This window comes from Nyctibius grandis, chromosome 2, assembly GCF_013368605.1.
Source record: "Nyctibius grandis isolate bNycGra1 chromosome 2, bNycGra1.pri, whole genome shotgun sequence".
NCBI lineage: Eukaryota > Metazoa > Chordata > Aves > Nyctibiiformes > Nyctibiidae > Nyctibius > Nyctibius grandis.
The window spans coordinates 99,199,400-99,317,096 of NC_090659.1; the positions used below are offsets into that span (position 1 = coordinate 99,199,400).

A 117,697-nucleotide genomic window follows, 5' to 3' on the forward strand; every position below is an offset into this window, starting at 1 on the left:
CATAAGTATAAAATGGGAGAGGAGTGGCTGGAGAGCAGCCCTGCAGAGAGGGGTCTGGGGGTGCTGGTCAACAGCAGGCTGAACATGAGTCAGCAGTGTGCCCTGGTGGACAGGAGGGCAAACTGCATCCTGTGGTGCATCAAACACAGTATGACCAGCTGGTCAAAAGGGGTGATTATCCCAATGTATTCAGCGTTGGTGCGGCCTCACGTTGAGTACTGTGTGCAGTTTTGGGCCCCACAATTTAAGAAGGATGTGAAGGTTCTTGAATGCATCCAGAGGAAGGCAACAAAGTTTGTGGAAGGGCTGGAAGGCATGTCCTGTGAAGAGTGGCTAAGGACTTTGGGCTTGTCTAGTTTGGAGAAAAGCAGGCTGAGGGGTGACCTGATTGCTCTCTACAGCTTCCTGAGGAGGGGAAGTGGAGAGTGAGGTGCTGAGCTCTTCTCCCTGGTATTCAGTGATAGGACACATGGGAACGGCTCAAAGATGTGCCAGGGGAGGTTCAGACTTGAAATTAGGAAGCATTTCTTTACTGAGAGTGTGGTCGAACACTGGAACAGGCTTCCTAGAGAGGTGGTCAACGCCCCAAGCCTGTCAGTGTTTAAGAGGCATTTGGGCGATGCCCTTAATAATATGCTTTAACATTTGGTCAGCCCTGAGGCTGTCAGGCAGTTGGACTAGATGATGGTTTTAGGTCCCTTCCAACTGAAATATTCTATTCATGTCTATTCAATATCAACTGATCTCTCAGTGACTCTGTAGACCAGCAAAGTTAAGGCACACCAGTTCTTTATACCCAGCTCTACACATGCAAAAGCAAAGCAGCCAGCATCACATGTACTCACTTCCAGTCAAAATGACTAAGCATTAATGCCCAGCTTAACTGTGGTAAGATATGCATAAAGCACAGTATGTGTGATGAGTAAAATTCAAATTCGATTCCTCTGACATGCAACAAGACACCCTTATCATTCTTCGGATGTTGTGTGCATAAATAGGGCTAAATTCACAAATCAGCCCCAAGTGCTTTCTGCTACTCCACCGAAGTAAAGAGACCACAGAATCACAGAATCATCTTGGTTGAAAAGGACCTTTAAGATCATCGAGTCCAACCTAACACTACCTAGTCAACCACTAAACTATATCCCTAAACAATATCCCTAAGCACCACATCTACTCGTCAATTAAATATCTCCAGGGATGGTGACTCCACCACTTCCTTGAGCAGCCTGTTCCGCTGCTTGATAACCCTTTCCGTGAAGAAGTTTTTCCTAATATCCAATCTAAATATCCTCTGGCAAAACTTGAGGCCATTTCTTCTCATCCTATCACTTGTTACCTGGGAGAAGAGACTAGCACCCTCCTTTCTACAACCATTTCCTTTGAGAGATGGCAATGAAGAAGAGAAGGTACAGAGATATTGCCATCATGTTCCAGCATAAACCCTTTCCCTTGCAAACTATCCACGAGGCAGAGGAGATAAGGTGTTAAACGAGCTCCAGCTGACAATTTACTATTCTAAAAAGGTGACTATCCTCTGTGAAAGTTATTGTAAAATAGCATCACATGGTTCATGCTTATTGGGCCAAGCACATTGACTGTGTACTGAATGTATGTAAATATTTTTTCCCTATCACAAATGCAAACAAACAACTGTGCAACTGTTAGCCAGGCTGCATTAATTCAAGTTCATGCAGCATAGCTAGAAATTATGAGGGTAGAAGGAACTTAAGAATCCTGTGGCTAGTTCATGAGCTTCTGCAGGCTTCAGTTTTCCCTCCAAGAGAGATCAGGCCTTTAGTGCTAGAAGGAGTCAAATCTAAGGAAAATGTGTCCTCAGAGGAAGCTGATATGATGCAGACCAACGCTCTTCTTTTCATGTACCAGCAATGGACTATATACCTATACCCTCAGGGCAGAGTCATTTGACATCATGTCAAGTCATTCTACTTGACTATCTGGGCAGATTATGTTAAGAACATTCTTTCTACAAACAGGTTTGGAAGAGTAAAATAGGATTTGTATTTATTTCGCATTACATAATCATGAACAACATTGTAAGAATGTAAAGACAGCTCATGAGTTACCATAAATAAAAGTTAAGTAGCATAAAGAACTACTGCATTTGCATGTTGGGTCTACAGTGGACTTCCAAATTTCTCTGTTTATTCTTGCTTAGAAGTGAAGGAAGGAAAAAAAGTGATCACTCTTTCACTGATTGAACATGGTGTAATACGACTTCTTTTGGCATAAACTGTGACATCTGTCCTGGTTTATATTTATTTTCCTATGTGATTATTACAGTACAAGCTGAGCTACTTGCATTTGGACAGAAAGGGGAGCATAAGACTATGTACTGTTGTGTATTTTTCTCATCAGTTCTCCAGGAGCAGAAAAGAGCATAGAGCCAGAAACAGGACAACTTTGTCCTGCTGCAATTCAGCTTTTATTTGGTTTGATGTTTGAGTTTTCTGAGGAGGTTATTTATTTTCACATTGTATTAGGTTATGCTTTAAAATACATAGTGATATGTATTTATCTTAGAAAAAGACAGTTTGAAAGAACAAAATATGCTAAGATTTGTAATGATCCTTGGATCCCAAATGACTTCTTTCTAAATCCTCAGACTTTGCCAGGAAAATTTCATGAGTATTGCATTGGGCAGGGAAGAAAATCATCAACCTAGAGATTTAGGACAGCTTTTAGATATCCCTGGCCTGCGTCACTGAGTATTTTCTCTTTAAACTGATGAAAAGCACCATAGGAAGCCAGAGTTTGCCTGAAGAACAAGTTTGATGTTGGCACCTGTATATCTGAGAAGACATGCACTAGTAAATGGTATTATTTCAAACAACCTAAGAGCTAAAAGACTCATGCCCAGCTAAGTTACATTACTGTAGTGAATACAAAATATAATGAAGGCATGATTAACTGCCTTAACATTCAACTACCTTAACATTATTATACTATTTAAAAATGCAGAGAGATTTTTTCCCTGGCACAACTTTCCAGCTGCTGAGTGTCAATGGTTTAGGGTCTTCTTGAACCAAAAGTCACATCTCGATTATGAAGTTTACTTATCATCTGTGGATTTATCCTCCCCAAAGTAGTTAAACTATTTTTGACTACTTCTGACTTTGGCTTCTGCTGCCACAAAAGTTTCATGATTTAGCTGTTTATTATGTAAAAGATACTTCATTCTCCTTTCTTATCTTCAGTTTATCAATAACTATCTCTTAAAAAAAACCCAACTCATCAATTAAATTAGTTGTGAGAAGTTGTTAATAATCATTCTGTATTCTCCTTCTCTTTAACAGTCAGTCTACAGATTGCTATCAAATTCCCCTCGTTATATCTTTTTCAGCCTTAAGAGTTCTAGTCTTCTATCTTTGCATGGATTCATTTTCATTCATCTTCATTCTTCTCTGTACTTTCACTTGTTATAGTTGATAGGATGGCCTACCTTAACAGGACAGAAGAAACCATGGCTATTTCTAAAGTACAGACTAAATTGACCAACTGAGGCTATATATCTTCAGACATAACAACAGTCACTCTGATTCTTTCAGTGGTCTTGGCTTTCCATTCATCCCTGGTTAGTTTTTCCTCAGCTTCAACCTGCTGACTGCACCAACAGGTTCTGCAGCCTCTTCCCTCCTGCAGATTTGGCTGTTGGTGCTCAAGACCACCTCTGGCATGGTATGGCTGTAACCTTGGGTGTAGATGCTGGGAAAGAGCTGTGTGTAAAAGAGTTGGGAGAAGCCTCACTGGGGACTCTTCCTGGCTCAGGAGCTGCTTTTGGGCTCAATCCTGGCCCATGGTCCTTATCCGAACCACACTGTAGGGACGCCTGTGCCCAGCCTTGTGCAATGCTCACCTGCTGACTTGCCTCCCCAGCTTGGCTTCAGACCAAGTCCGTCACCACAGACTTGTCTGGCAATCAGGGCCATTGGCTGCCCTGGTTAAGCCCCAGACCTGCTCTCCTCCTCTTGTTTGTGTACCATGGGATGGAGCTCTTGTCCAAGGGTCTCTGCTCTTCACTCCATGCTCACCTTCCCTGGCACAACAGCCTCATAACCACTGCTCCCTGACAGGCATGAAAATGTTGAAAGGGAAAAGATAACTGTTTCATGGGGACACCACAAGTGCAAGATCAAATGTTGGAGCTGCAGGCCTCTTTCGCTACTCAGAAGATACAACCCTCAAGGAATTATTTAAGTACACTACCCTTGATATTACTTCTTCTTCAGGTAAGATACCTCATTGTCAGTACTGTTGAAAGCTTCTAAGAGACCTGAAAGATTAGCATGGACATCCGTCCATTGCTCACTGTTTGGAAAATTTATCCTAATTTTAATGTCAAAAAGATGGAATCAATTCCATGAGCCAAACTGATGATGGGGTAAAATATAAGCAAACGTTACATGGACATGCAAATAGCATTTAGCCAGCTACTCTATAAATCTACTGAAGAACAAAGGATGTTATAAGGGTTGTCAGATGGCTAGAACTTGTACTTGAATTGAGATAGGTTTCCATAGCATTTTTTAGACAATTCCCAGTCTTGTCACTTTTTAATCTTTCGGCAGGGGAATCTTACTAATGGAAGAGCTTTTGAAGAAGTTTGTATACAAAGTTAAAGAAAAACCTCTTGTCAGAGCAGATAAATCATCATAAATTCAAGACCCTTCCTCCTGATAAGGAACCTTATCTAAGTGAATAGTTCCACAATAGCATAAAAATCCAGTGTAAGGCCAGGAGAACTGTCTTTCCTTTCTCGTAACCCATCTATAATCCAGGTGGAATATAGCAGATGCAGAACAAGACCTAAATATTCTAAGCCCCTCAAGAATCGGTCTGAATATATACAGTTTATCACATATTCTAAACAGGGAAGAAAGGACTACTTTCAAATTGAAATACATCACCTCAGTGCCCAAAGCTCCATACTCAACAGTACATCATGAAAAGGTAAGGAGGGGGAGTGGGTCTGTCTTTTTTGACAGCAAGTTTCCATTAATATTCTTAGCAGCACAGAAGCAGAAAAAGAGCATTGTTGTGAGGAAAAAAAAACCTAGAGGGAAAAATCACATGAAAATATTCCCATTCAGATTAGCTTGGATGTCTAGACAGAAAATGTGGTAAGTTATCAGCAGCATATTAACTTAACACATAGCCTTTAAAGATTCATATGCAAGCAATGAACTTGTTTTATATTTGTCCCTGGCAGCACTTGCTATCATTCTAAGCCAATAGCTGTAGATAGACATCAGGTTTGCAAATACCTTTAGCATTTTTATTTTACTTTTATTGGTTGTCTGCTTTTTACCCTGCTTCTCCCTTTAGGAATTCTTTATGCTTGTGGAAATTGAGAACTTTCTCCATGAATTCTTGCCTTAATTCTGAACCATATATAATTTAAGAAGCTACAGACTATACTTTTCAGGTTATACTTAGTGGAGAATGTACAGCTCCTGGATATCTGAAATAACAGGAAGCTTGCCTAAATTTGGTTTTGGAGATTTTCTGTTGGAAAACTGTCCATTGACAGAATTTATGCACTGTAACTTCCCTGGCTCCAGAAGAGATAAACTAGGAAAAAATTACCCAGAAGGAATGTTATATGTAAATGAGATATGCTGATCTGGAAATAGCTGTCATAGTGATACGGGATGAATTCGGCAATACAGGTTCTTTCCATCACATGAACACACACAATGTATATGGCTATGTGAAAAAATAAGGAAGTAGGTCCTTTATAATAAAGCTAAAACTTTACATAGAAGTACACAGACTATAGTAGGGATAAAGGAGACAAATTTCTGTGCCTGAAGTGTGGGACAGGACATTAAAGCTTCTGCTTCTGACTTTCTTTGACCTCAAGACAAGATACTTAAATCCATACACAGGGACTTATGCACATGCCTTCATTTTCAAGTAAGCTGAAAAGTGGCTATTCCTTTAAAGATTTACTTACTCAGATTTCAGCACCCAAACGGGTTCTTTGTTTCCCCTTATTTCATTTACTCACACAGTAAAATGTTAAAAACATACTTACAAGAGTTAGTAAAAAATCAAAGTTTTATTTTAAGTGAAGAGTATGAAGTTTTACTATTACAGATTCTCTCTGTATATTTTCTAAGGTTTTATATTGGACTATCTTAATGGTGTTTTAAACATCTTAAGCAAAGTTGTAGTCCAGATGTCTTAGTAAAAGGTTAACTGCTTTTGGATTCACTGCTATTGTCTGGCTAGGCCCCGAAGTAGTTTATGTAATACCAAAGGAGACCGGCAATAACTTCATAATTAGGAATTAAACTTCTTACTCAGAGCTTCATGTTTTACTGGAAAATGTGGTTTTCAGTTCACAAGAACTGCAATCTGGATTGATTCTGACATCTAACTAACAATGACCAATTGTCATGTAAGTAGTTTACTCCCACCTTCCTTCCCTACCACACTGCCTTCTCTATTGCCTGAATTAGTCATGCAGTCAGACTGATGTCTTACTACAACAAGTAAGCAAAGTTTTTTAGCTGTAAAAAAGAACAATTGAACTGATAGGGGCTGATTATGTTTCCTTTTTTTTTTCCTTACACTTTACCTAGGCAGATAAATATTTTAAGAATGCAGACATATGCTGGGATTATTTTCAAGGTAATAGAACACAAAAGAAACCACACAAGAAAATAAATACATAATAAGGATGACTCACATGAATTTGGAAAGGTCTAGAAAGTAATCAAACCTCACTATTCCCCACTGACAAATATTTTGTGGTCTATTTCACACTTGCTTGTCAATAGTAAAGTCAAAATATATATCTATGAGCCACAATCATTTCTTAGTTACAATTTATTTAACCTGGAATTACTCAGAATTTGAGAACAATTACTTGCTGTAAATGTCCCTTAAATTTATAGGAAACTAATATTTTCTTCTCTGTTGAGACAATAAACATAAATCCTTCGACAGAAGCACGTACTGGTAGACTGTCAGAAAAAGCATATCACAGCATATATACAGCCTTTGCTCACACAATGAAAGCAAACTGGAAAAAGAAGTGCATAAATTAAAGCTTCTGTTCATATTGATGCCTATGCCTGGTATATAGGTCCCACTGCACGATACACTTATATGCAGCTGTATTATCTTACTCTTAACACCACTTTTCCTACAAAAGTAGGTTAGCACTTCCCAATGGGTCTTCTGGGTATGACCAAAACAGGGTGACATTGGCTACAATGTCTATGGGGAGAGAATCTCAACCAACGAGTTTTCTCACTTTTACCCTTCTGATTCTCTCCCCCATCTCACTGAAGGGGACTAAGTGAGCAGCTGTGTGGGGCTGAGCTGCCGACCAGTGTAAACCATAATATACAGTAACTACACTCTTCAGCTCAATGTTATATTGCCTTTTCTCAGAAAACTGTACAAAAAAAACCAGACAAACTCAACAAGAGCAGTAGGAGAAAACCTGATGGAGTAAAGAAAGCCCTGTGTCTCAGGAAGGAATATCACTGTGGTTACAACAGTTTAAAAGAATTTTTTTCTAAATGTTGAAAACATTCTAATATTTTTTTTTTAACAAGGTGAAGTGCAAAGTCCTACACCTGGGGAGGAACAACCCCAGGCACCAGTATATGCTGGGGGTCACCCAGCTGAAAAGCAGCTTGGCAGAAAATTACCTGTGTGTCCTGGTGTGCACCAAGTTGAACATGAACCAGCAATGTGCCCTTGCTGCAAAGAAGGTCAATGTTATTCTGGGCTGCATTAGGCAAAGTATTGCCAGCAAGTCAAGGGAGGTGATCCTTCCCCTCTATTTGACACTGGTGAGGCCAGTCCTGGAGTGCTGTGTCCACTTCTGGGCTCCTCACTACAAGAGAGATATGGACATACTGGAGGGAGTCCAACAAAGGGCCAAGATGATGAAGGGACAGGAGCATCTCTCCTATGAAGAGAGGCTGAGAGAGCTGGGACTGTTCAGGTTTCAGAAAAGAAGGTTCAAGGGGATCTTATTCATGTGTGTAAACACTTGAAGGAAGGATTTAAAGAGGACAAAGCCAGGCTCTTTTCATTGGTGCCCAGTGACAGGACATGAGACAATGGGCAAAAACTGAAACACAGAAGGTGTCATCTGAAGATGAGGGAACACTTTTTTTACAGTGAGGGTGACCAAGCACTGGCACAGGTGCCCAGGGAGGTTGTGAAGCCCCCATCCTCAGGGATATTCAAAACCCAACTGAACACAATCCTGAGCAACTGGCTCTAGATGGCCCTGCTTGAGCAGGGGGGTTGGACCAGATGACCTCCAGAGGTCCCTTCCAACCTCAACCGTTCTGTGCTTCTGTGAAAATAAGCAATTATATCAACATTTACAAGTGCATGCTCATCTGTAACTTATTTCATATTTTATAAAGTAGTAGCAAAGAACGAAATGTAGAAGAGACTTATCACACCAGACTATCACACAGCCTGTCACATAGATACTTGAAAACTTTCATTTTTGTTGACCGTCAGTCTTTAGTGCACTAAGACCAGGATTCATCTTACTTAACTCTATTTCCCTAGGTAACTAAATAAACTACTTATCCGGGCTCCTGATACAGACAGTTCAGTTCATTCCACTCATTGTCAACTGGTTAAATGGGCACTTATATGCAACAGAAACCTGTACTGCCACCAAAAGGGATGATTCCGCATCTCCCATGCTCCTGCGTCCCTCCATGGAGACAAGTAATATGCTGGACCCTGACCCTGCTCATTCCAGCAGCTACTAAAAGAGACATACAAGGAGCAATGGGATGAATGGGGCATGAGGGGACACCTCCCTCAGCAGCAGCCCAGGGGCATGTTAGTTCAAAGTGTGCCTCTGACCGTGACCTCAGTCTACTTCTCTCCACTGGTTGTAGAGAAAGTTTAAAAATATAGCTCAGACAAGCCTGTCTGTTAGATAGAAATTAATCTCTTCTGCTGTAAAGAAATGCATTTCATATTAAATCTGATGAACTCAGCTGTGCCCCAGCCAGTGGCAAAACCTTACAATATTCAGTGGTTCAAAATCAAGCCTTGTGTATCTGCACACAGTTCCCAGTAATGGAAATATATGCACAAAAAATGTAGAATTTTATTTTTCTTACTTTGATCAGACACCTTTAGGTCAATTGTTGGTATTTTAAGTTTACTGAGAGTATGAATCAAAACTCCTGTTACTGGGATCTGCCTAGTATTATACCCAAATAAAAGTGAATGTGAATGACAAAATCTTCAGAAAGTACCTGCCTAAAAGTTCCACTTATGCACAGAGAAATACATTCATGCATAGCATGATAATAACAAAGAATGTGCTAATTATCAGGAATTATACTAAACAGAAACACGCTGTCGTTGTGCTAATAATGTGATTCACAAAAACTCTCCCAGAAGGAATGAGATCAGATTCCAGTCATTTTTCATATGGTCATTTTTAATCTGTTCATTAATCTAATTGCCTCATCATTTACAATTATATTTACATTAAAGATTTGCATATTTAGCTTATTGGACATCTGTCTGTTGTTTTCAGTCTAGCTTGTCTGACACAATCATACTAATGTTCCCATGTGTCAATGACTTCATTCTAGTAAACACAGAAAAGGGATGAGGGTGCCAATGAATATCGCTAAGCTTCTTCCATAACTGAATCATCGTGGCACAAAAAATCAAATACTATAAAAGAATTACAAGGAATCAGTCATGAGAAACAGCTGCATAGTTCCCCAGACCAGATTAAAGCGATGTCGCTAATGTTGGAACCTCTGGGGCTATGACTCAAAGGGGAAACAGATTGTTTGTGAATATTCAGGCTGCTTCTCAGTCTTTGCTTTCAGTGTTACACAGCAAGACCCTGCCATTCTACTGCTCCAAGCAATGACCTACTGACTGCTCTATGTCCAGAAATCCTACAAAAGTGCCAGCTGCACATGTGCAAATCTATTACACGTACACAGTCAGTCTAATGCAGGGGACATAGGAAACTATTAAGCATCTCTAGGTTTCTAAAACTTTCTATCCAAAGTTTATCCCTGTTCAAAGAGCAGGCAAAAAGTGAGCTTAAAAAAATCCTGCCAGAATTGTTAACACTTATCTGCCAGAAATATAAACATCCGCAGTCACGTAAGTGAAGCAAGTTGCATAAGCTATGCAATACCTTTTTGAATACTAAAACCACTGATTCATTACAATATTTGGCCATGTTCTCAACCTCTGTAAGCTGCTATGGACTTTGGTGTCACCAGCTTACTCTAGCTTTCCTTATTGAATATTGATTTTGTAGCAAATATGACCATCAGAAACAGAGGCTAGACATGGGATCCATCTCACCTAACTTTAGACCTCTATACAGAAACATTATCATTATGGTTAAAAAATAGATACTTTTATGGCATGGTTTATCTGCTCTATCTTTGATGAACACTCCAAGATGAGATGAATCACTTGAACCCTTCTAGGACTGATTGTTTCATAACATTGAGCAGAGATTTATCTCATTGTCTTTCAGCTACTCAAAAATTTACAAATCTGAACTGAACAGTAAGGACCCCTTGACAGTCACTGGGGAAAGACAGGAATCTCCAGAGGGTGATCCCATCCTGATATGGACATCTAAGTTAGGAACAATGACAGGCCATGGAAGAAAGTCACATCGTTTCTTAGCTTCATCATTCCTCCTGAGAGAATAGCAGCCTAGCGTAGGAACATCTTTCCATAATTATAGATGAAGTCAGATCAAAATGCAAATTATACCACTACAAAATCACAGAATCACAGAATGGTTGGGGTTGGAAGGGACCTCTGGAGATCATCTAGTCCAACACCCTGCCAAAGCAGGTTCACCTACAGCATGTTACACAGGGTCATGTCCAGGTGGATTTTGAATATCTCCAGAGAAGGAGACTCCACGACCTCCCTGGGCAGCCTATTCCAGTGCTCTGTCACCCTCAAAGTAAAGTTTTTCCTCATATTGAGATGGAACTTCCCATGTTTCAGTTTGTGCCTGTTGCCCCTTGTCTGGTCACTGGGCACCACTGAGAAGAGTCTGGCCCCATCCTCTTGACACCCACCCCTAAGGTGTTTGTAAGCATTGATAAGATCCCCCCTCAGTCTTCTCTTCTCCAGGCTAAACAGACTCAGCTCCCTCAGCCTCTCCTCATAAGGGAGATGCTCCAGTCCTCTGATCATCTTTGTAGCCCTCCGCTGGACTCTCTCCAGTAGTTCCTTGTCTTTCTTGAACTGGGAGACCCAGAACTGCACACAGTACTCCAGGTGTGGCCTCACTAGGGCAGTGTAGAGGGGAAGGATAACTTCCCTTGACCTGCTGGCCACACTTTTCCTAATGCACCCACTACTTATATCAAAGGTGAGCAGGTCTGTCTCTTAAGGGTTTTCCTCTAAACGTAAAGAGGAGATAAATATGAATACCCAATTAATTTATATAAGCTATGAAAGAAAGGAAGAACCAAATTTTACTAGGTTGAGAAGAGTGGTTTCTTCTTTAAGGCTTTGGTTTTTTACTATATTGGACTGTAATCCATACACAACACAGTTGAGCAATCCACAGTAATAATGTTCAGAAAACATTAACTCCACTGTCCTTCATATCAGTCCTACAGGTGCTATCAGATTCGTCCTCTAAAACCTCTCAGTCCCAGAAATACTGAGCAGAAGTGCCAACCCACCACAGTTTCCACAGGCAGGCCTGGGAGGCTCAGTGCTTGTTCTTCCCTTTACACAAGAATCTGAGGATGATCAGAGAGACTGTGAGATGTCAAAGGGTCAAAAAATGGAAATAATATTCAAATGTATGTCACTTGCTTAACTGATAGAAGTTCTTCCATTATCTGTGTGTCTCCGTTCCTGGAGAAAATAACAAAGGGATGGAAACAAGTTGCCTTGAATATAAGCTCGGAAAAAGATGTCTGACGGTGATACATAAAAATAATTACTTCCAGTACCTTGTGGCCACACCAGTCTCAACCTCAGTCATGAACAGTAATTTCCTATAAGCAAGGCAGCAGAAAACCCAGGATTCATATAGATTCTTCACTACTACTCAATCTATAGAGCAACAAGGAATGGCTTTTGCTTCTGTGGTTCATCAAAGGACTTCAGTTACGTACAAGAAATCTGTGACACAGTCACTCATTCTTCAACCTCTGCCTTTATGTTATGCTGCTTTGAGTCACTGAACCTACAGTCATGTGTGGCTACTGTGTGAACAGCCCATTCAAGCTGCTAGAGTCAGCTTAATTAGTGACAAAACGAAGCACTGATACACCACCTCCATGCAGACAACTTCCCTACCTTCCTGTTTGTTTCTGCCTCAAAGACAAAGGAGTAACATTAATTTAAGGCCCTTATTGTGCTAGGACCTGAGAGACTCAGACAGTTTAGGAGCTACCTAGATAATCTCCAGAAACACTGCAAACAGAAACATGCCTTCAGGTAGACTGCAGGACAGAGGATTCTCAGTAATAGGCTACCACATATTAAGACAAGCCCAAATTTTCAATGCTAAGAATACAAAGCCTTTTCATTTGCTAAAACTTTCCCCAGAATGAAAAAAAAGAAGAGTAGAAGAAGTCAGGTACTGAAATGGAAAGCCTGGAAGTGAAAGGAAGAGGGAACAGTGCGTTGCTCTGTAAGTCTATAACATTTCCCTCGCAACAAGAGACCAAGCACACTTCCACCAATAGAAAAGTAAGCCCCAGTTTTAAACTTATTTAATCTTTATTAATTATTAGCCTTTGTACTATTATTCTAGTAGTGCAAGTGTATGCTGTCATCCACATGAACATAAAAATATCTGTCCTTATAAGCTTATATGGACTGATTTAATTTCTCCATTTAATTTAGCTGAGTTACGCCAGCAGGCCATTTTAGATGTGCAACGGTGAAGAAGGTGGAAGCAGAGGAAAACCACGAAAAGAAACATTTTTTTCTGAGTACAATCCATATTTACTATATAAAGTTCTTTATCTCAACACCTAGTTCATCATCCAGGTTTTTAGTTGCCAGATTTGTTGTAGGTAGTCTTGGACATATGAGGGTTGGAGTGTTACAAGTACAGACCTAACAGCTCAATCCATCCCCTGTAAATTAGTGTGGCCAGCATGCGAATCTCCTCCGTCCAAATGACGACCTGCAGATTGACTTCTGTGGCCACTTTCTTCCAGCTCCTACAACAACATGTGCCTTGTCAATGGCAAGAAGATTAGTTTACGGTTTTACTTTTATTTTTAAATGAATAGTTTGTTTCATTCAAAAAAAGACTTTCTTGTGATCATCTCATGGCTGGTTTTGCCAGTTTTTCACATCATGTTCCTTCATCATACGTCATACATAGAAATACAGAAAAGTATGGCCTGCAGCCAAAATAATTTCCCACTCAAGCATGAAAAGACTAAAACATGAAAAGTCAGTGAGAAAGCCATACAGTGACTCAGCAGGATACATGTAAGGCACAGATGAATGTGAGTCAGAGACACAGAGGGTTTATTGACAGTATTGACTGCTATGCATCTCTCCAGGAGAGATATGTCGAAGGGTGGGCTCTGAAACATCCTACTCTCAATCTAAATCTAAATCTAAAATGAAGAATGATGTTTCATTCGTAAGGCAATCTGCATGGATTTGAAAGAAAAGTGTAATGTTAGTTAAAGCAGGTGTTAACACATAAAATACTCTAAAAGTGAGGACAGTGTGGGAACTTAAGAACTGCCCTTCCAGCTACAAAAACAGGTTTATTTGATGCCAGCAGTGGCCACTAGCACACAATTTAAGGAAAAGAGCAGGGAAATGTAAATATAGAGGGATATTCTTTTAATAATGTTTGGTTTGTTCCCCACAATCATCAGTTCAGGGATAAGCTGAGCCAGAGTTTGGTTCTAGACAACCATTTCTAACAGTTATGCAGACCATCTTTTATCCATTTGACTAATCAGAAATGCCTATTTTTGCTCTTTTTGTATGATGAGAAATTGTGCAAAGTGATTCTCTTACTCAACCTCCCTACCAAAAGGAAAATTAATGACTGGAAATATCGTTTACTCTTTTCACCCCTGAAAACAAATGATTTAGTAAAGTTCAGAAGTTTCCCCCAAATACAGACATATTTCCTCGTTCTTCCTTTTCTTTTCTTCCATTATAATTTTCCTAATGAAGTGGTTCTAAAACTTACAGAGGACTAGAAGGGGAAAAAAAATTAAAAACAAAAAAAAAAAAAACCCAAAAACCCAAAGAAAATGGCATAAAACTTAAATGCTATTCTATTTCATTCTCACACAAAGAAAGAAACAAAGGAAAAAGTATTGGTGAAAAAAGAACCCTAAACCATTTGGTCCACCTCTTGCTGGGTTTGCAAGATAATTCCAGTTGGAAATTCTAGCTAGACTATATTCCAAGCTATATGGTTTTATCATTTATCTGTTCAAAGTGTATCTACCATATCTGCTACGCAAGTCACATGCTATTTGCACTGTGCTGTTTTGGGGCGGGGCAGGAAAGGAAATCTATCAGCAGCAAATCAGACATATAACGAGGGAGTGACATAATCTGTTTTTTATTGAAACTTCTCCCATTCTTTCATGCAATTTTGAGCTTTCCATTTAAGTGCTTGGCTAACTTTCTCCACATTTACAGAGGTTGTTCTTTTTCTTAAAGGGGGACTGATTGTAAAGAGTGGGGATTTTTTCTAAAATAACAACTGGAGATATGAAACAATTATTTCTTACTGGGTACATTTTAAACTGCTTTTTCTTTTGATAATTAGAACAACTCTGAAGCAACAAAATTAAGAGGCAAAACTTACTGGTCAATTCAATTTAGTTATGTATTTTATGTGCCATCAATCACTCATTGTAAGTCTCTGAAATCCAGCAAGGCAACCCTAGTACCTGGATAAACTCCAACTGAGGCATTTTTATTTGTTCCTTATGCTGCATTCTCACTCATTTATTGTCATGAAATGTTATATACTTTGTCATATATTATATAGTAAATGGTGCGTTTGAAAGAAGTAGCTGTCTGAAATGATATAAAATTTGTAGAAGTCATTAGTTACAGACAGAAATAGCAAAAGGCAATGCCAGAGACTTCTCCAGCTTACAGCTGGGACAACTTCAAAAACTGATTTTTTGTCTAGCAATTCAGAATATTCTTTGCTGAGGAGAAGAGTGAGGTTTTATAATTAAGCCTGTTCATACCATCTGCAGAACTGGACAGTTGCCATCTACATCAGAATAAAGCTGGAGTTGCTTAAAAGACGAGGTTACGGAGCCAAGAGAAAGGACATCCAGTATTCATAACCCACATCATTAGATAAATTGCATTGGTGGTAAAACCCTTATTTAAAGCAAATAACAGTGACACTGATGACACTGATAACACTAATTCAGAAGGACCTCAAAATTGCAATTGAGAATCACTTCACAAATAACTGAAATACAACACAGAGTTATACTTGAAAAATTATATTATTCATAAGGCATTTTCTAAAGGAGAACATATAGTTATACAATCTCGGATTCAAATTTCTAACTAAAAACTTTATCAGTATGTTTAAGTGTCTGAGTAGTATCATTAACTTAAAACAGGATCATTTGTATGACGTAAGTTAAAGTCTAAAAAGTCCATGTAGGACCAGTGCCCAACTCTTTGGGCATGACACAAAAATCTGAGGTAGATCGACAGAGATAGCGGGACAATGAAGGACAAAGGCTGGAATCAGTTTCAGATTTTGAAGACTACATTTTGATGTTCCCTTACTAGGTCTAGGGTGGAATTCAGTGGCCTAGAGAGAGATTTCCAGACAAGTTCCAAAACATCTACCCTGAGCTAGCAGCTATGTCACAGGACTTGCAAGAAAAATGTGGAGCAGCAGCTGAAGTCTGTGAATGAACCCCTACCGCCAGAAAGGACACTAAACTTGTATGCTTAGGCAACTAAATCTTCCTCCAGCCCATATAATCAATTGAGTTTAAAGAGTGATCCTGCTCATCTTAAAAGAGACACCTACAGATGATTAGCTGAATAATTTTCTAAGATGCTTGCACTGGATTCAGGCAGCTGAATCTCACCCTATTCCCTATATTGATTTCTCATTACTGTATTAGCATCTGAGAAACCTCACATGTATGTGGAAACTTCCAGTGAGACACACAAGCTTGAGTATCTATAGCCTGGACGTGACCCCCATCTTGGGTTCTTGAAGATATAAATACTTGAATGATACATGAAAATATGTATAAGATTTTAAAATAGAAATAACATATCCTGTCTGGACCTCCACAGAGATTACAAACGTACAGAAACATAGAAATGGATAGGATGTCCTCAGGTATCAAGTCCACATTCCCACAGCTGTAGAACTCCTAAGCAAGAAATGTCCATTCTGAGCCCGTTCACACACCAGAAGCCATGACACACTTCCTATTTTCCATACCAAATGTGATACTACTAATACAAAAAAAAACAGAAGCATCAAAATTAGAATGTGCTTCATGACATATCAAGGGCTTAGACAATAATTAAAAGTACCATCGAGTCAAAAATATACAAACGTGTATTATCTACAAAGTCAAATAGTATGTTATTCCTCAGGCAGCAGTTTGCCCTAGACATAGTAATTAACATGAAAATAAAAAGCCAAAATTAAAAGAAGCAAATTCCCATAGGAAAGCTTTCTGGATTCTCTACACAAAAAGAAGATGCAGTGACTATTCTATCTGGAGAGGAACAAAAAGAAAATGGCTTTGAGTCAATATTCTTCTTAACAGACAAACTTGAGGCTTATAAAGCTGAAAAGCAGAGGCTGCCAATAGCTGGAAAGAAACATATATTCTCAAATAAAATTATGACCTGATATATAAGCAAAAGTTACTTCATAAGGATACTTGGCCTTCTCACCAGGTGATTTTTTCCATGCTATGTCAGTTTGTTTGATTTATTTAATCTGACTTCTTTTCAGAGCTACTTCTTCATAAAAATAATATTATTTATACTGAATAGCATGTTAAATTGACTTAAACCAGAGGCATATTGAAACTTTTAAAATTTTGAGGCATGCAAAGAGAAGTATAATGTAATGGCATTCTTTCTGGGCTTGAGAAAAAAAAAAACGAAGGGCTTTGCTTTCATCTATTTCATTGATCAGTTATTAATTTTACTACAGTTAAAATCAGTTTTAAATAACTTCATCCAGATTTCCCTTAAGTGCACCAGTCTCATTGTAGATGAGTCCCAACTGCCATGTTAGGTGTGTTAATTGAAAGTGTAGCCCAGTAAAATCACCGTGTGGTATCTGTTCAATCTGGACAGACAGAAACTGCACAGCTGGACAAGTTTCTGGTACCAGAGTTCACTTGATGCCTAGAATGCTGCACCGGGGAATTCTCAGAGGTGTAGTCCTGACAGTTCTGAGAGGCTCAGCACCTATTTCATGCATGAACCAGATTAGATGTTCCTCTAATCCCAATCCTGTTTCCTTAAGAGTTCAATTCATGAGGCACATTCAGAGCATACACAGTGGATCCATCTCTCCATAGAGGAGAATGAAGAGCCCCTTTTTCTGTCATTAGTGGTTGCACAATTGTTAGTGTGATTACCAAAGAAGAGGATGGTGGGCATTTAAGTCCACCCCTTGCTTGGGTGATTAAAGAAACTGTTCCTGCTTTCCCAGGGAGTCCCCTCCCCACAGCTTTAGGATGTTCAGAAAAATGTGTGTTTGTAGCATAAGACCGTGTGAGGGAAGAGTGGAGAAAATTTGAGCTATTTTTGATATCTCCATTCAAACTGGGCAATTTTTCATGGATAAGAAAATGTTCTTCAAACCAGACAGGAGAAAAGAACATGGAAGAAAGTGAGGAAAATCTCCAGAGAAAGGACTAATAAAATGTGGATCTAATCTCTGATTGCCTTTTGAGAGAAAGGACTGATTGCTCTTCAGTTTTGTTACAAGGGCTCTACCTTCAAAGGAATTTCTGGCCAGCGATTCTGCTGCAGAGAAAGGTGGGAAAAGTTACGATTAACAACGTTGCTGTTTTCAACAGTTTCAACAATGTAGCATATATGATTTCCTGATCAGCATGTTGGCATTCATGAAACATCCACAGGTACTTAGCTCTGCCTAATTTGGCCATCACAGTATGTTTCCACTAGTAAAATGAACATGCCAAAGCTCTTGCTCTGGCCCTCCAGCAAGTTGGCATAGCATGGTGTGCATTCAGGCTAGTAAACTCACCACCTTCCAAAACAGAGTGACCTTGTGCCGGGTGTCAGTTAGGTGACAGACACCCAGGCACAGAATGTACCCCTCAGAGCTTTGAAGTTACCCACACACCTCTCTAACATGTCATATAGGCCACACACATACTCATCTGCCCCACACAGTGGATAACTTCAGGCTCAGAGAAGCTCTCACATGGGCAGTTATTGAGCACACTGTGTCTTAACTTGCTGCCTCTGGATGCTCATATTCACAAAGCTTTGAGGTTTTTGTTACTAATATCTATATTCCCAAACTGCTTTGACTTTTTGTTACTTATGTTCATATCAGACAGCCTTCCATGCTTTCTCAGGCTTGTCTTCTTGGTTGGTGCCAACAAAACTGTTACTCAGCAGAGGCTCCACAACACATGCATCCCATTTCTGGTTCTGGGACTCAGCAATGCACAAAAGAAAACTGCTATTGAGGCCCAGACCTCCCTGCCAAGGCCAATAGCAACAAGGAGGGTCCAAGTCTGCTGCACATTACCTCTTAAGGGAAGAGAGGTCTAAGACCTGAAAGACTAACAGCCATTGACAAGACTACATTGTGCTACGAGTGGGATGAAAAGCAATGGATGAAGAACTTCCCCATACAGAGGGCCACCTTTGAAACTCTCCATGGAGAACTGGCCCTGGATATCCAGCCTGAGACCATCACAATCCATCAGTCTGTCCCAATGGAGAAAAAGATTGTCATTCTTCCCTCTTTAGAGCTTCACTACCCCAACTCTTGCCAAATACTGGGTAATCAAATTAGTTTCAGAAAGCTTCTGACATGCAGGAAGGTGTATGAGATTGCTAAGGCTATCAGCTGCATCGTCTACACATGACTATATAGCAGCAATGCTTGATATTTACTTTGGCATTTATTTTGGCATAAGTAGTAGAACAAAGATGCACTGAACAAGTAACTCTTCTCAAATTGGTTGTCCTGAAAGACAGTATCACGGGAAAAGTAAAATGTGAGAGTCAAAAGGCTTAAAGCAACTGAGGTTTCAGAATGGCAATTTGGTCATACTGAGACACTGAGCAGGCCAGCGAGACCTGGCAAAAAAACAAGAGATGATCCTGGACTGTCTATGTGCTATAGCAAAAGTTGAATGAAGTCTATGATATCATATAATGAATTGGTCAGTGACTCTCTTACGAATCACCCCACTGATTTATTCATCTTCCTTGTCTACTGGAACTGCAAACTGTCTTCCAGAGACAATTCTGTCTCATGCAGCTGTTTCTCCTTTGTGAGAACTTGTAGTGAACAAGCTCCACATAGAGTATATTAAACTATATAATTAATCTGGTAGAATTCAAGCTATGACAAATTTACAGGTCATTTTTACAGTGTTCCTCTCAAACACATTACAGAAAAGGGTCTCTGCCTTTTCTTGTCACTATATATATTACCTTTCATGCTGACAGAGATAAATAAGTTTGTTCTGCACCATCTTATAGTTCTGTGAAGAATTTAGAAGTGTCCACCTTGCATTTCTCAACTTCAGTTCACTAAGACAAGGTGAAAATGGAAGGGTAACAAACAGAAGGCTGTTCTGGATTAATACACAACTACATATGTGAAATTTTAAATTATTGACTTTTTAAAAAACTTAAGGAAGGAGGGAGGTTTCACCCTATGAAAAATATTAAAAACAAATACGAGCAGACCTGTCAAACCTCTCACACTCAGTCTCTGGCTCTGCCATGGTCCCTTCAGTTTGTGTTTTTGCAGCTTCACTACTCCAGAGCCCCACATGTCACCCTGATCTGGGATTTGTTGTCTACTGGTTGGGCAAAATGGTTACTGGGCTGGTAGAACGGCAGCAAAGCCGGAAGCACGATCCCACTGCACGGCGCAGCAAAGCCAAAAGCATGATCCCGCTACATGGCTCTCTAGAGCAGCCACTCTGGACTATCAGCCTTTCCCTGCAGCACCCCCAGCACACGCAGCTACTCCAAATGCAGGTGTGCATCCCTCCTGTGATGCTACATGCATAGCAAGGAGCTGGTGCTGCTGTCGCTCCTCCCCACTTGCAGGCACACATCCATCATACAAGCAGACATCAATCTGACAAATGAATCCTGTGTGTCTGAAGTCTTGGCACTTTAGAGAGATGTTTTAGATATTTTAAATGCTGATCTCATAGCAAACGATGTCAAAGAAATGAGCGTCACTACTAGTCTCAGGATGAATACCAATTTCCCATCTGTTCAGGTTTCCTTTTCTTGTCACAAGGTGGAGCTAGCTATCTTAGGCTTACAGTCAATATAGCAGGAAAAAGAATGACTGCTTTCTTACAACAAAAGCAGTACCAAGCTCCCCTGCCTGCCTTCCCTTGGCTTTGATATATACTGATGCTCCCTTCACATTTATGTGGTCAGAGTAATTAACCATTTGTATAGATTTGCCATGAGCCTTATGGCTCCCTTTTACTTTCGCATGTATGAATTTTACCAAAAGGACAATATTGAAGAGCAGAATAAAATAATGTTAACAAAGTACTGATCACGTGCTATGTATTATTCATTCATAACAAGGTGAAATAAGTTCTTATAACCAGCAAGTAAAGAGCAAAAGTCCCTGGACTGAGTGTCAAGCTTTGAAATATTATGTCAAATACCTTGCCTATCTATTCTTTGGATTACAAACCATTACTGTTGTAACCCATTCCTTCAAAACGCAGCTGAGAAAGTTACATGACTGGAATTAACCCTTGTTCTACAGAACTAAGAAATGTCTCTTATACCTGTCTCTGATCTTCTTTAAGTAGACACTTAAATAACCAGTGTATAAAATGCAATCACAGAGCTGGAAATAAAGCTTCAACAACAATTAAATACAATTTTAGAGATATGGATTAAAAACATTAGTTATTTTTTTGTCACTGCTAAATCAGGCTATATACTTTTATAATAACCATGGATCTGAAAAATGGGCCTACTTCACCAGTATTAAATACAATGGATTATTTAATATTAACTGAATAATATCTATAACGTCTTTTAAATCTCTAAAATTTAGAAGCCTCTAACAAAATTTTCATTTCTGGCAACATCTTAAGAGATTTCTTCCCAGCTGATTTTTAACCACCTACCTTAGCAGTACAGCTCTGACCTCTAGTGGGTTGAGTGAAACAGTCATCGCAGGCAGGATAAGATGCTAATTTGGTTTCATACATAATTTCACTTAAAGCTGGAAAATGCAGAAGTTCCAGCAAAGCCATACAATCAGCCAAGGACTAGCTATTTTATTAGACAAATGAAAATTAATTACAGGCCCACAGCAGACCTGTGTTCCTCTTATGCCAACAGCTATCTGATTGATGAAGTGTTTATGACACTTAGCAGATGAATGCTCATTCCTGTTGGGAGCTCTGTATTAAGTAAATCCCATTATTAAACTCTTAGCTATCTGCATAGTTTGCTTGGCTTATCTTTTTTTTGGTTAACTTATCTTTTGCCCAAGAGATATCTATCATCAGGATTCATAAAAACAAGTAAGTCAGGTTAGTGATAAATACATTGCAATTTTTTTATAATCTAAGAATACCTGATTGCTGTGAAGACTTATGAACCCCTGTTACATTCAGTGAAAAATTAACACTTCTGTGATACACTCCAGACTTCAAGGATTAAGGATTTTAGGATTCTTGTTGGGTTTGTCCCACAGTGAAAATTAAACTCAGAGCTCTGAAAAGATTGCTGCAATGATTTTTCAATGAAATATGGGAGGCTTCCATATGAAGACTGCAGAAAATATGCAAGACACAACATTAAATTTAGCTATATTCATCCAGAAAGCCAAAGAAAGACACAAAGTGATGGGATTGAGGGCTGCCTCTTTCAAATTCCTGACACAGAGTAAATGACATATGGACGGTCTTAACAGCATAGCCATAGTTACTCTGCTGTGCTCCTCCTTGCATATCTTACAGTCTCCAGCACAGAAGTGCTAATGAAAGCAATCATACAGTTGATTCTCTTAGTCCCATTATGTACCTACATTAATGTAAATGTTGTTCTGACTTAACGTGAACTAAGCAAAAGGGAATAAGGCCAAACTAGACAGACAGAATATCATAAGGGTATCATTATTGCAATAAAAAATAAAAAATAAAGAATAGAATGAAGATACCTCTTTCAAAGACTCACAAATGTGCTGCACTTTCACATCATCTGTGTATGTTCAAAATGCAAATATGCAGCTATGTTTTCCAGACTCTGAGTACTGCAAGAGAAGACAAACAAACCTGTTGCTTATGAAGTCTGGAAAACTCAGGTAAAGCAGTTAATCCAAAAATTAATTATGTAGAAATGGTACATTTCTTTGCTTATTTATTACAGAAGCAGCTCAACAGTAGATGCATTTTTTAATTTTTGAAGAAGAAAACATCCTTTTTCTATCATTATAGATCAACTAACTCAATATCCACATTAGCTTTGTTCATAATAGAAGTACGCATATGCATTTTGCCAAATGAAGAATAATTTGACAAAAATTTCTAAGGATTCCTGAGGCTGTCCTAAATTTCGTTATGTCGAGATTCTTGCATTCAGACATCATTGCCGTAATTAGAGGCCCCTATTTTATTGTTCCAGTATGGTTTGCTATGGCAACCTCACTGTTTAGTAAAGCCAAGCTGACTGCTATGATCTGTCATGTTGTAACAACTGGTACTGAACAAATTCTCTCCATTGAAATACTCAAAATGTAAGAGATGGTTTAAAGGTAATCCTCCCTTTATATGCTAGCATGCTACAGTCAGTTACATAAGCTTGGCATCACAGACTCATACTTAAATTTTTGGCTGTATCTGTATTGCCCTATGTTCTCCTCGAAGTGCCCTCAGTGCCAAACTCCTCCAACCACAGGTTCCCTGGCTTTTGGAAAGAGAATGACAGCTATCCCGACTTCAAATGCAAGCAAGGGATTGACCTAGCATCATGCCAGAATCCTGCAACAAGATCAATAATTATTAAAAGCATGCTTTAGCATTCTCATAATGGTTTCTATGTAAGTACAAGGCAGGAAAAAGATCAGTCTGTGTGGCCTTTCTACATAAAGTATAACCTGGACTGCGTAGTCTCCTCTGGCCCTAGTAAACCTGACTGCCTGCCTCCAGATCATCAGGGAGCAGATCTACTCTGACCATTCTCCATCTCTCCAGTTCTCACTTCCTTCTCCCTCCATTTCTCAAAGAAACAGAAAAATTGTATCCAGAAATCTCTCCTACTAAGCTCAGCCTCTGGCTTACTCTCTGTGGTCCATGACATTTCATATTTACCATCAGTCTGCTATTAAATCTTCTTGCTTTGTTTGCTAACCTGAGGAGGATGTTAGCTCCTAAATTCAGTCTCCAATCTCCACATTTCTGTGTACAGAAATTCCAGCAAGTCTTTACCCACTTCATCTCCTATTGACCAGTTTGTGCTGTGCCCAGTAGTAGCTGTCAAGTTCAAGTAAGGGGGAAGCAACGAAGAAGGGATGGTAATTAGACATTCTGAGACAGGTTCCCCTTCCTACTCCTCCTTTGTGTCAGTGAGACTCTGGTAGGAGTGAGACAGTCTTTTATGTAGGACTGGGAAGTAAAGTGTTAGAGGTGCAAATAAGTCCAGGGGAGAGCAAGATGGAGATGTTGAAGGGGTTGAAATGGTCTGTGGAATAGAGGTTGTCTCCAGCTGTCCCATATACATGCAGTGTGAATGCCTTATTCACCCTCCTAAGGCTCCATAATGTCCTGCACCACAGACAAGGTAGTCCAGCTTTAGGAAGCCTCACTGCAACTGCCATCAGAAGAGAAAATTCAAAACAACATATGTGGTTGGAACTGAGTAGCTTATATTTTTCTGAGAGAAATCATAAATAATTTGCAATCATAAATCAGTTTCTTTAGCTGTCAAACTGGAAACCCAACAAAGATGCCTAAATCACTGAGTGAAGTCAGAACATTCCAAAAAGCAAGGCTGTTTTTAACGTGTCTCTGGCTGAGCATCCTCAAACTGAGGCATGAGAGCTCTTGCAGAAAGACTCTGAGATGGAGACACCTAATTTTAGGTGTCTACATGTGCTAATGCTCCCGTAGTCAGAGGAGCTCATCAGCGCAGCCAAGAAGTTCAAAATGGGGGTGTAGCACCACTTTAGATTCTGCTAGGTAACCTCTGCAGCTGAAGAATACAGATCTCATTGAAGTTCTGTGTCATATTTGCCAGTCCTGAAAAGGTGTCTAAGATACTCCAGGGGCATCACAAGAAGAACTAGATACTTATCTTCAAGCAACTGAAGCTTACCCAAGATACTACTTTAGAGTGAGCCAAATTGATTTCTAGGCTTTACTGAGTATAACAAATGCCTATGCTCCCAGATCACTGTCTTCGTTCCATTGGGATTTGGTTTCAGTTTGTGGCCAGCCACGGTGATCAGGGCCATTAGCAGCTAAATCCAGAGCAGCTGACCCAGGCTGGTCCACAGGTGTATTCCATATCATTAACAATCAAGTTCACTATAAAAGGGAGAGCTTGGTGGGGAGAGGTAGGGCTGGTTTTGGTCTTTTTGGCTTCTCTGTTTTTTTTTTTTTTTTTTTTTTTTTTTTTTTTGTTTGTTTCTTGTTTGTTTTTTTTTTTTTCCTCCTTTCTTCCCCCTCATTGCTGATGATTGCTATTCCTGGACAACCTGCTGCAACCTGTAGCTAAGTATACTTTTGTGTGTTTTGTGTTAGCATTTATATTGGTTTCTTTATTTTAATTTTAACTTCCAAGTCTCACTCTTTTTCCCAATTTCCTTCCTTGGTTGGGGGAGGGACACTGGGTGAGAGAAAAACGGCTATTGTTTAGCCCCAGGTGTGGGCTAAACAAAGACAATCATTTGTAGTTACTTTATGTGTCTTAATTATGCACTGAATCCTACTCCAAGTCACTTCAAAACATTTACTCCACAGTATTTCATGTTTTCTTGACCTCTACTGCCTGAAAATAAATAAAGGGTTTTCTCTGTAATTTTCTGTATGTGCTTTCATGAAGGAAAAACAAATGTTTGGACAACAAATTGAACATAAATTGAATAAGAATGTTGTTTATCTCTATTTGCCAACTGTAAAATTCTATTTAAACAGTCAAATTAGAAATATCTACCTACAAAAGGATGGATGGTTGTATTTGACAAGGTGTATTTGACAAGGTGTATCTGACCTTAAAAATAAATAGAAGCTGTGGGTCTTCAGCATGTCTGCAAAGTCCTAAATACGGATGTACATACCCAGGGTAGGAAATGTTAGCCACAGGGATTTATAACTGCCTGCATTGAAAGTCAATGACATAACTGAGTGAGAATTCAGGAGTTCATGGCTCTTTGCCCTCAGTTTCACACACATGCCCACAGTCTGACTTGAACAGACCTTCCTCCTCATAGTATGCTGTCATTTCTTTTTTCATCTGTATTCAAATGAGAGGGACCATATCTGAATCAGTGCATCAGCCTGAGCATATAAATCTGATTCAGACTCATATGCCTGCATGCCATTTAATTTTGAAACAGCACAGGAAAATGAAACACAGCTTTGCAATTTTGTATTGGGACAAGTGTATTACTATGGCTACAGAACTCTGGTACTCTGTTCCCACAAACTTATCAAACATTAATCATACAAATCTGTTCATAGACAGATAGATATGATGAATTAAGGTTTGTTATTGTTAAAGAACAATCCAATTTAGATAGATTAACAATGAGACTGACTTCGCACCTACACAGAAATATCTAAAGCTCAAAAAAAAAAAACACAGTCCTATCACATCACTTCGATCTGCCGTTTCTGGTTTGTACTTTTATTGTTCTACACAGTCAGCAAAGTGAAACATATATATTAAAATCTGGTTTCTGTCTAAGAAATTTTGAAAAATAATTTTTTTAATATAATAATAGGTATCACAGATTCAGAGTTAGACTTTGATCTTATTATAGACAACTGAGCTCACTGTTCCTTGTAACCTATGCAGTTTATAAGCCAGAAAATCAAGAGGCATAGAAGGTTTCACAGCAGCTGCTGTTAGTCCTTTACGCAAAAGCCATTGGCTCATTGAATACTTCAGGACCTGAAGCGTCCAACCTCCTGTTCAAAGCAAGATCAGCTATGGGGCAGACCAGGCTGCTCAGAGTTTTGTCCAGCCAGGACAACAGGGAGGTAAGAAAGGAAACTGAGAGAGCTTTGGCTCTTATCCCAAGAAGGTACCTGAGGCTGCGTGTGCAGGAAAGTATCTTTCCAAGTGAATGGATTAATTTTCCATCATCCTCAGAAGGGAACAAAAGAGGCATTGCAAATATTTCTATCATAGTTCATCTTCCAGTACAGCCTTTCAGCAGCATGGCTATTCCCTGTTCCTTTTGTGGGGCTATGAGTATAGGATCAGCTGATTTCAAAGCTTAATTCAGTGAAGAAACAATGCTGAGAGAATTAAGAAGTATTGTCAAGTATTGTTCTTTCAGTATTACAGAACAAAACCAATTTTGCAGACCCAAGGCAGAAAAGCCACAGCACACTACAACTGAAAGGAATGAGGAAGGGATGGACCTTAAGGGGAAGTCAGTTTAAATGTGAGACCTCAAATGCAGTGATCAACAAACCTGGATTATCATTCTAGATTCAGCTGAAGTTGATATCAAGGTGATGGATCTCCACTGCAGAGACCTTTATGTAATAAAACAAATTGGTCTGTAGAAGCATGGGGTATACAGCACCTAATCTGTTCACCTCATCTGTTACACCAGACAAGGTTCTTGACTCGAGCAGAAGAAAATAATGTTTCTTACTGAGGTCTAAAGTGGGGATGCTGCTATCAGGAAAAGGAGCTTGGGAAACTAAGTTATGGATGGACAACTCTGAAGCTGGGTGATAGAGTTCAGGTTGCTGTGATGACTAAAGCCTAAGAGCAACTGACAAAATTGTAGAAGTGGCATCTGCTAGGGCCCATCTACAGAGGACCTCAGAGGACTCAAAGCTGGATTTAGAGACTGCCTTAACATGGACTTTAAAGAGTAAATAAGAATCAAAAGAGGGGAGTAAATAGCCTGTTTCCTCAGTGAACTAGTAATGCTCCACAGGAATCTCTGACAGACCTGTGCTGTTCTACACATTCGGAAACCATCTGGGTAAGTGGGTGAGCAACAAGGTGGCAAAATTCTGTAATACCAAATTGTTCAGAGTAGTAAAGATCATCTCACATCTGAAAGTGACTGAGCAATAAAACGGCAGTCTGAATGGAGAATTCTGCCCTGGCTTTTCTGAAGTTGAAGGTGCCAAACATGAAAAGTCTAGAAAGCCTGATCTTTAAATTTTTCCATTGCCCTGCGTTTATCTCACTAATTTGAACTTACGTTTGCTAGTACTAAGAGGCCAGTACTATAGAAAATGTTGGGATGTTGCAGATGTGATAGTACAGAAAATTCAACAGTATAAGGGCTTGCAGAAAAGGAAATGTAGAATGTCTGTTTCTTCCAAGGGATCGTGATCATCTCTTCTCTGGTATTCAGGAACAACGTGGATTCCTGACAAATTATTAAAGTAGCTCTTCACATGCTGAAATTAGGTGCCCATCTTGTTTATCCCCACATGTAAAGAACACTGATCCCATCAGAGGTTTTTATTCTACATACTGAGAAGCTCTGAGAGACTCCAGGTATCACCAGCAATTGTGACTTTCAAAATTTTGGCTATGCTCTGAGTGTGAGATGCAGAGGGCATTGAAGGCTAGTGTTAGGTGTGGTCTTTCATATAGGACTATCTGCTGAATCAGCGGGTAGCACATTTGCTCGTTGCTCTAAACAAATGGTGACTCAGAAGTGCTAGAAAGGCCTGGGAATAACAGGAAACAAGGCGGGTAAGCGCTGTGCCCAGGGACAGTATGTGCAATGTATAATGTAGATGTGCCTGGGAGAGCTTGGAAATTCTTAAGACGCAGAGTATGGATACCAGGAGTGCATCCCAACCAGAAACCCTCCTGCCAGGATGCCCATAGAAGCAACCCGACACAGCACTGTAGGCATCTAATGTGAACCCCACAGTAGTTTATTTTAGCCACATCCTTTGACTCTCCTGTCCATGATGAGGGATGATGAATTTAAATATTTTTTCCCCAATTCTTACGATTTTAGGAATACAAATACTACTTTAAACTGTTTTCCTAACATGATGATATTTCAATCCTTTATCACAAAGATATTTTATCAAGCAATCCTGGTATTTGTTAATCTGTAACAACATATTATTTAACTGCAGACAGATCTGATCACTGTTAGACAAGTATCTGCCAAAAGCAATAGAGGCATTACTTAACCTCTCTAGAGGGAGAGGTCACAGTAAAATTCTTCTCAAGCTGCCTCAAATCCCTTTGTTGTCAACTATGTAATTCAAAGAAATTTCCAGTATGTACATGAACATATATATACCAAACCTGCTGTGCAGTTCTGCTTTATCTATTTTGTCTGATTTTACAGAAAATTGAACATTCCAGAAAAACAAACAAACACCAAAAAACAGGCAATCATTTTTTCACTTCACAAACAGCAGGCTTTTAATGCAATTTTAAAATTAGCTTTTATCACTTCAAACTGATGGTGGTTTGCATAATGAACTCATGAATCACCCAGCAGATCTACCAAGTTACCCAGAAGCAGCTGCTAAAACACCATCATCTATTACAGAGAAAACAGGCTTAAATGTTCCCAGTATCATTCTTTAGAATAACTCCTGTATACCTCAAATGGGAATTTTGAAAATACAGAGCATTACAATTGAGTAAAATTTACATTCAGGCACTGAGATGCTAAGCAAAGCTTCCCCAGCCATGTGTCCACCATACCTTTCCCAAGTAATCCTTCTCTCTCCTTGAATTGCTGTCACACCACCCACCACCCAATCTTTCCTCTCTGCCCGCAGGGAAACCAGTTTCCCCAACACACTGCTGCACAGGAGCCACACACCAAAAATCTTCAAATATCCATATAGCATCCCTGAGACACAAGGAAACCTAGTCATAGAATCATAGATTGTTTTGGTTGGAAAGGACCTTTAAGATCATCAAGTCCAACCATTAACCTAGCACTGCCAAGTCCACCACTAAACCATGACCCTAAGCACCACATCTACACGTCTTTTAAATCCCTCCAGGGATGGTGACTCCACCACTTCCCTGGGCAGCTGTTCCACTGCTTGACAACCCTTTCAGTGAAGAAATTTTTCCTGATATTCAATCTAAACCTCCCCTGGTGCAACTTGAGGCCGTTTCCTCTCGTCTTATCGCTTGTTACCTGGGTCAAGAGACCGACACCCGCCTCACTACAACCTGCTTTCAGGCAGTGGTAGAGAGTGATAAGGTCTCCCCTGAGCCTCCTTTTCTCCAGACTAAACAACCCCATAAAGATCTTCACAACGGCATTAAACCTTTGGCCTGCAGAGGTATCCAGGCACTTTACTGCCACTAAAGCCTACGGACTTCCCGGCCTTGGATCACGGCCCTCCTGCCGCCGCCACCGCCCGCCTCAGCCGCCCCACGCGCTCCTCAGCGCCCAACGGCTACTCCCGGCGCGAGCGGGGCCCGCGGCACGCCTGAAAGGGGGTGGGGCTTAGGAGCCCGCCCTCCCGTCTCTATGGCGACGCCCCGGGTCGCCTCCCGCCCCCCAACCTATAACCACCTCGTCGCCATGGCGACTGCCCCGCCCCTTCCGGGAGCTACTCGGAAGCGGCGGGGCGGAAGCGGCCGGGGGCGCCGCGGTGGGCTGAGGCGGGGGCGGATGAGCGGGCAGCGGGGGCCGCTGCGCGGCGGGCAGCGCCCCGGGGGAGCCTGGCAGGTAACGGCGCTCGGCATCGCGGCTCTCCCCTGCCTGCGTCGGGGAGGGGGCGGTTGGTCGGGTGGCGGCGGCCCCCTGCGCGCTGGCGGGCTGGGCCGGGTGGGCCGCGGGAGCTGGGGGCCTGGCCTGCGCCCTTCGGCCCGGCCGTAGCGCGGCCTTGCGGCTTGGCCTGTCCCGGCCCTTTTCAGCTGGCTGCTGCGGTCAGTGGCTCCCTCCGGTTGCCCTCCGCCCTCGCAGGTAGGCCCGTGGCCGCGGAGACAGCGGCAGCCCCGGCGGGCGCGGAGGTGTGGCTGTACCCGCTGCCCTCCCGGCGGGGCGGTTACGGCAGGGCCTGGGCGGATCGGGCTCCCTGTCCGTCGCGGGCCTTGCACCTGCGCCTGGCTCGCAGTCGGGCTGGGTGCTCTGTCGGTCTCCCGCTTCTAGGACCTGGCTTCAGCGTGAGCCGGGGCGGGGGCGGAGAGCAGCTGGCCTGTAGTATGGCACGGATGGACGGCCCCCTGGGCCATCCTGTGCAGGCTCCTTTTCGCCCACTACCTCGCCATCTGCCAGAAGCCAGCAGGTTTCAGCCTTGCAGGGAGCTCTGAGTCATTGTCGGTGTTTTTTTTTTCTATTGAAATTGTTTCTACGCTGAAACAGCTGAGTAAGGTTTAGGGAGGTGTTAGGTAGCAGGCGTATGTCCTCTGAAATCTAGGAAGGTGTTTGTTAAAGCCGTGGCTGATGTGGAATGTAGCTGCAACAGAAATATTTCCGCAAGTTAAAATTATGTGTTGTGGAATTCCTTAAGTGAACGTTTCAGTTATAGTGAGGCACTGTAGTGTTCAAATGTGAAAGCAAAATTGACTCGAATTTTCGCATCTCATTGGCAATGATACAAAGGACAGGATTTAAAGATTGGAGGTTTTGAGATAGTTGGTGGTTTTTCTCATACAACTATCTAACTGAATTTAAAATGAAATGGCATAGGGACATAGTATCTGAGGGCAAAGACATCTAAGGAACATGCTAGTGCTGTGCAAATTTTATTCACATTGTAGTTGACAGCCTACTGTGAATCAGTATTAAACTGACCTCTCAAAAGAGTGCTAGCTGGCACTGCTAGTGGAATAGTGGAGTAATACCTTCATAAAAGCAAAACAAAAAACCTAATAGAGTATACTAAACATTCTGGCTGCTTGTCATTAAATATTCTAGCCTTCTGTGCCGATGTATGTGATGTTTGGGGTGTCTAGGTAGACTGCTGTAATAGAGAAGAGTACTTGGCTATATAATTTCAATTATATGCTTATTGTTACTTTACTGTTTAACATAATTAATGTGAAATGCTTGTGCAAACCAGTAGTAGTCATTAGAATAGGAACCTCTGCCCTTACACTGAATGGAACTTTTTTTGTTTCTACTTTTGAAGGAAAGGATATTATGTAAAATAAATTTAATTACAATTAACCACTGAAAGTGTATTTAAATAAAATGCTTTTTTAGTTTCTTAGTGATTTTTTTTTTCCTTGACCTTTTTTCAGTACCCCAAGTGTGACCATAAAATATGATTCTTTGCCTACTGCACCAAACTTCTTAAGTACTTCTTTTGCCATTTGGTCACCTGGCTTCAACTACAATGGTAAGTTATGGTTCAGGTAATATATATTTTCCGATCTTTTCACTTTAGTCTACTAGCCATCTGGCTGATGAGGAGAATGCCATTAATGTTTCTCATTTTCTTAAGAAAAATTATTTTGCATATCACTTCTGAGTTCTGATATTTCTCTTTTTAGGGATGTCTTCCTTTATAGCTTGTAAATACTTCTAAACACTTAGTCACTGTCCAGTGCATAATAGGAATTATCATATAAAGCTAGTGCTGTGTTTTCAGTCATGACTGGTGTTAGAGAGTTGAGTATGAAGTATAAATCCTGCCTCCACATAGTATTCTTCTATTCACAGGTGATAATATTGCCTTGGATTTTTACCTATTGTCAAGCAGTCAGTGAATTGAATGCCTGAAATCATGCAATTATCCACTAGACCTATATAGAAATCATGAGTATTTGACATATTCATATAAACACCTACAGACTTTAAAATTTTAAAGTTCCGTAGTGGCAGGTTCTAATGAGTAATAGCATGTCCAGTGCTTTTTTTTTTTTTTTTAAGAACAGGTAAAATCTTGTAGCAGAGAGACTGTAGGTGAATGGTAAAAAGCCCAAGTATTTTTACTGTGTATTTCTTTGTTGTTACTGTAGTATGCTTTTCTCCCCTGAATTCTATTCTAACTAGTACTGCCATGTATTGGATGTGGCTCATATGCCTTCTGTTCCTTGAGGCCTGAGTAAATGTGTTTGTTTTCATGAACAGCTGATAGGGGTGGGTTAAACTGAAGAAACAACATGAATACATACATGGGAAGGAGTACCTATTACAAGTGTTTCTAAGCTTTACTGAGGAGTGGAAGATTCTCCAAAACACTTCTCCATATTTTTTGAATAGTGTAGCCTAGATTTTCTACTTGTCATTTCTGAGTGCTTTGGTTAATATTTGTTATTACTTTTATTAGGTGTAATTTCTATTCCTACTTTTAATCCTAATTCTAATTGCCTTTCATTGTTCTAAGACTTCATTATTTAGTCAAAATCTTGCAAGTGTAGACGCTTGGTAGTGGGATTAATTACTGTTGATGCAGTTACATGAGGTTTTAGCTGCTAAGTTTAGTATGTGCCAAAGAATGTTTGAGCCCATCTTCTAACTATAAATTCATATCGGTAATAATAGAGTTTTTGTAGTGGTTTCTGTGTACGAGGATGTTTAAACAGTTAATGTACTTTCTAAAAAACCCTTTGTAATTCTTGCAGCAACAAGCTTTAGAACTGGCATTGGATCGTGCAGAGGTAAGGAGTAGCTATGTTATTTGCACATAGTATATTGGTCTCACAGTTAAAAAAATAACTTGTATTTTTATATTTCTTCTGAAAAGCAGTGGAGGAGCATGTTATGTAAATATGTGTGTGTATAAATAATCACCCATACATGTAACACTGGTTTTGCAAAATTTTCACTAAACTTGCTGTGTCACATATTTGTCTCTTACCTGTTGTACTGAGAATATCATCAGGTTCCATGATGATAGACTGTGGAGGACTTCAGTTTTCCCCTTTTAAGAGCAGCAAATCTGCGTGCTGTGAAATAAGCAGAGCTGTACAGTGGTGATCCAGACACAGCTGGCAGAAATATATGGCAAAATCCTGTTTGTGTTTTTAAGGGTAGCCCAGTTAGAACAAAGAGGCCGGTGCCTTCACGTACGTGTTCTTTCACGCTGATATCGGATATAATGGTTACCTTGAACCCTGCTATGGGAAATACATGTTTCTGTGGGAGAACCTCTCTTCATTCAAATTCTGAACTAAGCTGTTAATCAAAATACTTCAGACAAACCACAGAGATTTGGAAAAAACCTCGTTAGAATATAAGCTACATTTAATGTAGGATGATATCTTTCTTCTTTTTTAATTCAAATATTTGATGTACATGAATTTTATGTATGATACACAGCTCTGTAGAAAACTAGTGTAAATGCAAGAAACAAGGGGAAAATTAAACTTCCTGAAGTTGGTTATGTCGAGGAGCGCTTGATTTGTAAATGTTGCCAAACCAGTGTGCATGAATTTGATTGTATCTTAGCATGTTAATTTCAGTGCGTTACCATATTAACTTCAGGATTGTTGACTACTACAGTAGTTAACTAAGTACAGTAATGTTAACTACTACAGTAGTGTTATTTACTACTGTAATTACAAAACATGAATGTAAAATCAAGACTTCACGTGCAACTCGTGCCATAGCCATGAAATGCTGTTTCACAGCTAAATTGAGATGTGTCCTTGTTGATGACTGTAACATATACCAGATCATGTTTAGTACACTTTTGAAACAGTCACATACCATAAGTGTTAATTACTTTCTGTATCCATAGAACACTGTCTGATAATGATCTACAGTTGCACAGTAGCTAGAATTAAATTTCTTTCTAATATATGTGTTATTTTATGGTTTACTTTTCTCTTCTAGTATATCATTGAAAGTGCCCGTCAGAGACCTCCCAAAAGAAAATATTTATCCAGTGGAAGGTAGTAAGAGCTTCAGTGTTAGCTTTTAAATAGCATTTCTTTGATTTAATTTTGGTTACATTTTAAGCTTTTTTAATTTCAGAAAATCTGTGTTTCAAAAACTCTATGATTTATATATAGAAGAATGTGAAAAAGAGCCTGAGATAAAGGTAAGTGGAAATTGCTGAGAAGCTTTTTCATTGTTGTCTGAACAGGCAAGTTCAGAAAATACGTCTTTTATTTCACTTAACTCCTTTGTTAAAAAAAAAATAAATTCTGGTTACTGTAGTAGTTACCTAAGGCTAACACTAGAGGAGAAATGGTTATTATGACTTTTGTGGACTAAACTGTGTAACTTAATAGCATCATCTTAGTTCAGTTTGAAATAAACACAAGGTGATAGGAGGGCCAATGGCTACCTGGTAACCCTAAATCTGTTTTTAAAGGTAATAAGGTAGAATGCTGGCAGAGGATTGTAAAGACTGTTCTCTTCATATGCTCTTCTATATATGAAAAGAGATAATTTCAAAAGGATGGTCTAGAATGCAGAGGTGTATATAACAAGTTTATTAGATAACAGTACTATTAAAATAATTGAGTGATATAATATGAATAGTAAGGCCTAGACTGGCTCGAGTGACCTGTTCATTCTGGCTTAATCCTGTGTCACTGCAGTCAGCTGTGGTCAGGTTCAGGGCCAGTGTCAATGCCACGTGCACTGTTGTCAGTATCACTGTTTCAGAATCAATTGCTTAGCATGACTGACACGAGAAAAAATGTGGATAATTTTTTAGAATCTGTGCTGTGTTGTAAATTCAGATTTATTTCTCAGATAACTGATGAACTGCTAAGGTATTTTGTGAAATTCTTCCGTAATGTTAACAAAGAAGCTCAAACAGGCTTAGCAACAATAAATCTAAGGTGTAAAAGGCCCAAGCTACCTTGCTAAACTGAATATCAGATGGAATGAGAAGAACAAGTGTGGAATCTGCTGTATTGCTGCTTCCCAAGGAAGTAAAAACCTATGAGAAGACAAATGGGAATGAGACATTAGTTACTGAGCACCTGTAATTCGTTTTGGTGATTGTGATGTAGTTGGTTTTCTTTAGCATATGATGCTGATTGAAATCACAAACGTGAGTAAGGTGTTAAGCAAATCACAGACTTGAAAAGATTAAAACATCTGGGTGCGAATTAAGGGGCAGGCTGGCAGGGGTGATGCTGTTGTGGGTGTCTATTACAGGCCACCGGATCAGGATGAGGAGGGTGATGAGGCCTTCTACAGGCAGCTGAGAGCAGTTTCGCAATTACAGGGTCTGGTTGTCGTGGGGGATTTCAACTACCCTGATATTTGCTGGGAGGCCTACTCAGCCAGCCATCCTCAGTCCAGGAGGTTCATCCAGTGCATTGATGATAACTTTCTGATGCAAATGGTGGATGAGCCGACTAGGAGAGGAGCGCTGCTGGATCTTATCCTCACTAACAAGGAGGGTCTGGTTGAAGAGGTGAAGGTTGAGGGCAGCCTTGGTTGTAGTGACCATGAGATGGTAGAGTTCAGGATCTCATGTGACAGGAACAGAATAGCTAGCAGAATCACAACCCTGGACTTCAGGAGGGCCAACTTTGGCCTTTTCAAGCAATTGCTAGGGGAAATCCCATGGGACAGGGTACTAGAAGGTAAGGGTGCCCAAGATAGTTGGTTTGCATTCAAGGACTGCTTCTTCCGAGCCCAAGATCAGAGCATCCCAGCAGGTAGGAAGTCAAGGAAGGGTACCAGGAGACCTGCATGGTTGAACAGGGAACTGCTGGGCAAACTCAAGTGGAAGAAGAGGGTGTACAGATCATGGAAGGAGGGGCTGGCCACTTGGGAGGAATATAAGTCTGTTGTCAGAGGATGTAGGGAGGCAATTAGGAAAGCTAAGGCCTCCTTGGAATTAAACCTTGCAAGAGAGGTCAAGGACAACAGAAAGGGCTTCTTCAAATACATTGCAGGTAAAGCCAACACTAGAGGCAATGTAGGCCCACTGATGAATGAGGTGGGGGCCCTGGAGACAGAGGATAAAAAGAAGGCGGAGTTACTGAATGCCTTCTTTGCCTCTGTCTATACTGCTGGAGGCTGTCCTGAGGAGCCCCGGACCCCTGAGGCCCCAGAAGAAGTCAAGATAGAGGAGGAATCTGTCTTGGTTGATGAGGGCTGGGTCAGGGACCAATTAAGCAATCTGGACGTCCATAAATCCATGGGCCCTGATGGGATGCACCCACGGGTGCTGAGGGAGCTGGCAGAAGTCATTGCTAGGCCACTCTCCATCATCTTTACTAAGTCGTGGGCAATGGGAGAGGTGCCTGAGGACTGGAGGAAAGTGAATGTCACTCCAGTCTTCAAAAAGGGCAAGAAGGAGGACCCGGGTAACTATAGACTGGTTAGCCTCACCTCCATCCCCGGAAAGGTGATGGAACAACTTGTCCTTGGTGCTGTCTCTAGGCACATCACGGATAGGGGGATCATTAGGGGCACTCAGCATGGCTTCACCAAGGGGAAGTCATGCTTAACCAACTTGATAGCCTTTTATGAGGATGTAACCAGGTGGATAGATGATGGTAAAGCTGTGGATGTGGTCTATCTCGATTTCAGTAAAGCGTTTGACACGGTCTCCCACAGCATCCTCGCAGCTAAACTGAGGAAGTGTGGTCTGGATGATCGGGTAGTGAGGTGGATTGTGAACTGGCTGAAGGAAAGAAGCCAGAGAGTGGTGGTCAATGGGACAGAGTCCAGTTGGAGGCCTGTGTCTAGCGGAGTCCCGCAAGGGTCGGTACTGGGACCAGTACTATTCAATATATTCATTAATGACTTGGATGAGGGAATAGAGTGCACTGTCAGCAAGTTTGCTGATGACACAAAACTGGGAGGAGTGGCTGACACAACGGGAGGCTGCGCAGCCATTCAGAGGGACCTGGACAGGCTGGAGAGTTGGGCGGGGAGAAATTTAATGAAATATAACAAGGGCAAGTGTAGAGTCCTGCATCTGGGCAAGAACAACCCCATGTATGAATACAAGTTGGGGGCAGACCTGTTGGAGAGCAGTGTAGGGGAAAGGGACCTGGGGGTCCTAGTGGACAACAGGATGACCATGAGCCAGCAGTGTGCCCTTGTGGCCAAGAAGGCCCATGGCATCCTGGGGTGTATTAGAAGGGGTGTGGTTAGCAGGTCAAGAGAGGTTCTCCTCCCCCTCTACTCTGCCCTGCTGAGGCCGCATCTGGAATAGTGTGTCCAGTTCTGGGCCCCTCAGTTCAAGAAGGACAGGGAACTGCTAGAGAGAGTCCAGCGCAGAGCCACGAAGATGATTAAGGGAGTAGAACATCTCCCTTATGAGGAGAGGCTGAGGGAGCTGGGTCTCTTTAGCTTAGAGAAGAGGAGACTGAGGGGTGACCTCATTAATGTTTATAAATATGTAAAGGGCAAGTGTCATGCGGATGGAGCCAGGCTCTTCTCAGTGACATCCCTTGACAGGACAAGGGGCAATGGGTGCAAGCTGGAACACAGGAGGTTCCACATAAATATGAGGAAAAACTTCTTTACGGTGAGGGTGACCGAACACTGGAACAGGCTGCCCATAGAGGTTGTGGAGTCTCCTTCTCTGGAGACATTCAAAACCCGCCTGGACGCGTTCCTGTGTGATATGGTCTAGGTAATCCTGCTCCGTCAGGGGGATTGGACTAGATGATCTTTCGAGGTCCCTTCCAATCCCTAACATTCTGTAATTCTGTGATCAATAGTGAATGAGTAACAAGATATTTGAACAACAGGGGGAAGATCAGGCTTGCTAAACTGGAACCTGGGAAAAAAGTAGGATTTCAATGCGATAGTTGTTGCTAAACTAGAAAGCATTCAGCAAACTTACCCAACTATAATAAAATTAAAGTAGTGAAGAGAGTTTTAACATTACAGTAGATGAAGCGGATTATTACCGATCTAGATTTGAATAAAAATTGAAGTTGTTCTTTATTGAAGAGTTGGAAGCTTATTATGATAGGAAAGTTTGTATTTAGAGCCCTTATTGACTGAACTGACATGTGGATAGTTGAAAATGAGAAGCTCAAAGATTGAGGTGCAAAGGTTAGAAGATAACGCTGTTGTGAAACTTCATCCATGAGCACGGGACTGCTGATCTCTGAGGAGCCCTTCTCTGAGAATCTGAGGGGCTTCACTACAAAAAAAAAAAAAATTACTGATCAGTCGCCTGTTCTCAAGTGATACCTTCTGACAGCTGCACATGGCAGCATCAGTGTGCAAGCATGAAAACATCTCAAAGTAATCAAAGTTTCAGAACACTGTTAATGAAAGTCACTTGAGTTCCATGTTGGACTAGCACAAAAATGGTAAAGCATATATCTGCTACCTTGCTGTAAAAGTGGCTCTAAGAAGTACGCTGGTAGCTGTGGGGAATGAGTAATTGTGATACATGAATACCAAATGGTGCCAGATAACAGTGGGGGTTTTTTGTTTGTTTTGGTGGGATTTTTTTTGTCCTTGAGGTTAGTAAAGCTAACCTTCTTAGGGTGAAACAAGCAGACTTTGTTCAGGCCACAGTATTCCTGAAGTTTTATCTCCAAAAACTTACCATAGGTGTTACTTATGAAATACATGTTTTCTTGCCTCCACTACAGAGGCTGCATGGCCCTTGTCTTTATGAGCTGCATTAATACTAGTCTCTATTTGAATGGCAGCCTAAAGATTGACACAACCAGTTACATCCTGGTGGAAGTATACTTAGTTATGAGTTTGTCTTCTCTCAGGATCTATTTTTGGTTCAGCTAGGTCACAAACATCTTTAGGCTTTAGTTTATTCCTTGTATTTTGTAACCAAAAAATGATGCTTCCTCAAGTTGTCTTATTGAGTTGGGTTTTATTTTTCAGTCAATATATACAAAACTCTGCTTTGCTTTTTCTGCTTCCTGAAAGAACAATGCTTAGCATTGTTCATGAAGTTAATTTTCAAATAGTTAATAGTTCTGCTGAATTTGAGACAAAATTCTACCTTCCAAGGTGTATCTTCTGTGCATTCATAAAGTGGTGCTGGGATTAATGAAACATGTCCAAAGTCAAGGGAAGAACCTGGGGTGGTTATTTCAGATTTCCATTTCATAGATATAGTAAATAGCTACAAGAGCTTATTGTGGAGGTGATCTGTTTATTTTATGTCAGGGGTGGTTAATAGAGATTTAACTGAAGAGCATTTTGCATAACAGGCTGCATCATCAGAGTCCAATATGAGGAATTTGCTTTCCTGAGTAGTCTGTACCTCTACTGTTGCCATGACATGTTTTCCTCCGTTCTCCCATGCTCCTCCAATTCTTTCCCCGTTAATTCTTCAGGATTTATGTGCTATTTTGTCCTCTTCTTTGTGTTAGTTTCCACAGTTTCTAAACTGTAAAAGGCAGTAGGATGTAGTCACCATCATTCATGATGCATGGGGAAGAGTTAACTTTTGGCAGTGGTTCCAAAACTGCATAGCAGGAGGTGAAAAAGATTTTCCTTCTTTTTCTCTGCATACGTGTTAGAACGATGTGTTGGATTATATTGCTGTGGGATTTGGGGTTTTGTGTTTGGGACTTTTCTCTTAGGAACAGTTCTCCTACAAGTAATGATTCTGCTTTCTGTCTTCCCAGTATCTCTGGACAGGTAAATTTCTTCAAAAAGAGATAGCCTACCACTACTTAGTTGGATGTATGTGAAAAGAGTAGTTGGGTGGTCTGAGTGCTAGGGTTAATTTCCAGTGAATGGCTCCACCCAGACCTGGTATTCAGCTATGAAATCTACCCTACAACCAGGTGTAAAATTATCTGAGGTTTAGAATTCATTGTTTTAAGTTTTCAGATGGGTTTTAAAATGTTTAAATTTGTAGGATGTACATGGGGTCTTTGAAACATGCTAATTAATTTTAGAAATCTGTTATACATGGAAAAGATCATTCCTACAGTTAGAAAGGGGAATAGTCTCTGCAGCTGCTGGGTCAGATTTCAGCAAATACAGACAAGACAGTGCTATTAAGAAAGCTTCTAAATGCTGCAATTCAATATTTTAATCCTGGAAAGAAATATCTGTTAGGAATATTTGAAAGTACTGAATATTTTTTTGTTGTTATCAATGTATAGTGTATAAATGATGGTATAAGTGATGCTTATAGAAATTATACAAATAATAGTGCACTGTAGATTTACAGCATTGTAGCATAGGGTCATTCTTGTTAACTGTGTTGTCTGTGGACTTATAAGTCAAGGTTTTATTTGGTTTTTTTTTAATTTAAATGAGTTTTTTTTAAAAAAAAATCTGTGTATAATTATGTATAATAATACATAATGAATATAGTCTATTGAATACAGTCCAATTAAATTTAACCGGGCTTGTTTAGCTAAATACTTCAACATTAATCTAAATAGTACTCATATTCTAGCAATTGTTTTTATTGCTACTAATTACTCGATACTATTATGTTCATAAACAATGTTTACTTTTAAAGCAGAAGCTGAGGCGCAATGTGAATTTACTTGAGAAGCTGGTTATGCAGGAGACATTGTCATGTCTGGTAGTGAACCTCTATCCGGGAAATGAGGGTTATTCGCTTATGCTCAGGGGAAAAAATGGTTCAGGTAATAGTTTTGCTATTTATTTTTAAAAATACTGCGAATGGTCTATAAATAGTTAGAATGTGTTGTTGCTTACATTTGTTTCAATTCTAACATCCCTTGTGGAAAAAAAAAACCAAACAGCTGTACTTGAACTAAAAATTTGCATAAATCTGTGAGGTGCTCAGAAACAGTGTCTCATGGTGCAGCATAAATCAGTAGATGTGAGTATTTTTGATAGCCTTCCATTCTTTCATTTCCCCTTAGCTTCCTGAGGTGCATATCTGAGTTTCTCTCGCTCTTTCTCTCCAATTGTTTCTTTCACTGCTTCCTAAATCTAGGCCTGACTAAAGGCATCTGTGTTCCAGTTTAGTTGCATCTTCATGCCACTGGTACTGTGATGTGCAATAAGAAAATCATAGAATCATAGAATGGTTTGGGTTGGAAGGGACCTTAAAGATCATCTAGTTCCAACCCCCCTGCCACAGGCAGGGACACCTTTCCTCTAGACAAGGTTGCCCAAAGCCTCATCCAACCTGGCCTTAAACACTGCCAAGGAGGGGGCAGCCATAGCTTCTCTGGGCAACCTGTTCCAGTGTCTCACCACCCTCACAGTCAACAACTTCTTCCTAATATCTGATCTAAATCTGTCCTCTTTCAGTTTAAAACCATTCTCCCTTGTCCTGTCACTACTTGCCGTTGTAAAAAGCCCCTCTCCCGCTAAAATACAGTATATGAGCTGGGAGCACAAATTCAGTCCTGTTGAGCTGTAAAGGCATGTTGCCTTTTGGCACAATAAGAGCAAAATCAAGCTCTGGGAACAGAAATGGATGTAAAAAATTAATACTATGCAAAATAATTGCCTGTTTGGATAGGTTTCCACCAGCCCTGCTTTTTCCTGTGGCCATCTTGTTTTAGATTTCGCATTGTTAACATTTGAACTTGAAAGGCAAAAGAAAAGCAATATGTTTTGTTTAAATTCAGATTCTGAGACCATTCGGCTGCCTTATGAGGAAGGAGAGCTGCTTGAATATTTGGATGCAGAGGAGCTGCCACCTGTTCTGGTTGACCTTTTAGAAAAATCTCAGGTTTGAAAGTTTTATTTCCAAAAATAACTTGTGTTTTGTACCCAGATAGACCTTGATTTTTTGAATGCTTCACGTGTGTGATTCCAATCACAAGACCTAAAACACTTGTCCATTTGGAACTGTAATATTTAATGCCCCAAATGAATGTTTTATTGATATATAGGACAAAAAAAATATTGAAGAGAACGGGATAGAAGAGAGACTGCTGTGGTTAAGGCTGCCAAACAGCTTCAGCTCTGTGCTGTAGCAAAATGTCCTTTGTTCTTTATCATTATGAAATATTTTAACATGGAAATTTCTTTAAACTACATTGCTGGCATATGAAAAAACTACATTTGAAGCTTGTATTTTAGGTATGTCTAGGTGTGTAGTAAAGACCAGTGGTCTGACAAAATCAGTGCTTAGTGTTATTCATACTATCACTGAGTATTATATGATACATAACAAACTTCTTTTTGGAGGCAGAGGCTGAGGCAGATTGGTAAATATTTGTTTATTTACAAGGGGTTTTTTTTTGTTTCAACTAGGTTAATATTTTTCATTGTGGATGTGTCATAGCAGAAATACGTGACTATAGGCAGTCTGGTAACATGAAATCTCCAACATACCAAAGCAAGCACATTCTTTTGCGTCCTACAATGCAAGTAAGAAGTGTTTTCAGTCATTCCTTACTATTAATGGTAGTTCCTAGACTGGATATGAACTGTTACTGAACATATGTTAAGAAATCTTATTATTTAGTTGAAAGCTCATTACCATTATGTCTTCTTCCTCAGACTTTAATTTGTGATGTGCATTCTATAACAAGTGACAACCACAAATGGACACAGGTGGGTTAGCAGTTATTTTAAAACTTTACAGTGATGCGGTAAATACACCACAAAATAAAATAAAATTTATTTAAATTATTTATCTACTTGTTTAATATAATCTAGTAAACAAAATTGATGATGTTTTTGATTAATTCAAACTGACAGTGTTGTGCATAGTGCTGCACGGGACAAGCTCCAGAGAGCTGCCAAATTAACTTGTTAATAGTATCGTCCCACAAGATGCCATAGAAAACAATAGGATTTGCTAAAAGTTTTGTAGAATCAGACCGTAATTTTTGGTAATGCAGAATGACAGTATTGGAGTTACTCTTTAACTAGTTTACCATACTTCATTCATCTTCAACATACAGCCCCAGAACAGCACTTGGAGTCTAATGACACAATTGCTCCTCTAGCATGATTTTGCTATTGATACTGTTACAGTAAAGAGAATCCTAAGTAAATGTGGTTGTACAGTTATAGTTAGTTAAATGCTAAGTAGCATGGTGTACTCAATGTGCTTGTTTGTGTTTCAGAGCCTCAGTCATGCTCAAATCTATTTCAAATTGTAATCTAAAGTCCCAGGTAGATCATGTTTATGGCACTGATGGCCAGTCCATCAAAATAAATCACTGACAGAAAATGGATTTCATTGCCACTAGTACTGTGTTTAAAACAAACAAAGAAAACACAAACAAAAAAAAACCAGAACACGCCCTCTACTTTTCAGAAGGATTTCTTTTCCTATTGGAAACCACACCCAATGCTCTGTAATTCGTAATCATGGTTAGTGATTCTTAACTGTTGAATATTTTCTTTTGTCGACTATCCACACACATTTTTTCAGTTTTCTTTAAGATAATGTGCACATATTCATAGGTATATATCAACTCATTTAGTGTAAAAGTCTTCATATTTTTACATTTATTAATACCTGTGTATATTACAGGAGGACAAACTCCTACTTGAGAGCCAACTTATTTTGGCTACAGCAGAGCCTTTATGTCTTGATCCTTCAATAGCAGTGACCTGTACTACAAACAGACTCCTGTACAACAAGCAGAAGATGAATACTCGCCCCATGAAACGGTAGTTTTCAGTGTGAAGCGTGTTGAGACTTTCTTTGAAATTTTATGAAGCTTTTCAAAGAAAAATATAAGCAACGCTCTACATGAAAATTTTACTTCTCATATGCAGTGCTCAAAGTAATATCTACTTAAATATTAGGAATATGAGGAACAGTCAAGAAATTATACCTTATTTTTAAGTGGTCAATATTACACTATATTTCAATTAGTAGTAGATACTGTAATATGCTTATTTTTGCATATCAAAAGAATGTTTATGTTATTTTCTTAACATAATACGTTATTGCAGTTTTGATTTTGTCCTTTTTTTGCATAATTCAGATGTAAGCTGAGTCAGATGGCAGCTCAGTAATGTAAAATATACAAATGGATATCTTGCATGTTGGTCTCTGATTTGTTAAAAGCCATGTACAAATTTAACCCTGAATAAGGAAATCAAGGGAATTATTTATATGCTTGACATTTAGGCTAAACAGAAGTGTAGGCATATTAGAATCTTAGAAAACTTAAAAGTAATATGAAATGCACTATATACAAAACGTTGTAATTGTTTCACTTTTGTGCATGGTTGTTCACTTTGTTCCACAAAAGCTTGAAATGGTTCACTTTTGTTCTACTAAAAGAGTTGCATTCACTCTGTAGAATGAAAATGTATTAAGGGCCTGTCAGAATTACTGAAATATTTAAAACCGGAATTGCTTTGAAATACTATGTTAATGTACAACCAGTGGTAATATCTAAAAAAAGTATAAATAGTGAAATTGATCAAGCTGTCCTTAAAATTAGAGCTGGGTCATCAACAAACTTTCCACTAGAAAAATGGGCAAAGGTGTTAAATGAATGTCCAGAACAGCATTAATGTACCAATGGGTTTGGCATGAGACAAAGAAAGGAGGGTAGTTACTGTGTTTATTGCTTTATAGTTACATAAGCAGTACACAGATCTTTTGACAGAACTGAAATCTGTGATAATATACAAATATTTTAAGCTTGGCAACTTTTCAGTTAGTTACTCATTTTGACAATGTACTTCAATTATGCATTTCAAAAATAACCCCACTCTTAGTGCTGAAACACATGAAGAGAATATTGTTATTTTTTAAAAATATGAAATCAAGAGTTTGAGTTGTACAGTGTAATCCAGAATAGTAACTTTAAATTAATATTTCAAAACTTGTCTTTTAGTCTCAATGTAAGTAGCATTTCCGTGCATATTTCTGTGTTTGTACATAGGCAGTGGGAAATTTCATTTTGATGGTTTTACAAGCTTATCTGTCATTTTACCATAGGTGCTTCAAAAGGTACTCAAGGTCATCTCTGAACAGACAGCAGGAAGTAGCTCACTATTCAACTCCACCTCAGCTCAGACTACTTGATTACTTACAGAAAAGAAAGGAGAGGAAAGGAGCCCAGCAGTATGACCTCAAAATTTCTAAAGCTGGAAATGTAAGTGTTCTGAGACGTAGGTGGGTGTGCTTCTAACTATTTATTTAAAACATTTAATACATTTATACTGCTTTTTCATCTTCCAGTGTGTAGATATGTGGAAACAGAACCCTTGCTACTTGACTGCACCTTCTGAAGTGGATGTAAGTCCATTTGTTACCATTAGCAGTTATTAGCAATTATATTGAACATTGTATTGTATGAAGAAGTGACTAAAAAGTATCTGGTATCAAAGAATGACCTTTAAAAAGTGGGAGTGACTTTAATGTCTAAAATGATTTTTCTGTACTGTAAGGTATAAACACAAGCTGAACCCCATTGGAATACATTGCAATTGTAACATGATAGTTTGGATGAGATAAACAGTGCAAACAGACCTTTAGTATTGTTCATCTGTGGGTTCAATGCGCACATTTCTATTTGAAGTTGTCTGGTAACATAAAAAATAGAAAAAGAAATGAGGTCAGGAAGTTATTTAAAAATGAGTCACTTCTCAGCTTGGTAGAAATTACTTTTTTTTGACATGTTATGATACTATGGGACATAATATTTTCAATAGTTTAATTTTCTTTTATACAAGAATTCTAGTTGAGAGTTCTTCTGATCACTGTGCGTTCTTTTCTCAGGGACATTCACATTCTTGGTTTCTGGCACTGCCAAAACACATACTGCTAGCATACAGAAGGGACTCAGTAGACTAGACAAGATGGTAGCTTTGGACTTGATAGGGCTGGCAAGAGTGCACATTATCCATTAAATGATGCTGTAAGTTTGTACAAACCTTCTCTCCCTTTGCACTTCAACAGTGTTGTGCTTGACCTAATCAAAGTCTGTAGGAGTTACTGGTATTCTGAAATTTCTTAACTATTCCACATTGCAGGCAGTGATTTCAGTCTACTGTAGTCTTGAGCTATGTTTCACACTTTTGTTAAGTTTAACATACAGTATAATAGAATAAATGTAAAGTTCTGAAAGTTCTCGAATTCACTTTTTCTGAATGCATAACACAAAGGGGGGATGCCGTACAAATTATCAAGCTATCCTTGTCTGTTTCTTGCACTCACTTTTTAAGACTATCATGTTAGCCCCTGTTAAAAACAAGAAACTGTGCTAGATTAACTTTAACTCTGGCCCAATATGACTATTGTTCGTTCTTTTCTGATATCTCCCATTTTCTTTAAGGTGGAAAAATATGCCAAGGTGGAAAAGTCTATCAAGCCTGACGACTCACAACCAACTGTCTGGCCAGCACATGTGAGTAGTTTAGACCTTTGGCCAAACTTCTCTGTCTCAAGTTAAAATGCCTCTTATTTCAACAAAATTGAAGTAATGTGGGAATAATCTTCCCTCCCCCAATTTAATTAATCTTCCATGTCTTACACAGACACAGAAAGATTACCACAGATACTTGTAATTTCATACAGTGCAGCATGTATGTGATCGATGTTGTAATTTCCTCAGGTTTTCCAGAAATAAAAGAAAAAGCAACTTTAATTTCCCAAGTAACGTGTAGTTGCTGTATAGTAAAAAAAAGCATAATAATTTACAAGGAGCAGTACTCTGCTCAACGAATTGCTTTCTTTACTCAGATACTCAAAGACTGATGGAAAAGAGCTTCTGTTAAAATGTTAAATTTGGAAAGAGATTAAATAATATCAAATACCTCTTACAAAAAGCTCTTTCTGCAATGTTTAAGCTGAACCTTAAAATTTTCGGCACACATTACATGATTTGATAAGAAGTAGTCATTTAACATAATTAGCCATAAATCAATTAATAATCTCTTGCCTCCAGAATTACAAAGAATTAATCTTTAACAGCATCTATCATGATGTCTTTGTAGTTTCATATTAGCAAAAAGTAATACTTTCCCATAAAATCAATCTTCATCTCCAACATTTTACTCTGAACATTTTTTTTACATTGTCATAATTTATATAAAACTGCCTATATATGTTTACCCAGTCTGCCTTTCCATATCTAACGTGATTGTTTACAGTTTGCAATATTTTTGTATTTTTAAGAGACGATAAAATGTTTTTCCTCTCATCGATTTAGATAACTTCCTCTCGAATCACTTTCATTTTAGATAATGTACCGCTTCTTATAGTGTTTCTTACTGCATTGTATAAAACTGGCATATTTTACTAGCAGTTTCTATTATCACTTGTTTAAGACTTATTTGGTTATTTTCTTCTGTCTTTTTAGGAAATAAAAGATGATTATGTGTTTGAATGTGAAGTTGGTAATCAGCTTCAAAAAACAAAACTGACCATTTTTCAGTCTCTTGGCAATCCCTTGTACTATGGTAAAATTCAGACACTCAAAGGTGATGAGGAAAATGACAACCTATTAACTCCATCACAGTAAGTTACATGTTCTTTTAAACTGTCCTATGATCCAATGGATGAAGGAAGAGAAACATTACGTATCACTTTCAGTCATAAAAATACTCTAGAGCTAGAAATCTGATTTAAGAGTTTTATTTGAAAAATTCAACTAATGAACTGAAAATTTTTTTAACAAAAAAAGCAAAACAAAATGTGTTCACATAACCATCATACCTTAAATGTACTTTTATGTTAAATCTGCATGTTGTTTTACATTAAAGATATATTGCAAAAAAAAAAAAGGCAAAACCCCCCCACAAACAGAAAACCAAACAAACAAAAAAAAGAAACCCCCAACAACTCAAACTGTGGAGAAACCATGAGACATCGTTAGCACTCTTCTTCAGTGTTATTCATAATTTTGATTGTTGTCAAAATTTGCCTGATGCTGTGAAAACATAAGACTTCATTATATTGAAAGTATAAAATACAAAACTTCCATATTCTGCCTTTTGCTTTGTAGGCAATTTACTCTTAAAGGAGACCATATTAGACCATTTGTGTATATTTTATATATAGTTATGAAGCCAAGTTTGTATTTCAAGTACTAAATAATACCCAGTCCATTATATGGATACAGTATCTCTTGTATTTTCAGCAGGTCTGAACAAAGAGTAGCATTGACATTCGTTCAGAGTTTTGTGATTATGAAAGCGTGTTCTTTTAGTCCAATTCATGACTGAAAATGTTATACATTTTACATTTCAGGTTCCTTATTGGTTCGAAGACTGATGCTGAAAGGTAAATTAATTTAGTATTATGCACAACCATTTGGGTTGATGCCAAATAATGAATTTTGTTCCTTTTAGCCATTCTGACTGCTAATATGGTGGTTATAGAAACAGATGCAGAACAATGAGTAAAATAAGAGGAATTAATCATCATAACAGGAAGTAGGATATAGTGTGCAGTTTCTATATTTAATAAGCAAGAAAGAATAGAGGAAAGCAAATATGTGAATACAGCTTGTCCCACTACCTAAATTTCACGCATGTTACAGTTATTTGCACAATTATTCTTGATTACACAGGCAATAATAAAATTCTGAGAGCACTTAGCAGGAATTTCATCTTGACATTTTGTGTGGTCACTTAGCAATCATGGAAATTGTTCTTTCGAAGTTTAAATGTAATCTAGGACTTGTATATATACAACTTATTTTTATGTGTTGTGCATTACTTGATTCAGATTTCTTAGATAAGCAAGTAACAAACCAGTTTTCCAGTATCTATTAGTTGTAGAATGACGATGAGTAGCAATTCTGGGATAATGAGGCAGCAAAATAAGTATTTCTTCAAATGTTTGTCAGTGTGCATCACATTAGATACCCGTGTTTCTTTTGTGCATGTGAGCACAGAACCTTTAAATAGCAGTCTCTGTCAAAGCCAGTTGTGTTTTTGTGCCTTCATAGGAGACCTCAGGGTGATGTGCATGCCATAGCTCTGACCCTCCCACCCTCTTCTTTATGTGCTCAGCAGGGAGATGAGTCCTTGATTTGGTCAAAAATCAATAATAATGTTCTTTGTTTTAATAGATAATTTTGATCAAGAAACTCTCTGCTTATATTCTCTCCTGCCTCCTTTGGGCTAATAGAGACTTTCGCTGTTTGTGCTGTAAGCTGACTTGGGGGATTGGTTGGCTGAAAACTAAAACAACTATAATACAGGGTCTAGTTTTAACTGGGATTGCTTTCCTGATCATGTTTGCCACTGTTGCACAAATCCTTCAATCAGAATAAGCAGTTGGGTTTCGGGGACTAGGACAAGAAGAAGCAGTAGAAGAGGAGGGAGGGAAGGACCACCTTTTTGAGTACATAGCACTTTATTACTCCAATTCCACCGTAATTTATAGGCAGTCTAAAACTGCTGAAAAAGTACATGACACCCTTTCCTCTGCTATGTATCTTGGGGCCCTTGCTTATGTCTGCATTAGTCACATAACAGCATATTGAATGAGTGCTATACCAAAATGTAGTTCGTCACATTTAGGTGTAAGCTAATGGAAATATTCCAGCAGTTTTTCATTGAGGTTCAGTCTGCCAGAGTATAAGCGACAACGGGTCTTCAGCTTGATTTTCAAGCCTGCAAGGTCACTTTGTATATTCTGCTCATGTTTGTGAAACAGTATTCCTTCAACTTAGTAGAGATGTAGTATTTGAATTGGTAGAACACTACTTTAAACTTGTTTGCCTGATGCTATTGATGCTTAAATTCCTGAATGCATCATGCTTGTTAGTCTTATAGAATAAGACCTGACTGTCCTGATGCTCAAAGAAGAGTGATAACTTTTGATGTGATAACTGATTCTTGGATGTACATTCAGTATGGACCTCTTTCAGAGTCTTCATCTGACATAGAACTCATGTTAAAGGAGAATTGACTGTTCCACAGGGAGCATAAGCAGAGGACACAGCTTTATAAAAGATTCTGGACGCATGTGAAGGGAATGGGATCCCCATTGACTGACATCCTGAAAAACTGCAGTTGCTTTTGGGAAGGCAACAGTTCTGTCTACTGTTTTGCATATTCCTCCAAGAGAGTTTCTTAAACTTGTTTCTTAAACAAACTGTATTTTGGATTAGGAAAAAAAGACAGTGATTAAAAGAAAAGTTACAATGGATTAAGAAAAGAGCCCAGGAACATCAAGTAGAAAGATATATAGAGGTATAAATATGTTTTATATACGTGCATCTCTCTTTTATATAGATATGTACTTACATAATATCTACTTATGTGTAAAATAAATAATATATGACTATGTAACATACATATATGTAAACACATAACTGTGTATCTACTTTAGAAGTTCAAAGTTGTTAATCTTTTTATGCTCTCATTGTTTGTTTCAGAGTGGTGAACCAGTATCAGGAGTTAGTACAAAATGAAGCTAAATGTCCTGTGAAAATGTTTCATAATTCAGGTGGATCAGTCAATCTTAGTCATCTTTCTCCAGGGAAGGAAATGGAAGTGAGTTTTTCAAGCCATACATTTCTTGTATTTGCACTTGATTATTGAATTATTAGAACAATTTTTGCTATCCATATTTAAAAGTAAAATAACCTAAAAATTTCATTCTGAATTAGTTTTTAAATGCTTTTTTGTCATAATCATTCAGAATGAGTATATTGGAAAAGTTAGAGGAAAGCACTTTTGTTTTCACTGTTCAAATGTTGTGTCTTTTTCTTTTTTAGCTGTGTATAGTATAGTTAGCTCCAAGGTTTTGTTGTAGTATTTTTCCCTGTTCAGATGAACCTTTCACAGAGCAGTATAGTAAAATGCAGGTATTCATTTTATTTTACAGGTCAGTAAACGCAGAAACATATGTAGTAGCTGAACTTCTTTTCTTTTGCCTTTAGAAATTATTAAAATTTTATCTTTAGTTTGAAGATGCAAACTTTTTTTTAAAAAAAAAAAAAAATAAATAAAAAACCATAACACCAACACCAAAACCTTTGAAGTACATATGTTTTTGTGCACACATCCAGTAGAAATTCCTACATTCCCAAATTCTAATGCCTGTTAGCATTGCCTTGTGTTTTACTTGCTGCTTCTGGCTTTCTTGGTCAGATTCGGTGCTCTAGTGGTGAACTGTATTTAGGTTCCAACTAGTAAATGAATTTTGTATCTGTTGGGCTATTTCCTTTGCTACATCTTTGGCCTAAATACCTACTGTTAAACTGCAACAACGTTGCTCTGAAAGAGGCCACTCTCTTGGTGGCAGCCATAAGAACAGCATGCAGAGGCCAGCAGTTGCAGAAAGGAGTATGAGTGTTTCTGGATGTGTGTATACACATATAGACATATGCATACACGTGTGTATATATATATTTTATATATAAATCTATATAAAAATATTTTTAATATTTTATATATAGATATTAAATTTATAGAATAATTTACGGTGGGAGGATACTTCTGGAAGTCATCTTGTCTGGCTGTTCAAGCCCACACCGAAAGTTGGACCAAAGTTACTCCTGTTACTGTACTTAGGGTTCTAGTCCTCTTTTGAATGGGGCATTAGTCTTTATTTTCAGAATTAAGAAAGCAGTTTTTAATAGTAGGTGAGAAAAGTAATCTTCCTCAAAATATTTTTTTATAAGCAAGCAATTAGGAAGATGTAGAGGGAGTGCCTCTTATTAGTAAGAATCAGTGGAAGCTAAGCTATCCAAAAAGGTTGATTCTGCACAATGGTGGATGCTCTGATTTGTTAGCCCATGCACACCTAATTTAGGCTCCAGCACTGAAATGTTCCAGTCAGTATACTGAGAGCCTCATTTTCTAGTTTCAGCAGTTTTTGAAATGTTAATTTGTTTAGACACTACTTTCATTTGTGGGATACCTGCTTGGTAGGTAAAAATATATAGACTATAAATGTAAATGTGTTGCCCTGTGGAGTCTTTTGACAGTGTCAGCTATTGGAATTATGGATTTAGGGTCTCTTGTGAGTGACTGAGAACTATAGACTTGATTAGCTGAAGTTAATTTCATTCAACAACTTGATAAGTAGGCTATAAAAACGAACAAACCTTTCCTCTAAGAAAGATTAGTGAAGTTCTGATTCCACTGAAGTCAGTGGGATAATGTGTATTGATTTCTGCACATTCACAGAATCAGCTAGGTTGGAAGAGATCTCCTGAATGTATTTAAATTCCTACTTACAGAATTAGGAAATCTGATCCTATTCACTAAATCCCTATTGGTTGAAAATGGCAGATATATACAGATGGTGAATGAATGAAAGGATGTAATTTTTCAAGTAAGACCTAATTGTCCTTTTTCTTTAAAGTGCATCTGTCACTCTTGAATTTGTGAAAATTACTAAGAAGGATTTCAGAATTGTGGAGAAAAGTGAAACCGCTTAATTATTTTTAATTTTTTTTTTGCTTGTTTTAAATTTTGCTGGCACTTTCAAGCTGTTTCTTGATGTTAAGCATTTTAGATGGAGTCAGTCATGTTTTATGTTTTTAAAATAAATAAAAATCTGAAATGTTTGAAGGGAATTGTGTCATGGTTTTGAGAAGTCTGATAGAAATTAATTGAATTGTCTTTCCTGTCAAATGTATGGAAGCTCATGTTATTGCTGTGGTAGTGTTAATTTCTCTTTCCTTCTAGCAGCCAGAAAGTATATCAGGCTCTGTTCAGTCTTCAGTATTGGGGAAAGGTGTAAAACACCGTCCTCCTCCCATCAAATTACCTTCAAGTTCAGGAAGTAGCTCTTCAGGTAATTATTTATTGACTTGGGTGTCTCCGTTTGTGTTCTGCCTTTTGTAAAATGACATGATATCCCTTTAGTAAAGATGTACTAAAAAAAATCAGTATCTTATCTGTGAAAAGAGCATAATTTTGTTGATTTCTGATTATATTGTTCACAAAATTATATCCTAACAAATATTCGAGTTAACATGTACTCACAGAACAGTCATGTATTTTAATTATGCTTTTTCAGGTAATATTTTTAGTCCACAACAGTCAAGTGGCCATCTAAAATCGCCAACTCCTCCTCCTCCTTCTAAGCCTCCTGGTCTTTCTCGGAAACAATCTATGGATCTTAATCAAGTTAGCATGCTCTCTCCAGCTGCCATGTCTCCTGCGAGCTCTTCACAAAGTGAGTCACGACCTAAATTCTCCATTAAATCTTAGGCTTTTGCATAAATGCTTCCTGAGATAAACTACTTAACCTGTGGAATGATGAAACTTAAGTGTACAGTGTACCCTAAATTGTATAAGTTGTGCAGCTTTAGGCAGGTCTCTTGTTCACTGTATGTATTTTATGTTTATTGTAACTGTGTTTGTTTTTTCTGTATATATGTATGCACCCTTTGTGTATACGTTTTAATACATTTTATGCAATTAGTGTGATCTCCTCATTTATGAAAGGCTAGTAGATGATGTGATAAAATTCCAAAGTGTAGATTTTATTTTCCTGGAGTGTAAAAACAGTATGTTAGATCAGTTTGCCGTTACATAATTTAAGCATCTGGTTTTTCAAATGTTATAGGAGCTGGTGGAGTTGTATCTCTATGTATGTATATAATCTGATCAGTCCTAAGGTGGTGATGCAATAAACGATAAGATGTTTTTTTAAAACACTCCTACACTGTTTTACAAATCATTGCTGATTGCAAGTGTGGTGGTGATGCTGATGATGATAGCACCGTATTCTCAGGTGTTAAAATGTAAATTTCAATAATAAGTGACATCCTAGTTTAAGTATTTTCATTAACACTGACAGGATCATTGTAATCATGCCATAGATCATACACAATTTTTAAAATATGTATGCGTCTTGAGACACTTTGTGAACAGATTTGTACAAAGAGAAATCATAGCTGTCGTTTTTCAGGTTTTTATGAGTAATTGTATACTGCACATTCCAGTATCCTGCACAGTATTATAATATGCTTTTTGCATTAAATAATTTAAAATCTGGATAGCTCAAAAGGTGTAAATCTTCTGCCTTCTTGTTTTGCACAAAGAAAAAAGAAAACTTATAAAAGTTTTCTTCTAAGATATTTGCTCAGTTTTTATGTTAGTGCTATGAATTGTGAAAATCTGCTGCACACAGTTGTTACTTTAAGGCACTGGTCACAACAGCTGGACATTCACATTTATTTCCTTTCTTTCTGCAGGACATGAAAGCTAAAAAAAAAAAAAGAAACAAAAAAACACCTCAAGCTTTTTGGATTTTTTATTTTGTTTTTCTATTGATAAACTGTGCTTACTGCATCCACAACAAATATAGCTATACATGCTACAATTAAACAGAAGGAACTACACAGTAACTTTTAAAGATGTAGTATTATCCTCTGGTTCTTAAATATTAAAAAATTATTTTTATTTGATCAAAATTTGGCAAATGGGAGTTTAGCTAGCTGATGAAATTTAGATCAGCCTCATGATTATTGAAATAGTGTATGTTCTTTGTTGAATCTGTTGTTTTCCATGATACGTTTTTAACACGATGATATTGTGCAGGCAATATATATATGTTTAACATTTTAGGACAAAAACGGTAACTCAGTTAAAATGGTCACTAAGAAATTGTTTTATTTTGATTTTAAGTATTTCTGAATGGAGTTATGACTTAATGTATGATAAATTATGGAAGGAATTAATGGAGGATACAAAATGGTGTATGGCTTAAGAAATTAAGCATGGAGAATGGGTTTTCTGTGTAATTATACTGCATCCTTAACAATGAGTGCGTGCTGCAACACTCGTGTTGTGTAGAAATTAACACTCGCAGTCTAAAAAATGGAACGGATTGTCAGTGCTAAATGAGATTCCATTAACCTTATTATACAAAAAGGATTGGCCTTTTATAACAAACTAGCACTTTTTATTTTTCTCAATGAGCAGGGTCTGGAACTCCTAAACCATCTACTCCTACTCCAACCAACACCCCTTCATCGACCCCACACCCTCCTGATGCTCAGAGCTCAACTCCTATTACCCCTTCTGCCACCCCTACTCCCCAAGATTCAGGCTTCACCCCTCAGCCCACTTTGTTAACCTCATTTGCTCAGCAGCAAATGTCTCTGAGCCAGGCACTGCCTGTAATGACCATTCCTCTTTCCACTATGGTAACATCCGTTACTACAGGAACAACATCCACCCAGGTCATGGCAAACCCTGCAGGACTTAACTTCATCAATGTAGTGGGCTCTGTGTGGTAAGTTTTTTCTTACAATGGTTTCTTAATTCACCCTGGGTGGGTTGGTTGTTGGGGTAGGGAGTGTCGGAGTGGTACGGGACTGTCCAGCATTTATTACGATAAATATTTTTCTGCATATGCGATACAAAAAGATCATTCACTTATAATTACAAAGTGAAGAGCCCCTAGAAAGTATTTGTATTTCTCAAATATAAGGCAGCTACTATCATAGTATTGAAAAGGTCTATTAAGAAAATTGTGCTTTCAGCTTTTTGGATGCATATAGCTGAATTTGATAAGGGTTAACCTCAGTTTGTGGTTTTTAAGGTTTTGCTCTTTAAGTTTGAAAACTTATTTTATTAATCAGAGAGGAGGTGGAATATCATATGCAGACCACTCTAACTGAAGAATTGAAAGAGATTTGATATTAAAGTGCCTATGAATGAAAAGTTGTATGTAAAATACAAGAACACAACAAATCTGGTTTCTAAAAATTTAATCAAACATTGAGGTTAAACGTTCTTTGACCCTTAAAACTCATTTTGTGGTTTGAAAAAAAAAAATGCTGCTGTCAAGAATAGATTGTATGGTATAATGTGAACTGCTTTTTAGACTGAATGAAATTCTGTGATCGATATAAGATGATCAGTGTAAGACGCATAGTGTGCTTCAATGGAAGTATCAGCCACTTGCATTACTCATCCAAGGTGTTCAGCAGTTGATTGCTGTTGATTAATTAGAGAGATCTTTTTTTATAGTGCAAAAAGAAAACACAAACCTGTTTCTTAACTTTTTGTTATGATAGTACAACCATTTTGAAGACTGACCTTTCTGGTTTTCTAGAATAAAATAATCACTTGTGTTTTTTTCCATAGATTATACCAAAAAAATTTGTATATACTGAGAATATGATTTGACATATTTGTTATACCCTAGGCATAATGATTTTTAAGCTGCCTTGATGCTTTATCCATAATCCCATTTACAGCAAACAATTGATTTACTTGTCATGAAACAGAGGGCAAAAATCTAGTTGCTCAGATCTGCTTGTACTGCTTGGGTTTGATGTGTTGTCTTTCCTCTTCTACAGCGGAGCACAGACACTGATGAGTGGTTCAAACCCTATGTTGGGGTGCAACACTGGTGCCATAGCCCCTGCAGGTATAAATCTGAGTGGCATTTTACCATCAGGAGGTCTGGTACCAAGTGCGCTGCCCGCTGCAATGCAGTCTGCCTCTCAAGCAGGTTAGTGTGAATAAGTTGAAAAGCCGCCCTGCAGAGAGGGACAGTGTGAAAACATATTGTGAGAAAAATGGATGAAAGTGGCCATGGTGGGAGCAGATTGTGTATTTGATGGCTGGAGCTCGAGAACAACATACATGTTTTTGCACTGGAAGTGTAGGATATGTTTGTGATTGTTTGACATTGATTTTTGAGGTGCTAGACTGCAGAAACGTGCTCTAAACCTAGATTGTTTGGTATCCTTAGTAGGAAGTTTGAGATAAACTCCAAATTCAAATGCAACGTTGATAATGATGACTGCCAGAAAAAAGGCATGACTGAGCTTAGAAAGAGGCATCATTTTTTAAATGTGTGGGGCATTTTATTCTGTCACTGGTACTGCTTTATTCTAGTAGGACAATTAATTAGTTCCTTATTGCCTTCAGATGTGACTACATAAATCTGTCTGCCTCAATATTCATTAAAGCAGCATTTAAATTCTTTGTTTATTTTTTCTGAAAAAACCCTAATGTATGATTATGGAATCAGAAGTATAGAAGAGACTTCAAAATATCCATCCCATAGGCAGAGTCAAATCTGTCTAAACCATACTGAACCACTGCTTATCTAAACTGGCTTTAAGTACCTTCGCTAAAGAAGATTCCAGTTTCCCTTGGTAGCTGTTTGGAGTAGTTCATTATCTCTACAAAATGTTTCCTTCTAATTGCAATGCATCTCCTTAATTGTGAATTAAATTATTTTTTTTTCCTCCTGTTCCTTGCAGACATGAAAAATAGTCGTTCATCCTTTCTCTTTACCTTCTAAGTATCAAACATGCTATCATGTCCCACATTTGTCTTCTCTTTCTGATAGGTCGTATTTTTCAAACCTTTCATAATCCTGTCACTCTCTTCTAGACTGTCCAATTTGCTTACATCCTTCTTAAAATGTGATAACCAAAACTGGACACAAGCCTGAGCTTGGCTGATTTACCCCTGTGGAGCACAGCAGAATAAATGCATCTCATCTCTTTCACAACATTCCTGTTAACATTTCCCCAGATGAGGTCTGCCTATTTTCTATTTGTATTTTTGCAACAGCATTACATTAACGTAAGAATGGCTTTACTGATTTAGGCCAAAAATCTGTCTAGTTTATATTCTGTCTCTGACAGTCGCCATTAGAGGATACTTAGGAGAGAGTTTAAGGCAAGGCAAAAGTGTGAAGTGAAGCATCTCTTGTACACAGCTGTACCTCTTCTGGCAATCTACAGCTTTGAGACTTCCTCAGCTGAAGACTATCCATGTGGATCTTTGTGCTTAATATCCCATGGTAGACTTCTAGTCTGTGGATTTATCTAATTGGTTTTTGAACCAATTTGTATTTTTGGCATCTATGGCATCTTGTGACAGTGAGTTTTATAAATGTAAACTGTGTGAAGAGAGGTTCTTTTCTTTTGTGTGTTCTGTAGTTTGTGCTATGGATTATTTGGATATGTTTGTGACTTGCTGTAACTTCTCATGTCCTTTGCTGCTGTGTAGACACAAAGCTAGTTACTCACAATTTTGTACTTGTTCATTTGTCTTTTTTTCAATTCAACGTTACTGATTTTTGGACCCTTTCTTCAATTCACTAGAATCACTTTTAACTCTTAATTCTGTCCTTTCAAGCACTATCAACCTTCACCAGTTTGGTGTCACAGATTTTTACATGCTACGCTGTCACCCACGTAACAGATGGGAGTAGTGAGCTGAGCTAGGTCGGTGGCAGACCTCTGGGGGATTCTGTTTGACAGCTGCCATTTTACGGGAGCATTTGTATCCATTCTGTACCCAACTCATAGTGTACTACCTGTACATCTTTTTTTAGCATAGCTTTGAAAAGCACCACGTAGAATAGTGCCAAAAGCTCTACAAGTCAGGTATATCTTGCTAAAGGCCCTTGGGGGGGTGAGCAGTTGCTAAGATTTTGGGTGGGATTGTTTTCTGTTAATGATTGAGAAACTGAGAGCTTGTGACTTCATTGAGCCCTTGGACATTTCTGGATTTACTGTACAAACCAGAAGAATCACTGAAGAATAACTGCTATTATATTCTCAACATTCACCTTTGTGTAAATGCATTAACAGGTTTTAGATTACGGGGTACATTGTTCAGTAGCAATACACTTTTCTTTCTGTTTAGTCAACTCTCTTTAACTTTGAATCTGGGTAACTATGAACTTACCAACATTATGGAAAATGCAGGATTGTACTAAGTATAAAATTTAAACTTGCCAGTTCTCCAACTTCCAAATGTTAAGAAATGATCCCAGTGGAAAGGTGTATTAATTGCAATACACATACATAATTAAGCAAAGACTTCCTACTAATAAAAAGATGTTTTCTTTAACAGGCAGCCCCTTTGGTTTGAAAAATGCATCAAATCTTCGGCCCTTAAATCTTCTACAGGTAATTGATATACTTGGACACAATAATAATAATTTCTTAATTTTCTTTAGAGACGTGCTTAGTGCTGTTTACTGCATTAACCCCCACAGATCTTTGAAGACAGTTGATCATGCAAACCATTTACTGCACATTTTAATTGCTTATATAAAACACAACAAGAGAAAAAGCTCCTTCCATAAAAATACCAGATGGAGATTATATTCTTAGCTCACAACAAAGCAGCTAGTTCTCAGTAACAATCTAAAAATGCTGACATTTGAATTCAAGAGATTAATCCTAAAATAGTCTTCTGTTTTCAGGATTTGCCTGAATAATTCTTTGAACTGAAGTTAACGATTATTTTTAAAGTACAAAACAGTACAGTAGAATCACTCAGGGGTTACACATACAAGGCCTAAAAGCTGAGCTGAACATGCACAGGTAGGTGCAGTAATAGCTTTAAAGAGCTTCTGGTAATGGAAATAGAAGTTCATGTAAGATGGGGAGTTTAGAAGGTCTGTATGTGTTTTCTTTCCACTAAGCATAGATACAAATACAAACATGAGTAGAAGTTGCTTATTATGTCAGAGCTCCATTTAAAAGCAGAAGAGGGAGTGTTTGTGGAACTGGCTGTAGTTCCTGGATCTTGAAGTCAGCTGCAAGTTACAGGTGCAGAAGTGCAGCTTCAGTGTTCCACGAAGTGTTGCACCATGCTTCAAAAAATTAATACCAGTAAAAGATGAACTGTAGGTCTGCTACTTCCTCCTCCCACTCCTGTACACACTCCAGAAACATGGAAAAGGACAGGCACAGGAGGCAGTTATGCCAGAGTAGAGCTCTTCTATAAAATTTAATGCTTGTATTTGTGTGATTCCATGTTGAAGTACATCCTTTCAAGCTACCTCTGCCACTTATATAAGCCAAGAATAATTTGGCTGAAATCAGTACGATTAAAGCTGAGGTAAGGGAGAGGAATCAAGACTGTTTAACTTTTTTTTTTTTTTTTGCATCAGACCTTGCAGCTTGATTGGAAGCATCTATTAAAATTCCATGGGATATCCTGAAAGTGAAAATAATATACAGTGCTTTTGAAGATGAGCCTTTACATTTCCAGTAGCAGTACAATATCTACTATTTTCATTAGAATAATAAAAATGTATTTTCCTGTGGAAATATCTTGCTATAATTTAATGCAGGTTTGTTTTCTGAGCATGAGGCTTTTTCACAAACAGCAGCAATTGTAAACTGATTCATTCTAAAGGATTAAAAAAAACCAAACAAACAAAACAACAAAAACCTCCAAGGAGTACATCATTATCAATGTCATGTTCATCCTAGGGCAGTGGGAAACTCAGCAGTTTGATAGAATTATGCCTTTTGTTTTTAATCTTCAACAGCTTTCAGGTGGTTCACTTATTTTTAACCCACTCCAGCAACAACAACAACAGCAGCAGCAACAGCTGTCAGAGTTTTCTCTGCAGCAACAATCTCAGCAGCCTACCAGCTGTAGCCCTCAGCAAAAGGGAGAACAGGTGTGTGCTAACAGCCCTCAGTCTGGGGTGCATGGATGAAACATTTTCTCCTACCTCCCCATCTCCACAAGTAAATGAGCCTTTACACAACAGATCTGAAGTAGAGGGGGAGGAAAGTCTTCCTCCAAAACTTTCTCAAACTGCAAAGACTGCAGTGGCTTTGTTGCAGTGGCTGGAGCTGGGTTATACTCCTTTACTTATATCCTGCATAGAAGAGTTATAAGAAAACAACTGGCTAAGCATTTTCTTACTCCAGCATGAAGAGAGACAGCCCACTGTATGAGTGGTGTAAACTCAGCTTAGTGTTGCCCTGTTTATCAGAACTAGCAGATACATCAGATGAACACAGGAGAAACACAGTCAGGATTACTAGAGTAACTAGTACTTCTTAATTACACTGCTATGAGTTGGCTTATGATCCTCACTGCTGTAGTTAACAGAATTGTTCTCTTTGCACGAGAGAAAGTATCAGTTGGCTTTAAAGCTGTGATCTTAAAACACTTGCTTTGCTGCTGCCTGTAATTAGTGTTAAAAGTCTTTAGTCACTAAAGAAGTCTAAAGTCTTGATAGAGACAAATCTGTCTGTTCTCAAAATGACAGATTTTGAGTGGATGGTTCTACCTGTGCCTAAAAATCTTACCAGCACTAATGCAGCAGTTTGGGAAAACTAGGTGCTCGGCTCTTATGTTCTTGATCTTTTATCTTCCCAGACATGCAAGACTTTTGTTTACCAAATAGTCTATACTGGATACTCAGCTTGTCATAATAATTTTGCTTGTGCTACTGTAGACTGTTCATAAATAAGATGCCTCTTTAAAATGTTTTTATGGTGTATAGTCTCCTGTGTCACAGGCCTTGTTCTGGAACGTGGGACAGTTTAATGGGGAGACTTTCAGATTTATTCTCAGAATCAAAATGTCAGTTACTAGTTGAATTACTAAAAAAAATATCATGCAGGCTTGTACTATTGGATTTTATTTTCTAGACATTGAACTTTAAGGGCATTTACAAAAAGGCTGATGTAAGCCTAGTCCTTCTTGTGGCAGAAAGTTGTTCTGGAGAAAATCAATCTCTCTGCATTGCCTAACTTGCCCTAATGAACTTCTCTCTTAGCACGTGTTATAGAATAAGTCTAGGGGCATTAGCTAAAATGAGCTATTAGGAATACCAGATTCCTTAGCCTTCACGAAGGACAAGAATGTGTTCACAGTGCTGTAATCCGTCGAAAAAGCCTAAGCCCCAAAAGACCAACAATATTCTGTGCTGCCAACAGAATATAGACATTCTCCTCTCATACATAGGTTTTCCCCCATATGTCGGTTCTATGACTTTGTAAGTCTGTCCTAGTAGTCTTCATCGAGATGATGATGTCTTCTTAATGTGCAGTCTTTTGGTCAAGTTTACCTATATCTCTATATCTTCGTGGCATTATTTCATATGGTTATTCTAAAGAACATGCGAATGTAAGTTTCGGACTTTTCACATTTTGATTGATTAGGACCTTTGCACATGGATAGTTTCAGGTGTCACCTGGAGACTTTGGGGTTGGGAGCGGGACAGGAAATGTTGTAAGATTACAACTATAAACTGTAGTCTCTGCTGACTGCAGAGAAGTTGACAAGGACATGGGGGACTTCTGCTGGGTAACAGGCATAATACCATTTCTGCCAAAACAAAACTGTTTTGGGGCATTCAACATCTGTTCGTTCACCTTTAATAGTGACTACATTATTGTCTGTATCTACACGCACTGGAAGATGTAGAATTAAATGTTTTTAAATGGCACTTCAAAAGTTTGCCTTCAGACTGGCTTTATTTACTTATTCATTGATACCAAAGTTTGGTAATAAGGATCAAGCTTTTCATTTTTGCTAGGGGTCTGACCAAGGTCCATCCAATCAAGATCAGGCATTATCTGCCCAACAAGCTGCTGTAATTAACCTGACTGGAGTAGGGAATTTTATGCAACCTCAAGCCACAGGTATGTGCTTGCTGAGCCTCCTTTAGTAGTTAAGTGTGTATCTTGATAAATTCACACTGAAATGAAGTTTGGTCTTAAAGAAGTCTTATGTTAGATCAGAACAATTTACTATTTGTTATCAGCACGTGAATTATGCAAGAAATACTGGACTTTCAGAGCATGCACTCTTCTGCTTTGTTTGGCAGTTAAGTGTTGTAAATTGATAATACCACAAGTCACACTTGATACAAGAAAATACAGGGAACTTCCATGCCAGACTTCATTGAGGAATGTTTCTTTAACTGTGTGCTTAACATCCAGTACCAGAAACCTCTCTGTGTCTCCACAAGCACTTCATAATCTAATTATGTTCTAACAGAGTATGTATATCATGTATACTTTATTCTTCACTGTTTCCAGTTTGACTCTGAAACTAATTCTGTTGATCCCCCTTTTCTGTTACACTCTATTCCTATGTCTTCCTTCCCTGACCCTGACAAACTCGACCTGACCTCTTTGACCTGCCTGCTTTCCCCTTCTCCTTTCTTAGTGTTGTCTCAGCTTGGCTCTGCTGTGAACAGACCTGGGCAAAGCCTTCCTCAGCAGAGACTCCAGCTCTCTTCTGCCTTACAACAGCAACAGCAACAAGCCTTGCAGCAGCAGCAGCAGCAACAGATACAAGTAATCCAGCAACTTCACTCTGGCCGTGTTTCAAAAAAAAAAAAAATTTAAAAATACAATTCTCAGCTCCAAAAATAAAAATCCTGCCCCTTTTCTTTTTTTAAACTAATGTCTTTATGGTCTCACAAATGAAAAAAAACCCAACAAATTTTGGCAAACTATATCATGAAAGATTTGAAATCTGTGGTTCTCTCAGCTTGGAGCACTGAATTTATTTTTATTCATTTAAGCCATCCACCTTCCTGATTTGCTAACATTCAAGGACTGCTTGTGGCACATACCTAAATAAGCTCTGCCAGGTGCCAGTAGATTTCTAAATAGCATGAATGTAAGCACCGGTAAGTTCAAATGTCGCACTGCTACAGTAAGTACATGGAAGCAACAGCTCTGGCAAAGCATTCCTTTAGCATTCTGTCATTCAGGTGCTTTATGAAAATATTTTAATATTGTTTTAGCACACAGTCTCCTCTTTGTGATACATACAGAAAATGCATACAATGCATACACTGAAAAGGTATTATGTTAAAAATGTACTCTGTAACCCAAACGTTCACTGAAGTTGCTGAGTTACTGCAGTTTCTGCAATGGAGAGAAAGGGCAAAGAAACAAAGCTGTCCCAAGTACATGTGTAAAATGTTAGATATGCCCTCAGCAGGCTTCTGTGCCACTGGTGCTGCTTGACTGTACTCATTGCCCCACTACACAGTGTATTCTTTTTGTCAACCTCGTGCTTCCTCATTTTTTTTCTTCTCATTTTCTTCCCCCACCTTCCTCTCATTCTTCCTGATGTGAAACATAGCTTTATAGTCAACACTAACAAGCTTTTTCTCCCCCTTCTCCTTCACGGCAGCAGTTGCGATTCTTGCAGCATCAAATGGCTATGGCAGCAGCAGCACAAGCGGCTCACCTGCGTCATCAACAGCATTCAGGCAGCCACTCAAAAAGTAAAAGGAAAAGAGGCACACCAGCCCCTCCAAAATCCTCAGACTTCCCCCACCCCAAATAAAAACTTCATTGAGAGGGGATTCTTTTTTTTTTTTTTTTCAGATTAAAAAGGCGAAAGCTTAAAAACAAATCAGTGTTTTACATTACTGGTGGGAAAATTAACTTTTGACGTTACACTGAAATAACTGAACTGTTTTTGGAAGCCAACCCTACAGAACTTAAGAGATTTCCTCTATAAAGCAGCTAGGGTCTGGTTTCCTTAAGTCACTTAATTTTTTAACAGAACATTTTATGTTGTATTTTTTACCACTCAGCAGCATTGTAAATAGTATAAGGGTGAAAAACATTTTAGAAAAAATGAACTTTGTAAATGTAGTATTGGTATTTGTTTATTTAGTATAAAAGGTTTGTGAACACTGTAACAAATACAATTTTTACAAATCCATTTTCAAAAAGGTATCTCCTTTTGTTCACTTGGGCTTTATACTTTTTATTACTTTGTCTATCAGCTTCTTTACTTCTTTGTGCCTTGTAATTGCTCTGGTGATACAGTCCTGAAGCTTGGCTCCTGTAAGAGGACTTCCACCTAAAAATTAAAGTGAACAATTTGATTTTCTCTATACTTCAGTTAAGTATCTCTAAATGTGTTTTCTAAATGAGAGTATTAAGTAATACAGTAATTCTTATGACCTACAACTTTCACCTGGAGAGCATACAGCTTCCCCAACTCCAGTCTCAGGCAAAGAAAGCAGAAACAAATGAGGTATAACAGGAGACGTGCTCAAAATCTGTTCTTTGCTGTATGTAGGTCAAGCTGTGACTTCTTTTTGAACTTAAAATATGATGGAATAGACTATTGCAGCTGGAAGGGACCTACAACAATCATGGGGACCTACAACTTCAGTCATGCTACTTTTTTCAAAATGAATTTCAAGAGCAAGTCATTTAATAAGTACTCAAGCAGCCTGTTATCATAAAGTACCCTCACTGTAAAAAGAAAAGCAGGTACGTAACATCTAGGTCAAGAAAAGATTATCATCTCTATAGGTTCCTGTGTAGTAAACTTGGAAGTACCTGGTTTATGGACAGAACATAGTCTGCCTTCATCATCAGTTACAATAGTTACTGTTCCAGTTGCTAAGTCTTCTTCTTCAGCAGTTGGATCAACAATGAGTAATGTGCTTGTGAAAGAAAAGCATATGCAGACACGTTAGTAGATGTTGCTCCATTAACATCATTGCAAAGTACACATAACATTCATTTTTACTGTAGTTTTACAAAATACTTGGAGGTGGATTTAGTGCTCAGGCTTATCTGTTTTCTTACCAAAATGCACCAATTTAAAAAAAAGAAAAAAAAAAAAACCACAAAAAATGAAGTGAGAGATTCCACATACTCAAGTGCATATGTCTGTTAAAATACTAGCTGTTGAAAATACAGCTTTATGCCTAAGTTTCATAGATTTGTGACACTCATGTATTGCAGGAAAATGCCATTAAGCTGCCATTTACAACATGCAGTCACTTATTTCATAGTTACGCAAAGAAAGTGGCATTGTTTTTAGGTGTAGGCTGCACAAATCTCTACTAGGTCTTAAGGCAAAACTCATTTCCAATGGTAAATTCACCTCAGTTTCTTGTCAGAGAACTCTTAACACAACCCAGACTGGGAATTGTTCAAAAATGGATTTACTGGGTTCCTTAAGGCAGCCAAAATAAGCTGTTGTGCATCACATGATGCAGGTCATTAAAAGATTAAGTATAGTTATTTTTGAACCATTTAATAAGTTAGAAATAGAGCAAACTAATGGAAAAAGAAAAAAATCTAAACTATAAGCAAACTTTGCGCAAGAAAAACTTGAACTTAAAGCTGAACAACCACCGTTCAGCCTTAGTTTCTTTAAAAAAATAAAAAAATCGCTACTATTACAAACATTTGGCTGAAGTGTGGGTCTCATGACAGAATGACTTTAGCTGAAGTTTTCATGAAGCCTCAGTTTACACAGTTAAACTGAAATTTAGTATTGATGTAATCAAACTCAATTTAGCAGCTGGAGTACCCCTGTGCTAAGTGACATTTATGACAAGTTTGGGGGCAAGGGAAGTCAGTAGCAAGGCTAAAAGGGCTGAAGCACCTCTCTTATGAAGAGAGGATGAGAGAGTTGGGGTTGTTCAGCCTGGAGAAGGCTCCCGGGAGACCACCTAGCAGCCTCTCAGTATCTGAAGGGGGCCTACAGGAAAGCAGGAGAGGGACTTTTTACAAGGGCATGTAGGGATAGGACGAGGGGTAATGGTTTAAAACTGAAAGAGGGTAGATTTAGATTAGATATTAGGAAGAAATTCTTGACTGTGAGGGTGGTGAGACACTGGAACAAGCTGCCCAGAGAAGCTGTGGATGCCCCCTCCCTGGCAGTGTTCAAGGCCAGGTTGGATGGGGCTTTGAGCAACCTGATCTAGTGGCAAGGTGTCCCTGTCCGTCGCAGAGGGGTTCGAACTAGATGATCTTTAAGGTCCCTTCCAATCCAAACCATTCTGTGATTCTGTGATTCCATTAAAATAGATGGAAGGGTGACAGAATTTTTCAATTTGAACTCATATGCAATGCATAATTAAAGGTTTTCTGGGTAATTTAAAACTTCACCAATAGTTTCAGATTGCCATTTAATAGCAATAGCATAATGAAAACATAAGTCCTTTGCTACGCTACTCAAAAATACTGCTTTATTAGTTCTACCCACATGCACTGTGCAGCATCGGCCCTTGGCATGACACAGGGACTTGGCACATACGGAGAGCTCGATGCATCAGACTTACTATTTGTGTACAGGTTGACTCCACTGAAGCCAGCTGTGGAGCTGCACAGTGCTCTGCACCTGCGTTTCTTGCCCACGGTCACACTATCCAGCAACCCAAAAGTTTTATTTATTCAAGGAGGGCTTTTACGCAGAAGAAAAATGCCTCTGGAAGCCAGAGTATGTAAAGCATATTATTTAGAGGGCTGTGTCAACAGCTGTAGAAAAACTAATAAACAGAATTAAAAAAAAAAAAAAACAAAACCAAACCACCAAAAAACCCACACCACACAACACAGGCACACATAGGCACACACACCCTCAATATTTAGTTTTGGGAGCTAAAGGGAGACTTAAGTAACTTGTTTGATGCAATAGTCGGTTTCAGTGAAGGGAACAAAGCCCAACAGACTGTCACTGAAAGCTTTCTTCCAAAGGCAACTTTTTCGTCCATTGGTAAGTATGTGTGATGTGCGCAAATAATACCCTACTGACAACTGTCTGCCCATCATGCTACCTAAACTCTCCTCTCACTTTCAGTCTACATCAAACTGCAGACCCACAAGAACTGGCATTAAAGCAACAGAAGCACTCTAAAGTACTGATAACTTTCTGCTTTGATGCATTTTGGTAATCACTTGGTCAACATTGGAGTTTAATGCTCCCCCGACTCCATCTCATGTTTGAATGAAAGGGCCTATTAATAATTTCTGCAAATACAGATTAATGTGCCATGAATCCCTGACATCTCTAAATATTCCTAAGTCTTAAATCAGATTCATAGCACAGTGAGCATCATCTTATTTGTCATTTTCTACTTTTCAAATGGATACCACCATAAACAACTGCATTTCTGACAAACAGCAGCAGAACACATACTTAACATACTTGGACTAATGAAGAGACAGTAAACAATTCCAGGTGAGGAGTCAAGTTATCAGATGTGATTATTCTGGATTCTCATAATAAGATTCTTCACCTACATGAACAATAACTTAAGAGTGCTGGTCATATTTCATCTTGGGTAATTATGTTTTCAGTTATCCAGAGGTTCTGTTGTTCTAACTGGACCGTTACTTCTTATTTCCTCTGTTGACTAAATCCTTGGTATAAGCTGTTCAAAAACTACCGTCTTTTATATCAGTTAGTTACATAGGCTTCTAAAACATTAATTGCATAGGTAACATTCTTTCATCTCAAAGATACTGCAAAAACATAGAACAATATCTATTCCCATACTTTTAAGTGTATCTTTTAGGTTAGGAACCAGTTCTGCTTTAAGTCACAGGAAGAAGTGTCCAACTTCATTTTGTTCTGCATACTGATTCATATCACAGAACTACAGATCAGTTCAATGAGACGGGCCATGGACTTAAGATGAAGTGAAACAGCACTGCCTGAGACTACACGCTCTTCGGTACCAGAAATGCATAAGAAGTGCAGAAACATCATTGGTAGCATCCTCTGGCTTTCACTTCTTTTACATACACAGTTGTTTTCATAAGTACAAAACAGTTAGAAACTTACTCATCAAATATACCAAATGATGTGGCAACTGGATGCTTCCTGATAATCAAAGGATTCTTCTGTTTTAAATTAACTTCTGATAAACCAGTTTCTTCATTTATAGTAACTGATGGCAATTGTACTGAAGAGATGAAAAAATGACAATGGTGTAATATTAAACATTGGTGGGTTTAGTAGGCCTAGAGATGTCCAAGACTACTGATATATTTAAGCTGTTCTTTTACCACATTGGTAAACCAGTGAAAACAGATTAGAATAGAGTTTTGCCTACATTACTGGTGTTCTGTACAAAAAATTTCTTGAATTCGAGGAAAGTATTTAGCTTAGAACTATCCATTCAAAAAAGTATTCTTCTCAAGCTAATATTCTTCCTTACACAGAAGCATTTCCTGCTTCCAAACTGCCACACAATTACAATACCTTTAGAGTCACGTTTAACAAAAAGTACTTTTCCGCAAAAAGCCTACTGGACACATAAAAATCAGTGCAATCTGATCTTCAGATAACTCTTGCTCTGACAACCCATACAGTGTTGGAGCCAAGGAAATCAAGAGTAAAGTAGCTATAGGAATTCAAAGGCAAGAAATTCAGTTAGAAAAGGAGGCCTTGCTGTAAGTTTCCCTTTATATTGCCTCCTACGTGCATTTATAACCTACATACCTGTGAATAATCAATCCATATGTTGCATGCATTAACAGCTTTTTCAAACTACAAGGCGTTAAGCTAGGAATATTCTGTTGTGACAAGTAAGCACAGCCCCAACAACTTATTCTCCCTACACAAAATACATTAACACGGTAAGACCCTGATCTAGACACTGAAGTTGTTTATAACCGCTGCTGAAAGATTCAGATCTCTGACAGAGAAGAACACATGGCAGAATAGCTATTAGTCTTATAAGAGAGCAATAATATGCACACAAAAAGATCCTAATCCCCAGGTATTACACATCTATGGCATCCACACCATCATTTCCACTTTGTATTTGCGTTTTAGTAATGTAGCATTCAAATGACAGGAAAAAAGCAGTCTTAAGGAATCGAGAACCAGCTGCCTATTCATCATGATTCAAAACTAATTTCTCCAAGCAACACTAGAGTGTGTGTCTTGCTCTAGAGAAGACTTACCATTTTTTAATGCTGCTAACAAAGCAAAGACACTGGCATCCAGAATATTTCCATCATAGTCCAGGCATATGATATCACAGTATAACACCCAAGCAAGCTATCAAAAAAGGTTTGCACATGTGAGATATTACAGCAGCTAAGCAAATGGTGCATTATCTAAGAAAACAAAGATACTTATTTCTATAATACGATTTTTACACTTCAGATGTAAACCAAGCTATGAAGACTAAAAAGCAAAAACAACACCCAAACAACCTATAACCCCAAATACCTTCTTTAACATTTCAACATTCATCTTGTTAGTATGTCCATCTTCATTTTGAGATACAACTTACCTTGCCATTTGCAATACATAGATCTTCTTTTGCTATTACCTGTGAACTAAAATAAAATGACAGAGTAAATCAGGAAACAGAGAATTGTCTTGCAGAGTTGTTTGTGTTTTAAATGCATTAAGATGATTCTTACTTTTCAATCACATCTGCAATGAACTGGCTTGCTGCTTGAGCCTCTTCACCAGGTGGTCCAGAGCGAAACCTCGTTGAACAGAGCGATGGCAGTTCTACATTTGGAACTAGGAGGCAAATCATTAGTCATAAACTAAAGAAAGCATGCAATGGGATATCAAAAACAGAAATAAGACAACACACACTCTTAATACCATTTTATGTACTTCAAATAAAAGGCAAGACCAAGAATCTTTCAATCAAGCCCTTCTACTTCTCCCCTCAAAAATAAAGTTATGCATGAGTTTGTATCAAAGACCTTGTAGTACTCTGTACTCAGAAACTATATATTCCATGGAGAAGCACATACTCCTAACTACCATTTTCTTTTTGTAATCCTGCTGTGATTATCATGACACCCACACAAACTCTTCTTTAAATGTTAAGCATTGTTAAGTAGATCAAGAAACAACAGCATTTTCATCTCACTGCCCTACAGTGAGTATACTCACTGCATACGCTATTTGATTTTTATCAACCATTAAAAACTGATGCTTTAGACTTGAAGCAAAAACATGCATAAACATTTGTGAAGAACACGTAAGCATTATCAAGTTCACTGAAAACAACATACCTTGGAGATGCCTTATAAAAAGGGGATTTAGTCTAAGCTCTCAGTTCCATGGGATTATTTTATTTCAAAAGAAACTCCAAACAGGACTGAGGATGTACCCCTGGGACTCCTACAGTTCTCCAAGAAATAAACGGGGTTTATTTCACTGTATTTAAGAGTTAAGTTTTTTGCCTACTGGGACTTCAAGATAAAAGTTAATGTGCCTTTGCACAACCTTATATGCCACAATCTTTTACAGACTACCTTCCCCCTCTTAACATACATACTTCCCCCTGCTGCAGGTTTGTTTTCAGCCTGGCCTGGAATCAGCAATAAGAAGGTAGCTTTACATGGAAAACTCACAAGCAGAGCAGGGGGAATTCTTAAATTTCTGAAGTACCACTTCCTATGTCAATCTGGAAATTGATTTTAAGAAAAGTAATACAAGTTTACCCAAATTCATTCTTTCAAGAAGTCTTCACAACACACTCAATCTGTCCCATCATTACAGCCTTTTAGCTGAAGCAATACAAGATCTGAGTAACATCGATACTGAAAAGCTTACCAATATATCCCTTATTAGCAGAATCTACTGCAGGTGCAGCAAGTTCCTAGAGAAAAAAAGACAAAAATTAAGAGCTGAATTTTGTACAAAAAGATTTTCCAGCTATTCTATATATGAGTGGTCATTTTCTTCCCAGTTATCATTACAATGAGATTTACAAGAGCCATTTTTAATCAGTCCCTGTCTGTATTTTTCCAATGGGAAAACTCAATACCGGGACATGGTGCGATTTGTCTCCTAGCTCATGGCAGGCCAGCAGTAAAGTTGAGGCTACAAGGCACTTAATAGTCCAGCCAACTAATTACCAATGCACTTATTTATCAATATTCAGTATCTCTTCAAGTATATAGCTTTTATCTAGAAATAACAAGACTTTATTTTGTTATTTCCCCATACACAATACACGCCACAAAAATATATGTTCTCAGACTATACAGGTAGGATTAGACAATTAAATTATATATTAACTTTCACATCTGAAAGTAACTCAGGTGAAAGACCACAATTGCGTCTGACTGGCAAATTATTGTAACTCTGCAGGAGATTCATTCTAAACATGAATGCACAAACTCAGCTAACAGCTAAGTTAAAATAAAAACCAACCATACCGCTTTAACTCCACAAATCACCATAGTATTTCCTAACTTCACCAGGGCAGAACCATCTGCAGTTGTAATTGAACCTGAAGAGAGAAAGTGCTGTTCAATAAAATCTATTTTGCCGTTCAAAGGGCCTTAATTAACATCCACCATTATTATTCCAAATAAGCACTTGCCTATGTTGACAGTGGTTGCCCGGAATTCACCTAACTCCCTTCCATCGGGTCGACAGTCCTCTTTCTAAACCAAAATTACAAAGTTCAAATTAGAAAACATTTTATTAAATAACACACCTATATTTATGCTATATGAGTTCATATAAAGTAGTATTCTCTTCTTTTTAGCAGAAATATGCAGTTACAAAAATGCTAAGGAAAACTCAATCACATTATAGCTTTTCATCGCTGATACGTAGTTTATGGTTGTAGGCCTGCAAACAAACTATTTTTTTTTCAATTTATTACAATTTCTTTAGAAATTAAACATAACAATAGATTGACTGTCTCAAGAGCAAGTACTACAGGCTAGATTCAGAATATCATCCAAGAAAGAATACCGATACCTTAAAATGAGTTTCTACCTGTCCGCATGGTTTAGATTTTGTAGGTAATTCCTCTCCCCCATCCCCACCTACTGGAGCTCTTAAAATTAATGTTAGAGTGAAGGAAAAAAAAAAAAACAAACACAAAACGCCCTTCCAAAAAAATGCCCCAATGTTCAAATACTGTCAGTCAGAAGTTGTACAATACCTGAACCTTAAGTTAGAAATTGCACCAATTCACCATCGTGTTATATCTGAATTATTATTCATCATAATTTTAAGCTTCTCAAATGCAAAGACTTTTGGTTCAATTATGAGAACCAAAACTGACTGCAATAACACTGGACCCATTTCTAAGGCGATACTACCTTAGTAATGGACAGACTGATTTAACATACCAAAAAGTCAGCGGTTTTCCTTCAGTTACGGTGAGCATGGTTAGCAGTGATATTCTCTATTATTGATTTTTAGTAGCATCTAAAAGCCTGGTCTGACGTAACTTTGTACTAGGCACAAATGCATCACCATCTTGGTCAAATTTAACTCGCATTCTTTTTGAGGCCAACAGAAGCATTTACCCATCAAGTTGAACGGGGATACAACCTGCTGCAGCACCAATACCACAGACAGATGGAAACACACGTTCTGAAGAGTATGACCATTTTTCCTCTGCTCAGTGAGTTTTTTATTTTCCCTTATAGTTTCAGGTTTCCATACACACGAATTACAAAAGCAGAAGCAAGCAAGAAAAAAAATTGTTTACAAGCAACTTATACACACGTATCATGTTTTACTCACCAAAAATCTTCTGTAATATTCCAACGGTTCCACTGTTCTAAAACAAATATAAAGAGAAGTTCACATGCAAGCTCCCAAGTAGGAAAAAGACAGCAAAAAAGATAAGCAAGCACGAACCTACAACAAAAAATAATTTGAGAATCAAGATGACCAGCAAAGCTGCTTAGCAATATGGTTACAGAAAGATGAGGAAAGTCTAAACTGATCTAAGAAAAAGATGTTTTCCTACATTGACTTCCAAAATGCTTCTTCCTTACAAGGAACCTGCCTGCACAAACACCTAACACAAACTATATAAACTCAATAATCTTGACTATCAGTTTTAATTCAAAAGGCATGTTTATTGAGACAAGGGCATAGAATGAAGAAATGCAGAAAGGGTAATTGTATTAGTGTCCGAAATATTTGTTAGTTCAAGGACTGCTTTCAGATGTACAAAACAGTTTAAAACAATTTTACAGTCTTGAAATGTTAGTTTCTCTTAGAATCTTTAAGAAAACATAAAATTAAGAAATATACTTCATGCAGTGCTTCAGTTGAGAAACAATCAATTGTTATTATTAATTATATACTGCTAACAGCGTTTGTGTATTAGTATTTTAAGCACAGAACATTAAAGTAAAAAATACTCATAAAAGTGTTGTTAATATTTGAACAAAGCCTTCTCAGTTTTTTCAAAATAAGCATTGCTGGGGGAAAAAAAAAGGATAACTGGAAAAAGCAAGTTTTCCAAAGGCAAACTACCATATAGAGGTATCACAACTCATGATGGCAAGCATGAATTAACCCCTGTTGGTTCTCCATATGTTGGTCCTGTACTACTGTTTTTTAACCCCAACACATGGCCTGTTCTCTTCCCATTCATGTAAGAGCACTTGCAAAACCTTGTTTCACACATATAAACTGTAAATCTGGAAGAAGCAAAGACACAGAAACAGGTTGCCCAGAGAAGTTGTGGATGACCCATCCCTGGAAGTGTTCAAGGTCAGACTGGATGGAGCAGTCTGACCCTTTGAGCCATCAGATCAAGCAAAAGATGTCCCGGCCCATGGCAGGAGGGGTCAGACTAGATGATCCTTGAAGGTCCCTTCCAACCCAAACCATTCTACGATTCTAAAAGGAGCAGGGATTCCCTACTCTTCCAAGCTCCTTGTAATGCTTCACTAGACTCATTCTACTTGTACCTCTTCCCTTCGACAGAGAAGGCTGCCCTCCTCCACATCTAATGCCCCAGGAACCATGGGACAGTTCAGGCTGGCGGGGCCTCTGGAGGGTCTTAGGTCCAAGCTCTCGCCCAAACCAGGTCCGCACAGAGCAGATATATTGCTCAGGGCCCTGTCCAACCACACTGACCGTCTCTGAGGATGGAGATATCACCGCCTCCCTGGTTGACCACCCTTCACTATGAAATATCTCTTCAGAATCATGCTTCAACCTGTATCCACGGTCTGCCTCTCCTGTCTCCTCCACACCCCACCATATTAGGTGGCTCAAGGCCTTACTGATCCCTGTGCTTAGCCATGCCTTTTTAAGACTGAACAAGCCCAGCTCGCTCAGCCCCTCCTCGCACCCTTCGGGGCTCCAGCCCCCTCAGCACCCTGGCAGCTCTCCGCTGGACGTGCCTTCGCCTGCCCGCATCTTCCCTGGACCGGGGTGCCCCAAAGCGGAGCCGGCACCCCAGGCGCCCAGCGCCAGGGCCGCGAGGCGCCCTGCGCTGGGGTGCCCAGCAGGAAGCTCCGCGGGGCGTCCCTGACACCCACCCGCGACCCAGCGCCGCCGGGGCGCTCCCGCGGCCGGTAACGCGGGGTTACCTCAGCCAGCGCCGGCGCCTGCCGCCAACCGGGCGGCCGCCGACCCCGCCGTGCAGAGGAAACAGCATCGTAAAGAAAACGATACTAGTTGAAGAGAACACACCGCATCCCTCTCCCCTCCAGGCGCACGCTGCCGGGGACGGCGCAGGGCCGCGGCGGTAACGGGGTAATGGCCCCGACGGCCCCCGCGGCGCCGCCTCCGCCCTCAGGAGCGGGCAGAGGAGCGCCCGCCCGGCACAGGGGACGAGGAGCGGCCGGGACACCCCAGCGCCGTGCAAGCAGGGGACAACGGCCGCCAGGCCCATCACTTACTTGAAAGCCGTCGCCATGGCGGCGCCGCTGCCGTCCCGGATGTGCTGCCGCCCCGTGACCCGGCCGCCCGGAAGCCTGCTCCGGCGGCCTGGCAGCGGCGGCGGCAATAGGGGCGGCGGCGCTGGCGGGCCCCTGCCGCTGGGGCGCGCTGGTGGCTTCCAGCGCCACTCGCCGGGCGGAGCGGCCGCTCGTGGCGGCGGGCGGGGAGGCGCTGGCTTCCGTGTCGCTGTCGCTGCGCGATAGGGCGCCGCCCGCCGCCCCGCGCCGCTGCCCACCGCCAGCCGCGGGCTATGGCGCTGCTGCTGCCCCTGCCCGAAGCCGCGGCGGCGCTGGCGGCCTTGGCCGCCCTCCTCCTGGTCCTGGTGAGAGCCGCGCCGCGGTCACCGCGGGCCCGGGGTCCTCCGGAGCGGGGGCGGTACGTGGGGCCGCCCTGTCCCCGACTCCGCTGCGTGGGGCAGGAGTGCTTGGTGGCCCCCGGGGCAGCCGAGGGGGCTTGGTGGCCTGCAGCGCCCCTGGGAGCCTGCCGGGACGGCAGGGCCGGGCCGGCGGCAGCGCGGGTCGCGCCTGGCCGCGTTTCTGCGGCAGCTGTTAGGGCTGCGCTTGTGCGTGGCTTTGTGCGGGGAGCGTGTTTTGTCAAGGCGCGGGGTGAAACGCCTTGGGAACGAGATTAAAATGGGGCGTTTTGTCCTTTTAGTACGTCTTGTAAAATACCCTGGTACGGCGCTTTCACCGTAACCGCTTGAGAGTCCTGTGTGTTTCTGAGGGCCTGAAACGCCCTGCGAGTCTGAGAAGTTCAGCGCCTGGGAAGTGAAATTCTGCTGCCCATCAACAGTTCCACGTATATGGGGTTCCCAAGTAAAAGTACTCCAGAACCCAAGTTCTACAGATTTATTGTAGCCATGCATGAAAAGGATCAGAGCCTCACGTGTGCAAGCACACGTGGCTGAGTGGTCATGAGTAATGCCATCGATTTCAGTGGCTCCGTACAGGATCAGAGGCAGCACCAGCTTGTGTGGTAGAGATTACTTGGAGAAAGGGCAGTGGGGCTTGGACCACAACTTCGGAGGCATCCACATGCTTTGCAGTTGAAAACAGGAACAAGCCAATGACACTGACAGCGGTCAGAGTAGGTGAAATAGAGTAATCAAATGGTATGAGACGGTTTTGGTCCTGTGTGATTTGGTCAGTGGATGAAGGACTGCACCGCAGACCCACCTCATTACTGAAAAATACTGTGTTGCCCCTTGTAACATATTCAACTGCTAGGTAACCCTTTGATAGAATGCTCAATGATTTTTCTCATTTCTTTTTCATCACAGGTTTGTATGATTGCTCATGTAACTGCCATAAAAATGCCAACCCTTCACCAACATGAAGAAGAGAAATTCTTCATAAATGCTGAAGGCAGGAAAGAACCTGTACCAACTATACATGATCCCCCTACAAAAGAACTCTCTGTTGTTGTGCCTTCATACAATGAGGAAGACCGGTGTAAGATTTTTCTTATTTTGAGAAAAAGAAGAAAATCTATCTGTTGTTATGCTAATAATGCAGAGGTCAGTTTATGTTAGCAGTAGATTCTGGCAGGCCAGATTATGTATCTGATTTTGGACACAGTTTCCAGAAAACAGTCCAAGTACATTGAATTTCAAAATTAAGACACTGTGTAACATGATCTCTGCTGCTAAAAATAGCATGGGGCACTTGTAAGAATCCTCTTTATTTTAATGAAGTCCAGCAGAATGGCTGCTCATTGCTCCTGTAAATGCTGTAAGGCAAGAAGCAGAAAAAGACTTTTAAAATTTATTTGAGAGCTTCCCACTCTGTAAGCAACAGCAGCAGCTTCAGACAAACAGAAAAAGAATGATCTCATTGGTTTCTGTTTGAATTTTGACTTGACTATATATGTAAGTACCTGATACTAAAAAGTGAAGGCTTTCAGATGTGATAGAAGTAATCAAGCTCTAAAGCCATACCAGGGATTGATGTGGTAGCACATGTTGTTGTTCCTTTTCTTGGTGAGTGAAAATACTGAGCTGTTTGGGATTCCATTAAGAGAGATGTTGACAAGTAAATTGTATCTGGACACAAGGTAGGCCTGGCTCTTTCTCAAGTCCAGTGCATTCCTCAGTCCTGGTTCTTGTATACCTATTTTCAGTAAGCGAGGTCTTAATATACTTCATGAGATTTTCATTTAGTTGTCTCTTTGGAGACAGAACAGTCACCTGAGATGTGCTAGGGAATGAGCATACACTGCAAAGACAACCATAAGATTGAATGCCTTTCTAACCTGCAGGTAAATCGTCTGCAAAAATTGTGTCTGTTCGTTGGCTGAAGTATCATGGCCAGCAGCCTTAATAAGAGAAGGCATGTTACGAGTGTTAGGAATTTTTCTTGTTACTTTCTCTGTCAGCTTGCTTAAATAGATAAAGTCAGTGTTGATTTGCAGGGTCAGTCATAGAGAATGATTATTTTTTCTCCTTTAATACTGGGTAGAGAATTACGTATTTCAAAATAGAAAGCTGGTTCTTTAGAAGAAATGCTTTTATCCTGTCTTACATGTGTTATTTTTTTCATTATTCTTTTTGCATTCAGAAAGGACAGGACTTAGAGTTGTAGGTGCTAAGCTTGTTTATTGAAGCTAGTGTTGTAAGAAGGAGACAATTTGCTCAGCTTTGCTTCATGGTTGTTTTCAGCTTGCTTGTGCGGGTGCTTTTTGGTGCTTTTGATGCTTTGCCTGTTATAATCTACTAACGTGACCTCTACCTTTTCTCTAGTACCTCTTATGATGGATGAAGCTTTGGATTATCTAGAAAAAAGACAGGTATTTTCATTTCGCAATCAAAATTCATTATCTTTGTGTTATGTATGGTAGTAATCTATTCATTTTGTTATTTTGGTGTGTATTAAAACAGTATTACTTAGCCACTTAGAAGTAATGCTTCTGTCTTTTATCAGTTACTTTTAGATAGAATGCCAGAAGGTATTTTTAAATTAAGTAAAAATTTAATTTACTCCTATGTGATGAAAAATCTTTGTATGCGCGATATCTCTGCAAGACAGAGATTAAGGATTAACCATACGTTTAATTTCCTAAACTAAATCCTTGTTTGTTCTGACAAGTTTTTTAAGCATGTGTTCTTCATTAGGATTTGTTCTCTGGGTAAGAAGCCCATTGTGAAGGTTTGTGGGTTTTGTTTTGTTTGGGTTTTCTTAATAGTGATGTTCTGAGCTTTCATCTTTTACAACTAAATTGATTTTTCAGTTCTAGATGGTAGCTGAGAAAAACTATGACAAGCCAATGTAATGGAACAGGCATCAAATATGGCAAAATTCTTTGATTATAATTGCCATCTCAACAAATTTACTACATCATATTGGTGCCTGTCAGCAAACATGAATGAGTTAAAAACTGCTAGGGAGAAAGGAATGCTGATGTTTGAAAGACCTACTACCTACTTAAGAAATTGGATGTAATGCATGATTTCTGTTTTTATTTTCAAGAAACAAGATCCTTCCTTCACTTATGAAGTAATAGTCGTTGATGATGGTAGTAAAGATCAAACCACAAAGGTAAGAAAAAGAAGTGTCTTACCAAGTAATCAGAGGTATGGACTTTTGTACTGCATTTGTGAAATATAACAATGTTTTGCCTTTACGTTTTGGTACTTGAAGTAGTTGACAATTAAAATTCATGTTTCTGAATACTTTCTGTCATTGTCCTATATGCATCGTGGATGTTGCATACACACATGCATACACATATGATTCTTTTGCAAATACTGGTAGTATTGATTGGCGGCTGTGACAGCCATTTTCCTGCAGATGAGATTGTAAGAATTGTAATCTTAACTTCAACAAATTTCTTATGAAATATTCTACATGTTCATAGTAGCGTGAATATGAACTTGAGGAAGCTAAAAGGCCTTTTAAAATAGCTGATTCGTACTGTGATTGATAGAATGGCTGATATGTTGTATAGCTCCTTCCCGTACCCTTCATGGCTTTGTTCATTTAAAAATCCCAGTGCCAGTAGTAGTATTTTCAAAATAGTTCTGCATTCTTCTGCTCCGACTTTGGTGTATGTCACTGGAAAGGCAGGCTGGCCAACTTCAGGGTTTTTTTACTACTGCTTGGAAGATGTTTGAATTAGCTACTAACATGAATGCTGCTTTTTCATTTACTTCCCTTAAGCTTGTCCATTAAGGATTGCTTGTATGTATTTTTTGACTGCTTTGCATTCCTTCTAGTGTCACTTCTAACTGAGCACACTATGGCCATGGGCCTCTGGACTTAAAAGGACTTAAGACAACCTTTAGAAAAAATTAGAGGAGAAAACTCATGCTTTCTCTTCTCCACAACATGGAACAACGTGTGCATGTCCCTGCAGTGTGAGTGGGATTTTAGATCACCCTGAATTTTTGTTTAAAACCACAGATAGCAGCAAGACAAGTGAGAAATAGGTAGCAGTAGTAGAAAATTATTTTTATTTGATTAATTATTGGTGTTCGTATAAAAGGTCTGTAATAGCATGATGTAAATTACATTGCTATTGAGTTTTTTCGACTTGGGTGAATGGGGTTTAGAATTGCTTGGGGGAATATCCTGTTCTTACTGAACATGACTGGCTTCTTCAGTCTTCTTGTGTTGACTGTGAACTGGTTGTTATTTTCCCAAACAGACTCCAGCAAACACTGGCAATGTATTTGTGCTGACTGAAGTGGTTATAGCTCTGTGCTATTAAATTTTTTTAAAAAAAGGGTGAGCAAATATAAACTTCTACCTTGATTCCTGTTTTTGTTTTATGCTGTTTTTTTGTGCGTCTTATCAGGTTGCAATGAAGTACTGCAAGAAATATGGAAGCGACCAAGTGCGAGTGCTTTCTTTGGTAAAAAATCGAGGGAAAGGAGGAGCAGTCAGGATGGTAATTGATACTTTCATCTCCTTCTCTATCTGAACTACCTGTGCCCAAATATGCAGAAGATAGAGCTGTGCTGATTAACATTTTGAATTCAATACATTAACAAAATTATTATCAGAAAACTGAGTACAGGTTCTATAAACCAGCACAATTTATGCTTTCACATATTAATTTGCACATAGATATTATTATAAAATCATCACTCAGTGTGTGAAAGCTCTAGATGTTGTTATAATATAAATTGATAAATTGTTGTTAGTAGCAGAAAATTAAGACTCACCTGTTGTGTTGAATCTTTGAGATACCACTGTTTTGGTTACTACATTAGGTTTTTGCAGTGTCTTGCAGCTAGCTTATGATAAATACTGATTTCAAAGGTGTTGATTTTTATTGACTATTTTGATTGCAGGGTGTCTTTAGTTCTCGGGGAAAAAAAATTCTTATGGCTGATGCAGATGGAGCTACAAAATTTGCAGATATTGAAAAAGTAGAAGAAGGTCTAAAAAATCTTCAGCCATGGCCTGTGAGTATAAATTCTCGTGGGTTTAGTTTAATACGCATGCATACAGATCCATTTTTATAATTCTCTTCAACTTGAGCCCTTTGAGATCATTTGAAGATCTAGGTGTAAGTCTGAAGACCTAGGTGTAAGCTTAGAAGCTGCAAGAGTGGGCTGTGAGGAGGTAGCTTCCGCAGAGTTCTTGCCTCCTTTACATTCACTGTGCCTGTTTCAATGCAGTACATAATGTTCTATTTACCATTTTTCCTTTGAAGTTGTTATACTCTGTATAAATACCATGTGTTGTCTACTCAGTTAAAAAACAATTTTTTCTTTGTTAACTGTTTTGTATTTTCTTTTTATCTGATGTCATCCTATATACCTTTAAGGATGCATCTTAATTTCACTCTATTGTGTAGGTGTTCTCTTTTCTCGGAGTTGTTAGTTTAATGACAGTATTTGGAAGAACTTTTCTTGTAAATAAAAATTCAAAAACCTGTGGAACAAGACCTCCTCCCTGCATAGTCATTCTCTTCTGGGTGCTTGACTTGAAAGAACTGGGGTTTATTTTCATTAACCTACTGCTGAAATGCAGAACAGTGAGGTAGTTGTAGCTAGTTTCCCGAAGTGCCAGAAGCGATGTGCAGCCTTCCAGTGGGAGCTGCAAGGGATGCGCCTGTGCGAGCGCAGGACCACAACTGCAGGAGCTCTGGGCAGCAGTGTTTCCCTGATGCTCTCCGCTACCAAGGTGGCAGCAGCTGCTGGTTATCCAGCATCAGTCCTGTACTCTCAAGTATAGCAGTTTTGAGGGATTTTGTGTGAGAAGTAGTAGAGTGAGAATAATTTTAACTCTTCTGTTTTGATCACCTCTTTTGATTTAATTTGTGGTGATATTTTTGGCTGGTTATCGTGGCATTTTATTTGTCTGAAGGTACATGAGTGAAACAAGTGTTTTATTCTGTTATCCCTTCCACAGTGCAATATTTAGGGAAAACATAAATTATAACATTAAGTGCCTAGGAGCACTGAATGCATATCTGTGCATTTTAACACATTTACTGTATGCATACCTCAGAGGAACAATGTAAGCTAAACCAGACCTGAATAAATTGCAGAATTTTGTATGTACCATATGCAAAATGTAATAAATTTTAGATTATCTGATAATTGTAGAAAAGACTGATTTTAGCCTCAGAATCTAGAAGTAGAAAGAGTGCAGCTAAAGGAAGTAGAAGATGTACTGTTTTGAAGTTTTTATTACACAGTTCTCAACAGAAGATTCCACTGATCCAGAATATGTTAGTTTAAGTAATAACTCTTTAATTTGTATTCCTGTGCAGAACCAGATGGCTATTTCCTGTGGTTCCAGAGCTCATCTGGAGAAGGACTCAATAGCAAAGGTTTGTTTCCCTTTTCTGTTGTGTACTAATACTCAAATAGTTCCATTATTTGATTCTCTTCTACAGATTTTAAAATGAAATAAACAATATTTGTAAAAGAATGGAAGCTAAAAAATAGGAAGAGCTTGTCATAAGTGTAGCATATGCTCTATCACATGCAAAGGATGTGTTCTAGGTTTCAGGCACTTTGAACTGGTTTCAGTTAGTGTTCCAATTTATGGATTTAATTTTCCTAGTTGAGAACATCTTACAAGCAGAGCTTCTGATCGCTGACAGAATTGGTAGCTAGTACCCAGTACTGGGGCTGGAGTGGAAGGCAACTGACGAGTTCATTTTTATTGATTCTCTTCCAGTGCAAGAGCTTGATCTGCAGATCTTGAGACCTGTTTAAAATGAGTTAGGGATAATTAGCGGCAGACTGTTTGAAGAGTATCTCGATTCCTGGGAAAGTACTGTAATTTTTCTGTATTACTCATATTAAAATTTTTGAATTTTGAACAGGCAGTACTGTTCTTTGTGTTGCTCTTGTGGAGTAAACAGTGATGTAAAGGCACACAGTCTTATCTTGCATCTGGTTTTCTGATATCTTGGCAGACAGTAGTTGACAAAGCACAGGCATGGAACTGGTATTGCAACAGACACATTGCTGGTCTAATTTTTTCAGCATCCTTGGATGTGCTCATCATGTTGAATGTTCTCAAGAGTAAGCTTTGTTTATACTGGCGTTTAATACTTGAAATGATTCTAAAATATGTACACAACTACTAAAATAGTTACAAAAGTTCAGAAGAAGTTACACTGATAATGTTCAGCCCCTGGTAGATCTTTATTTTTTTCTTCTGGTTTATCAAGTAGTATTGGAGTGGTTCACTGGAAAGAGTTCTTGCAAATACTGCTGTATGTAGGTTAGCATCCTCACAGAAAAAACAAATCCAAAACCTTCGTCATTATCAGAAGTTAGGATAAATCTTTGACATGGTACTTGCATGCTTGTAGCACAGAATATACCATTTGCAGTTACTTGTTAGCTGTGAAGGCAGTGTGTCCTGGAAATGTTGCTACTACATGGAAACCATGTAGCTGGTAAATTTGAGCTCAGAAAAAATGCTTCATTTTGTGGTCAGGTACTGAATATAAATAAACTTTCTTCAGTGCATTCATATTTCTTTTCATCTTTGAAGGTTTTGCTACATGAGAGAGAGGAATTGGAACAGGACTTTATCTTTTAATACAAGAAGATAATTTTGGGGATGAGTTAGTCCATCTTTTGCTTCCTGTTTCTTCCCATTTTTCTGACTTTCCGATAAGGGATTCACCAGCTGGTTAGGTAGTACTGCTCTGTTTGAAATATGTAGCCAATTTCATCACCCAGCTGTTCCTAGACTGGAAAGGAAAGACTGCCTTTACCACATTGGGAAGAGACTGTTGTGTAGTGCAATAGGTATAAAAAAAAATGCAGAACAATCTTGGAGAAGTTGGGATTTCTCTCTGGGCTTAGTGGCATCTAAAACAGTAGAATGAAGCTATGATAAGGGACTGTGTGGGATTTATTATTAAGACCAGAATTTCACCCATCTCAAGACATCAAGAATTCTGTTCTGCCTCCAGAATTGTTAATGTACTTTAATGAAACCATAGTATGACATGCATAGTCTTGGGAGTAATGAACATAACCCAGGAACTCCTCTTTGTGAAGTAAGTGCACAGTTTCACTGGCTGACAGTCATGCAGCATGTTAGAGCTTCCCTTTTGAGACTGGTAGCCTTGTGTTCTTGATCACACGGTAGTTCACCTTCATCAAAAGAGCCAGAGAATCCATACCAGATCCACCATTAACCTAGGGCTAGAGCACTTTTCTGAGAGTCACGAGCTATGAATTTGAATTTCCTTAAGCCAAAGGCTATTACATAATAAGCTGAGCATCTTCTCATTTTTCAAGTGAGGCTTGAAATTATTAGCTTTAAAGGCATCTCTTATCACCCAGAGATGCTTACCAGTTAAATTGTTGGCTCCTAAAGATTGTGCATGGTATTGGGCTTGCAGTCTTAGATACAATCATGTAAATTGAGCTTAAGACCAGCAGTGAGTTCAGAAGCAGTTTGTGGATCAGAGTTCTAGTTGTCCGGGAGCTGTCTTGAGTAAAAAGACTAGGAGGGACCTCTGCAAACCCAGAGTCCAGCCTCTGGATTCCATGGACAAACTTATCTGTATGATTACTATGTCAAGAACAAAAGTGTAACCAAAGAGTATGGTCAGAGAACATTTACCAGGAACATAAAATATATCTGTGAAAGCAAAAGAACAAAAGATGTGACTGTGTAACATTGCTGGAAATATAAAATGAAATATTATCTTGCACAGCAGCTGTTGCTTTCGTCCTGTTTTTACTTGGTCCATCATACACTGCAAAAAAGTGCATTCTCTGATTGCATTCCCTTAAGTGCCTTAACATGGTGTGTGCAAGCTCTGGAGATCATTCAGTCTTGAATGGAAGAAGTGGGTGGCAAACAACAAGAGATATTCCCATTTGTTTTTTTTAATAATATAAAACTTTTTTTTAATTTTTGTGTCAAAGTAGCAGCTAGAACCTGTTTAGTTTTTAGTGTGTATACTTAAGAATAGCAGTCTTTCTGCAGTCCTGCTGGCTTGTTCTCCATTGTTTGTCCTGATAACTTTAGAATTTGTTGGACCTGTTCAACCAATTTTTAGGAAAACAAGAGGACTGGACAGAGGGAAAAAATACCTTCTAAATGTCCAGTGGAGTAGAGCGTGTAGCATGCCATCCCCCTCCTCCTTCACTCTTCTTTTTCTGGGGGAATTCCCAGAGAATCCTGCAGAAGATACTATGGCTGTCCTGCTCATTAATTGAAATCCAGGTGCAGGTTCCTGCTCCGCTTAATAAGGCATTATCCAAAATGAAAAGCAGCTCTAAATTAGGGAAAGCAGAAAAAAGAACTTGGAGTTCTCGTATCTTAGGCCAGCGTCCTAACCATGCGCTTGACCGGCAAGTCTTTCCTTTTCAGCTGTGATTTTGTTTCACTGTAATAATTGAAAAGTTCTGGTTTCATTCCAGTGAAAAACAAAAACAGCTTACAGACTGTGAAAGCTATCACGAAACAGGATTATTGTCCTGTAAACCGGCTCTATTCAAACACTTCACTCATCACTTACATGAAGCATCTAACTTCTTGCCTTTTGTCCACAGCGCTCTTACTTTCGAACTCTTCTTATGTATGGGTTCCACTTCCTTGTTTGGTTTCTCTGTGTCAAAGAGATCAGGGACACGCAGTGCGGATTTAAACTTTTAACCAGAGAAGCTGCCTCCCGGACCTTCTCAACTCTTCATATAGAACGCTGGTAAATACTTTCTTTTTTTGTTGTTGCTTTTTTCTAATTGAACATGGTTATGGAAAAGTAATTTCCGTATTGAAGCTACTATGAAGCATGTGATGTCTGTGTATAAATTCTAGCTGCTCAGTTTAACCAACAATAGTACTACTTGCATGACAATATAGATTTCTTGTTATGCTAAAATATCCTGGTAATTTCTAGGAATTCTGTTTTATTATTAAGATATACTTCAGGAAATAGTTGGTTATTTAATTTTATTCTTTCTTCTCATGATGATAGGGAGAAGGGGAACAGAGGAACTTACTAAGTTTTGATCTTAGAATAGCATCCACGTAAACTGCAAGAAGGATTTTAAGACTACATTGCTGAAATTTTGGGTGGCAACAATTGACTCTTTGCAAGTCCATTTTACTTTGGCACATGGTATGGAAAGAATTATGTAATACTAAGTAGGACATTTTGGTTTTGCCTTGTCAGAGCAACTGATTATTAATTAGGAGAGGGGAGCAAAGAAAAAGAAAATCCCAATAACTCTTCTCTGTTCACCTCTAAAAGAAATTCCAAATAAACAATTTTTGATCGTGTTGTAATCCACTCCCTATTTCAGAGAGTCTTCTCTCCTTTTGCAGATATGAGCCATGCAAGCAGATTAAGAAATTGAAAGAATCTCTTATTATGATAAGGGAAGTTTGACTTCTATCAGTTTGTTTTTATGCATTACAACCTCACAATTCAGTGCTGCTTAACCAAAAGACTTTACCTAAAATCCGTATATGATAAGACAAATATAGGCTGGGCAGAGAATGGGTTGAGAGCAGCCCTGAGGAGAAGGACTTGGGGGTGGTGGTTGATGAGAAGCTCAATATGAGCTGGCAATGTGCACTTGCAGCCCAGAAAGGCAACTGTATCCTGGGCTGCATCAAAAGGAGCGTGGCCAGCAGGTGAAGGGAGGTGATTCTCCCCCTCTGCTCTGCTCTTGTGAGGTACCCCACCTGGAGTACTGCATCCAGCTCTGGGGCCCCCAATATAAGAAGGACATGGAGCTGTTGGAGCAAGTCCAGAGGAAGGCCCCAAAGATGAACAGAGGGCTGGAGCACCTCTCCTATGAAGAGAGGCTGAGAGAGTTGGGGCTCTTCAGCCTGGAGAAGAGAAGGCTCTGGGGAGACCTTCTAGCAGCCTTCCAGTATCTGAAGGGGGCCTACAGGAAAGCGGGAGAGGGACTTTTTACAAGGGCAAGTAGTGATAGGATGAGGGGTAATGGTTTTAAACTGAAAGAGGATAGATTTAGGTTAGATATTAGGAAGAAATTCTTTACTGTGAGGATGGTGAGACACTGGCACAGGTTGCCCAGAGAAGTTGTGGCTGCCCCTTCCCTGGCAGTGTTCAAGGCCAGGTTGGATGAGGCTTTGAGCAACCTGGTCTAGAGGAAAGGTGTCCCTGCCCATGGCAGGGGGGTTGGAACTAGATGATCTTTAAGGTCTCTTCCAACCCAAACCATTCTGTGATTCTGTGTTTGTAATTGCTGAAGGCTCAAAGTGAAAGGAAATGCTTACTCTTTGCTTATTTTCTTGCTAGACTATTTCATGAGAGATTTACTGATAGATCTCATTAATTTAAGACAGTAGAAAAGGATGCATAGTCTTTGAATTACTTCAGAGCTCTCTTTTGTTATATTTAGCTAGAACAGTTCCCTTATGAGAGTGAAACAATCGTGAATGCTGTTATGGGACTGAAACACTGTTTCTGCACAAATACCATAATTTCTGTAAATTTCCTACACCACAACTATTGCTAAAAACGGTGGCTTAATAAAGTACAATTAAATCTTTTCAAACTATTGTCTTCATCCAAGAAAATCTCTCATGGGCTACTGCTTGCTGACAGGGAACAGAATTACTGAACAATGATCCCATATAAAAATGTGTGTAATCCTACAGTCCTAGTCAATTCCAATACATCTAGTTTTAGACTGAGCTTTGGCAGTGATAATTGAGCTATATTGCTCCTCCAGAATGGGGTTGCAAAGGTAGTGTTTGGGCGCACAAATCTGGTGTGGAACGTAGAGCTTCTGTTGAACCAAATCTGGAATTGTGAGCAGTCGGTGTTTAGAAAATCGCTTTCCTAGCTGAGTGGTTTGCTTAGTGCCGCAGAGGAAACTATAGCTGAGCCAGAAGTATGATTTGTGCTGCCACCTCCAAAACCAAACTTGATCTATAAAATTCTGTAAATTTCATATACAGTATTTTCTAAATACATGGTTAAACACATCTGTGAGGCCCAGAAGTGCACATCTCAAAATTACCCTGTTTAACTTCACTTTATAAATTAAGTGCTTCAAGAGGCAATACTGAAAGAAATGAATGAGGATAGTCAGTTTGATTTGTAAAAATGCAATCTTGATACTTACTGTGTTTTAAACTGAAGATTTTGAATATGAATGCACTTATTGGTCAGACATTATGTAAAGTGTTCAGTTTTTTATTAAAAAAAACTTAACAAGCTTTCTTCTGCGAAGGAACGAAAGAGTAAAAATAATTGTGCTGTACCCCATTACCGAGGAATAGAAGCAATGAAAAAGGGTTATTGCTAACTTATTTTATAGTAATTATATTGCTGGTGTGGAACAGACCAGATCTTCATGTCTTGGTGTGTTAATTCATTGTGCTTATATGTGCTGCTATAAAATTAGCCTTCTATTCTTGCTCTTTTATTTACAGTAATCCATAAACTAATCCCCTGAGTGTGTTCTTATTTATCTGAAATGTACCGGTTAGTGATGAAGAATGTTTGTTTTGTTTGTCAAGAAAAGAATAACTCAAATTCTTCCAATAAACAGCTCTTCAGATACTTCCAAGTCACAAATTTGCCTAAACCGGCAATAGGGTTTTTTCGATTTAGTTTAATTTTCTGCCAAAACAGGCAGTATATTGTCTGGTTTTATCCTCATCTGTCCTTCAGCAGTCTCTGTGCTTCCCTGCCTTCATTTTCATACTTATTGGCTAATTTAAACCAAATCTGACAGAACAGTGGAGATTTCAAGATCGAAAGGTTTGGCAAGTTTTGTGGAAACTGAAACCCCCACAGAGGAGAGAAACTCAGGATTATTGCCACTGCTGAAGAAAAAACTATAGTAAGGACTCAGAAGTTACTTGTCAGCTTCACAGCCAGCCATTTAGCATGTGTAACTGGAAGATTACTGACACTGTGTGTCAGTGCACAAAACAGAGTACTGTCTCTTTCCCAGTTAATATTTATAAGATCTGGAAATAAACTGGGAGATGGGGAGGTGTAAGTATGTGGGGAAGTGGGTGTGTTAAAGGAAACAGTAGTTGTAAGTGAAATGTCTGTGTTATACAGACAGTTGGGACAATTGCAGTTGGAAATTATATAGGGACATCAAACGTTCATCCCATAGAACCATACACTGGATTCCTTTGTATGAAATAATGTAAGAATCTGAAATAGCTCAATAATGGAAACTTCTTATTTTAAACAAAACTGGCCCCTGTTACCTTTCAATTGCATAACATGTAAAAAGGAAAATAAAAACTGGTTAGACATTGTGCCATGGAGGTTCTGTACATATCATGAGTACAGAGATGTAAGAGGAAGAAATAGTATTCTGTATTATATTTCTGCTGACCTGGAACAATGGGGAGTCCCTAACTGGGTCACAGAACAACTCATTCATATTGACACCGTCAGCAAGGGGTTGCAGAGAAACCACTATCTTGATATTGGACAAGAGGCTCTGAAATCTGGGTTTATTTCCACCTCTGCATCACTGCATTGGGGCTATTTGACATCTGAGGAAATTATTTGATTCTTTTTGAATCTTAAAATCCCATTAGTGAAGTGCAGCTCTGTTAGGTATTGAAAGAAGAATACTATTCAGTTCAGTATGGTCAGTGCTCAGATATTCTGTTAATAATGGAGGAGAGTGCTGGAGAAGATTCAACTAACAAGCAGCTATCTGAGAGCCAGCACCCTAGTCATTGAGTCTGCTAAGGGCTCCCCCGCTGCTGAACTGGAGCGTGTGGTGAGCTGTTGAAGAGAATTAACACCATTCAGTTTTTGCAGAAACCTCTTGTCTGCTCCAGTTTTGTCAGGCTCAGATTTTTTGAGGTACTACACTGTTAAGTGAATTCTTACGTGAGGACATAGTAAGTACTTAGACTAAATGTTAATACATCACATATTTACTCATGATGTTAATATAAAATGGCTATAAAGTTGGTTATCTAATAATTCCTGCCCTGAACTGTTAAGCTTACTGCTTGGTTAGAACATAAATACGCACACACAATGAGCAGGATTTGCTTCATCGTGTCTAGAGTGCATCTACTTGTCATCTAACCTCCCTTATACAACAGAAGAAGGGACAATTTTAGGGTATAATACATTTCATCCTGATATAGGCCTCTAAAATATGCCAGATGAAGTGCAGCTGACAAATGTCTGTTTCCTGCCCTCAACTATGAAGGGACGCTAGACAATTTGTACAGAAGTAGCTGTCTCTACTGTAGATGACTGAAGTTCAGCAAGGTAAATTCAACTCGTAGCGTAGTAATATGTAGGAAAAAACGTGTCAGGTTGCTGGTACTTCAACTACATCAAAAGGATAAACTATTCAGTAAATCCTGAAAGAGGTGGGTTAGAAGGAAAGCTACTGAAGCAATTTGGTATCAAAGGCAGCTCACTTTCTGGGCTGTATAGGCAGTGCCTGTTGCTTCTGTAGACAAAAAGCCCCAAGAATTCTTCCCTTTGGATAAAGGAATCCAGTAGTGTCTTTGCATACAAGAGAGCACCAGTGCTGAATTAGCACTGGGCAGTAGGAGACTGCCCTGAAGTGCTGGGTATTGTCAATACTGCCCCAAAAGGCAGAGCAATATGTATTCAAGAAATAATACAGGTTTTATTTCTGTGTCTCTCAGCAGACTAGTAACATACGTCACTCAAAGAGGAAGTGTTAGGAGCACAGTCTCTGTCTTGGAAGCTGTTGATTCTGATCACAGAATCAACCAGGTTGGAAGAGACCTCAGGGATCATCGAGTCCAACCGTTGCCCTGACACCACCCTGTCAACTAGACCATGGCACTAAGTGCCATGGCCAGTCTTTTCTTAAACACATCCAGAGATGGTGACTCCACCACCTCCCTGGGCAGCCCGTTCCAATGTCTAATGACACTTTCTGTGAAGAAATTCTTCCTAATGTCCAACCTGAACCTCCCCTGGCGAAGCTTGAGGCTGTGCCCTCTTGTCCTATCGCTAGTTGCCCGGGAGAAGAGGCCAACTCCCACTTCACTGCAACCTCCCTTCAGGTAGTTGTAGACTGCAATAAGGTCACCTCTGAGCCTCCTCTTCTCCAGGCTAAACAACCCCAGCTCTCTCAGCCGTTCCTCGTAGGTCAGACCCTCCAGACCCTTCACCAGCTTGGTCGCCCTCCTCTGGACTCGCTCCAACACCTCAACATCTTTCTTGACGTGCAGGGCCCAGAACTGGACACAGTACTCAAGGTGCGGCCTCACCAGTGCCGAGTAGAGAGGGACGATCACTTCCCTAGACCGGCTGGCTACACTATTCCTAATAGAGGCCAGGATGCCATTGGCCTTCTTGGCCACGTGGGCACACTGCTGGCTCATGTTTAGCTGGCTGTCGATCAGCACCCCCAGGTCTCTTTCCACCAGGCCACTTTCTAACCACTCTTGCCCCAGCCTGTAGAGCTGCATGGGGTTGTTGTGGCCGAAGTGTAAGACCCGGCACTTGTTCTTGTTGAACCTCATGCCGTTGGTCTCGGCCCATCTATCTAACCTGTCCAAATCCCTCTGTAGGGCCTTCCTACCCTCCAGCAGATCGACACTCCCACCCAGCTTGGTGTCATCTGCAAATTTGCTGAGGGTGCACTCAATCCCTATGTCTAGATCATCTATAAAGATATTGAACAGCACCGGCCCCAGAACTGAGCCCTGGGGAACACCGCTAGTGACCGGCCGCCAGTTGGACTTTGCCCCATTCACCACCACTCTCTGGGCTCGGCCATCCAGCCAGTTTTTAACCCATCAAAGAGTCCACCCATGCAAGCCCCGGGCAGCCAGTTTGTCTAGGAGGATGTCAATGTAAACAACATAGCTATCCTGCTGCTAGGTTGGACAGGCTGAAAGATTTCTAAGTTTCTGTACTTAAATAGCTATCACAGATACAAAAATAAATGCATATGGTGTTTTCAGTGTTTCACCAGCACCACCAATAAAATGGAGTCTTGTGTTTCCATATTCAACTTTCACATGAAAAAGAAGGGGAGAACACAAGATCTTCCTTTACATGATCTTCTGTGCATCTTTGACAGTTTCAATATTAGTTTAATCATAAGAAAATAACCCCATATCAGCTGCATTAAGAATGAAAAACTACTTGCTTAGACCTTCACTTTTTTCGGCTTTCACAGAATCACAGAATCACAGAATGTTAGGGATTGGAAGGGACCTCAAAAGATCATCTAGTCCAATCCCCCTGCCGGAGCAGGATTGCCTAGACCATATCACACAGGAACGCGTCCAGGCGGGTTTTGAACGTCTCCAGAGAAGGAGACTCCACAACCTCTCTGGGCAGCCTGTTCCAGTGTTCGGTCACCCTCACTGTAAAGAAGTTTTTCCTCATATTTATGTGGAACCTCCTGTGTTCCAGCTTGCACCCATTGCCCCTTGTCCTGTCAAGGGATGTCACTGAGAAGAGCCTGGCTCCATCCTCATGACACTCGCCCTTTACATATTTATAAACATTAATGAGGTCACCCCTCAGTCTCCTCTTCTCTAAGCTAAAGAGACCCAGCTCCCTCAGCCTCTCCTCATAAGGGAGATGTTCCACTCCCTTAATCATCTTCGTGGCTCTGCGCTGGACTCTCTCTAGCAGTTCCCTGTCCTTCTTGAACTGAGGGGCCCAGAACTGGACACAATATTCCAGATGCGGCCTCAGCAGGGCAGAGTAGAGGGGGAGGAGAACCTCTCTCGACCTGCTAACCACACCCCTTCTAATACACCCCAGGATGCCATTGGCCTTCTTGGCCACAAGGGCACACTGCTGGCTCATGATCATCCTGCTGTCCACTAGGACCCCCAGGTCCCTTTCCCCTACGCTGCTCTCCAACAGGTCTGCCCCCAACTTGTACTGGTACATGGGGTTGTTCTTGCCTATATGCAAGAACATGCTCTTTCTATTCCAGTTGACATTGAATTGAAAATCACCTCTTTAATGTTAAAAATCCTGGAAAACTGGGACCACAGTTTTCTTCTTTCTGTGCTTAACTTGATTTACAGATGTGTATATTTAGGAAATCTTAAAAGCAAACTGAAATACACAAGGGAAAATACTGGTTTATCATTATGGTGATAAGAATCATGTAACACTTTTTAAAGAGAGACCAAGATATTTCCTAGAATATTTTGTTAATCTAACTCTAAAGTTTAGAAAGCATTTGAAAATTAATAGATACTGGAAACTGTTTCTATATTTGATACTAAGAAATTATGCTTACATCCTAAATTATCTTTTTTTTGTGAGTGTTGTCGTTGACTTTTTTCTTTAACTGTCCTTTGGAGAGCTGGCTGTGTATATACGAATACAAACCAAACGTTCTTGAAATTTACTTTCTAAATAGCAAAGTTTTGACATCAGTTTGAAATGAGAGTAACCTTTTGAACAGAGAGCATATGCTTTGCGTTTTACGTTCTGAATCTGATTACACCACTAATCTACTTTTCAGAAATGGATGGAGCACATTTTTTAAATTAAAACTTAAAAGAAAATTAAAAGGGATATTTTAAAAACATAAGGGAGGCAGTTGGAATTACTCACTTTCAGACTCTAAAAGAAGCTCTAGTTCTGCATCTACAGTCTTGACCAGAGAAATGTAACTGTTTATGTTAAATTTTAATGCACAGGAGGAAAACTGGAAAATTAAATGGTGTCACTGGCATAATTTTCCTGTCCTAAATTTGGTCATTGATTTCTTCTGACTACAAAAAAAAAAAAAAAATCATAAATTTTCTTCCAGCCAGAAAATGTCTCTCCTTACTTAGGAGAACTAGACATAGCAGCGGTTACTGTCCTACCTGGAATATTAATAAAATGAGGGGAAATTCAAAACATAATTCTAGTCCTGGTTTGATGGACATACTTTTTTAAAGTGACAATTTATAATGATATTATGCAACTCAGCAGATCACTGATTGTTGCTATTACTTTTGTTTGTAAAAATTGCCTTCTGCACTGAACAAGCCATGCTGTTTCACATTTAAAACTCAAAAAAGCTCAATATAAAAAATTAATGTTTGTTTCTCTAGTTTGTCACTAATCTCTAAATGTGAGTCTCTATTTTAAAACTACAGAAAAACAAGCATTCATATTGCTACAGGGATTTTTTTCCACCTCTTTGGCATTGTAGGCCAACACGAGCAGTGGGATGAATTGTTTTTTTCCTGGTTTTGTGCATGACAAGTACAATTGTTTACGAACGTCTAATCAACACAAAAATATTTTGCTGTTATAACTATGTCTGTTTTATCTTGTAAAAAATCCTGCTCCTGGCAGACATATGTGGACTTTCAAAAGCCTCGGTACAGCTAGAGCAGTACTGGCAGTCTAACCCTCTTGACATCCTATTTCAGTCTTAGACCTCATTGGCCAGTGAAAGTTTTCTCTGCCCATTAAGAATTTGCTGGGATAACATGTCTTGGGTGTAGAAAAGTCCTAAATTCCAGTTAAAACAGTATAAATGAAGGCCTAATTTTGATATTTGAAACACTTACTTAATATTGGACCAGCAAAAGAAGAGCCCTAGTGCAATTTTAAAATACGGAATAATTTTGCAGGATAGATGTCTTTCTTACAAGCTGAAGCATTTTAAGGGTTCAGTTTAAAAGGGTTGAATATAGTTAAACACATACCAGCTTGGTGTTCAACTGAATTTTAGCCAGCCTCACCTTAAATTGTAGTTTAGCCAAAAGTACTCCTTAGCGTAAACACAACCACACGGAGAACTTTTTCTGTATTTTACATTTCATGTTTGTGTTATTTAACACATAATGGAGGCACTGTTAGAAATAGATGGGGAAGTTGTTTGCACCATATATTTTTGGTTGTCTAACTTTGGGTACTTAGATTGGAGCCTGAATTCATTCAGACTGGAGCCAAACTTAGGTATTCTGAGCTGTGTCCCCCCCTCCCCAGTGGCTCCTACTTTCACTCTCTGCAGCAGGCTCCGGCGAAGTACATGGTGTGAAAGATTCCCTGCTATTTCTAACAAACAGCAGTTCTGCCACATGTTAACTAGTCACAAATTGCTTCATGTCAAAACACATGTGTGGCACTCACCAACTCATCCACTGGTGTTGCTTTGACCTCCTCTAGGGTAGGCTCCAGCGAACATAACCACGCTTGAATCTTGACTATGGAAACTTCTGTATGGTTCTTCTGTACCATCTGGATCTGGTGATCTGCAGTACGGGTGTAATACTATCAGTGTATTGAATACACTGCGATCTGTATTCCTCGATTAACTATTCTAGTATGTGTATGAGGTGTACTGAAAAGTGGTGGGGAATAGGGGCATTAAGAAGGTACCCCAGCAGTACAGCACAGAAGTCATTCTCCTTTCAGCTTTCAACAGGTTTTTTTTAATTTCAGAATATGTTCACTATTACACAAATGGCAACCACATGTGAAGATATTATTGTTCAACCTGATTAATTCCTGTGCTTTTAATCTTTTACTTTGACCGCTGTAGTTCACCAGACTATTTAATGTTGTTGTACTGTGATGTGGATGCTGACATTCCAGTAATCGGTTGTCCATAGGAATTGTTGCAAGTAACTATTAGTTCACTAGGCTCATACTTTATGTAGTAGTATTTTTAGAGCAGTTCATATAGTATAATTCATCACACAATTATTTTGTGTCTCTTAAACTTTTTAGTCAGTTAAGTAGTAAGTATTACAAAATTAGATTTAGTCTTAATACACATGACTCATAAACATTCAGAGGTGAATACATGGGTTTTTTGGCTTACAAATGTAAAATGTCAGCAAAAAATTAAATAGTGCAACTTTAGTAGAAGAGACCATGACATAATTAATAAAATAATATTCAACCCTCATTTAAAGAAAACAGTGAAATTGCAAGGCTGCTTGGAGCAGATGCAGTTCACTGAGGTAAAAAAAAAATAAAAGCATTTATTCCTGTACCTTTTTTTGTGACAAAAGGCCTGCATCCTTACAAAGAGGTTCTAAATTCTCTATACACAATTAACTGTATTCTCTGTAGATAACCTCTGTTTCTGCTGCCTTTGCATGTTTTAATGCTGTCCGGAGTGATATCAATAGCTCTCCTGTAACATACATGTACAGTGTGAGTTCAGGTTTGTCCTGGTTTGGCCTAAACCAGGCCGATTTTCCTTTCAGTGATTTTTACTTTCAGCTAAGTCTCCTCTAAGTTAACTGCACTTTCTGAAACTAACTGCAAGTTTTTGCGGACAGTGTCTGCTTCCAGGACTGATAACGCTCGAAGTTTGTAGTTATCACTGAGGCACCGGTAGGGATGTTGTGCAGAAAGGCTCTTGCTGTACTTGTTCTTGAGAGAAACCAAGGTCACTGCTGAATTCCTCACTGCTTACGAGTGAAGAGCCGAAGGGGGGTCGCAGCTGCAGGGGGAGCGGACAGGGCAGGTGACCCAAAATTGACCAACGAGGGTATTCCATCCCATACACGTCATTCTCAGTATAAAGCGGGGGGATCACGAGGGTCTCGCTCTCTTTCTGCTATGGCCGGTGTCCAGGGAGGACTCCGTCTGTTTTCCTGCTGCCCCCGATCCCGATCCGTGCGTTCCTGAATCCAGCTCTCGACCATCGCTAGGCCCAGGCTGGGCCTTCCCGGAGCCTGCCCTGCAGTGCCGGTGGTGACGTGGCTGACTTCAGGGGAGCTCAATCTTGGTTTTGTATATATATTTGTATATATTTGATTATTTCTATTATTATTATTATACTTTTTTTTCCATTATTATAGTTTATTAAAACTGTTTTAATTTTCCAACCCAGAAGTCTCTCTCCCTTTTCCCTTTCCCTTTCCCTCTGGGGGGAGGGGGAGGGATAACAGAGGGCATCTGCCGCAGGTTTAATAGCCAGCCCAGGTTTAAACCGTGACAAGGTTGATGCATGTTTGGTAATGATTTCACCGGCAAGCGAGTGTGCTATGGTCTGTACTTCAATGGGAACCTACATGTATGTGTCATACCTAAGTGCACATTTCAAAGTGGACTTCTACTGTTGCATTCATTAATCACAGAATCACAGAATCACAGAATGTTAGGGATTGGAAGGGACCTCGAAAGATCATCTAGTCCAATCCCCCTGACGGAGCAGGATTGCCTAGACCATATCACACAGGAACGCGTCCAGGCGGGTTTTGAACGTCTCCAGAGAAGGAGACTCCACAACCTCTCTGGGCAGCCTGTTCCAGTGTTCGGTCACCCTCACTGTAAAGAAGTTTTTCCTCATATTTATGTGGAACCTCCTGTGTTCCAGCTTGCACCCATTGCCCCTTGTCCTGTCAAGGGATGTCACTGAGAAGAGCCTGGCTCCATCCTCATGACACTCGCCCTTTACATATTTATAAACATTAATGAGGTCACCCCTCAGTCTCCTCTTCTCTAAGCTAAAGAGACCCAGCTCCCTCAGCCTCTCCTCATAAGGGAGATGTTCCACTCCTTAATCATCTTCGTGGCTCTGCGCTGGACTCTCTCTAGCAGTTCCCTGTCCTTCTTGAACTGAGGGGCCCAGAACTGGACACAATATTCCAGATGCGGCCTCAGCAGGGCAGAGTAGAGGGGGAGGAGAACCTCTCTCGACCTGCTAACCACACCCCTTCTAATACACCCCAGGATGCCATTGGCCTTCTTGGCCACAAGGGCACACTGCTGGCTCATGGTCATCCTGTTGTCCACTAGGACCCCCAGGTCCCTTTCCCCTACGCTGCTCTCCAACAGGTCTGTCCCCAACTTGTACTGGTACATGGGGTTGTTCTTGCCCAGATGCAGGACTCTACACTTGCCCTTGTTATATTTCATTAAATTTCTCCCCGCCCAACTCTCCAGCCTGTCCAGGTCTCTCTGAATGGCTGCGCAGCCTTCCGGTGTGTCAGCCACTCCTCCCAGTTTTGTGTCATCAGCGAACTTGCTGACAGTGCACTCTATTCCCTCATCCAAGTCATTAATGAATATATTGAATAGTACTGGTCCCAGTACCGACCCTTGAGGGACTCCGCTAGACAGAGGCCTCCAACTGGACTCAGTCCCATTGACCACCATTCTCTGGCTTCTTTCCTTCAGCCAGTTCACAATCCACCTCACTACCCGATCATCCAGACCACACTTCCTCAGTTTAGCTGCGAGGATGCTGTGGGAGACCGTGTCAAACGCTTTACTGAAATCGAGATAGACCACATCCACAGCTTTACCATCATCTATCCACCGGGTTACGTCCTCATAAAAGGCTATCAAGTTGGTTGAGCATGACTTCCCCTTGGTGAAGCCATGCTGAGTGCCCCTAATGATCCCCCTATCCTTGATGTGCCTAGAGACAGCACCAAGAACAAGTTGTTCCATCACCTTTCCGGGGATGGAGGTGAGGCTGACTGGTCTATAGTTACCCGGGTCCTCCTTCTTGCCCTTTTTGAAGACTGGAGTGACATTCGCTTTCCTCCAGTCCTCAGGCACCTCTCCCATTGCCCACGACTTAGCAAAGATGATGGAGAGTGGCCTAGCAATGACTTCCGCCAGCTCCCTCAGCACCCGTGGGTGCATCCCATCAGGGCCCATGGATTTATGGACGTCCAGATTGCTTAATTGGTCCCTGACCCAGCCCTCATCTACCAAGACAGATTCCTCCTCTATCTTGACTTCTTCTGGGGCCTCAGGGGTCCGGGGCTCTTCAGGACAGCCTCCAGCAGTATAGACAGAGGCAAAGAAGGCATTCAGTAACTCCGCCTTCTTTTTATCCTCTGTCTCCAGGGCCCCCACCTCATTCATCAGTGGGCCTACATTGCCTCTAGTGTTGGCTTTACCTGCAATGTATTTGAAGAAGCCCTTTCTGTTGTCCTTGACCTCTCTTGCAAGGTTTAATTCCAAGGAGGCCTTAGCTTTCCTAGTTGCCTCCCTACATCCTCTGATAACAGACTTATATTCCTCCCAAGTGGCCAGCCCCTCCTTCCATGATCTGTACACCCTCTTCTTCCACTTGAGTTTGCCCAGCAGTTCCCTGTTTAACCATGCAGGTCTCCTGGTACCCTTCCTTGACTTCCTACCTGTTGGGATGCTCTGATCTTGAGCTCGGAAGAAGCAGTCCTTGAATGCTAACCAACTATCTTGGGCCCCCTTACCTTCTAGTACCCTGAAGGTAGTTTTGCAGAAATGCACTGCACTTGTTAAAAGGAGAGGGTGGCTTGAAGTAGAAGGAAATAACATCTGAACTTGGCTAGCAACCTGCTAATGTTTTTTGCCTGCTCTTGATCACCTGTCTGTCCCTTTCTGCCTTTTCTGTAGTGTTAAATGGCGTTACCAATGACTGGCATTTAAGCAACCCTTGAAGCATGAACGAATAATGTTAATTTTATTGCATACATTTTCTCCAGTGGCAGAAGATTTTTTTTAATTTCAGAAGAAAATTGTCTTGGACTTAGCAATGAGAATTTAAGGAGATTCGAAACTTAGAGAGTTATTGAGAGAAAATGTGGACTAGTGTTGAATTGTACTTGACTGCCTCACAGCTGCATTTTCAAGACCTGTGTAGGCTGGTTTGGAACAGCTGTTCTATTGACTTCAAACTGAAAACCTTACCAACAGCTTGGCTAAAATGTTTCCAATTCCTTAATATTCAAGGTTTAGTTCCCTGAGGGAAAAAAAAAACCCTCTGTGTTTGAATATGTATTGAGTCTAGTAGGAACCAGATGTGGATGACCAGTGACAGTGCTTTCCAACACAGACTACTGTTTTAAAAAAAGCTTTTTATTGGGGGAGGGTGCTGTTTAGCTTAAATTCCAATTACTAGAACTCATTTAAGGAACAGGAACAAGAACACCCTTACTGGCACTTGAAGACTACAAAGAAGGGAGAAAAAAGACCTAGCAATCAATAAATCTAAGAATAAATCTAAGAAATTTAACCAAAATCACCAGAATCTTCATAATTGTGATTTGCATTCACCCTTATAAATAGCAGCTACTGGTAGTTTCATGTGCTGATTTCTACATGAGCATTGCAAGCTGTAGTTGCCAAACCACTTTTCTAATATCAAAAACCTCAGTGTCTCAGATCCAGAAGGCCTACTTGCAGTTGCAAGAGTGAAACACAGAAACAATTCTCTGTGCAGAGGATTAAAGCGTATCTTGGACAAACTGGGCAGGAGGAGCAGGTGACTTAAGAGTAGGATCACTTTGCCAATTCATTTTGCTGGCACAATTGTTCACAGGTTGTGAGCAGCTGAGGGAACTGGGGTTGTTTAGTCTGGAGAAAAGGAGGCTCAGGGGAGACCTTATCGCTCTCTACAACTACCTGAAAGAAGGTTGTAGTGAGGTGGGTGTTGGTGTCTTCTCTCAAGTAACAAGCGATAGGACAAGAGTAAACAGCCTCAAGTTGTGCCAGGGGAGGTTTAGATTGAATATTAGGAAAAATTTCTTCACCGAAAGGGTTGTCAAGCATTGGAACAGGCTGCCCAGGGAAGTGGTGGAGTCACCATCCCTGGAGGTATTTAAAAGATGTGTAGATATGGTGTTTAGGGACATGGTTTAGTGGTGGACTTGGCAGTGTTAGGTTAACGGTTGGACTCAATGATCTTAAGAGTCTTTTCCAACCTAAATGATTCTATGATAGTAAACTATATATTGGCTATGTTCTGAGCTGTTCAGTAAGGAAAATTAATTTCCCTTTCATGTGCCTCTGACCTGTAGAGCATCGGTATCAACTTTGTAACTGAACACCAGCCTCCTTAAACTAGGCTAGGGATTTAATTAACAGTGCCACCTTCTTTCTTCTGGGAGTAAGTGTGACTGTATTTGCTATTTCCTGTTCTACTTCAGGGCGTTTGATGTGGAACTTCTCTATATAGCTCAGCGCTTGAGAATACCTATAGCAGAAGTTGCTGTCAACTGGACTGAAATTGAAGGTATGGAAATTTTTTATATTCTTGTAGGATTCCTTAAGTGTCAATGCAGAATAAAATATCCGAGGGTCTTCCCATACTTTACCCAGTTTTGATAACACACAGCCTTCTTTCCGCACAAATTTTGAATTTCATGTCCTTGTCAGCCTTTTGACATGGCATGGTACAGGAAGAGTAGGTAAAGGGGTAGCAAGGGGAAGAGAAACTCTGCACTCCTACTGGAAACAAAAGTAGGCAGTTATACTGCTAGGACAAAGCACTACTTTGGCATGTCCTCTTGCTGTAATGTGTTAATAAAAGTATTGCAATTGTAAAACGCTGTGCAGGAAGTCTTACCATTGTTTTTTATTGATTCAACTCCATTTCACTGTGTCTTGCCTTCCAAAATTCCCAACGCACCTATTAAGGCCTCCTCTAGGGCACCCTCTCTTCTTAAGATGTGATGTTCTTTCAGACCTGTAGGGAGGTCTCTGTTCCTGGGCTACTAGGTACTGCTTGCTTCTGCTTGCTTCTGCTTGCTTCTTCCCTCCCATCAAATGCAGTTCCTTCTTTTTTTCCCTTTCATGTTGTTTTCTTTTTTTAATTGAATCTATTCTCCTCAACACAACCCCTGAACAACAGAAAGTATAATGAACTGCAGTGCTGATGAAGGGTGCAAGAAAGTAGAGAACATCCTAACCCAACTTTACTAGAAAAGAAATATTTTCTTTCAGTGCAGTTCCATGTGTATATTGCATCTAGCACAAATGTTAGCAAAAATGGAAGAGGGCTTGGTTTCTTAGGGTGGGTTCCTTACCTGGCCTGAAGATTGGCACATTCGTGTTACTGCTGTAAGACAACAGGGGGTGGTCCTCTTCTCCAAAGTCACTAAGACATCATTTGCTTAATTATTGGTGTTCAGGTTCCTATTTACTTGAACAAAGCCTTGTCACAGAGAAGACTATGCATCTTGTGACATACATGGTATTACTGTGCTGCTTGCAAACTAGAATCTCTCACTTATGGTATAATGTAATTAATAGCAAGCAATAACTTTCGCAATATAAATTTTTATTAATGCTAAGGTCTAGGTTGTGAGGCTGAATGTGCTGAGAATGCAGAGGTTCATGGCTACTTAAACGTGCATCTTGCCAATGCTCATTTTTTCTAACAACGTTCTTCTGATTTTCTTCTTCATTAATCACAGGTTCTAAGTTAGTTCCCTTTTGGAGCTGGCTGCAGATGGGCAGGGATCTTCTTTTTATACGAGTGCGATATATGACTGGTGCCTGGCAGCTTGAAAGAAGAAAATGTAATTAGGTTATTTACATTTTCCAAATATATTATTTTACATAATGGAACATGAGAACAGTTTCAATCAAGTGAAGTGGTGATGAAAGCTGAGGTAATTCTTCATTGCTCTTGTTGTATGTTTCATTTTTGCAGCATGTATGTGTTTTATAAGATTGTCAGCAGGGAATTTGTACAATGTTTTGAAAAGAGAAAGGATTTCCAAAAAGATTTTCTTATCTGGTAATCAGGTTTTTCTTTTATTAAATAGTAGCTTTAACATGTCTTATAAATTCAATCAAATAAATATATCTGCTTTTGTCTCATCATACATTTGGAATTTCCTTATACATATTAAAAAGAGGCACTCTGTTCTACAAGGTGCAATATTATGTGTGAATGACCACAACCATTTGTTTCTGTAGTATCTCTTAATTTATGGCCGTATTGCAACTTGGAATGATCCATCATGGTTCACACTGATTCTATGTTTAGATTCAATGTTATGGGAAACATTAATGGGTTTTACTGAGTTGTAACAGTAATGTTCATAAGGCTGTTCTAAGAACTTTCAGTAGTCTCTTGACATTCCAAATGTTTTTGTCTGAAGCTGGGATAGTTTTACTGAGATCAAACTGCAGATCGTCTCCAGACTGCAGAAGGTCCAAGGGAAAGCACATTTCATTTTAAGATGTTGTCTTCTATAAATATGTTTTCTTCATGTGTGCTAATTAATACTGCATGCTCAAGGCTAGGAGTCCTTGGCATCTCCAAATCTGTAGTGAAAAGGGTATGGAAAGCTAATTCAGAGCATGCAAAAATGAGACGCAATGTACATTTGGGGGCCTGTGCATTAGCAATGCCCATTTGAAGTTCTCATGCTTCAAATGAGATCAGAGAGGGAGGGAGGAGTCTTGAGTCTTTCTTAGTAATGTCATACTCTGTTACAGTACACAAGTTTCAATAGTGCTTTCAAAACAGTTGTGGAATGCCAACAAATTAAACCAATCTTTCTTTTAGAAACAGGTACAAATTTGAACAGATTTAAAGAACGAACGGTGTGTGGTCATACTTTCACATACAGTTTCACTGGTGATTTTTCTAATCCTTCTGTAATATTGAGTTCAGTTTTGCTCCTCTTAGGATTACCTCAGTTTTCTATAAATTGAAGTGTCGGAATAAATTCTCAAAAAGTATCTTCAGTTTGATTTTGCAGGCTTTATTCTCTTGTCTAGTCCACAAACATCTCTGTTACTTCTGCTGAATCAATCACATGACTCCTCATTGCCATTGCTATAATGAAATACCAGCTTTGCAGTTTTCATAGAATCATAGAATGGTTTGGGTTGGAAGGGACCTTAAAGATCATCTAGTTCCAACCCCCCTGCCATGGGCAGGGACACCTTTCCTCTAGACCAGGTTGCTCAAAGCCCCATCTAACCTGGCCTTAAACACTGCCAGGGAGGTGGCAGCCACAGCTTCTCTGGGCAACCTGTTCCAGTGTCTCACCACCCTCACAGTCAAGAATTTCTTCCTAATATCTAATCTAAATCTACCCTCTTTCAGTTTAAAACCATTACCCCTCATCCTATCACTACATGCCCTTGTAAAACATCCCTCTCCTGCTTTCCTGTAGGCCCCCTTCAGGTACTGGAAGGCTGCTAGAAGGTCTCCCCGGAGCCTTCTTTTCTCCAGGCCGAAGAGCCCCAGCTCTCTCAGCCTGTCTTCATAGGACAGGTGCTCCAGCCCTCTGTTCATCTTTGGGGCCCTCCTCTGGACTTGCTCCAACAGCTCCATGTCCTCCTTATGTTGGGGGCCCCAGAGCTGAATGCAGTACTGCAGGTGGGGTCTCATCAGAGCGGAGTAGAGGGGCAGAATTACCTCCCTTGACCTACTGGCCACACTGCTTTTGATGCAGCCCAGGATACGGTTGGCCTTCTGGGCTGCAAGCACTCACTGCTGTCTCATGTTGAGCTTCTCATCAACCATCACCCCCAAGTCCTTCTCCTCAGGGCTGCTCTCAATCCATTCTCCGCCCAGCCTGTATTTGTGCTTGGGATTGCCCCGACCCACAGGCAGGACATTGCACTTGGCCTTTTTGAATTTCATGCGGTTCGCACAGGCCCAGCTCTCAAGCCTGTCAAGGTCTCTCTAGATGGCATCCCTTCCCTCCAGCGTGTCGACCACACCGCACAGCTTGGTGTCATCGGCAAACTTGCTGAGGGCGCACTTAATCCCACTGTCCATGTCGCTGACAAAGATGTTAAACAGGACCAGTCCCAATACCTACCCCTGAGGAGCACCACTCGTCACTGGTCTCCACTTGGACGTCAAGCCATTGACCGCAACTCTTTGAGTGCGACCATCCAGCCAGTTCCTTATCCACTGAGTGGTCCATCTGTCAAGTCCATATCTCTCCAATTTAGAGACAAGGATGTTGTGTGGGACAGTGGTAAAGTGAATTGCCCTGATCAAACCTGGACACCAATAGCTCTGCTTATAATTAATTAAAGTTGCCAATCCGTTCTCAAAAGCAGATTCCTAAAATTTTCTTCATGTGTTAATTTAAAATTGAGCTTATTTGAAATTTTAACCAAAATAGTTCACCTTTTTCAAATGATGAGACTTAGGTCATGCATTATTTTCTGCATGATAAGTAAACATCTGGTGACATCTTATTTAAAAAAAATCTGCTTTTGAATTGGATGCCAAAACTTGGAAAGGGGGTGCTAAATTTATGATTTTTTTAATTAATTTGTTCATTTTCTACAAAGTTTTTTCAAAACTTTGCAGATAAATTCTCCAGTAACTCTCTCCTTATTGAGCAGTCTCCTTTAGCAACTGTGCATGTGTCATTCCAGCAAAATACTTGATATCTTCCACCTCAGAGATGCAGAGGTAAGGCTAGATTTACCGTCTTCGAGCTTTGTGGGGTTGCATGCTAGAACTTGTTGGCAGGGAAGTCTCATACTTTCAGTGGATTTGAGTCATGGATAAAGGTCACTACACGTCTTCATAGTCCAGAGTCACTCTCTGGCTCTGAGGTTGATACACACGGCACTGGTCACATCCGTATGCCTACGTCTCCCTTCTCAGCTGCCTTTCAAAGCAGGCTTGCTACATCTAAACTGTCTGTTGGAGATAGATAGTCCTTGTCCTGCACTGACTGCCACACTGTGCCCGAAAATATTTTGAGAGCAGGGATAGGCAGCTGTGGGACACCTGGCACAGTGTAGTTTACTTGTATAGGTGTAGCGTGACACATTCCATTGCAGTGGGGATAAAAGCTGAACTGGGATGAAAAAAGCAAAGAGAGTAAACTGGGACAGAAGGAGAATGGGGAGAAACAGAAAAGGAGACTGATCTGGGGCTGAGATTGAAAGCCAGAGAGTGAAATGGAAGATGGGAAGTACTGAGACTGCATGAGGAATGGGGGTGGAACAGCAATGGACTTGGCAAAGAGGCTGGAACAAGGGTAAAGGGAAGGAGACAGATGAGTTAAGGATGGAAAAAAGGAAATGTTGCTAATGAGGGAAGGGGAAGCTGAAGGGGCTCACTAAGCCAAGTCCTCCACAAGAATAGGGTTAGGACAGAAATTGTGTAAAACAAGTTGGGAAGGAGGATATAGTGATATTCAGAGTCTGGGCTGGAACCCAGGACCCCTTTTTCAGTGTTTCTCAGTCATTATTTAACCTCTACAAAATCCTTTGGCAAATCCTATCTCATCTTCTTTATGTGCTGGTCCATAAAGAACGTAACTGACTACCAATATCAGTTATTCTTCCAGCCCTGGTCACTGAAATCTGCAGCAGATCTACAGGCTCCAATTCTGAACCTCATGAAGGAGCAATGGAATCTTTCACAAAGATGTGGGAGATGATACAAACCAAGTTTCAATGAAAGCTCACTTCTCAGAGCTAGAAAGCCAGGTATGAAAAACATAGGAAATAAAAGTAGCCTTTCTGACTCGTTCCCACATTGTGCATATGTGCTATGAGAGGAGATACTTGCTTGTGTAAGGAATCTTTTTCCTAAAAGACATTTTTAGTGCACGGGACTGAATCAGGACTCAGTGAGTTGTATGGCAATGGCAACTTAATTGATTGGCCTTCTGTTTAGAAATGGAAGTTTGGATAGGGTATAAATGAGACAAAGGATTAAAAAGAGGCAGTATAATCTCCTTTATCAGATAAAGTGAAAATAAGACAGGCATATGGTTCTTTTCCCTCTTGCCCAAATGGTCAACACATTCAAAGAAGGTGTTAGAGGTACAGATTCAGTTCCTGTATTGTTTAAGCCCACATCCAAGCCCACATCGTAAGAAATGGTGAAAGAATTCCCAAATCCTTCTGCAAAACATTTCAAAGGGATACTTGGACAGTTCAGTGATCCAGATACAGCACTATCCTGATCTTTCAGCAGATCAGAGTTGAAAAAATTGAGTTCGAAGTCTGCCATAGTGTGTTCTAGGGTTGAAACACTATCAGTTCCTTTTCTGAGAACTGTTTTCCTTCGTGTGGAATAACCTCAGGTCTGGAACAGTTACCTGCACATATTGAACCAACTGCTTTAAGCTTTCTCTGAAGCAGAGGCAGCAAAGGAGACATACTTTAGCTGAGAAGGATGGTTGGCTTTGCCTTCTGTCACTGATGTAATGATCAGGAGTCTTCTGGGTAGCATACTCAACTCCTTGTATTTGCAGATTATGAAATAGAAGACACAGGCTGTCACAGGAGACCAGTTGTCCACCAGGCACATGCTCTAACAGAAGATTAGACTCGTGTTTGGGTTTAGGTTTTTGCTCACAGTCAGTTATCAGCATTCCACAAACTGTGTGTTGGGCAGGTATACGTAAACATCACACTCTTGAAGCAAAGGTGTACCTGCTTTGTGGATCCCAACAAGGAGCAAAGAAAAGATTACAAAAAGTGGCTTTTCACTCTCAAAACTAAAGTGCATAAGAGCCTGTCCGTAGTGAAATTTAGTACACCTGAGAAACTTCAAAAGCTTTTAAAGTCCATGGCTTTTACGTATTTTCAGGTCAGGCCACAGCAGAGCAAAGATTTTGAACACTGACAAATTTCAGAGGGTCAGAGGTCTTAAGTCCACTTGTGTCTTGAGCCCTATATCAATATGTAGGTCAACATTAACTTAATCCAAATATTTACTGAATGCAGAGAAAAGGAAGCACAATGACAAGTAAGCACTGAAAACTATAAAGCAAACATGAAGGATAATCAGATATTTTGAAAAGCAGCTACACAATGGCTATGAATTATTTAAATAAGAGATGAGTCCATGGCAGAGACCCTAAATTACAGTATTATTACACAAGCAGTAGACTCTGACACCAAAACATTTTACACTAACATAAGAGTTTTATAGAAATGTCAGAGGCAGAGTGATAGGAAACATAACTCATTTAGAATAACCAGAAATCAGATCCTGGAAAAGTTAAGAACACATCTATAAGAAATCTGTAGCTGTCAGAGATCAGAGATGCCCTGTCTTTGTATGAAATATATATCCTGACAGTCATTCACATCCTGATCATGCCCAAGCTTTTACCTTAAAAGGAAGAGTTAGCTGTTCTTGTTAAATCCATATGTTTGTAGATACTTACTAGTTGCTCAGTTTAGTTTATTTCCAAGTTTATTTAATTTACTACCATTCTTTTTCTATGTAGCTATCTGAACCAATGGGAAGTTTGGAATCATGTATCTTGATTTTCCCATGAAGATCACATCGGGTGACAGAGGTTTTGCACCAGACCCGATATGTGACTTCAGAAGTTAAGCATCAGGTTCCTGGGTGCCTGTGTTTAAGGTTATTGGAATCCAGAATCCAGAACAAGGCACCTTTTCCCTGTGTGAAATACTACACGTCCCAGGCCAACCTGCTGGTTTTAGCCAGAGTTGTCTAACGTCAGCCTGTTCAGCACGCAGGGAGATCTCTGTCTGCTCATTGCACAGCCCAGAACCCTTCTCTTAAGGTAGGAAGGAGTAGAAGCCGTTCAGAAAACAGGTCTAAGCTTTCCCTGAGCAGAGCAGGAGCCTGCTTACTAGTCTACCAATTTAAATCTTTATCTAAGAAGTGAGAGACCAAGAGTAGATTCCCACACTGGAGGGAGATCAAACCTGTATGTCCCATGGGCTGTTCTCTAACTGCTTTCTATTTAAGCTGTTCCACTGTGCACTGATATGCATAAAGCCCAGTAGTGAAACATAACTCCACGTCATTCATCATAGCACTTACTGGAGGGTGAGGGAGATCTTACTTCCAGCCCTTCTCTTTGGGACATTTACTATCTATTTACTATTGATTTACTATACTTACTTGGGATATTGGGTGATACATTTCTTGAGAGCACTACTCTTCTCTGTGTTTTTTCAGCCCAACATATCTCAACTGTTGCACGGAAGTCCCAGAAGCAGTGGAAGATGCACCTAGTCACCGTTTCAGAAGCAGCTGTGCTGGTTTAATTGCACAAAGCCATAAAGAAAAGTGTTTCTTCTCCCTCTACACCTGTTCTGGGACTGCTGGGAGTCTTCCTCAAGTCAGTTCAGCTCACTAGCATGGCAGGATGCCATCTTCCACTTTCTTTCTTTTCTTGTGAGATATTTTTCTGCCATTTCAGTGATTCAAAATGACTCACTGAGTGTCCCAGCAGGCACAGAGTGCAGCAGCAAAAGGAGGACTTCCCCTTTTGACAGCTGTGAATTCACCCCAAGCTCAAAGAATGACTTGTCACCTGGAGGCTAGGACACTTTTCTAAGATAGGAAACGTGAATTTGAATTCCTCCCTTTTTAAGCCTAGACAAGACCTGAGGTCTTGTTGCCCTCTCAAAATGAGACCTTTAATTACAGAGCTCCAGCAACAAAGTCCTGGCTCCATCTCTTGATATATTCCAGAGCCCCCGCTTGATTTTGTGGAGTGCCACAACACAGACCGGAAGGCTTGAGTGGAACACTTCCTGGTCATTCCCACTAGGAGAAAGGCTGATCGATTCACATTTGATGCAGTCCTACTTAATTGCAGAGACTGTGTAGAGAACCAAGATCCTCTGAGCATAAGTAGACAACTTTGCTAATCACAAAGCCTGTCATTCCAACCAGTGGTTTGACTAACTTGTGCTCACTCTTCTCTTTATGGACTTGCAGAGATACAAAAGGTCTCCTTGTTTGTATTTCAGTGGAATACAAACCTTCGCGATTTCCTCCTACACTTGCATTTGCAGGGGTGACCCATGGAGATGCAAGTCTTCTAGGTAACTCTCTGTCCTGCATAGCCCAGCCCTCCAAAGACCCATCAAAGCAAAGTAATTTCACAGACTTTGAAAAGGAAAAAAAAACAAGCAGAGAAAATCTACATGGTAATTCTGCAACATTCTTACCAACATCAATGCCTGCATAGCTAGTGCTTTCATAAATATAGATTTCAATTAAAAAATATTTTTATATCTCTCCAGAAAAAACTTATTCTGCACCACTTTACTAGCACTTCATAAGAGACTTTTTCAATAGGCTACTTAATATCAAAGACTTCTCTGTGAAAAACACATGCAAAAGAACCAAGTTACTGAAAAAGGTTCAGTAGTTTACACAAATTTTCTTCACTGTTACCATTTTTTATCACAACCCAAAGCAATGCAAAATCCCCTGACGCACACTTAGCTTTTATCCTTATGAGCCATTTTTTTGACTCATGTTTTAAATACGGATTGGAAAAAACAGTAAAATTTCTCTCTTTTTACTCAGACATGTCCTGCTAATGTGCAGTATGTTTTTTGTGACAACTCTAGCAGTTAACTCAGTATCCCTAACTGATTTCAGTGACACTGCAGCCTTATCGCAAAGCAAGGTAACTCTTAAATGAGTAATAACACAGAGGAGTCCAGGTTAGTTTTTCACCATGGAAAATAAAATTGTATTAATATATATAAGCACAGCAACATCTCCAAGCCATTGAATAGTCCCAACCAGTATTTAACTTGTATCCTCTGCTAATGTTTAAGGCTCTGGAGACCTGTCCATAATTATTTATGTACCTATTGTCCAAATGTTCCTTGGGTTCACAGTCATAATGCTGACTGCAAACTAAAAATAGTCCAAATGAAGAGACAGGCAAAACCAGAAGGCTGCAATGAAGTTTCTGTATCTCAGTGTTTATTACTTAAAATAACATCTAACCTTATTTATGATCCGTGTATGTTTCTTAGGGATGCGGTGGCATGTCTGTTATAGCTCAAGGGGCATGAATTAAAGTAGTGTTCCAGCATTGTTGAAGGCTGCACCCTGCCAGCTGAACTGTAAGTTATCTACCTCTTTGGGACAGGGATTCAGAGGTTAAGAATTGGATGCTCCTACGTCGTGCCTATTGCATTAGCCAACAGCACATAAGGGAGTCTCAAGCACGCTAGCCCAAGGGGTCATCTAGGCTCAGGGGAGAAGCTACAGACAAACCTTTGTTTCTTACTGGAAAAAGAGATGGTATTTTTATATGACCAAGCTTAAGTAATAGTTGTGAGATCATAGCTTAGAGGGGTGTGCTAGAATATGATTTCATTTAATAGATCCATCAGAAAAGAAAGAGCTAACTAGCTTCCATTTTCCTGGATATTTTTTAATCCGTTTTTCTTTATACTGTTCATCGATCTGTTCAACTGCCCTAACTGCATAATTAGATATTTCCCTGGTGTAAAAAAAAAAAAACAACAAACTTTTCCAGTCCCACTTGCTGGGCGCAGTCTTCCAAGTACCAATACACTCTTGCAGGTACAGTGAATCAGTGTGTAAGTTGTCTGTCTATCTGCCAGATTCTTATACCACACACATACACACACAGCCTTAGTATGTGCATGTTCGTTCAGAGTAGATCTTTTCTTGCTAAAGCAATGTGCTCTATGTCTCCCTTTCTGCAGGAGGAACTCTTGTTGGATGGGGAATCCATTGGTAATAGCACTCCATACCTGATGAATATAGGACACCCATTTTAAAAGAAAGAAGTTAAACTGTTGAGCCCATTTCAGACCAGCAGCCTGGTCAGCAGTAGCTCTTCAATGCACTGTAAATGCATGACTGCAGTTATTAGAAATAATCTGACTTACTTGAGGCAAACGGCAGCAAGCAAGCTGCAGCAGCACAGGGTGTGGGTCAGCTGGGCGTGTGGGCCAACTTGCAAAGTAAGCATTGTTACAGCAGTTCACCAGGCCCAGGAGAAATGCTTCCAACTTCTCTTGAGGAAAGCCACACTAGTAAGGAGTACTCCTCTTTGGACTTGCTGCAGCTCCCAGGTATTGCATTAAGGCCTCCTAATTCTCCTACCTTTTCTAAGGACATGATTTACCATCAGTGAGCAGTATTCAGTCATAAGCTCTCTTAACAGGCTGTGGGTGGTTATCCTTTGCCTACATTTACTCTACCACACTTCCCAGCACTCCCATGCAAGCAGCAAATTATATAAATAACTTACTCATACTCACAGTGTCTTTATACACGTACACTTAGTACTCAAGGAACAGCTGCAGACCAGACAAACATTCTCCCAAAATGGCTTAGCCACAGGTGATCCTTCCTACATGACCTTAATTCCCTTTCAGGTCCATGCCTTTGCATCAGTCAGGCTCTGCCTTCCTTGGGCCTTCGTGTTCTGCTGTCAAGATCACTTTCCTCCTTTGAACTTTCAGCAATTTGTTGTTTTAGCAGAGTGAACTTCAATATCTAGAATGAATCCAAGCCTTTTTTGCTGGCATGTTCTATACCATATTCTTTAAGAATGAGGTGACATTAACTCTGGAATTCCCATCTCTTTTTTGCCATGTTTGAATGTTTCATCTGGGGTTATTCTGAAGCTGTATAAAGATCCCATTACAAAACAAAGGGAAATACTGAGTGTCAGCTTTTGGACTGGAGATCAGAAGAGCTGTTTGAACCACAGGATGATGAAGAATCATTGAGTTCTTCAAACAGTTTTGGCAAATCCACTTTGCATGGTCTCTGGAAAGCAGCCTTCCCCATGTGTGACAAATCTTTATCTTCCTGTCTTTGTAGAGTAGAGAAAGGTCTAGCTAATTATGTCAAGGACAGGCTTCATCCTGTAGCCACATTACAACCTCAGTTGCACAGGCTGTCATAAACTACCCCGCTGCATACTCTCAATCATCTGCTGTCAAACCAGGAACTAGGTCAAAACCACAATGAATTTCTAACTCTTTTTGGCTGACTAGGTCTGATGCCATTTGAGGTCTCAACAACAGAACTGCTGATAACTTTCTTATCTTGTTGCCAAAAAACAAAAAAACAAAACCATATCCATGGCCATCTTCCAGTCTTTAAGCCAAGTCATAAGTTTTGGAAATGGTAATCAACTGTGTCAGCTCTTCCTTTGGTAGTTTTACAAGCCTGGCTAAGTTCTGCCTGATAGAAGGTTCCGCGATAATGAGAGCTTAAGCACAGATGAGGTTAGAACAACCTTTACTGGTTTTTAATCAAACAATAAAATTCTGGTCTCACAAAAATGTTTTCTGATGTTATGTCTAATTTTACTATTCTTGACAATTTATTTTCTCAATAAAATGCTCCATAAGAACAGGAACAGAAGAAAAATAACCAGTTTTCTGCAGGAGTACTTCAATGAGACTACAAAAAGGACCAACTATTCTCATAAAGGAGACAGCAAGCAATTTCATTCCAGTATTTGCTAGAAGGCTAGAAAAAAAGAATGGTTGTCTGCACAAGAATATATTAGATTTAAGCAACTGTGTGCACTATTCATGTTTTCATGCATTGCCTCAACTTCCATGATACCTCTGAAATTCTTACACCCACACCCATATCTGCATATGGTGGAAGTGATCCCATTGGAAAAAAAATCTGGACCTTTTCAGTTCACTTATCAAATGAATTAATTATTGGGAAAGACAGTTTACCAAAATTAATAAATACAGCTACACAACTTATTAGAGCCATTCATCTTTTAAGTGGTAAACAAGGAATAAGGAATGCTATGATTTGTCATACCCTACAGAAATACTGCAGAGTGGAGATGTTACTCACCGTTTTGTCTACGTGTGTGATGTTTGTCTTTCACATACTTGCGTGTGCCTTCCTAAGCCTCATGCTGACCAGGGAAGAGCTAACTTCATATCCTGGACATTGCCTTCTCCAGACAATAGAAGAGGATCAAGACAAAAGCTCAAATACAGGGTCACTGCTTAGGTATCCTAGAAATTAATTACACCTGAACAATCATTCAAAGGAGAGAGAAGGTGGTCACATCTTACACTGAGAAAACTGAAAGAAGGAAGGAAAATCCAGTGCAAGGCCCACTTCGTTCCCTGAAACTGTGGATGCTGTGCTTCCAATACTGAAACAGTTTCGGAGAAAGTAGTGAGGGAAGATTGATCTTGCTGCATGCACCCTCCCCCGTAACGAAGGAATTTCAGGAGTGGCTTGAACAGACCTGCATGTTTAAGGGAATCTAATTTTACATGTACTGATTTCTCTGGGTTGTAAAATAATGAAGCATTCTTTCTATTCCTGGCTACTTCTGATTTACTCAAGATTATACAGTACATAAGTCTAGCCCTAATCTGGAAGATGGGCATGATCAGTTATTTACCCTCAAAAAACCCCTACTGAATTTTCCATTGGTAGGGCAAAAGATTTTAATATATTAGAATAAAAGATCCTCACTGTGAATAACAAAACATTGTCAGCGGAGTAGAAGTGATTTTGTAGATTTTCTAGGACCCCAACTACCTGCCTGCACTAAAGGCTGCACTAAAAATCCTGGGGTTTTAGCTCCTTTGCTCCTACAATGTTCTCTATTAATGTAAGTATTATGTATATAGCTCTGTAGGTGTGCAGTCAACACCAAGCAATTACATTCCCCGCTTTAAAGAAGTTGTATTATGCACAGTGATTACTTTAGGGAGAATACCATCTTTGCTACTAAGTGCAAATCTAATGCATAATATAGTTGCACAAGTCTGAGCAATGTGCAAGAGCTTTTTATTTTTCCATCAAGCAAGATGTTTGGTGAAAACATCTGCAGAGTTTTTTGCTAGTCATAAAGCTACTACTGTGCTCAGTCAGGTATTTAAGAATTAGGAAAAGTCAGCAAGCATGTAGACTGCTATTCTCAGCTGTGCCTAGATAATAATTTACAAGGACCCTAAAAGTTTCTTAGGAAACTCACATTTCTAGCTCTGCAAAAGGTTCGTGCTTTCCAAGTTTCTGCTGCAGACTTGACAACGTTTTACCCCTAATTTAATCTGCATTTATATTCATTCACAGTTGAATCCCATACAGTCCTTCTAGATAGGAGTGTGTCCTGTATAGATTAATTCTTCATTCTTGAGGAAGAGGACAGATCAAAGTGAGCTATGCACCTAAGATGGCTGTTGCCTTTGTAGACAGTAATACACTAAAGAACTGCAAAATAAATTGGCTTACATTTCCCAGAGCTTTGCTTTACACAGCAAAAACGCTTGTAGGAAACATTCCCTGGATGTAAAGTCAGTGGCAAACATTATCTTTCATATCAAACTGATAATGAAACTAAAAAAAAAAAATGGAGATGCAAACCTGACATCAAAGTGTTATGTGACAACACACCATTTGTGTTTGATAAGCGCCGCTAAGTCAGAGGGAACAGACCTTCACGTAGAAGAAGGGTTTGCAGCATAGAAGAGGTTTCACACAAGAAACTCACAAAATGCCGGAACAGAACCACAACATGGTAGTGCTACCAGTATTTTGCCTTCTGTTGTGAGGCATTATACATGCACCCAGTATTTCAAATATAGATGTCATTTACTAGATTGATTACATTAGTGCAAAGCTTCTCAAGTTTTATGATGCCTTGGCTTTCTCAACAGCAGGGAACAGTCACTCTTACAGATCTACTACATTTTTGCCAGAAAATGAAAGGCTAATGACTTGAAATATGAATGCCACAGTAAGGCACATGATTAATAGCCACTGAGTAATAAAATCATTGCTGACAAAATATGTCCAATGAAAAGTTTAAATCTTTTTCAATAAAAAGTTTAAATATCCTCTTGGGAAAGGAGTCCTCAGTCTTGTTTCCAGTGCTGCGGAGGCATTTTATTCAATGGCTTGTCAGGCAAGTGTTGTGAAGCAGTCCCCAGCACATGGACAAGAACCAAGACTTCCCATTCTCAGACACATTCCTCTGTAAAAAAGGACACTGTGTACCTCTCCACTTAGTCTGTGTCTTCAAGAGTCCTGCACTCTTTGCTGAACAGCAGCCCAACTTCAATAAGAGTTTAGTGACCCCATGCTAGACCTTTCCATAGCTCAGTGGCTATTTCAGAAAGGAGGTACCACGGACTAAAATCCTTTAAGTTAAGGAAAACGCAGAACCCCTCTGCTCCATTTTGCTCTACCCATTATGTTGCTGTGGTAACAGTCCCTACTTCCTGCCTTCCTCAGAAGATGGTCTGGTGCTCACTCTCCTACAAAGAGGTGCAAGTCCCTTGTGAAGCCCTGAATCAAGTGCCTCTTGAAGCACATGTTTCAAATGTATCATGTGTTTTCTAGCAGCTGATTCCAAATGGCTTTGCTCCCACACACATAAAAACAAAACCAGAAATTGCCATACAGAGGCATATGGAGCCCCCATACTACTGAGACAAAGCCACGTCACTAAGCCTACATAAGGTTCCCTTACTGCTGTAAGGTGTAGTCTTGATCTTCTTGTCTGTTATCCTCATCTCTTCCTTCATGTCACTACTGCACAACCACGCCTACATCAGCATGTTGTCCAGCTGAATGCTAACACATTTGAAGTGTGCTTCATTTTCAGCTGGACCTTTTACCCATCAAACTCCCCATATGAAGACCCAGTTACAAATGCCTGTACAAGGGAAGGGACAAGAAGGCACAGCCTGGGAAGGTGGGACGGTCCCTACTGATAGCAGCGCTGCCTTGATCAGCTGAAGACCATCATGGAGCTGCACACACACTGCAGTGACCTCACTGTGGGAGCACCCAGTCTTCTCCATTATGAAAGCCCAGCCTTGAGCTGTGAGAATCACCCTGCTGTGACTAAACACCTACTCTTATGCTTAACAACTTTCAACTGAGGGGCTAAGGCAGGCAGGGAGAACTGTTACAACTGCCATCAAGACTTTAACAGAAAGGGATTATACAGCCATGTTGTGGAAATGAGAGCCATTCTCAACTCTTCATTAAGACATAATTAATTGGGAAACCATTGTTTTGTAGCATAAGACTAAAAGCAACAGAATGATCAGTTACTTGTGCTAGAGAAAACTAGATTGGAAGCATCAAGGGAACAGAAAACAAGCTGAGCAAGGAAATTTTCACAAAATATGCTCAGTCCAGGGTCTCGTTTCTTCACCCCCTGAAGAACCCTGTGTGGTAGTTGCTTATAGTAGTAAGTTCTAAGTCTTATCTTCCCAAGATTCATGGTACAATATCCCAGTAAATGGCACCAGCCCGCTGGAAGTACCAAATAACATTAAAGAGACCAGAGGGGAGAGGTTGCTTCAGCTAAGGAGAATATGGGCCAGGTGACAGACTCCAGCTCATGGCATGGCTGCCCCCACCAGAAGACTGTCCATCACATAGTCAGCCAGAACACAGCCCCCTAAGCCAAGGCAAAGATCTGACCTGCCATCTAGAGATGGCGAGTATCACCACCACACCCTGTCCCCTACCCTCACTCTTTTCATGTTCTTATCATCCTTGACCTGGTGCCACCCAAGTCTAAGACCAACTAACTGGGCTATAAAGGGGAAAGTAGCATCCAACTTTTCTTCTAAGGCTTTTGATCATTCTCCTTGCTTACATCAGTTGGCCTCCTGGACCTGATACAAGAGGGTACAACAAGCACTAAGTGTGTGCTCCTCATCTTTCCTATCCATCTCTCTTCCCAGCAAAGCCCCACAAGGCTGCACCCACCCCACTACCTGTTAGTCGTAGTGCAAGCAGCCCAGACAAGAATTACTGCTGACTTCTCATTGCTTTCGGTGGACCTCTGCAATAACTGTGACTCTCATTACTGGACCAAAACCCACATCAGGATCTGAGACTCCTTATTTCCCTAAACTGCAATCTCTCAACCTGCATTCTCCACCACGTGGAGGCTGCTAGGCAAGACAGCAACTACCTCACACATGCTGGTGAAGAAAGTCTTCATCAATTTTATCTAACCCTGCAGGAGAAGAGGGTAGCCCCATCCGAATACCAACAGCAGCACAGCAGGCCCTTGCCCCATTCACATCAGAAGTGCCACCCTCCTAGGCAGCCCTCCACTTCCCAGGACTTCCACACACACCTTTCAAAACCAAGTAAACCAAAAATCACTCACCCCTAGGAAGCCTTTAAAATCTGCCAGCTAGGACATCAGTTCCTGTGCCAATTCCTTAACACCGGCACCTTAGTTTTCCTACACAGCTGGCCTGCCGGTGGTCTCAATCGTTAAAGGACCAAGATGCCCTATTGCAGGCACATGTCAATACAGCCCTTGGTACAGCAGAGGGTAACTGCATTGTGGCACTGCTGCAGTATATATTAAATATAAAGCATCTTTGCCTGGGACCTGGTATTTTACACAGTGTTGAGATTTGTTATCCACACCAAGGCAGAGATATGCCCAGGTCACATCATATTTTCTCTCTCATAAGAGCTTAAGAACTCTGGCTTCCCTAGATGTAAATGGAGAGTTTGAGGAAACACAAGCCTTTGATGTGTATGGGGAGATGTAATGCATTTAGGCAGAATATTTTAATTATGTGAATTACAACAGGGCAGCCTGCTCTTTTTCTTTTTTGCAT

The 117,697-nt window shown here is 39.8% G+C and overlaps 3 protein-coding genes across 13 annotated transcripts; 2 read left to right on the forward strand and 1 right to left on the reverse strand.

Annotated features, from left to right (window-relative positions):
* Nucleotides 1-30,053: 30,053 nt before the first annotated feature.
* On the forward strand, nucleotides 30,054-64,176 carry SUPT20H (SPT20 homolog, SAGA complex component). 9 transcript variants are annotated; one of them, XM_068419472.1, is made up of 25 exons: nucleotides 30,054-30,136; nucleotides 31,654-31,751; nucleotides 32,980-33,015; nucleotides 34,193-34,251; nucleotides 34,334-34,400; nucleotides 40,752-40,878; nucleotides 41,839-41,942; nucleotides 42,470-42,586; nucleotides 42,719-42,772; nucleotides 43,704-43,843; nucleotides 45,132-45,288; nucleotides 45,375-45,431; nucleotides 46,471-46,542; nucleotides 47,497-47,654; nucleotides 48,387-48,419; nucleotides 50,527-50,644; nucleotides 52,790-52,898; nucleotides 53,124-53,282; nucleotides 55,280-55,349; nucleotides 56,422-56,580; nucleotides 58,950-59,001; nucleotides 60,378-60,512; nucleotides 62,388-62,493; nucleotides 63,023-63,153; nucleotides 64,004-64,176. In XM_068419472.1, the coding sequence occupies exons 2-25, from the start codon at nucleotides 31,749-31,751 to the stop codon at nucleotides 64,157-64,159; spliced, it is 2,379 nt and encodes a 792-aa protein (XP_068275573.1). In that variant the 5' UTR covers nucleotides 30,054-30,136; nucleotides 31,654-31,748; the 3' UTR covers nucleotides 64,160-64,176. The 9 variants fall into 9 exon arrangements, with proteins under 9 accessions (XP_068275573.1, XP_068275541.1, XP_068275548.1 ...); XM_068419440.1 differs by lacking the exons at nucleotides 60,378-60,512; nucleotides 63,023-63,153 and having other exon boundaries at nucleotides 40,749-40,878; nucleotides 55,037-55,349; nucleotides 56,422-56,576; nucleotides 58,946-59,001; XM_068419447.1 differs by lacking the exons at nucleotides 60,378-60,512; nucleotides 63,023-63,153 and having other exon boundaries at nucleotides 40,749-40,878; nucleotides 55,037-55,349; nucleotides 56,422-56,576; nucleotides 58,946-59,001; nucleotides 64,007-64,176.
* A 293-nt stretch (nucleotides 64,177-64,469) lies between these two features.
* Nucleotides 64,470-75,298, reverse strand: EXOSC8 (exosome component 8). Its single transcript, XM_068419483.1, has 11 exons — nucleotides 75,229-75,298; nucleotides 73,106-73,142; nucleotides 71,943-72,006; nucleotides 71,776-71,849; nucleotides 71,168-71,213; nucleotides 70,012-70,117; nucleotides 69,879-69,924; nucleotides 69,544-69,640; nucleotides 68,417-68,537; nucleotides 65,173-65,279; nucleotides 64,470-64,684 (listed from the first exon to the last, which is right to left on the reverse strand). The coding sequence occupies exons 1-11, from the start codon at nucleotides 75,243-75,245 to the stop codon at nucleotides 64,569-64,571; spliced, it is 831 nt and encodes a 276-aa protein (XP_068275584.1). The 5' UTR covers nucleotides 75,246-75,298; the 3' UTR covers nucleotides 64,470-64,568.
* Nucleotides 75,299-75,432: 134 nt separating this feature from the next.
* ALG5 (ALG5 dolichyl-phosphate beta-glucosyltransferase) lies at nucleotides 75,433-103,066 on the forward strand. 3 transcript variants are annotated; one of them, XM_068423310.1, is made up of 10 exons: nucleotides 75,437-75,590; nucleotides 76,548-76,719; nucleotides 78,006-78,052; nucleotides 78,733-78,801; nucleotides 80,060-80,152; nucleotides 80,559-80,672; nucleotides 81,989-82,048; nucleotides 85,254-85,405; nucleotides 100,519-100,604; nucleotides 101,788-103,066. In XM_068423310.1, the coding sequence occupies exons 1-10, from the start codon at nucleotides 75,519-75,521 to the stop codon at nucleotides 101,898-101,900; spliced, it is 978 nt and encodes a 325-aa protein (XP_068279411.1). In that variant the 5' UTR covers nucleotides 75,437-75,518; the 3' UTR covers nucleotides 101,901-103,066. The 3 variants fall into 3 exon arrangements, with proteins under 3 accessions (XP_068279418.1, XP_068279425.1, XP_068279411.1); XM_068423317.1 differs by lacking the exons at nucleotides 100,519-100,604; nucleotides 101,788-103,066 and adding an exon at nucleotides 96,227-96,361 and having other exon boundaries at nucleotides 75,433-75,590; XM_068423324.1 differs by lacking the exons at nucleotides 100,519-100,604; nucleotides 101,788-103,066 and adding an exon at nucleotides 85,679-86,474 and having other exon boundaries at nucleotides 75,433-75,590.
* The last annotated feature ends 14,631 nt before the right edge of the window (nucleotides 103,067-117,697 follow it).

Excerpts from the sequence above, each read along its gene's own strand:
- SUPT20H (XM_068419413.1), top strand. Across the intron at positions 47,655-48,386 it reads AACCTATTAACTCCATCACA|GTTCCTTATTGGTTCGAAGA; the intron begins GTAAGTTACATG and ends TTTACATTTCAG. Across the intron at positions 55,350-56,421 it reads AATGTAGTGGGCTCTGTGTG|CGGAGCACAGACACTGATGA; the intron begins GTAAGTTTTTTC and ends CCTCTTCTACAG.
- EXOSC8 (XM_068419483.1), bottom strand. Across the intron at positions 69,925-70,011 it reads ATTGCAGATGTGATTGAAAA|TTCACAGGTAATAGCAAAAG; the intron begins GTAAGAATCATC and ends ATTTTATTTTAG. Across the intron at positions 68,538-69,543 it reads GTTAGCAGCATTAAAAAATG|TACAATTGCCATCAGTTACT; the intron begins GTAAGTCTTCTC and ends TCATCTCTTCAG.
- ALG5 (XM_068423310.1), top strand. The coding sequence starts at position 75,519 with ATGGCGCTGCTGCTGCCCCTGCCCGAAGCCGCGGCGGCGCTGGCGGCC. Across the intron at positions 76,720-78,005 it reads ATACAATGAGGAAGACCGGT|TACCTCTTATGATGGATGAA; the intron begins GTAAGATTTTTC and ends CCTTTTCTCTAG. Across the intron at positions 80,673-81,988 it reads AAAATCTTCAGCCATGGCCT|AACCAGATGGCTATTTCCTG; the intron begins GTGAGTATAAAT and ends ATTCCTGTGCAG.